The following is a 144,179-nucleotide window of genomic DNA, read 5'->3' on the forward strand; positions in this document are numbered from 1 at the left end:
TTTGACTTTCTCCCTCTGACTTATTTCACTCAGCATAATACCCTCAAGGTCCATCCATGTTGTCACAAATGGCTGGGTTTCATCAATTCTTATGGCTGAGTAGTATTCCATTATGTATGTATGCCACATCTTCTTTATCCATTCATCCCTTGATGGGCACCTAGGTTGCTTCCAAGTCTTGGCTATTGTGAATAATGCTGCAATGAACATAGGTGTGCATGTATCTTTACGCATTTGTGTTTTCAAGTTCTTTGGATAAATACTCAGCAGTGGAATAGCTGGATCATATGGTAGATCTATTCTTAATTTTCTGAGGATACTCCATACTGCTTTCCATAGTGGCTGCACCAGTTTGCACTCCCACCAGCAGGGTACGAGGGTTCGCTTCTCTCCACATCCTCTCCAACACTTGTTGTTTCCTGTCTTGTTAGTTATAGCCATTCTGACTGGAGAACAGTGATACCTCGTTGTAGTTTTGATTTGCATTTCCCTGATAGCTGATGATGTTGAACATTTTTTCATGTGCCTGTTGGCCATCTGCATATCTTCTTTTGAGAAATCTCTGTTCAGATATTTTGTGCATTTTTTAATTGGGTTGCTGGCTTTTTTGTTGTTGAGATGTATGAGTTCTTTGTATATTTTGGATATTAACCCCTTATCTGATATATGGTTTGCAAATATCTTCTCCCAGTTGTTAGGTTGTCTTTTCATTTTGTTGATGGTTTCCTTTGCTGTGTTTTTTAGTTTGATGTAGTCCCATTTGTTCATTTTTTCTTTTGTTTCTCTTGCCCCGTCAGACATGGTATTTGAAAACCTGCTGCTAAGATCAATGTTAAAGAGCATACTGCCTATGGTTTCTTCTAGAAGTTTCATGGTTTCGGGTCTTACATTCAAGTCTTCAAGCCATTATGAGTTGAGTTTTGTGCATGGTGTAAGATAATGATCTACTTTCATTCTTTTGCGTTTGGCTGTCCAGTTTTCCCAACACCATTATTGAAAAGACTTTCCTTTCTCCATTGTATGCTCTTGGCTTCCTTGTCAAATATTACCTGTCCGTAAATGTGTGGGTTTATTTCTGGGCTCTTGATTCTGTTCCATTGATCTGTGTGTCTGTTTTTGTGCCAGTACCATGCTGTTTTGGTTACTATAGCTTTGCGGGATATTTTGAAATCAGGGAGTAGGATACCTCCAGCTTTGTTCTTTTCCCTCAGGATTCCTTTGTCTATTCAGGGTCTTTTGTTGTTTCTAAATGCAAAATTAAAACTCACAATCACACAGTGAAGTGTATTTTCAGCCCCATTTTACAAATGAAGAATTGGCCTCCTGGAGAAGTTAAATTTCTTGCCGAAAGTTAAATGTCTAGTGGTATGGTATGGCCAGGACAATTCTACTGTACTATATCAAGATTCCAATTCACTCAGGATAATGGATAAATTAAGTCACATAATTAGGTATTAACATAGATTAACATGTGTTATATTAATGTACATTAAGATATATATCTTGGAGTGTATTTATATATGGCTGTGTGTATATGTGTGTCTATATTTACCAAAACTTGAAAATATGATCAAAGACAAAAACCCTGGAGTTGGCAGTCAGCTCACAGAGATGGTGGCCACATTCCCTAGTATAAAGGAGTATGTGCTCTTAAATTGCGTACTCTGAGTGTCAAGGTGATTGATGGAAGGGAAGAGGCTGAGAATGTGAACTGACAGCTGCAGAGTGTTGACAGCCAGTGGGGTTGAAAACCAACAGTCATCATGAACCAAGAATTGCCCATTGCTCATGCAGATATTACACAGAAGACAGACTTAACATGCCTTTGGTGTGGAAGGAACTGCAGTTGCATATCGAGAATTCTAGCCACGTTCACACAGGAGAATCAAGTGCAGCTGCAGTGACATCTTCAGAAAGCGAGTACAGTAACCTAGAGTGAGGGAATTAGTCATACTTCACCTTCTTCGTTTCACATTGTTCGTTTGCTGTTAACAACGGTTAACGGATGGAAGGATTGTCCCTCCCCGCATGACTTCCAGTTCCCATGAGATATGCAAATCCACATTAACCAGCCCAAAAGGTGGCATGTGAAAGTGCAGGACATCTAAGATTCAGGAAATTTTCTTTGATTCAATGGATTTTATCATGATTTCATATTTGGAAACTACTTTTTCTGCAATTTCCTTTCTCTTGGTCCCTTCCTAGCTGATTGGGAGTGAAAGAGCTCATAAAGATTCTTCTCCTTCAGACACGTGTTTAAGAAATGAAGAGCCTCATGATCATTTGTCCTCAGAAGGACAAGAGTTCACTGTTTCCCAGAATTTTGATTCCTATAAAGTTCTAGCAAAGAATCACAAAATGGAGCATAATAAGTCCCTTTGTGACTCTTGGAACCTATGTTCTTAGATGGGCTCTGTATCTCACTACATAAGGTGTTTCCAATTCATGATGTTAGGTGAAGGGTCCTAGTGACACTTTTGGATAAGCAGAAGTGCATGAAATAAACTCAGCAGGATCTCTACTCTGTGGGCTCTTAATGGCTCCATGGTGTGTGGCTGTGCTTTCCCAGCTGCACATTTAATAACTTGTACAATGACATTTTGCTAATGAAGTTCTTGTGGCCTGATATGTTCAAGTTTAAAAGGAAGTTTGACTTCCGGCTCTCTTTCACTTTTAAAATAAGTGAATGAATTATTTTTTAACCAGCAAGGAATTGATTTTTCCAGTGACTTCTAAACAGAATCTCCTTACACCAGGTAAGTCCAAGTCAACCCTGTATTTGAAAATTAGCAAACATTACCAGACTTCCGACCAAAGTGGAAACCCCTAACTGATCTTTCAACTGCACAGAACAATTCTATCTTTGAAAAAAAGTAAACTAGCTTTCTGGGAAGGTTTATCTTGTCCCAGCCTGAAACTGGAACACATTAGTCACCAACATACTTTATTAAAATCTAGCAAACAGTGGGTAAAATAAAATCTCTGGTTGGTCCACTTAATTTGACTAAAAATTGTCAGTTAGCTTCCTGAAAACAGTCTAAATCAAAAGGAGGAGAGGCTGGATTCAAAGGGTGAGAAACTTAGTCAGTAACAGCTTACGCCTTCAGGCATTTCCAATAAAAAGGGGGCGATATTTTCTCCAGACAGGTCTGGAGTCTGGAGGAGATGACTCAGAATCACAAACTATCTCAGACACTTTATTTCAAGGCCATGAATGTGAACTGTGAGATTCGATGTCATTCCAATCATCAAAAGCCATGTTAAATACATGAAATGCACCTGAACATAAAGCTCAATCAAGTCTGAAAGAGGGTTTCCTCTGCTGGTGCAGTTTGAAGTTACTTTGTGATGACAATCTGTCCAATCTATACACAAATCTAGGCACTTAAAATAGGGGCTCATGAACTGGTTTGAGGGTCAAACAGTCTTGACCTAAAAACTTCACTGAGAAATGCCGTTGCTCAAGTCTCCAATTTAGACAAATTATAAACATCAGTCTGAAGAAGGGAAAACAGGGTGAGGGGACTAATATTTATTTAGCACCTTCTTTTTCCCTTACAGGCACTGTGTTAGTTAATTTACATACATGCTCTCATTAGTCTCTGTTACAACAGTATGTGGTAGGCATCGTCATTACCATTTTATAGAGACAAAGAGAAGATAAACAACCTGCTCAAGATTACACAGGGAGAAATTCAAATTCAGGTCTTCTGATTGTAAAATCTTTTCCTTCTCTTCTTAGTTATCTCCGATATGTGTTTTATAAATCAGAGGTTTGGGTGTTATTCAGTAGGATAGCATTCTTGTCAATTTTCTTGAGTTACTTCAGCACGTGGTCTTCATTCTTCTAAGTTAAAGAAAATTACGATAGCTAACACTATTGAATGACAGAAACTACGCCAGGAATTTTACATATAAAATCTTCTTTAATCTCTGTAAAAAGCCTATGACAAGTTCTAGCTCTCATTTTACGGATGGGAAAATAGAAGCTTGCAACACACATTGCCTGGCATCACACAGATCAGAAGTGGCAAGACAAGGATTTGAACCTGGGTAGTCTGATTCCAGACTTGTTCCCTCAGCCATTATGCTGAGGTTAAATATACAGGCATACTCCACACATTTGCTTTATAAAATTGTTCTGGTCTTCTTTATTCTCTTCAGAAATAGAGTCACACCAACAATGGAACCAATAAGGAACCTCATTCTTTGTGCACATGCTATGGCTGGCTCCTTCCCAAATGATGAGGTTCGATCCTGGGAATGTAGCTGTTTTGCAGTCGAATGGCTCATTTTGGTTGATGGACTCTCATTAAGATGATGAACCAACCAGTAAAAGCTAGTGGCCTGTAACTTATGTATTTATATTGGCAGATCAATTATCAAAAAATTTTAAATATTGCTCAACAGAATTGCTTGCCATAAAAGTAAGAGGCCAACAGACTGCAGTGCGTGGCTTGAGTACACATTCTGACACACCAGACCTTAACCACAATCGTGATACTTACTGTAGAGAAGAAGAGTGTGCCCTCTTTAGAACTTTCCTTTACAGCAGAGAACTTTATCAACATAACCAACATGAAGCAAATAGGCTTCAAATTCAATTTTAAAGAAAACCACCTCTCATATACTTTGATGCATTTTTCATCATTCTTAAATATCATCACTAACAGCTAAGGTGTTACTACAATCTTATTAAAACATGTCAACTCAGTTCATTTGGAGACATCATGAAGTTTCAGTTCTCCCTAAAGCTTATATAAGAGCAAGGAAGGCCAACTGTTTCTTCCTGAAGAGATGTCGTCGCTTTTCCTCCACCAAAGGCCGAAGAGATAATACAGTTACACATTTGTGTCTTCACACTGATAGCAAAACTCATGTTTTAGTCATACAAAGAGTAATTTTCAATGCTTTCATAGAACAGAGAGAAAACATCTTCCAAAATGATGCTAGCTAATAGAAGTTCCACTAGGTGTTTCTTACAGTTTTAAAATTTTAAATGTTTTATCTTTTAATATCTGGGTTTGACCCCAGAAGAAGCCAATAGCTTTTCTAACTCATTTTCTTTTTTCAAAGATTCTCAACGACTTTCTCAAAATGGCCATAGTGTCTTCATTCAAATTTCCCTTCATGGCCAGTGGGATCCCACAGCCCTTGCCTGGGAAGGGTAATCAGGAGGCAGAGTTAAGCATGCCAGGACAAGGTTGGCCTCTGGTCACGAGGTGCAAAACTGAGGAGAAGCCAGAATCCAAACATTGGAGTGAAGGTAGGGCCAGGAAGCATGGGGAGGGGAGTTCCAAAAGTTCTGTTCCCAGGGAACAGTCCTGAAGGAGGAAGTAAATGCACATTGAGGGATCTGCAACAAGGACCAGGCAAGGCTTAAGACTCTGAGCCTGGACAGGTGTCCTGAGCAATGGTAAATGGAAGAATTGGAGCCGTCCCAGTTAGGCCAACATAATTTAACAAGACTTTCACGTTGGCCACAAGCTTGTTTAGATATTCTTGAATGTAAACACTTCTAAATATAACTGAACAAAAATTAGACAAGATTTTATGCTGACATAAGCTACTTCTGTCACAAGTTGAATCTTCACATGGCAATTCTCTGTTTAACCAGAATATTTGCCCACACTTTTAGTGCTAAGATGCATTGTCCTGAGGATCTTGCCCTCTGCTCAGGAGCTCAACTGCATGTCTCTGGTCCTTCCCAGAATGACAACACAAAGTGCTCAAAAGTGAAAATGGTTATTAGCCACTGTTTATGTGGCATTGTAAACATAATATAGAGTGTGGGGGAGTTTGGTTTCTTAAATATAACAGTTTATTTTGGTGAAATTACTATAACTTTTAAATCTCTTTCATTGTGTTCCAAAATCTGAGCAATTCTTTTAATTAACGTAATTGTTTTTGTTTTTCAATTACATGTACGTGTTTCACAAGTAACATGGTCATTTTCTCTGCGCTTGGGCAGGTCTAAGCCCCAGACAGACAAGAATGAGTGTGCAGCTGGTTTTAATCTACTTTCCCGCATGTAGCATTACTCAGTGCGTGAGAACAGCTAACTGGTTCCACCTAAGAGAACGCAAAGACTCCTCAGAAAAATGACATCCATAGGTCACAGCAAAACTCGTTTGCAGGTCATATTTTAGCTCTTTTCCCCAAACCTCATACTTTTAACTCTTCTCCAGGAACTTTAAACATTTAGAAAACAAAAATATCAGGCTTAAGTTTCTCTACTGAAATAAGATGGGGAAACAGTTGTATTTGGCATCAGAATTTCTGGGATCAAAATTAATTTTCCCCAATTCCTGACAGGGTAAACATGGAGACATCACTTCATCCTCATGAATGTTCACTTGCTAAACAATCAAATAGGAGCACCAATCCTTTTTTTTTTGTCTTCACTGTCTCTCAAGACTGCTCCTTATATCAACTAAAATATAATGAAATAGTTCAGTACATTGGAAAACACAAAGCAAATATAAATAATATTTATTATATTTTCTCTTCTTGCTATTTTGTCAGTAAAAGGTGAAAGCCACCATGTCTTCAAATAGCCAAAAGGTAGTGGGTGGGTCAGTATCAGGGCTGCCACATACAGCTGTGCATTTTGTACACTGCGCAACTAGGGCTGTCAGGATGAAGCGAAGAGGGGCTTTAATCCAGCCTGAGATCTACTGACAAAGCCATGTACCCTGGCATGAGGCTGCTTTACTTATTTATTTTTGCTAATTAACGCAAAAGGACCATTTGTCTTAACAGAGGCCTGGATGGCACAAGAGAAATCAGGGCTCTGTGAAATCAGTCCTGAATATTAAATTAAATATATTTGTAATATCATTCAATTATGTACCTCTCAAAGTAAAGAATTTGGAATCAAGAAACCTGGATTCTAGCCCTGACTTTCCTGAAAATCAATAATTTTAAGCAATTTCCTTAGCTACCTTGGGTTTCTGCTTGCTAATTTGTAGAATGGAGAGGTTACCTTCCATCTAACCTGGATAGTTAAATTAAATGCAAATATATTTCCCTAGTACTCTGAAAATATAGACATGTTAATCGTTCAGTGGATGGTTGCATTGCATCTTCTCCAATTATTCGCCTTACTTAAAAATTCTTGACAATCTGTGATTGATTCCTAAGAACAATAAGCTCAATATTTAAAATCTAGAAAACTCATGTAGTCAACCACCACCTGGTGCGAATGAGGCCTGGTGTTCTTCACCCATGGCAAAAGACCCACACCCACTCTCTATCTTCTTTCTTCATCATGTTTGGTCTGCAAATTCCCTTACTCATCTCACTAAAAAATTGCTTGCCGGCTATTGTGTAAATGATAATTGATTTAATTATTTTAGCCTAAACAAACAAAGCCCACATCACAAGATGAGATTAGCCGCAGGCATCTCCAAGGTTTGAAGTTCTAAGGCATCCAATTTAAATTGCACGTTAAACAGTAAGTTCACAGTTTCATGAAGAGTGTGGGAGGAAGGGGCCTTATGGAGCATCAAGTTCAGCTTCATTGTTTTGTAGAGAAGATCTTGAGGCTCTGAGTGGAGCAGGGACTGGCCCCGAATCACTCCGTCATGAGCAGCAGCATCCAAATCAGAAACCAGGACATCTGTCTCTAGGTTCAGTGCTTTTCCAATGACATCATGGTTTGGCTTTGCCAACTACATCTTTTATCATTCTCTCTCTTGTTCACTAAACTCTTGAACCTCCTAGGGCTGCATCTAGTGTCTTTGCACAACTTCAGAAAAAGCAGCCCTGCCTGTGGGAGACCATGCTCCAGAGCACACAGCTTCATGAATAGACCATGAACTGGCTTGCCAGAATATCCTCATTTAGGCTGAAATTGTTTCCACCTCAGGGCCTTTGCCCTGACCGTTCCCTCTTCTTGAAGCACCCTTCTCTCCATAGATTCCCCAAGAAGGCTCCTTTTCTTTCTTCAGATTGTTCCTCAAACAACACCTCTTCTGAGAAGCTGATATCTACCACTCTACCCAGAATCCTTGACCCCATCATTATTGTCTATACCATGGCCATGCTTTAACTTTTTCATAGGCCTTATCAGTCTTCAATATTATTTTTGCATTATTTATTTTTATGCTTGATATTTATCTTTTTTTCCAACTTGAATGTGAGTTCCAAGAAAACAAGGTTTTTTTCTTTTATTTATCTTCAGTCCTTAGAATAGTGACTGGCACATAGTGGGTGCTTGATACATGTTGTTGAATGGACAAATGAATGAATGAGTTCATGAATGAGCTACTCGTAGTTTCCTGAGGGCTTTTCTTTTACTCAGTTTTAGTAATGAAGCTTGTTGATTTGGGTGCTTCTAAGAAATTAGATTAGCATAATTCAACCTCAGTGTGATGCTCTTTAAATGTCAACTCCCTTTTTCTCTTAACGCTGAGGTGTTCTTATTCTTCTTACTCTTGTTTTACATGGCAATACAGTATATGTGGTAGTAGAGTAGTGCAAATTTCTTCCTGGAATATAACAATAAATTCAGAGGTCAACATGCTGTTTGTACGTTATATCTGTTTCAAATCTGTTGGTTGACTTTGAAAGGAAACCTCACCTTGTCTTTATGAAGTATTTCTAGCTCTTCATATTGCTCTGCTGACACAGAGGAGGCTCTAAAACCAGAACTGTGCTTTTTCTTGTCCATGGAGGTCTCAGCAAATGGTGTCATGCTAATTACATTGTCTACTTTAAGCCCAAAATATTGATGGATAGTGAGATAAGGGTCCCTGTGGAAAAATGCTGGCAGGACTTCTTACCCATTATGACATTTTTATTTAGTTCACTCTTTATTTTCCAATCTACTTTCTTTAGAGTCAGTTCATTTAAGGGGTTATTATTCATAGCAAGAACACTTTTTTTTTTTTCTTGTGGCAGAGAGAAGAGTCTAGAGATTGCAGTTGACGCAAGGGTAAATTCAGAAGCAATCCAAGCCAGACTCTGGCCTCTGTGCAGAGCCAAATCCATCAAACAGAGGAGATGAGACATAAAAGTATACTCTTTAATTAGGTCCTAACCGCAAAGAGTGGTTTTCAAGGGGGAAGGGAATCCTTGGATCCTCCCTACCAGTGTCTTCCTGTCCCTCTGGGATTCTCTGTAGCCTTGAGAGAAAAGTTGTTTGCAGATTACATCTTTTTTTGTTTTAATTTGATATAAGTTTTTGGTATTATTTTGTTTAAAGGCCTCATTTAGTTAGCTTTTCACAAGGCTGGACTTCAAGGTCCTCAAAGGGCAAAAAGTATACAACCAACATTTAGAGATTATTCAGCACTTAGAGTAGTTTCTTGCACATAGTAGGTGCCTTCTAAGTGTTTGTGAATGAATGAATCAATTAATGAATACGAGAATGAGCAAATGAAGTAAATCAGTGGATTCATTCTTCCTACCTGATTATTTATAATAAGAAATTTATAAAAGAATTCTATTTCTGTAGTTATTTGGATATATCTCAGCCCCATGTTTCAATCTTGGGCAATTTCAGAGCTTCTTGTAAAATCAGTTGAGGCCTGTGTTGCAACTGCATCAGCTCCTTTGTCCAATCCTGCTCCATCTCATCCTTCCAGGTATTGTTTCCACCTGTACTTCCCAATAGACCTCCCACAGGCAAATCTCTGCTGCAGAGTCTGTTTTCAGGAAACTTGACATAATGTACCATTCTGAGACAGAGTTTTCTCATCTTTTGAAATATAAAAGACTGTATTTACCCTAGTGGGTTGTTGTGAAGATTAAAAGTAAAGTATAGAAAAGAAATGCCACAGGTGGCCATCAGTGGATGTTAATTTCTCTTCCTCAAACCCTGGACTACCTTTTAAGTCTTTTGCTGCCATGAAATAAGTGGTAGGCGCATACTTGTAGCATGAAAGAAAAGTGCAAATGTCCCCTTGTGTCCTTTTTTAGCCCATAACGTGACAACATGGGTAAAGACCAAGATGCTCAAATACCAGGCCATCTCAATGTGGACTCTGTAAATGAGACCTCAAAGTTCAACTTAGGGAGAGTTTGCTTGCAATAAGTTTGAGTTTCTCCCATTTTTAAAAGTAAAGACAAGTTCAACAGTCATACCAGGCCCTTTTTGTCTCCTAGAGAAGGCTGTGAGAATTTTCTTTCTCCCTTTTCTGGAGGCTCAGAACAACTTCCATCAACAGAGAAACTAGGTTGGTTACCCGCCCACTAGGAGCTGTGAAGGTTCTCCTGAGAATCATTTGGTGCCCCTTTTCACCTAGATTCTCAAGCCTGACATTAAGGCCTATCTCTAAGGAAAAGCCACTTGGGTCTATGCAGGAACCCAGCCAGCCCTTTCCATTTTCCCACTACTGATTCTCCTTTGAAGGAAAGCTAAAATGTTTATTGAGCTGCATGTTAGACAGCAGTTTTTATAGATGACACTTGATCCTGTATGTCTTATATACATAAATGGATTTTAGGTACAATGGTGAATCTCTATGTCTCAGTTTCTCTTCCTGTAATGGAGAGGTAGATACTCTCTGATGATGGGACAATAGAATATTTTGTTTAAATATAATGTAGACACAGATTTACTTAAAGGTACATTCCACTTTCAATGGATTCTTAATGCTGGAAGGAGGGTAAGAATAGTTGGATCTACCATTTACTGAGCATCTTTCATGTGCTAGAGCTGTATATCTGGTATTACTTGGCTAATGTTGCAATAATGCTACATAAAAGAAAACCAATCCAAACAAAAGGCTTATGAACACCAAGCATTTGTTTCATAGTCGGTCATGGGATCTTCCTACCATTTGTCTGATCTAGGTTGGGCTTGGCAGAGTGGCTTTGCTTTAGGCTGTGGATCTGCTGGGCTTGGCTCCAACAGGTGGATTCAGTGCATATTTGCTTTCTGCCTGTTTTTTCTGGCACCTGGGATAAACAGACCATGTTACCTGAAGAAACCCACCTGTGACAGGGAAATACAACCCCCATACTGTAATTCTGTAGTCCTATCTGCTATTCTCTATCATAACCCATCTATAATTACATAGCAGTCATCTGTTTACCTGAGCTTTTGAGGGGCTATCGGTCCTATTCATCTCTGGATCTACTATGTCTTGGAAATTGCTTGGCACACAAAAGGCGCTCAATAAATGTTTTTGAGTTAACAGGTGCATAAGTGAATAAAACCTGAATAAATCTATACCAATACATTCTAAAAGGATTGTGCTAAACTGATGAATGGTTTCGTTACAATTTGTAATTAGGACAGGCTTGACCTGCTTGGGCAGTTGCTGAACCCTTTGAAGTTGACATTATGGAGCACAAATGACAAATGATCATTTCGTGTCAGCATTATTAGTATCATACACTGGGCAGAAAAGACCACTGATCTGACCCAGCATGTTTTCTTTTTGTAGTCATTCACGGGAACATGATTAACAATTAAGAGATTTCAGAAAACATCCACACATGGCTTTGAGCTCTTTCAAACACTGCACTTGGAATTATTAGGAGAAAATTATTCATTATCTACAAAGTATGAAACAAGAAACTGTTTCAGTAACTCACCCAATTACCACCTGGAAAGCGGTTCAAAAACAATTCCAAAAAGGCAAAGAGAAGGCATCAGGGAGGGTCTTCACATCAGAGAAGCAAGAGCTGGCTTGCAGCATCTCAGATTCAATGGAAGGTGGTTAGAATTGGCCACGGGAGTTATAAAGACTTAGGTTTTACTCCCTCCCTCAACTTTTAGAAGTGGATGATGCTGGACATGTCATTTAGCTTCTTTGAGTCTCAACTTTCTCATTTGTAAACAAAATAAAACCTACATGTTAGGCTGACTGTGAAGATTAAATGGGACAACGTATGTGTAATACTTGACGATCTCTTCGTCTGTTTTTTGATGCAAAGCCATTTTCTTTTTAAATCTTGAAATTGGCTTTTTTGTAGAATATTGATGGAACTGCCATTTTCTTCATTTAGCTTTTCTTTTGCCATTATCTTGGTTTGCTACAGAAGGATAAAATTATTTTAGTATTCACCCATTTATCTAAAATCTATTATCAGTATGATGTGGATAAGTGCCATTAAATTATTTATTAGGTGACCTGAGTTCTGATTCACTTCTGGCCAGTTTCTCTGGCTCTGTTATTTAGTCTTTCTGAGGCTCAGTTTCCTCACATGACGTTAATATTTAGAGTTTATTGAAGGTGTAAGAGTCTATGAATTCTACATCTCCTTATTTATCTGCTTACCACTATTTATTTTCATGTTTATGCATCCATCCATCCATCCATCAGTCCAACAAAAACACTTCATGCCATTCACAAAATGACCTTTTTATAGTGTATTCACGTTAACTTGAGGTTATAGGTACACAACAAAAATTAATGAAATGGACGTGATGAAGATAAACACTACTGTAGCAGATGATGAATATCTACACATTATGGCATACTAAAGTATATCAATTGACTAAATAAAATTGAACTGGCAGCCAAGGCATAGGAAACATGCTTTGAGCTAACCCAAAATATGAAAATTCAAATTAAGGAAGAAAATAAGTTAGAGGGTTATCATTTATACTTTAATCACTCAGAATCGGAGTATTTTAAATAACAAGCTTTTCCAACATATTCAGATGTAATTCACTTTATGAAAATCTAATCTACATAAAGAATTTTTTTTCTAGAACACAAATATCCCACATGTTAAGCCAAGATGGTGTTATTTACTATTCCCATTAAATATGAGCTTCTATTCGTTCTTAAAATATAGTCTTAGATCTTAGTTATTTCTACTCCAAATTCAGCCTCTAAGGAGATAGATTTTTCTCTAGCTCCCTCTTTTATTTCCACTGTTCCTGCCACTATCTTAGTCCAGACCCTTAGGAATTTTCTCCTGGTGATTACAACAGACTCCTAGCTGACCACCTTGCTTTCAAACTCATCCTTCTTCAATTCAATTCATCATCCAATCAGGTGATCTTTAAAGAAAATAAATTTGATTCTAATGATCCACTCAAAGATAGTTCATTTCCATTAGGCTAAAGAACAAACCCGTTAGCAGAGCACACATCGCCGTTCTAGCCCCATTTATCCTCATATCTCACAACCCTTCCATCTACACCAAGTGAATGGGAACTCTTACAGTTCCCTGAGCTTCCTTATGCTTCTGTGCCTTTTCATAAATGCTTTGCCCTGTAGGAAACAGCCATTCCCTATGAATACAGCTGAATCCTCTTTGATGGACTGATAAAATGCCTCCTCCTCCAGGTAGCCCCCTCTGACTTCATCATGCATCCACCCTTCTCCCACAAGTCAATCATAGTGTTCCTCTTCCTTGCTTCAAAAGCACCTTTGCTCACCTTCTTGATGCCTAACACACTGTACTGTAATTATCTGAAAAATGTTTCCATCTTCCCCAGTACACTGTGACTGGTTGAGTGCAAAGGTCCATGAACCTAACAGAGTGTCAGATATTTAGTAAACATTTGCTGAATGAACAAAGTAAGTGAATTTTTTAAAGCAAAGGCAATTGCGTTGTCACACACAAAATTTCAAACGAGAAAGAAAATTACCATCCGGGATGATTTGTCTGAGTGGTTTGGTTCCATGTCATATTATGTGAGGGATTAAAGGATAGCATTTTTTTCTCTTCAAATTGAAAATAGCTTTGTTTTTACTGCTTTTTTGTCCCTTATATTAAAGGGAGCTTTCATGGTAGACTTTAATATGACTTTGTCTCTGTATTCACATCCCTTGATACCCTGCTTTTCACCCTAAGTCAGCAAGATCAAAATCTTCTGCTAATTATCTTCACTACCTGCTGCTGCGTATGTGTCAGTTGCTCCAACAATTATGCTGGTAGTAACGGCGCACATTCCCGTGATGCAGGGTGTGATGGGTGGACTTCAAAGGGCCCATGCCAAGTGGTGAGGCATATTGTAGTTCAATTAAAGCATAATTAAGGTGGCATGCTCTATTCTTACTTCTGCCTGTGTCAAAGATAACCCATTCCAATAGTGCACACTGTCACCTTTATGGCAGCTCCAGAGGTACACGGGGGATGGCAGAGCATCGCTCTTTAACCCCTTCAGTGTCCATCTACTTGAAGATGGCCTGAGGTGGGTGGTAGGGCCAGGTTTACTTCAGCATACTTGTATTGAGCCTCTGCTTCGTGCCGGGTCCGGAGGTAGTCTTACGTACAATATTTCACCCATTCCTGGTGGCAGGTGTTATCCTCATTTTCCAGAAGGCCTAGCTATAGCTCAGAAAGGTTCTATGACATGTCCCAAATCATGAGATTTGCCACTCACTAAGTCTGTATCCTTGAGCAACTTTCCTAACCTTTGAGATTCAGTGTTTTCTTCTGAAAGGGAATTAATGACTTCATCCCCAGTGTGTGTATGTATGTACGTGTGTGTATGTATGTATCTATCACAAGTAGAGTGATCAACAGAACAGCTACTCAATAATCTTTTTTGAATTGTTGCCATTTTGTTTTCATTTTCAACTCATCCAGCTCCCAGTTTTCTTATGCCTAATGACACATTTGACTGTCATGAACTCTACTCATTCTATCAAAACAACACCAATGTTTGGTATGTCCCTAAGGTAACTGAAAAAGACCACATGGGGACTCAATTCCTCTCATTTATGTCTCATTCTCACAGCAGTAGCCCGGAGGATGATTCATTTAAGTCAGTGTTTGAAGAGGTCATTGGGGCTATCTTGAGCAGCTGATTTTCTGGTCTCCACTGGTGGCTTGGTAAAAGACACTGAGCTGGTTCATCATAGTTAAGAACACAGAATCAGGAGTTAGAGAAGTATGAGTTTATTTCAGGCTCTGTCATTTAATAGTTGTGTAAATTTAAGGAAGTTACAAAACTTAACTAAGCCTCAGTTTTATCATCCTTAGAGTAGGAATGATAATAGCCTCGCCTCATGGGACTGTTGACAGGATTAAGTGAGATAATGCATTTAAAACTCTTGGCGTTATGTCTGTCCCATTCTTAGAATCCAATGAATAAACATTATTATTATTATCACTGATACTATTCTAACTTCTTTTCCCTTATCTCCTCTAATTTCATCTCACATGTACATACTCTCACCCAACCTCAAACTCACCTCATATTTTCAAATATTTTTGGAGGTGTTATCATGCAGCAGAACAAATGAGTGAAAATACAGGCTGTATGCAAATTACCTCTGGAATTCATTCCACCCCCATCTTTGCAATTTAATCAGATTCACTTTTCAAAGGCCCAACCATGTCTGACAATTCTCCTGGCAATAGCTGCAGTGAAAACTTGAGCATATTTCTGAGACCTTTTAAAAGCATGATTTCCTAGTTATCATAATAAACCGGATTTCAGAGTATACAGAGTGTTATCAGTGAGCAGTATCAGACCTTCAGAATCATCAACATAAAACTAGGTTGAGTGGGATGGGAGAGAACTCTGAACATGATTCTATCACTTCCTGTCTAAGAGCGAAGCAACGATACCAGTGTGGTTCCTGTAGCAGCGTATGAGTGTAACAGTATGTCAACAGGCTCACAGTATAGAATTCTGTTAACGTTTCAACTGCAAGGTAAGATTTAGTGGAGTATAGACTTGCTTAAATCCTGACACACAAATTTAAACACAGGCAGCAGAAGACCAGGTAATGGAGAGTAAAAGAGAAATACAGAGGAAGCGAGGGAGGAGAAAGACAGACAGACTGAGATGATTGTCATGCAAATACCTGGTATTGCAAGACTATTTTCTAAGTAGTTGCTATCTGTTAAGAACTTTTATTTTCCTGTGATATCTACTATACCCTTTCAGTTAAGGATATTAAAAAAAAATTCCAAACACTCAATAAATTCTCATAAATAGTACTAAAATTGAGACAAAAAGATTCTCAGTTTTTAAAGAATTCTAGTAGGCAGTTAGAAATTTGAGTAATTGGCAAGTTTTCAAATTTACAGTAAAAACCCCAGTTTGCTGGAAAGTGATTCCATGGGGCCAAATCTTAGCAATAACTTTGTATTCAGCCTCTTACGTGCTATAGATGTATTTTCTTATTGGGTGTGCTTTTTCCCGAATAGATCTTGCATACTTCCTAGCCTATGACATAGACTCCATCAAGTAAATTGAATCTTGCCTTGTTGTGTGAACATGCTCATTACCACCATCAATTATACCAACTTCAGGGTCAACACGGGTCAACATATGTAGTTTATTTGCCTTACACTGGCTGGCTTCAGACTGCTGTGTGTTAGGAGTTCTTATGTTTGTTTTTTATGGATTTTTGTTCCATTCCTCTCTGCAATTACGCATTGTTTTGGACAATGCATCATCCTGGAAAAGAGCCTTCTACTGGCTCCTATCTACAATGGCAAAAAAAAAAAAAAAAAAAAAAAAATCGAAAACAAAATCATCAAGGCTTCATTTCTTTCAAAGAATGTGGTAAATATCTATGTCATGCCAAGTATGTGCTAAGAGTTAGGGAAAGCTCATGGGCTAATAAACTGGATAGGCATTTATGAAAGTAACTATGATGCAATAAGAACAAAGTCCTCTGACAGCGATCTCGGACTCAGATGCCACGGAGGCTGATCAGATAAGACGAGTTTGAGAGGCCCATAGGCTGCCTGAGAGTAGAGGAAACTGTCCTAGGGTAGAGGCTATTGCCATTTCAGCTGGTACTTAGTTCCAGTCCATTTTTGTCACACCAAAATGGGGAGTAAGAGGTGGAGAAAGGAAAAATAACATTCTATAGACTTAAGGCTATCTGACATAATCTTATTCATTTGTACGTCTGCTTCTCCTTTCCTTCCTCCAGGATGAGGGACTTGGGCATGCAATGCATATGTATTGAATAAATTTTAAAAACCTCAGAGAAAGATAATGGTGTTTCCTATATAATGTGGATGTAAAAATGTATGGTGTGATGGGTATAAATGTTTGACCTTGCTTCCTTCCAGCCTTTTCCTCTTCACTTATTCAGCAAATAAATATTCAGAGCCTATTATGTTCTAGACATTGTTTCCGGTGTGGGAGATACAGCAGTGAACTAAGACAGCAGAACCCCCGTTCTCACGGCACTTAGATTCTAGTTGGGAAGATGCGTACAACAAACAAATAAGTACATTCACACTGAGTATATACTTGTAATATTAATGAGTGCATATTTGTAAGTACACATTTACATATACACTTGTTTATTGTCTGCATCCTCCCAACTGAAATGTAAGCATTCTGTACATATGTAAGTGTGTATATATATGTATAGAAATACAAATGCTTACATATGTAAGGATATACAGATACATATGAGCATGAATGCATTCATTCATTAATTCAATAGTTATCTTTGAGCCCTATTTTCAATCTTGTGTTAGGGAAAACAAACGTGGAGGTGGAGAGAACAATTAACAGGAACTAACCCAAATTGGAACCCATAATGTATAAACTAAGTGAATGAAAGTCCAGATGGAGAAAAAGAGTTGGGATTGAAAACAAATGTAAAATTGCAAATATAACTGTGCTACCAAGAGAGGTATGAGCTGTCATGAGAACATGAATGCAATCACTCTTTAATTCAATAGTTATTTGTTGAGCCTTATTATGTACTGGGCATCCCCTTCTAAATACTAGGGATGCAGCAGTGAGCAAATGAGACTAAGCTTCCTGCCATCACTGAGATGCCATTCTAATAGAAGGAGATAAAGAATGAAAAAGATAATGAACTGATTATTAATTAATTGGCAAGCAGAGAAAGGGACAGGAGAGTAAAGGAGGCCACAGTTTTAGATAAGTCGGCCTGGAAGAGAAGGACTCCCTGAGAAGGTGACTTTTGAATAAGCATGTGAAAGACGAAGTGATCTATTCAGCCTTTCCGCCTCCTGTATCGCAAAAATGAGCACACTGTTGCACAGAAACCAGGGTTGTTGTGATGATTAAATGAGATCACATAAGAGAAAGCTTCTGTACTAGTACCTAGAGCTCAGTAAATGTTGGTTCCCAACTGAATGAATCTAACTGTTCCCCGTATTCAGATGAGGAGCTGAAATCTGGTTCACCTGTTGTACATTTTTCCTCCATTGTTCCAGTTAACCTTTAAAACAAATAAATCAACCTCCCCCACTCCCTCTTCAAGTGATAAGCAATATTTGCTTGCTACTAATACATTTTGCACTTGGACGTGCTTTTCTTCATTCACCTCTTTTTGCCCCAAAGTCCTGAAGAAGCCAAGACGCAATATACCCTTTTTTGTTCAAGACATTGCCTGAGATGTATAGAAAAAGAACACAAATGAAACTTACTGGGAGTTCCAGGTCAGGATGAAAAACATCCTGGAGGGGCCGGCTCCGTGGCCGAGTGGTTAAGTTCGTGCACTCCGCTTGGGGTGCCCAGGGCTTGGATCCTGGGCGCGGACATGGCACCGCTCGTCAGGCCACGTTGAGGTGGCGTCCCACATCCTACAACTAGAAGGACCTGCAACTAAGATATACAACTGTGTACAGGTGGAGTTTGGGAAGATAAAGCAGAAAAAAAAAAAAAAGATTGGCAACAGTTGTTATCCCAGGTGTCAATCTTTAAAAAAAAAAAAGAATTTTTTTTTAAAAAAAGAAAAACTTCCCCATTTGGGTTCCAGGAGTGTCTGTAACCGGGAGCAGCAGATTGGGTAACACATTGGCTTGTGGGATGACCTTGGTAGGGCGCATGACCGTCTTAGATCTCAGTTTTCTCATCTATAAAACAAAGGAAGTGCTAACCTTCTCTGACCCCTTAGAAGCATTAGGAAGGGGAAATAAGTTAATGTTTGGAAAGGCCTGTGTGACCCTTCAAGCCAAGACATTATCAAAGTACAAAGTAAATTACAGGCACTGTTTGCTATCCCATTAGTAACTCAAATAGTACGAGGGGCTCCTCCCGTCAAATCCTTGCAGTCAAGCTTGTAAGACACACTTTTTTTTCCCACCAGGACGAAAATGGAAATGAAAGAGTTGGAAACTTTCTCCTCAGACTCATTTTTCAAAGGTTCTGCAGTGGAAATTCTTATGGGCACTGATAGGTTCCCCCTCAGAGGCAGAGCTTTCCCCAATCCCTCATCCAGACCCAGGAGCCTGGAAACAAGATAAAGTTTGGAGCTTGGAACCTGGACTCAAGGCTTCAGGGCTTTTGCGACTTCAGCCAAGTCACTTAGCATCCCTGACGCTCTGTTTCTGGATATGTAAAATAAGAATCCTCCTCCTCCTCCTCATCTTCATCTTCATCATACCTTCTTGTTTATGATGTCTCCTTAATATAGCTAAATAGCTAAAATATAAAAACTTAGCTTTTACTATGTTAAGCACTCTATTTATACTATCTCCTTAAATCCTCACAAAACCCTATGGAGTATGGGCAATTATTAGACTAAATTTTCATACACAAAGATGAGGTTGTAGAAAGTTAACTTACCCATAGTTAAAAAGTTCAAAGACAGAAAGTCTGGAATTCCCTACAGATCCGCCTGATTCCAGGCTGGAAAGCTGAACCTTAGCTTTATTTGTTCTATTCGTCTTCATGCACACCCAACCTGGCACAGAGTGGCTCAGCATCCCCCAGTGTTATGTACCTGCAGAGCAAAATTGCTTTGTGATTTTTTTTTTCTTTTGCTGAAGAAGATTGGCTCTGAGCTAAGATTTGTTGCCAATTTTCCTTTTGTAGCTTGAGGAAGATTGTCCTAAGCTAACATCTGTGCCCATCTTCCTCTATTTTGCATGTAGGACACCGCCACAGCATGGATTGATGAGCAGTGTTTAGGTCTGCAGCTGAGATCCCAACCTGTGAACCCCAGGCAGCCAAAGCAGAGTGTGTGAACTTAACTACTATGCCACCAGACTGGCCCCTGCTTTGTGATTTTTAAAGCATTATTTAAATGATGGTATTTGGATTAATACATTTCCACATACCAAATGTGTTCATCAGCCCTTTGTACAGGACAGCAAGCGCTGAGACATCTAACACATCTGCCTATTTATCACTGAGAATTTGCAGCAATAAATCCTTTCTAGCTAAGATGAAAAGATTGAGTGTTAGTACATGGCTGTATGGGCCTGATACTTGGATCTCCAAAGGTTTATTCAGGTTCTTTTCAATTTATTAACCTGCACTGTTAAACCAAATTATAACTATCATAATCTGCAATTTATTCCCCAGTATAATTTCAGACAAATGAGATGGAGTTTTGGGGGTTGTGTGGTGAGAGAGAGAGTGGTGGCAGAATGCCGGTGGAAACACAAAACACGCAGTTCCTGATAGACCGTTTTCAACCATCTTCAAAAGTCTTTTAGATACTAACCGTCATTTAGCACAGAAGTGTGTCTCACACCCCAAGCTACACAACAGTGTTTGGCAAATTAGTTCGAATGGAGATCAAAGACGTCTCCCTTCCCTAGTTGATTAAAAGGAAAGACCAAATTTGACTATGTGTTGATGAAAGAGAAGAGGAGGCCAGTATTTGAAACTGGTATTTCAATGGTTTACTTAGTCTTTTCTCAACCTTTATAAGATAATTATTGAATCTTCATTAACCCTTGTTAACATTGCCTCCAAGAATTGTGCATTTTATTGGGGTGAGCAGGAGCAGGACGAGAAGACTTACGAAGTAGGAGCTCTAATCAGCCAGATCATTAGAAAGAGTAGATCCATTGGAGGTCATGTTGTTTTTTTTTTAATTTCAAGGCATCTTCTACAGTAATATTCAAGCTGTGACTGGGTTTAAGAAAGCAGATTCAAACCCAATGAAGATAATTTTCAGTTTGCTGCAGAAACATTTCAAATACACAAAACTGATTATCATAGGATTGAAAGAGACAGAAGGTTTTCTTTACATTTCAAGGGGGAACTAAACGCCATTTTGAAATAGTATTGCAGCCTCCATACTTAGATTTTCCACTTCCACCTTCCATGAAGTGGCATCTTATCATATGGACATTAAGCTCACATAAATTCAGCAAAATTCATTCTTCATAAGGGAAAAAAATTAACTAGTTCAGGTTATTTCTCTCACCACTCCACTGAATGTAATCATATGCTAGAATAATCTTCTAGATTGCCGAATAGGGTGGCAAGTGCTCAAAAAAATTCCTTTTCTGGAATTAAAAAAAACAAAACAAAACTAGGGATACTGGATCTACTATCCTGAAAGGATGAATGTCAGTCTTCTAAGTGGCCTTGTACCTTTCTAATCCATTTCAAGGGAATTTTCATTGTACGTTTTTTTATCTCACATACTTAATTTAGAACTTCACACTTCAGAAGGATGCAATCTGACCGCATTCCACCCAAAATGGTATTCTAAAGGGCAAGTTGGTCCATGAGTCTTCCTAATCGATGCCTTTTCATTCATTCATTCCACAAATATTTAATTCCACTTTCTATTCTGTTAGAGGTGCTGGAAATACAGCAGTAAGTAAAACAGAAAAACATCCATCTCCCCTTGAGTTTTTATCCCAGTGGAGGAAGGCAGAGATAAATAAACAAACACGTACATAAGCAAGATAATTCCATGTAGTAGAATACCCAAAGGAGACAACAAAACAGAGGGACTGGAAAGAAACAGGTGAGTCACTTTCACATTGAGCTGCAATAGATGCCCTTTCTGAGAAAGTTATATATGAGCTAAGATTTACTTGACGTTTGACGGAAAGGAGACGGCCACGTGAATGTCTGGGGAGACGAGTAGTAGATGTGTGAATGCAAAGGTCCCAAGGCAAGAAGGAGCTTGGCTTGTTTGGGGAACAGATAGAAGATCAGCCAAGCCAGAGCTTCAGAAGCTTTGGCTATTGGTAAACTCTTTTTCAGCACATAGAACACTCCTTGATCTGCTATGTCCAACTTTCCCATCTCGTCTCTCAACACTCATATTTTATTCCAGCCTCTACTTTTGCTGAACTGCTTGGAGACTCTGGGATGTACGTACCAGGCTGTTCACGTCTCCATTTATTGGAACATGCTGTTCTCTCTGCCTGAAATGTGCTTCTCCACTTTGTCGTCTGGTGAATCTTACTCATCTTTCAAGATAAATCTTCCCTTCCATCCCTGTGGAATCACAGAAAGAGAATGATTAACTGCCCAAATTATCCAGACCTCTATCGCTATCAGAATGCTGTGTCGCCTCTTTTAGAGACTGTATTCTAATTGAATATTCTTCTCTTTTGCTCTCCTTGGACCTGTCATCAAATTCAGCACAACATTTTAGGCTGCAGACCCTGGAAAAACACGCACCTTTCCTGTGTCTCATGCAGAAATATAGGTTAACACTCAATAAATGAATCAATTTTTTCCCCTTCTTTCTTCCCTTGCTTCCTTCAAGTTCATTTTATCTAAATTTGGGCATAATCCTTGATACCTCCCTTTTCTTCATCCCTTGGACTCATGCTATTAGAAAATCATCTGGCTCTGACCTGATACCATATGCTTCATCTATCCACCTCTACAAACATACGTTGTATCACTCTCCCCGTTCAGCAGATGTGATTCTGGCAGTCTGGTCTGCTCACTCCTTCTAGCGCACCAAGAAATTTCTCACCAGGGCCTTTACACTGTTCCCTCTTGAGACGTCACAGAGAGACTGCCCTAGACCACCCCATCATGCACTCCACCTCCCTGTACTCTTTATCACATTATCATTTATCAAAATATTTGATTATCTGTTTTTTTTACTAATTTATCACCTACAATCCTTCATTATAAGCTCATCGAGAACAGGGACCTTACGTGCTTTATCACCATTGTGTCCAGTTTGGCACACATACAGGTTGAACAAGTGAATGAACAAATGAACACATACATAAGTACCTGTAATGTGCCAGGCTTTGTGTTAGGAATACAAAATAATTCATGGCCTTTGGCACCCAGGCCCTCTTTCCTTCCTTGTAAGTCAAGCTTTTCTTCCTTTCTTCTGTTCTCAGGCATTTCTTGAGAGACTATCATGCAGTGCATGGACTTAGAACCTTGTGATAACACGTTAGAGCAGCGGCCATGGGTCTCATCTGAGAGGTCACCAGTTATCTGTGTCCTAAAAGAGCCCCTAACCTCAGGTACTTATTTTGCAGTCACCTGGGTTTGATAATAAGATGGTGTGAATGGATTAGATCAAATATATCCCTTAATTAGCACTCATCACAGGATATTGTGGTTAATTGTTTAAATACCCATCTTCCCTACTAGACTCTGAGATGCTCAGTGGCGAGCGCTACACCTTATTTGCTTTTTGTCCTATTCTTCATCTAGTACCACTGCAGGCGTACTAATTTTTTTTTCATAAAACAACCACCAGAACAATTTTGGCACCTACTTAATTGTTTTTAAGAGCATGCAGGAAGTTTAGAGATTATTTGGCTATCTTCTCTTGTTTCAGATGAAAAAAATGATGGGAAGGATGATGGTCAAAGTAAATGACAGAGACAAAACCGAGGTTTGGGTCCATGGCTCTAAGGCTTGCCTGCTTTTCTGGTTCAAAGTGGCATCTTCATCTGAGAGAAAAAGCACCATTCTTGGGAATCATGCTGGGTTGATGAAACTTCTGCTCTCACACGGTAAGGCAGCAAACAGATTAGAAATGAATGCTGAGCTGGCATCGAGAGCTGATGTTTCATCTACAGAAGACTCAAGACATATGCCAATCAGACACCAAGGAAATCCTGCCTACTCTGAGACTGTCATCAGCGACAAGGAGCTGAGAGCTGTCACTAAATTAATCTATCGGGTGATGTTGGAGAAAAACATTCGCTTCTGGAGGCTGGGCTGCTTGCAGCGACAGTAAAGGATGAGACCTGAGAGCAACTTGGAGGCAGACAGCATGGCCACCCTTTCCCATACTTAGGTCCATAGGGTTAATCGTTTTCAAAGAAGTAGCATATAGCATGTGATAGTTAATTTTATATGTCAACTTGACTGCACCACAGGGTGCCTATATCTGTCTAAACATTATTTCTGAGTGTGTCTGTGATGGTGTTTCAGGAAGAGATCAGCATTTGGATTGGTAAACTGAGTAAATCAGGCTGCCCTCCCCAATATGGGTGGTCATTAATTTGTTGAGGGCCTGGACAGAACAAAAGGGTGTAGAAAGGGAGAATTCTCTTTCTGCCTGCCTGCTGAGATAAAACATCGGTCTTCTCTTGCCCTCCAACTGGAGCTTAAGCCGTCAGTTCTGGATCTCAGACCTTCAGACTCGGACTGGAACTAGCCCACTGGCTTTCCTGTGTCTCCAACTTGCAGACAGCAGATCCTGGGACTTCTTAGCTCCCATCATTGTGTGACACAATTCCTTATAATAAATCTCTTTATTGGCTCTCTTTCTCTAGAGAACCTTGACTAATATAGCATTTCTAATGCTTGGATAAGCTTTATAGTTGATATATATTAACTGTAACACTTAATTAACTGGAACACTCCTATTTTCCAGACTCTTGATAAAATCTTTAGTTAATTGCCTTGATTTCCTTAAGATATTTGGGAAGCAATGATACAAAGAGAGGCCATAAGTAGTCAGGAACCCAACATTTATTGAACACCTCTGTCGGGGAGGACTGCCTTCCAACAGCAGCTTGATGGTCATAGTGGTTTTAATCGTCTATATAGCATCTTGGGTAATCAATTCCTCACCTCAGCTTTAATGGCAGTTCCCTATAGTTCTTACTGCATTACTACTGTGTTTCATCAGTTAGATTTCATCCATATCTCAACAGCCCATATTCTTGACCTTTTATCTTCTAGGTTGCAGATGTACTCCTGGGCCCTTCGTGAAGTCTTTTTGATGGTTTAACTATGGTTTGCACACAAAGGTCAGACAGCAGGACTGTGGAGACCTCCAATCTGGTCTAGGTAATCTTTCCTTCTCGAAAATTGTTGTGTTAGCCCAAACAATGTGCAGTGGAGTCGACATTCACATGTTACACAAAATGTGAAAGGTAAATAAAAAGGCAACTTTATTCTCTAAAATAGTTTCAATCTTGTTCTGGGCCCCTTTTCTGTTGATGACAGAGAGAAATGGGGATTGGCACTTAAATTGACCATTCCTTTCTCATTTAAAACAGTCTTTTTCCTGTTCTGTTACCTTAATCTAATTTGGACAAATACTCTGTATATTCAAAGCTCAGATTTCCTATTAAGGGTATTTTTCTCTTCTGTGAGGAAGTTTCTTCCATCAAGAAGTGTCCTTGATCATATGCTGAGTTATGTCTACCCATAGCTTATAGTAAGACTTCATGTTCAAACCTCCAAGATTTACTTTTGCTATATAAAGAGAGATGCTTCAATTTGGAAATCTCTTTGTTTCACACAACAAAACTGGCTCACAAGACTTTCGCCTTCCTTTGGGCTTTGCATCCTTTTCTGGAAGCCAAAAGTTGAATATTAACCACTTTTCCTTCTCCCTTCTTTTATCCTAATCTTTCTGGGGACAATTGAAGGCTCTAATTGTGCAGAGAGGAAGAAAACACCAAGAGAAGAAAACTCCCAACAAGATTTTTAAAAATTCTCTTAAAATGGTAAAGTCATTTATAAAATTTCCCAAAGTAAAAGTTAACTGTATACCTTTTCTAATTCCCTCATTTCATTTGACCGTATCAATTATACTACAAACTCTTCAAAGTAAGATGAATTTTCTTTATGAATCTGAACTCAATGCAATTCAAATCAGTTCCATGCAGTTGCAATTGACAAAAATTATCCAGTGCCTGTTTTGTGCCAGGCTCTGGGCTCGGCTGTGGGAAGGCTGATGAAGGAGGTACTTTCATCTTGGTTGAGTAGCTCACTTCCTATAAGCAAGCAAGACTAGTAAATAAATAAATTATTGAAAAGTAAAAAATTCAGTACGATTATTTCAAAGAATATAGACAAGGCCATGGAAGAAAGCTTTGACTTCTGTAAGAAAATATACTGTTGTGGCACAGAGAATGGAAAGTCTGAGGGGCTCGAGGATAACAGTTCAGAGGAAGCCACGTCTGAGTTGGATTGTAAAAGATGACTCATTACATGCACAGGAAGGAGGAGTCATCCCAGGCAGAGGGGGGAAATATGTAAAAAAGGACCAAAGCATCTTTTGGATGAAGAGGCATTGACTTAACTCACCATATGTACTCATAAAAGGCAAAGAATTTTTTATGCATGGGTTAAATGCTAAGTACGGACCATTTTAAGAGCACAAAACCCAGTCCCTTCTCTCCAAACACTCACTCTGGGCACAGGAGAGGGGAGACAGATTGAGTTAATAATTAAAATTGAGACAACCACAGGGTCTCTGGGAAAATAAAGGAAGGCAGGCTGGGTTATGCATTGCATTTTCTAGGTAGGCGGCAAGCTTGTTCATGCCTTTCCTAAACTATTGGGTCATATTACTTGGAAGGCAGGTTGGAATGAAGTGACCTCTTTAAAAGGAGCAGTGCTTAATGGAGAAGAGTCCAGCCAGAGACATTTAGAAAGACTTGAGCAGCACAGTTGGAGGGTGGGTTAACACAGTCCCCTTCTGGCCAGCTTTTCTAATACCCTGATTTTTGTAAGTCATCATTTCTCATCACCATTTAGTGACGTGCTAGATGGATTTATTTTTTAAGAGCAAAGACAACTCAAGAAGATAAATGTGTGTTGCTGAGCTAGAGAATTAATCAACCTTAGGGAGAAGAATCATTTATGGACATCTCATTCATTAGGAAACCACTAATTTGGCATCTGTGATCACTTAGACTTTTATATTTTCACTCTCTGTAAGGATAGCATTAAAAAATGTGTACATTGTAGCTGTGGATATAGAAAAATGTTTAACCTCCGTAAGAAAATTCATTGTGTTCAATAATAATGTACCAGTAGAGCCAGAACTAGATTCTAGACTTCATATTTCCCAATTTAATACTTTTTCTCCTAGTTGGTATTTTAAGATGTTCTAAAAAACAAACATATAAAAAACTCCTGCATTTCTGTATAAACATTGCATATGGGTTGCTTGTATATGGAGGAAATACAACAATAGTTATTTTTATACAATGTTTGTGTTACAAGTACATATCTAACTACTTCACGTATATAGACATTTAGTCTTCAGAACAACTTTATAAGGCATATTACTATTATCCCCATTTTAAGGAAGAATACACTGAGGACCGAGAAGTTAAGGCTCTTTTATAAGGTCATACAGCTACTAAATATTCAAGCCTGGGCTACGAGTCCTGAATATTGACCTCCAAAGCACTGTACTATACTACTTCTACCATTTTCATGTTCTTGTGGTAATTAACTTAGAATTTGGAAATTGGGAAAATAATCCCTGACTAATGATATGCTGTTAGGAAGTTCCTTGGCTTATTTAGGAGAACAGAAGGACTGAGATCTCAAGGTCTCTAGAATTTGGATGAGAGGAAGTAGGCTGGAGTCCTGGAGTTCCTGAAGGGATTATGTAGATGAAAGTCATCACGGGTAGAAAGCAGAATCCATGCCAGAGTACCCCCAAAGAGTTCTAAGGGTATAAATTGAGCCCTGGGTGGATACTGAACTGGGGGGCAGACGATGAGCTTGGTGCCCTGGGAGTTTATGAAGACAGACTATTTGAGTGGGTTGACTTGAGACCCAATGCGGACTACAATAGAAGGGATATTGTGGGTTCACTGAGCTGGAGAAAGAGAATTGGAGGAAGTAAAGTTTGCAGTTGTGTAATGATGGAGATAGGATTATTTCATGGGCCAAGAGGGTTAAATCACTACATGCTTTGAGTTCATGGGGGAATATTCCAGGGGAAATGGGTTTTCACCAAAACTCAAAGCATCATTGTACAAATATCAACTGAGGAGAACTTGGTGTAAGAGCCGCGGCTGCCTTTGAGAGGCAGGTGAAAATTCAGAGAATTTAATCAGGCTAATACTTTGGCACTTCTTCAAAAATACATTGGTTACATACTTGTTCAAAGTTTCTATTGAGAGACTCAGCCCTAACCGTATACACCCCCTCAGGAACACAAACGCCCTATGCTTCACCAGATCCATATTTCTTATAGAGGGTTTAGACACCAACTTTAGTGACTTGAACATGCTACGCAGTGAGTTCATAACTCTTCCTATACCCCGTGAAGCTTACCAAAGCCTTCTTTCCAATCTTGTAGAGCATTCTCAGAGAATAGTTATAACGAATGCAATTCTCTCTATTCGATGACATTTCCATTGAAGTTGAAAGCCCCCTTGACATTGGAGCTCCCAGCAAGTGCTCAGCCAGTACTGTGCTGAACACAACTTTCATAAGGGCAGGTTGTAGTTCTGAGTGTGTCCAGAAAAATCCATGTTTCTTGGGCAGTTTTTTTCCCCTGCACAGGCCCAGCTACCTTAACCATAAAGTGAGGCTACACAAAGAAGCCATACTCAAAAGGATACATAATATATGACACCATGTATATGAAATATCCAGAAAGGCGAATCCATACACATAGAAAATAGTTTTATTCTTTCCAGGGGCTGGAGAGAGGGTGGAATAAGTGACTGATAATGGGTACAGACTAACTTTTTAGGGTGATGAAAATGTTCTTTAGTTAGTGGAGATGGTTGCACAACTGTGTGAATATACTAAAAACAACTGGGTTGTGTACATTAAAAGTGTGAATGTGATGGTATGTGAATTATATTTCCATAAAACAATATGAAAACCCCTTCTAGTGCTGACATTTAAAAAATTTTCACAAATGAGTTTTTTTTTCTAACTGAGTTAAACCTGGAACATAGTAGAAAGTTAAAAAAGGGAAAAAAAGAAAGTGCTATTTCAGTGTTCACTGCTCCCAGGCTGACAAATACAATTTTTGAGACTTCATCCAATTACAGGCTTTCCTACCAGTGAGAACTTGATAATTATTAACATATTTGCCAGACGGGCAAGTTTGGGAAGAAGAGAAGACGTTCCCCTCGATTTGTTCCTTAAGAAATGAAAGATAAGTGTGCTGGCCCAGTGGCGTAGAGGTTAAGTTCACGTGTTTTGCTTCAGCAGCCTGGGGTGCGCTGGTTCAGATGCTGGGCGTGGACCTAAGCACTGCTTATCAGGCTGTGCTGTGGCTGCATCCCACATACAAAATAGAGGAAGATTGGCACAGATGTTAGCTCACAGCCAATCTTCCTCAGCAAAAAGAGGAGGATTGGAGGCGGATGTTAGCTCAGGGCTAATCTTCCTCAAAAAAAAAGAAATGAATGATAAGAATATTCATCTCAGTGGGCTTCAGTCCCTTCTCAGTGAGCAGTTTGAACTTGGATTCAAATGATTTGGCTAAGATACAAATAGCACACATTATATGCAAATTTCCCAAGCATATGAACACAATCAAATTCACAGTTGGAAGAAAGTGAAACAAACTCTCTGTATAACTACACAATCACTTATTATGCTAAAAATACCCTCTTTCAAGAAACATCTTTTTTTCCATTGGTTGGAAAATAACTTTGTACCATGCCCTCTGTGGCGCTATGATCAATTGTAAAATTACGGCATACAATTTTAATCTGCTTGGTTTTTTTTCCCTTCTGAGCAACTGATTCTTCAAAGCAGAGAAACAGAGCCTGTCTCCAGGCCTTTGAGCAAAAGTGATCACTTTAAACACCTGTTTTGGTCTTAAAAATTGTAAAATTCAGGAATATGTACGGTGACGTATGACTCCTACTTACTACACTTATGTCTTGGGGATACTGCCACTGACATGAAGGCTGGGAAACTGTTGTTTTCGATCCTCTTCTGTAACTGGAACTGCTGTCGTTCAGGGAAGAGGCAGTGCTTTCCCCTTAGAGCGAGCCTCGCATCTCTCCACCACTAATGAGGTTCAGTAATGAGGGAAAGAGAAGGCAGAATGAATGCCAGCCTTTTCATCTTCTGAACACTCCCACACCCATTTGGCTTTATCTTCCTTCTCTGGTGATGGAGGCAATCAAAACAACTTTATGGCTTATAAAGATATTTTCCTTGCTGTTTTTCAAGAAATGCTGGTATATATGAGATTTTGGAAATGAGTATATACTTGGAAAAACGTATTTTCCTTCTTCTTCAAAAGAAAACCCTAGAAAAGCCTTTATATGATTTCCTGGGAGCCTAGAAGCCTGTGAAAGTGTAGGTAGTGGCAGGCGGTTGGGTGGTGGCAGTGGGCTGGGGTTAACAATGCACGTTAGCTTACCGAAGCCCCCCAAGAAGCCTACAGGACACTGGTTTTCCAAGAAATCCTGTTGGGAAAGTGACCTACAGGTTAAAAATCTTAACTCTTACGGCGGCAGTAATGTTTATGCAGATGCTAAAATTCATGTTTCTTACTTTATCACACACTTGTATACAAGAATCATTTTCAGACACTATTGATCTCACTTTCAGTTGAATAGGTTCCTTCAAGTTGAAAAAATTTTGTCTTTTGTATCTCTTTTGGATATTCTTGTCTACTCTCCTAACTTCAGGACCACATAGAAAGCCATGTTTTCTGCATAATTCAGCTTCAGTGTTCCCACTTACAGCTAAAACACAATCCCCAATCTCAATGATTTAACAAAACAAAAGTTTATTTCTTCCTCCCATCACAATCCAACATGGGTTGGGCGCCTCTCCTCCAAGAGTAATTTAGGGATTGAAGCTCCTTCTCTCACCTGGCCCCATCAATTTGAGGGTCTTTCACTTCTGGCGTCATGGACGAGATGAGAGGGCAGATTGAGGTTCTTATGGGAGATTTTCAGGATAGGTAAAGTTCCCCTAGCCTGGGTAGGTGAAAACGTGCCTCGTTAGGCTGTGATTTTGCTCTCTGGTGAAGGGGTTCCCTTGTTTGTGGTCCATGGTCTGTAGCTCCACCCTTGGGGGTCTTCTCTTTGGAGACATTTAAAGTGGATGTTGGAGAGCATACCATTCTCAGGGGCTTTGAGACTTACTTGCTTCCTGCTTATGATTGATTAGGGTCCCAAGTGTTGCCTCAAGTCTTAAAGCCAAGACTTTTTGAATGAGTTCGTGATTTCTTTGGCAACGCCATTCTTTCAACAGCTTAACACCTTCTAATCTCTATACTTCCCAGTCAGTTCCATGTCCCGTAACCACAACCCAAATCTTTTCCTAGACGTAGTTCTCAGGCCTGCTTGATTTCTTTTCTTTTTCACCCCTTCACTTCTTTCTCTTAAATAAAGCAACTCGAGGCTATCAGGATTGAATTGGGTTGATTGAATCAATATTGATCATTGCCTCGTGTCACTTCATCTAACTGAGGAGTTTTTCTGAGACTTTGCATTTCAAAGTATTGAAATATTCCCTACTTTACTTTTGGGGGTCTAGAATCTGTTAACTTTCCAAAATCTGAAAAGACTTTGAATATCTGGACATTCTCTATTCTCCTTCCTTTCTGGCTGCTTTGTATCTAATTCTCCCATGAGCTCATTTCTTGTAATATCTTGCCAAAGGCAGCCATGGGTAGCCAACACACACTACTAAGGTTCTGCTTTCCAATTTTTCTGTTAGAGATGCTGGTTGACCAGGCATGTGGTCTGTATCCCAAATAACCACAGGCAGGAATTAAACCAAATATTTTGCAAGTGCATCATCCGCAGTGCTATGCTTCTAGCCTTCTCTATTAGCTTCCCTGATGCCTATCTTTTAGTGTGTAACCAATGCCAATTTATTTTAGCTTCTTGTTCTGTCAGTGCCCCATTTCAAAGTACTGATTTCTGTATGAAGTTACATAACCAACAATCCTGAAACCTCAGTGACTTAGCACACACAAAAGTTGAATTCTCCCTCGTGTTGGAGCTTGTTGCAGATTGGATGGTTTTCCTAGGTTTTTCTCAAAGAGAAGGACGCAGGGTTCTTCTTTCACATGATTCATCTCTATGTCGTTTTGTTTTGCCACGTGGTCAGGGAGAGAGCATAAGTTGAGAACCTTGAGAAGATTTTAAGGACTAGGCCCAGAACTCGCTTCTGCTCACATCACTTTGGCCAGAAGTAGTCACAGAGCCAAAAAGGATTCTAAGAAATGTAATTATCCTCTATTCTTATGAAAAGGAAGAGAGATTGGGGAATGTCTAGTTGCTTGCTTTCATAGTCCCAAATTCATGTATCTCTACTCTAGACTTTTCCCTGAACCGAAAATAGACACTAAATAATAGCTAAGATTTACATGACATTTCAGTTTACAAGGTGCTCTCACTTACATTATAGTATTTGATCCTCAAAGCATCTTTGTGTGATATGCATTTTTATCCCTCCTTTATGGATGACGACACTGACATTCATGAGTCTAATCTTTCAACAGTTATCAAGCTTCTACTCTACACTGAATACTCTGCTAAGCATTAGTGGCACAAAGTTGACCCAGAAACAGTCTCTGTTCTATTGTTTATGTTCCAGTGTAAGAAACAGATATTAAATGAATAATAACATTAATAAATATCTGTTTGCAAATGAGATCAGTGCTCTGTAGGAAAGATACATGATTGTGCAAGAAAATATCTTTAAAAGAAGCATAGCCCACAAAGTCTCCTTTTGGACTTGATGAAAATATGAAAAAATTAGATTATGGCGATGGTTACAAAACTCTGTATATATACTAAAAATCACTAAATTGTACACTTTAAATGAGTGAATTTTATAGTATGTAAATTATATCTCAGTAAAACTGTCAAAAAAAGAAAAGAAATACATGCAGGAAAAAGTATAAGACCAATTTGCCCATTCCAAATGAGTCATACAGACTGTAAATACTTCAGACAATCAAAAGCGCAAAAAAGTACAAGAGTTTTCAATCACATCTTCAGTTTCCCTAGACCTTTTTTCTTTGATAAATCAGGAAATGTAAAGAGATGATATTTAAAAGGAAAATCCATGCCAACTCATTGACTTTTTATTCTTGAATTTTGTCTTATTCTTGGGGCAAATTATGTTAATGATACAAGAGAAGCCACATTTTCCCTTGATGGCTTCTTCTAAAGCAGAAACACATATTGATATAGTATAATGTCTATTATAATGTTTTTCAGTGACACAATAGACATTGAAAGTAAAAATAAAACAAAACATACAAAAATATAGTCTAAACTGAGGGGCACAAGGAAAGGTTCCTTGGAGAACACTAAACCTGATATCTGAAAATGATTTGGAGTTAATAAGGGAAGAAGGAAGGAAGAAGAACATTCTGAAGAGAGGAGATGGTGCATGCAAAGGAGTAATTAATATACAGGAGGCAGCTTGTGTGGCAGGAGAACAGACCAGAAGCAAAAATCAGGCTAGAGAGGCCAGGAAGAAATAGATTATGTCAGGTCTTGGCCTATAGGACAAGTTAAGATTTTTCATTTTCCCCTCCCAAAACAACAGGAAACTATTGACAATTTTTAAAGTGGAGAGGCAAGGGCAATTTTGGGAAGAACTTTTTTTTTGTTGTAGAGTCTATCTCTACAATTTAAATTGCCTAAGTTCAGCTTCAAGTGGTTGAGTTGGGATCTTGAACTCAAGTCACCTGACTATGGAGGCCACTGGAAGGTATAAAGTGTAGTCAGTGATGGGCTTCAATAAAAATCTGTTGAGTTGTCTCTTCTTGCAATTGGCCCTTTCTAATGCTTTAGGAGCAGAAGAAAGAAATCCAAAGTGAGGGGGTAACTATTTCATTTAATCTGCCGAAATTTAAGCACAAAAGAACAGGGCTAATTTGTAAGTGAACATATCAGATCTTACCAAAATCAATGAGAGCCAAGTCCTCACCGAACTAGTTCTTTTGGAAAGATCCCCACATATCCCAGTTGTGCTGAGTGGCAACAGAGAATAAGCATGGACTTTGAAATCAAAAGACCTATGTGGAACCCCAGCTCCACCACTCTCCAACTGGCCAAACTTGGGCAAACAATTTTCTCTCAGAATCTGGGTCTAGAGAAAGATATGAATGGCATACTCACAGATCTACTTTGTGGCAATGCCTCCGACAATTGTCTTCCTTTTCTCTCTCTCTCTCTCTCCTCTTCCTGTTCTTCCTTCTTTCCTTTCTTTCAATCATGAGTATTAAAAGCCCCTTTCTTGCCCCATCTCCCCTAGTATGTTTTGCCAAGACAGTACTGATTGCTTCCTACCATGATGGTCGTTCTTATTTCTATGCCTCCTTGGCTTCCTCTGGCTGGAATGGCTTTCATTTCTTACTGTCTTCATGAGATTTTACTCATCCTTCAAGATCTAACAGAAGTATCACTTCTTCATTGCCATCTTTTCTATTTCCACTTTCCCGCCTCCCCCCATAGAATTGATTGCTTCTCTCTTTTGTTTACCCCAACCAGACCTTGTACATATCTCTATGGTAAAAAAGATCCCAGCTCCAAACTATTCTATGCCTATGTTTAATATTTCACATCTGATTACGCCTGGCTCATTGATGGAGCAGAACTGTCCTGAGACATTCTATAAGAAGGAAGGGGGCACCTCTTGGAAGATAATTGTTCCTAGTAAGGAAGCCAGGGAAGGAAACTTGTTTTAGCCTTTGGAAAAAAGGAAAACAGTATGGTGCCTACCACTAGGATTTACCCCACCCCTTTCCCATATCCCTGTCCCACCCATTCTTTGGGTTTAGCATTGGATTTAGTCAAAGATAGAGTTTATCTTCTTTGCAAGATCATATTGAGTGATTGTGCCTGCCTGGAATAATGGGTTGAGATGTGTTTTGCATCTGTAGCTAGTCTCAGTGAAAAGGAGTCTCGTGATCCATTAACAATGTTTGCCAGTGTCTTAGAAAATGAGAGTGACCACACACATATATGCACATTTACCATCCCTGGACCAGACAATTTCTAAGTGCACGACTAGTCCTGAAAGTTTATGAATAAGATCTAATCAAATATGACCTCTATTTAATGCTACACAAATTATTCTGAGGTCTACATTATGAAGATCAGCGTCAATGGAGTATTGATTAATGGAGATTTCTGTGTGATGGACTGTTGTATAAACCAACTTTGTCTGTCCTTATTCTTATGCTGCATCCACATTTAGCACTTCACAGAACAGGTTTATTAACGAAGTTATCTAGTGTTGTTATCTTTTACAATGCATGATGAACTCTTATCTGCTTCATTTTGGTTTAATTTGAGAGACACAAGGTTCTCTTCAGTATGCAAAATGCTAAGGATACACTGATGAATAACACCGGTGCCTTTCTTAAATGTGTTCTCTAGCAATTTAGGTAACACAGGTGTGGAAACAAATGAATAAAATATAGGATGAGGTGTGCAATCACAGAAGTTTCCACCACTGCTTCCCAAACTTTTCCACCTAAATTGCAGAGAGAGAGATTGCCTACATAGAAGAATCTGAAGCCACGACGCACAACAGGCAGTCATAAGAGTAAATATTTTCTAAGGATTCTTGTCTGTTATCTTAAGAAAACTTTAAAGAATTCTACACAATAGTTTATCTGCTTGTTCTAATTTATAGGTTTTTTTACATTTTAAAGTCTTCAAATATAATTGGTGAATAAAAAGTGTTCTGGGTTTCCCACATGGATTCCTGGGACCTTCATATACCTATATGGATATATAGACCTAGCTCAAGAAGCAAGAATTATTCCAGTAGAGAAGGATTATAGAATGCACAGAGAAGAAGCTATTAGTCTTGTTTTGCAAGTGGAAATAAGATAAAGCTTCCTAGTTGAGACCAGACCTGAGTGGAGAGCAGGAAAGGTAATTCATTTGGAAAAAAGAGTTTGTGTAAAGACGTAGAGGTATTAAATAGACAGCCTACCCAGGAAACTGCACAAAGTTTTATACTGTTGAATATGAAGTTTCCAGATTGAGCACAGCATGCATATGGCTGGAGAGAGAGAGGGAGAAGCCAATATGTACAATAAGCAATTCTGTTAGAAACATCACATTCTTTGTAAATATGTATTTTTCATTATTTATAATTGCTCCTGTCCTTCTTGCTTAACTTCCCACTCACAGACCAAAGGACAGGTCAGATGGAAGCATTTTTTTTTTTTTCACTTCATTCATAAACTGTACTTCAAAACCAAATCATCCATGGCAAACCTCTGCTTGGCCTTGGCCACCTATCAAAGACCCCCTCTCACTGGTGATCAACGGTTCTTCTGGCACTGGAATGGAGCCAAGAGGAAACAGCCACTGATGAAAGAGGGAGGCAGCAATGCAGTGAGACCAAAACTTCCTGACCAGTGTGCAGGCTGAGTGTTTCTTCTTAATAAAAAGCATTCTGCTGGCGTGGGGATCATTCACTGAATGACCCACACAGGGGTGGCAATATCCTCCGAAAATCATTAATAATCCACCTTCTGTGTTTAACCTCCTGATCCTTTTGAGGAAATATTTACAGTCGAAAGCTAGACCGTGTTGCACAACACCAGCTCTACTTTGAGGGCCTGTGAACCAAAAACCTTTGAAGATGACCCCTCAGCCTTCTTTGGCAACCTGCCATAATAGAACCCTTGTCACTTACTGATTCTGGTTCTCACCAGAAAGAACTTGAAGAGGTCTCCACATGCACAGAATTAGAAGCGATAATATTTTTCTTCCTGAGATCCAAACGGACTTTAAACGATATTCATAGTGCACGTTATCTTTGAAGTCTTCTGTAAATTTTTCTCAGATGGAATAATGGGCTATATTTCCAAATTCTTTTGGATTGTGTTTACATCTTATGCAATCTTGAGATTGCTATAGTAAAGATGGTGCTGGGAGTAGTGGGAATTGTAAGTAAGAGCGGTTCCACAGTAGTGAGATCTCAAAATACATTATGCTAGTGAATGACTGAGTACTGCACCTCGATCTCTGACTTCCAGCTTCCAGAACTGTGAGAAAGTAAATTTGTGTTGTTTATATCACCCAATCTGTCTCATTTTGTTATGGCAACCCTAAAAAATGAATACAGATTTTGGTACTGGGAAGTGAGATGTTGCTGTCACAAATACCTGAAAACACAGTAAAATACACTAAAAAGTAACTTTGGAACCAGTAATGGATAGAGGCTAGAAGAGTTTTGAGGTGCAGTTTAGAAAATCCTAGATTTCCTTCAAGAGACTGTTGGTAGAAATATGGACATTCAAGGTGCTTCTGGTGAGGTTTCAGATGGACATAAGGAACATGTTATTGGACATTGGAGGAAAGATGATCCTTGTAACAGAGTGGCCAAGAACTTGGCTGAATTGTGTTCTAGTTTTTTGTGGGGTAGCAATTGTGAGTGAAGAACTTAGATATTTAGCTGAGGATATTTCCAAGCAAAGTGTTAAAGGTATGGCCTGGTTTCTCCGTACTGCTTTAGTAAAAGGTGAGAGGACAGAGACAAATTAAAGAAGAAATTGTTAAGCAAAAAGGAATCACAAGTTGAAGATTTGGTAAAAATCTATCCCTACTGCCAAACATGAGAAAGCATGTTCTGAGAGAGCAGCAAGGGTATGGTAGATAATCATTGGATAAAGAGATTATGGGATCCAATCAGCCAACGCAGAAGCCTGGAATAGAGCTGGGGTTATACCAGCAGAAACACCACCAGCTTGGACTAAATGGGACAGAGACCAGACAAAGAGAAGGAAGGCTGTTGGACTTGTGCGATTCTACAGGAAGAGACGACAGAGCTATGGCTGTGAAAGGAAAGGAAAGAGGAATGAGGAAGAGGAAAGAGAGGAATGACCTCAAATGTGGTTCAGAGATTGGCAGGGCTACCGCTGCCACCAGTGGGCACAAGTTAAAGGGGTGAGGCTCCTCCTTGGTGTCAGTAGGCCTGGCCACTACCATGGTGTCAGGAACAGAGCCATGCCCACCATTGGTCCCAGAAGGCAGAGCTGCCATCCCATTGGGTCTGGAGGACAGAGCATAAAGCCAAAAAAAGTTGTATTCTCAAGGCTTCTAATATAATGTAATTTGCCCTGCTAGGTTTCAGATTTGAGTGGGACGCATGATTTCTTTCTTCTTTCTGAGTTCTCTCTTGAAATGAGAATATCTATTCTATGCCTGTCCCACCACTGCATTTTGGAAGCAGATAACTTTTCAGGTTTACAATTTCACAGCTTGAGAGGAATTTTGCCTCAGCATGAATCATACCTTGACTGTCACTCACACTTGATTACTAAATGATATTTAGATGAGATTTTGGACTTAGAGTTGATACTGGAATAAAAGTTCTATGCTGTTGGGATAGAGGTAAATGTATTATGCTTGCAAAACAGATATGAATTTTGGAGGGCTAAAAGCTGGAATGTCATGGGCTGAATTGTGTTCTCCAAAATTTGTATTTTGAAGCTCTAACCCCCAGTACCTCAGAATGTGACAGTATTTGGAGATAAAGCCTTTGAAGATGTGACCAGGTTAAAATGAGGCCATTAGGGTGGGCCCTAATCCAATATGACCGAAGCCTTATAAGAAGAGGAATTTTGGACACACAGAGAGACATCAGGGATGCACATGCACAGAGAAAAGACCATGTGAGGACTCAGTGAGAAGGTGGCCATCAGCAAACTAAGGAGAGAGGACTCAGGAGAAAGCAAACGTGCTGACACCTTGATCTTGGACTTGTAGCCTCCAGAACTATGAGAAAATAAATTTCTGTTGTTAAAGTCACTCAATCTGTGCTATTTTGTCGTGGCTGCCCTAGGACACTAACACACTTCTCCTTTGCTAATCTCCAAATACATAATTAATTACCTAACTGTGTCATTTCTACTCCTTAAAAAAACCTCACGAATCCACTCACTTCTTTTGGTCCATAAGGCTATGACCATTTCTATGATTGTCATAGTATTTCTTACCTGGACAAGACAGACAATTTCTTAATAGGTCATCAAGTGTCCTATCTTATCTTCCTACAATCTATTCTCTTTAGTAATAGTAATATTACTCAAAATCCATTGATGGAAACCCCATAGGGTCTAAAACTTCTCCTGACTGGTTGACATTACTTATGAGTCCCACCCAGCTCTTGCCTGCCTCTCCCTCTCTGGCATCCTTTCTCTCCAATGGCCCCTTCACTCTCCACGCTATATCTTCAGGGCGCTTATGTTCTTTCACTCTTACCATCAATATTTGGTCCATTTTCTCTGCCATTACAATTTGTCCCACCCTCTGAACCCCACAACAAGGTTAGTTTATCATATGACACACTTCCACAGCATCCTCCATTTCCCTTTAATAATGTTTGTGATATATTGTTGCAAATCGCATTCAGTGGGGATCATCCTAAACTGGCTGAGATCCTGGAAGACCAGGAAATTATCTTATTCACAGCTGCATTTCCATTGTGTAGAGTATAATGCTTCGTGCACAGAAAGTACTTAATAAATATTGACTGCATGCTGTTAATTCTATAGTTAACCTGGATTTGAAACCTGACTAACTGGATCCCTCCACTGTATAAACTTATTTTCTTTGTTTCACTTGCAAAACATAGAGGCCAGGTTAAAAAAAATAGGTAAATATATAGACAGATATAAAATATCTATATCTATACACACACATGCATTCAACTTTTAAGGAATAACTGTGAGAGTCAATATAAATTCAGCTGAATCCACTTTATCTATGGTTTGAGGGCAACAGAAGCATCACCAAGCAATTCAAATAATGAGTCTGAGACACAGACATAGCTATGTCCCAATTTCTTTATTTTTCCTGTACTCAGCTAAGCCAGGGGAGAACCTTCACATGTTTTAGTTTGGTTTTCAGCATTAAGGGAAGAAAAAAATAAGTTATCTGATGAAACTAATTGGAAGTTAACCAAATTCTCTGTTCATTATCTGATTGATATGATTTCTTTAACTGAGTCTATAATTACCAGGTGAGCTTTCCCTGTAGCTCAATTTCCAAATGGAGGTATGGTCAGAAGTGCAAGATGAGTGAAGCCTGGGAAAATTGAGGGACTAGCTGGCCTGAGGATTTCCTGGGAAAGTGAAATAAACCATAAGAATCAGATGGAGTCTGTGTTCTCTTTATGGAGATGCTGCCTGGAGAACATTTCTCTTAGCCCAAGGAGTCATAGCCCATGTTTTTTTCAGCAATAAACTATACCCTGTTTGTTTATAAGTCTACCTTCTTGGGTCTAGAACTTTTCTCTTTGTGCCTTTAGATTAAAATTATAATAGGTCATTCACTTAATCAAACAAGCAAAAATTCTGATCACCTGTTTGTATATCAGGAACTCTGTTGGGGATAGAATAATAAATGAAACAGATACTATTCTTGAACTCTGGGGAGTTACTGTTTATAAAACATTTTATGAAAGTATTGTTTTCTGTATTCTCCAAACTACCCCAGGAAGCAGATGTTGAAATGAAGCTAAGACAATGCAAGTGAATTTCTCAGCCTCATAGACATATATAATTGAAGGAGCTAGAAATTGCATTAAGTTCATCTGACCCAACTCTGGTGTTCTTTCCACTGCCCTGTGCCTCTATATAAGTGAATATCATCATTCCCAAAGAAGCAGTGATTTCTAATTGTGCTGACAACCAGAGGAGAGGAACAATCTCTGTCTAAAGATGATTGAGGAAGAATTTAAGTGAAGCGTTCTGAAGAATCAGAAACAGATCTGGCTCTGTCTCTCTTGCCATTCAAAAAAGAGCTCTAATTTATAAAATTTGATGAGGTAGAGATAACTAGAGCTAAGTGTATCCAATTTTCTTTTAATTCCTGGGCACTTGAGAGAAATTTTCAGCACTTAAGTTGAGGCCAGGAGATTAGCTCTGTCCAACGGGCTGTAAGGTAAAGTGACAGGGGATATATCCTGGTGAGGTGGTGTCCTTAAGAAGAGCCTTTAGGTAAGAACTTACTTTGAAAACAGAGTAACGATAGCATCAGCTATTATCAGACAAGAAAAGATGACAAGGGTCATCAAACTGGTGCAGAACTTTTAAAATATATATATATAACTGAGTATAGGGTCCAGGTCTTTGAAATGTTCTATTCAAATAGTCAGGCTGGGCTGGGCTTACCCCAGTGAGGTTGTGACTAGGGTGAAAATATTTACAGTTTCCTGAAACTTTCTCTCTTAAAAATTCAGGTTTAGTTTATAATTCCATCAAGTGTAGGGTCAAAATATATAATATTTGGAAGTACTCATTACATAGAAGAATTTGGGAAACACAGGTATTTATAAAGGAAGCATACTTTTGCCCATGGGTACTCATTTTGTGATAATATTATTAAATTTTTTAAATTAAACTTTAATTTTGAGATAATTGTAGATTTGTATGCAGTTGTAAGAAATAAATCAGAGATCTCATGTAACCTTTACCCGGTTACTCCAACGGTAATCACTTGCAAAACTATGGTACAATATCAAAAATAGAACATTGACGTATTGACATTGATGCAGTCAAATACAAAGCATTTCATCACCACAAAGATCCTTCATGTTTCCTTTTTATAGCCACGCTCACTTCCTTCCAACTTTCATCCCATCCTTAACCTGGACAATGACGAATACATTTGTATAATTTTAGGACATGAAAACGCAGGTGGGCTTTCCTCATTAGGAACACTTCTCACATGTTATCACACATCATTGCTAGGAGAATTAAGTACATCTCTATGTGATGCCACTAGCAGGAGATACTCTAAAACTTGGGTCTGGTGTCCCCTAGACTTTGTACATGTGCCTTTTTCCTTCCATGAGTCCTTCTAGTGAATTGTCAAACATGAGGGTAGTGTTGGGAACTCCCAACACAGTAGTTTTTTTATTTCCATTAATGTCAAAGTATTTTTTGAATTTCCTCTGAGACTTCCCGCTTGATTCATGGACTAGTTGAGTTTTCAGTGTGGTTTATAAGTATATGGAGATTTTTCTGTTATCACTCTGTTGTGGATTCCTAGTTTCATTTCATTGAGGTCTGAGAACAATTATTTTCAGTTTGTTAAATTTGTTGTTGTTTTTTTTAAGATTTTATTTAATTTATTTATTTATTTATTTTTTCTCTCCAAAGTGCCCCGGTACATAGTTGTATGTTCTTCATTGTGGGTCTTTCTAGTTGTGGCATGTGGGACACTGCCTCAGTGTGGTTTGATGAGCAGTGCCATGTGCTTTCCCAGGATTCGAACCAACGAAACACTGGGCCGCCTGCAGCAGAGTGCGCGAACTTAACCACTTGGCCACGGGGCCAGCCCCTGATTTTTTTTTTAATGTCCCAGGATAAGGTCTACCAAGGTAGTGCTCAATGGGTGCTTGAAAAAAATGTATATTCTTCTATTGTTGGATGGACTCCTCTATGTCAAACGGGTCCTGCTGGTTGATGGTGTTTGAGTTCTTCTATATCCTTGTTGATAATTGGTCTATTTGTTTTATTAATTGTTGAGAGAGGGGTGTTGAAGTTTGCAAATATTTCTATGGATTTGTCTGTTTTTCTTTTGAGTTCTATCCAGTTTTGTTTCATATATTTCAAACTCTGTTTTTTTGGTGCATTCACATTTAGGAAAGCTATATCTTCTTGGTAGAGTGACCCTTTTATGATAATATAATGTCCCTCTCTATCTCTGATAATTTTCTTTGCTCTGAATTATACTTTAGTAATGTTAATTTAGTCACTCCTGTTTTCTTTTTTCTTTTTTTTTTGGTGAGGAAGTTTGGCCTTGAGCTACCATCTGCTGCTAATCTTTCTCTGTTTTATATGTGGGATGCCACCACAGCATGCCTTGATGGGCAGTGTGTGTGTCTGTGCCCAGGACCCAAACCTGTGAACCCTGGGCTGCTGAAGCAGAGCATATGAACTTAACCACTGTGCCACTGGGCCTGCCCCACTCCTGTTTTCTTTCAATTAATATTTGCATGGTATATCTATTTCCCTTCATTTACCTTCAATCTTCTGACAGTGTTATGTTTGGAATGAGTTTAATATAGTCAGCATATAGTTGGGTCACGTTTTTAACCATCTTGTTATGTTTGTCTTTCAATTGGTATATTTAGACCATTTATATTTAATGTAATTATTGACATGTTAAGGCTTGCATCTCCCATTTTATTTTATTTTTTTTTCTTTTTGTTCTTTTTTACTTATCTGTTTTCTTTCTCCTGCCTTTCTGTGGGTTACTTGAATTTATTTTAGAAGTTCACTCTGATTTCTCTATATTGGTTTGGATGTATTTCTTTGGATAGCAATTTTTAAGACTTTCTTTCTTTTTTTCTTTCTTTATTGAGGAAGATTAGCCCTGAGCTAACATCTGTGTCCACCTTCCTCTATTTTATATGTGGGACACTGCCACAGCATGGCTTGACAAGTGGTGCATAGGTACGTACCTGGGATCCAAACTGGTGAACCCCAGGCTGCTGAAGCAGAGCATGCAAACTTAACCACTACGCCACTGGCCCGGCCCCTGGATAGCAATGTTTAATGGTTGCTTTAGTTACTACATAACATAACACTTACATGTACATTACTTAACACAGTTTCTGGTGTCATCATTTTTCCAGTTCAAGTGAAATATAGATATCTTACCTCCTTTACAACTCTTATCTTTCCTGTGTACGATATAATTGTCTTAAATATTTCCTCAACATACATTTGTTATTACAGTTTTAAGTTCAAACTTTTTTGTTTCTTCTTTATGTCTTCAATTTCTATTTGGAGACTTTCTATTTCATTGTCAAGGCTTTCTATTTTTCCATGTTATAAGCATGTTTGTAAGTGCTTGTTAAAACACTTTTATGATGGATGCTTTAAAATCTTTTTTAGATAATTCTAAAGTCTCTGTTGCATTTATTTTTGCTCTTTTTTAATTGTGTTTGGTTTTTGTTGTGACAAGTGGTTTCTTTTTGCTGAATCTGAGACATTTGGAGTATTATGTTATGAGACTCTGGATCTGATATAAACCATATATTTTAGCTGACTTCTTTTGACAATACTTCACCAGGGGAAGGAGGGAGGCTGCCTTGTTACTGCCAGATGGGAGTGGAAGTGCAGCTTCCCTCTCAGCCTTTCTTGACACCCAAAGGGGTGATTCTGGGTAATCCTGGGGAAGGTGGGAATTCTGCTCCCCACGAGGCCTCCAGTGATATCTCCCTGACTGGGTTGGATAGGAGTGGTCTCCACCAACACCATAAGGACTATGGCTTTGTTACTGTGGGATAGCACTAAATGTCCTTACTTTCCATTGTGATTCCTCGACACCAACCAAATGAGACGTGTAAGGGTATTTCATTATTGCCAAATGGGAGTGGAAGTACAAACTCCTCACTCGGCCTTCTCTAAAATCATCGCACTGGGGAGATTGGGATACCTTGTTGCAGCCACACAAGGGTGGAAATTTGGCTCTCCATTCAGCCTCTGTTGGCATAGGCAGGGATGGAGCCACAGTTTATTTTGTGGTGTTTGGCTGGAGTAGTGCGGTTATTTTGTAAAAATTTTCTGTCTTATTAGGTGGCTCCTTTCCTAGTCTTTTGTCTTGAAGGGACAGGCCATTTATTTATTTATGTCTGTGCCCAGTGACATTTCTGGGTTACTGCCTTTTTGAGCCCTAAATCTGGGTTATATGAGGCAAAAAAAAAGACAAGAGAACTTACCAACATATCACTCTTTGCGTTTCAAGGTCCCTAGCTGATCTGCCTTCTCTCCATCTTTTCGAGTGTTCTTATGTTTGTTTTGTATATAATATACTGAGTTTTTTGTTGTACTAAGCAGGAGGAATAGGGAAAAATACATCTACTCCATCTTCCTAGAAGTGATTTCATATCATTTATTTTTATTCCAAAGAGTGTCGTCAATTTTTCTTTTTTCTTGCTTGCTTACTTCCCTTCTCTTTCCTTCTATTCCTTTCCCTTCCCTTGTCTCTTCTCTCCACTCTCTTCCCGCCTTGTTCTTTCTCTCCTTCTCTTTCTTCTTCTCCTCTCTATTTTCCCCTGTTCTAGCTATTCTTTATTTCTCATTTTGCATTTGCTCTTTGTATCCTTTTCTAAATTTATTTTAATGCTTATTTTATCACAAGCTAACCAAATATCAAAGCAGAGACCATGGTGACCTTCTAATTCCTTCTTCTTCTTTGTTTCAATATGTGCAAACCTGAGTTGTTGCTTGGGGAGTCACCACTAAAGTAATTTTGTTTTTATAGGCCTCTTTTGGTCTGCATTCTCTTCCTTTAGATATAGTCACAACATCCTATGTTTCTCCGCCAAAGTAATTCTACAGAAACCTTCAGCAAAATAACTTTTCCAACATCATAAAAAGAGAATGACTTTTGGATTTAGGTGGAGCTGGGTTTGAATCTTAATTCTATATTCTTTTAGTTATGTAATTATGGGCAAGTGATCTAACTTCCCTTGCTGGATTTCTTCTCAGTAAATTAGAGATTTAATGAGATAATGCTTGCAAAGTACCAAATACAATTCCTGGTACATAATAAGTGCTCAATAAATATTAGTTAAATCTGGAATTAATAAATCTTAATGGTCTTTAGCCTCCAAAGCCCACTTTAACCAGTTTTATCAGCCTTATTTCTGGAGAGTTAGTATATATCTATCATTATTTGTTGCTGTTATTTCTATTATTTTATTATTATTAGATAGGATTGTTGTGTTTTGAATAGAAGTTTCTGAAATAATTGAAAGAATTCATTGACCATCATTATTATCATCATTATTATCTTCATCCAACTCAAGCTGCCATTTTATCACAAACAAGTCCTTAAACAAATATTTGTTTGATTAATAAAGGAATATTTCCTGAGCACATACTCTTAGCCTCTCATTTATGATGCTATGGCTATCATCAGATCCAGTGTCAAATATAGCATTTTGTGATCATGGTTACTTTGCTTTTCATTTGTTATGACAGAAAGACTGCTTGAAGAAAGTCTACATAATAATTGATAATTGTTGATTTGAGACAAAGTTACTTCTACCATTATCATTTCACATGCAAAACAGCCCAAGTAGGGATTATTTCAGAAAATGAGCTCCTGTGCTTGTTTATCTGTGATATCGGTTGATTTTGGACTAGATGAGTTAAGTGCAAGAGAAAATATAAAAGTCATTTTAAAATTGCAAATGCATAGAGGAAAAGTTTCATTATTGAAAATCTAGTCATAGTTGGTGAAAGCTAAGTTTATTTCAGTTAGAAAGGGAGTCTCCAACTATATTCCTCAATATTTTTCATAAATTACTTCTTATACTTGTATTTATTAAAACATCTTGCATTTTAATAAACCAAAACCATGGCATAAGGCTATAATTTATAAATTGTACTATTCTCATCTTATTCCTTTTCTGATGAGTCACTGTCCCCAGAACAACTATTTTCACTTATATTTGTGGGGTTTTTTCTGGTAGTTTAACTCATACTGAATATTCTGCTTACAAAACTATGTATCAATTTAATATATTTTCCATTGATTTTGTATATTGGTATTGAAGATTTATTGTTTTTATCCAATTCCCTTATCTACTATTATCATTACAATATCATCATGTAATGAGTTATAATTAAATTATTATTTGGTGTTTAATTTTTCTGAATATGTAAGTATTATTCATTACTAAGGCAAAATTGTGATTAATGTCTATTTTGGGGTAAATTTTTCTGCTGTAATTGTTTTTTGATTGCTTGGTTTTTATGTTTCTTCTGTCAAAATTTCTTCTCAAGCCTTTCAAATTAGTGTAAAGCCCATCTGTATACTATTTTCCTCATGATCAAGCATATCAAATATGCCATCATTTCCATTTTCTTTAGATAGATAGTCCTCCAGACAACCTTTCGACCATCTCACTTTAGACCATCCTTGGACTTCCCCTTATCTCTACCCTGAGTTACAGCTCCTACTTTTGGATAATTTTTGTGAACTTGCATTTGATGTACATAGTGTTTAACTTTGTGTTTTTATTCAATGCTCATATTTTGGTTTATCATTTTACTGAGTAAATAATTTTAGGTTGAAAGTGATTTTTAAACAGAATTTTGAAGAAATTCCTCTATTATGGTTTAGCTTCTAGTATTATTTTTAAGAAGTTTAATGCCATCCTATTTCTTTCGAAATGCGGAACATTTTGTATTCTCCTGAAAATTTTAGGATTTTTCTCTCTTTGCTATTGTTTTGAACTTCCATGATGATGTGTTTTTGTGTACATCTTTTCTGTTTTGTTACTTTTGGCACTCCAGAGACGCTCGTGCTTTCATTCAGAGATATTTTCTTAATTCATTTTCTTTTTTTATCATTTTCTCTTTTCTATTTTATTTTTTTTCTTCTTCCAAAACTCCAATTATTTGCTGTTGAATATCTGGGATTTATTAACCAGCTTTATCTTTCCTATTTTTCATTTCTGTATCTTTTTGTTTATTTTTTGGGAAATGACATCAACTTTAACTTCTAAATATAATATTGATTCGTTTTAGTGTGAAAAATTTTAATTTAAAAATGTTTTTATTATCTGATTGTTCCTTTTATATAGCATCGTGTTCTTGTTCTATGGATAAATTGTATTCTTTCATCTATCTGAGAATATTAAATACAGTGTTTTAAAAATACTCTTTTTTCCTGTTATTTGTATGTGTCTTTTTCTCCAAGCTTCTTTTTATTACTATTATTATTTCTTTTGGTCTTTGTGTTCTAAATTGGAAGGCTTCCTTAATTTATTGGTAATCCTTGGCAGTCTATTGATAATTAATAATGAGGTACTATAAAGCTTATGAGAAGTTCTGTGTGCATGGGTTAGACTTGTCAACTGGTGAACTTTTGAATGAGATGGCATGGTGGGGACCAGGTTATTTCATTCAAGGTATACCCAAATAACAAGAGTTTCAAGTTTAGTTTCAGAGGTTTTAGTTTCACCAGAGAACACCCTACCGATCTTCTGCTTAAGAAAGACATGACTGAGAGGGTAGAGAATAGGGAAAATGGCCATGGTGAATTGTTGACTACCCATGCTTTTGTAATCTAGGAAAGGAAGGGAGCTGAAAGTCTATTCATTCAGTCTCTTTGTTATACTTACTCTTCCTGATTTCTCTACTGAGTCTAGTATCCTTGAGTCAGAGGTCTCTCTGGCTCGATTTATTCTCAGAATGAATCTCCTACTGGAGTCAGCTAGAAATATTGCCTAATGCTGGAAGTAAGGACACAGTTAGATTCGTGTCTAATAGCCACATGTACAGTCTCTCAATGAATCCCGTTATTTGGGGCCTCTTTTTGACTCTGACATTTGATGGCACATGCTACTGCTAAGTTTTGAGAGTTTCTGGATTCTGTAACATAAATTATCTCACTCTTTAATGGCTTTCTTCTATTTAGGCACTTGGTATTCAATTTCTCTTCTTTGTTATTTCCTCCATTCACTTTTGATCTTTCTCAAATTTATTTGTTCTTTTTCTGCAGTTCTCTTCTCTTCCATTTTCTTTGTCTTTAGCATTCACAGCTTTGTTTCAATAAAGAGAAAATAATGACATGCATTTATTCAGCCATATGTAGCTAGAAGTCTTTCTAAATTGTTAAAAGAGAACCATTTTTAATTTTTTTTTTTTTAGTTCTAAGATTACCAGTGTAGATATTGGGCTAAAAGGAATAATCATGCATGCTATCTACAGAGCTGTGGTAAAGGTCATTGATATTTTGAGAAATTCTTCAGTCTAGATTGACTAGTTGAAAATTTCTGGATTAGAAAATCCTTTAGTGTGATATCTTCCTGTAATTGATCTAGAAACTAAAAAATAGAATTTAAATCAAAAGCACATAATAAATTCTACCATCTACCTAGATTTTTATGTTAGAATCCTGATGTTGTGGCTGATATCATCCTCTTCCTTTTACCCCATCCAATCAATCACCAAGCCATGGTGACTTTTCTTATGTCTTAAATCATCTGCTTCTCACTTTCTCCATGGCCAATAGTGAAGTCCAAATCACCATCATTTTTACTTAGATTTCTGTCATAGCCATCTACATGAATGGTTTTCTCTCTTTTCACCCATTCTTACTTGGTGGTCAGAGCCATCTTCTTAAATCATTGATATGCTCACATGATAATCTTCATGGAAACCATTCATAGCTGCCCATTCATCTTAGTATAAAGATTAAAACCCTTACCATGGTACATAAGACCCTGTGTGGTCTGAACTCAGCTGAATTCTCAGCTTCATCTCTCCCTTCTGGCTTTGTCCCTTCTGGTTTTGTCCCTTCTTTTAGTTCCTGCTATGTTGCAAGCTTCTCCCCAGCTAAGGACCTTCACTCAGTTATTTTGCCTAGAACTACTGAAATCTCAGAAACACTATCCCTTGCATGCTTAGCGTTCAGGGTCATTACTTGGTAGAGTGAGAGGTTAGGTCTGGGGGAAATCCTGAAACATTTGAAGAAGTTGCTGAAACCTCATCCCTAGCTGTGTGACTGTGAGTCACTTACAAGTTTAGGGGACCATACGTTTGCTCATTGTAGGTTGTTTAATCAAATAATGAACGCAAAATATTTATCGTAGTGCCTTGCAAATGATACATATTCAATAAATATTAGTTTTTCCCCCTTCTGCTGAATTATCAATAACTATTTGATGAAGGCATGAAAATTTGGAGAAAATGTCATACGCAGTAAGAAACACTATATTAATGCAAATTGACTGGTAAAACTTTCTTCTCTCAAAGTTTAATTAAAATTTTTAAAAATAATTTTAGTAAAAGCAATGAGTTCTGAAATAAATTACAGAAAGAGCTGTTTCTCAATTCTTTCAAGAATTTTCCTTACTTTTTTTCCTTTGTATACATTCCTAACCCAATGCATGTCATTTGCCAAGAAACAGACCCTTAAGATTTTTGAAGGAAAGCTATCCACAAATGTGAGGAATTCCATTTAGAAGGCAAACAGAAAATGTTAATGATAATGGCAATGCTAGTGTTGACTTTTACATTTATAGGGCGCATTTATCTTCAAAGCGCTACCCAAGCTTTCTGTACAGCAACGAAAAATTAAAGTGAAGATTTCTTACATATAATTGACTGCAAATTTACAGCATGGAGAAACAATGCCTAGATGTGGGAGCCAAATATTTCAGAGAGGCTTTTGTTTTATTCATTTATCCTGAACTTGATTCAGGGAGAAATACACTGAGAAATTTCCTCAAACAACTCCAAGACTTGAGGCAACTCATTGAATACCACTCTCACATGAGGTTTTAGAATTCATAATTCTTGGCCAAAAAATAATTCTTGTCAAAAAAATCTTTCACTTCCCCCAATCATATTATACCACATTCCCAACTGCAAGTGTCTGCAAAAATTTTTGTCTTCTCTTGCGCCTTCCTATTAAGGGTATAAGGGTACCAACTGTTTCTCCAAACGCTATGCTGACCATAGGAGTCAATAGCACAAAACATGGACCTGGATCAATTACTGTAGAGTTGGTTTACCCATTTCAAAGCTTACGACAACCTTGATTTGATTGCATAATCCAAGTTCAAAATCTCTGATCCCAGAATCTTATTCTAGCTTTATTTCAAAATACCTACGATGTATAACATGCGCATCTTATTATTGTTGTTTCTCGAAATCTCTACTCGCCCTGTTGTCCCTTCTCAGAGCATCAGTTTGTAGTTTTCTGCAAACTGTAAAATGAAGGAATTATATCACTCATACTGAATTGATTTTAGAGGAAACTATGTGTAGACTATATTCTTTGTTAACGTTTTTTGTTTTTTAATTTTCTGTTTGAAAGAAAATGTGCTATTTTTAATAGTATTAAGTTATATTACATATACTTTTATCTAAATTTGAATTTAAGATTTTCAACACTACTCACCCCGAGGAAAAGGATGGGATTTCTTAGAAAAGGTCAGGAATTTTGTTCCACTATTATTTGGATACTTTCTCATCACTGGCCATTGAGTATGTAGAAAACGTAAACCAATTTCCAATGTACCTTTAAGTTCAGTGCAACAAAGCTATCCTCAGCAAAAGAATAGGTATAAGATGTATTCCAAGTCCAAATTGTGCTTTACTGTTGATCTTTTTTTTTATTATTGAGTTTTTTTTCTTTTTCATTAATACTTTAAATTTTCAAAAGCCCCAGTTACATGAAAGTGGTAGGTCAGGGTAAAGAAAATGCACAGAGATGAAAGATACATGATGTCCTCAGGACCCTCTGGGAAGGCCTCATAGCCAATCTTCTCCTCAGCAGACAAAGACCTGGAAACTCAAAGAGAACAACTGACTACTTAAGTTCTACAATTCTCTTATCTTAGGGGATCTTTACATTTTTTCTTCCGACGACTTCTTTCTTCTTCTACAAAGTATCTTACTAGCTAAATATAACAGTTATCGCGCTCAGGTTAGGGAAAAAAAAACCCTATAATACAGGCAACAGAGATGGGAAGGATCTCGATCGCTGCATTCTCATTTCTCATTCTTTCTTTTTGAACAGAACCGAAGATGCAATTCAGCAGAACAGAGAAGCCTGGGGAAAAACCCGTTCTGAAGTCACAGCAGTAGAAAACTGTGAGCTAAATTAAGATAAAATGAAAAAACAGGGAGTGACAAAAAATATTGCAGACATCATGAAGATTATCCACTCATCTTGAAGATTAACAGGTATTATCTTCATTTAAACAATATATTTATATTCCATGATATTTTACGGGGAGCAGATCTAAACAGGAAGATATACTATTAAGGTGCTGGTCTATGGTGAGGGGGGGTTAAGAAGTATGTCCTCTTTAAGCACCAGAATCTTGACTGAATTCCCAGAGGATCCAGCTGGCTCAGATCTCACATCTTAAAGTTAGTAAAAGTGATTTCTTAACTCAGGTCTTAATAAAGAAAAAAGATAAATAATTTGTTGATAATGACAACCCACATCATTTATTAAACACTTTCATGTGGTAAACATTGTTCTAGGCACATGTTATGTGTATAATCGGCCCTCCATGTCTGCAGGTTCCCCATCTATGGATTCAACCAACCGCAGGGGGAAAGAGCTACTACAGTTGCATCTGTGCTGAACACGTGCAGATGTTTTTTCCTTGTCATTATATCCTAAACAATACACCATAACAACTGTTTATATAGCATTTACGTAGTATTATATGTTATAAATAATCTAGAGATGATTTAAAGAACACGGGAAGATGTGCGTGGGTTATATGCAAATACTACACCACTTTATATAAGGGACTTGCACATCTGTGGATTTTGATACTACAGGGGTCCTGGAACCAATCCCCGCATGGATACCTAGGGACGTCTGTAATCTCTTTGTATCCTCACCACTGTACTAGAAATCTAAAAGTAGGTTTAATTACCTCCATTTTGTTGTTGGAAAAATTGAGTCTTGGAGAAAGTAAGTCATGTATTTGTCCTACTGATTCTAAAGCCAAATTCCCAAAGTTATGCCTATGCCTATACACACCACATTTACACACAAACCCTCTAGTGCCCAGGTATAATTGTAGGAGAAGGCCTAGGATTAATTTACAATTTTTATCACTAAGGAATATCAGGGAAGCACAGTTCTACTTCGGTTTAACTAAAATTTATCACACATCTACTCCGTAGTAGGTTCTGAGCTTTGCTCAGAGGGAAAGAGATGGATTACAAAAGATATTGACTTTGAGGAGTTCATGGTATTATCTTAAAGACGGATGTGAAAATGTATAATTTCATTTGAATGTGGAAAATACAATGAGAGATGTCTGGGTTTGACCTAAGACTTGCCCTGATTTTCATCATGATACCTGGGGTTCGTGTTGAAGGTTCTATTCCTGCAAATTGTTAATTAACTGAGAACCTCTTCTGAGTGAGTTACTGCGCGAGGCATTAGAGGTACAGAAAAGACCAAACTATTGACTGGTCTGGAGCTTCTAGAGATGTGAAGATCTCACTAGATTCAGGAGATCTGAGGGGGACTGATCATTTCCTTCTATCAGTGGTGACCATTCATAGAGATTTTTATGCCTTTATATGTGCAATTTGGTCAGTTGATTCCAGTCTTTAAAATTGTCTCCATTAGTTATTGTCCTAGTTGCTTTAATTCTTTTCTTGCTATTTCACAAATCCATGAAAATGCTGATGGTAGGTACTTTCCTTGACTCTGCCTCTATTATGAGAAACACCTGCTACAGTGCATTTCCTTCCTCCGCAGTGGGAAACATTTTTCAAATTTCCTTTGTTTTTTGCCCAAGGAGGACAACTTTTAGCTGAAATAGGCTCCCTAGGTTCCCTTAGAAGCCCCAAGCGGGCTATCTAATGCCTCTCAGGGAAGCAGTTCAAGCTAAGAATGATCTTCCTGAAGCCTTCTTGAGATCTTGTTAATTTACTGTTTCAGACCCATTTATCTCTGAAATTTGGGAATAGGACTCTGTGTTTCTCGCTTCTTTAGCCCTTGCTAAACATAGATCATTTGGGTAATAAAAAAAGGCAAGTATGCTTCGTATTTACTAAGTAATTAAAGTGTGGGAGAAGAGATTATTCATTGCAGCTTTCTTTTTTAAGAAGAGATTTCCTTGAAGTGTTCCTTAGAGATGCACATTTGTGTCTTATCTCTCATTTGAAATTTTGAGCTCTGATTCCGTGACAATTTGCTTGGTGATCTTGAGAAGGTCATTTTAACTCTCTTCACCTCAGCCTGCCCATTTTCACAATGAGAGTTAGATGACGTGCGCTCTAAGTTTTATTTCAGCTGGAACATTTGGTTATTCTCTTGTTTGAAATCAAGGATCATTTCTTAGGAAGTTTTCTGAAAGCTCCACCTGGCTTGCACCAGTTTGCAGGCAGCATAGACTAGAGACAAATAAGTATGAATGTGTAGGCTTACAAAATCTCAGAGTTCAAAGGGATTGTAAAGGTCATGGAGCCCAGCCCCCTATGGCGATACCTGAATACCTTCTACAACATCTCCACCATGTGGTCTACAGGTGAACACATCTACCAGACATTACTTACCTACCACGTTGACCATAATTTTTCTGTAGGCTACTGTGAAGCCCTTTCTCTAGTTGTTCCAAAATATGTTGCCCTATATTTTCTGCTAGTGGGTCTGAATTCTACCATTTATGGGTTCATTAAAAAGCACAATTTCTTTTTCACATAACAATCGTTTAGATATTTGAAAATGTTGACACAAATATCCTTGCCTCAGGGTAACAACCCAGTTCTTTAAAGCATTCCTGCTGTGGTACAGTTCTGAGTTTGTTCCTAATTTTGATCACTTTTCTCGTAATTTGACCCAGATTGTCAATGCCATTCTTATTGGCCTGCAGGACTGATCAAATGTCCTAAGTAATCTTTGATGACAGAATTTTAAAATTGATTTTTAGAGAGAAGTAAAGATAATCTGATAAGAAATTGTCACTGTAATCTGAGCAAAAAAATGACAGGCATCTCTGCAAAGAGGGAGGAGGATACTAGTATCTGTTGAATAGTTTATCTTTTGTTTTAAATGCAAGTAATGTAATCACTGAGCACTTCCCATTTTAGAGTTTAAGTTACTTGTATGAGACTAGTATGTGATAGGCCTGGGATTCTAACATAGTTTGTATGGCTCAAATATCCAGCAGTATCCTTCAAGTGGGAAGACGATTTCAAACATATTGTATGAGAAGGGGTCCACTTCAACAAATAAATGGACAGAATGAAAAAACTTGTCCCCTAGTTGGTTTTCAAGAGAAATTGCTTTTGAAAATTCCATATGGAATGGCTGCCTAGATTAGGAACATCATACGGAAATTCCCAAAATGCGGCAAAGGGTTTCCGTGCCCTCTTGTAGAAGTGAGAATGAGTTCTATGTGTCTGTGCATGGTCATTTTTATTCCAAGATAGCTCTGTGCTTGACACAGGAGCTGGAGAGAGGATGTTTGTCTACAGGCCACTGGAACAGTGCTCATTGGCTGTGGGGAAGTGTTAGAAATGAGTAGCCCACAGCAGCTCCAATTTCCGGGTAAACAGATTTCTGAATGTATCTTTTTGGTTAGCAATTGGCTCAGTCTCAGTTGCTTTTTTCTTGGAGTGTATTAGGCATAGACCAGTCATCACTTGGACACCTATCCCACAGCAATTAGCAAAGCCTGCATTTTCCAGGAATGTCCACTACTCTGCAGTCAGCCTTCAAAAGAACAAGGCAGATTGTCAGGAGACATCCTTGAGTTGAGCAAAAAGAACAGTGTGTTTAAGATGACATACAGCAGAGGGTGGAAGCATGCTGCCGAACATACCAAAAGTATGATTTGTGACGCGTGATTGAACTCTATCTGTGAGTAGATTTAGAGGGTCAAGGGAAGTATTGAGTGAGCTGGTATATGGACATAATGTACTTAGAATGTTAACTAGTGCTGAGTAAACGCTCAGTAAATGGTAGCGATGGTCACAAGAATTATTATCAGGTCAGCAATTTAATTTGTGGAAAAATAAAGATGTCTTGGTTATATGCTGGAGTGGTGTAGTTCATTGCCATCTCTTGAACTTTCTAGACCCTATCCTGTCTTGAAATTTGGGAACTGACAGACTGATAAACCCTGAGACTCACATGATCATTGCAGTGAAGAACAAGTAAAAGAATCATGATCATTCCCTTATTTCAGACCTTCGTTGGCACTCCCTCTTCTACAGAATGCAGTCCACACTCTGAGTGAGGGTAAATACACAGCAGCATAATGTGCTCCTGTTATCCTCATACCCTCAGCCTCTCCTGTTCCTCTGACTTTTCACCTTTTGCTATTGGAACACTGGACTCAGACACAGAGCTGTTTCATTGCATTGTGTCTTTGTCCATCTTGTTCCTTTTTCTGGGAAAGGACATTATATGCCAGAAGCAAGAGGTGAGTTATATCATTTAATTCTTACCTGACTTTGATCTGCTTTGTTGGTGACTTGTAAGGTAGTCAATGATTTTGTTGGCTTGATAGAGGATTGTATCATTCATTTCACAATCACTTATTAATTGCCTTCTATGTGCTAAGCAAGGCGCTGAGATAGAGAAGTAAGACAGAATCCCCATCTTCAACTAGCTTATGGAGAGAAGTTAAATAAGTGCTATGTTAAATAGCATGGTCAAGATAGAAGGAAACCTCACTTGGCAAGTTCTGGATTAATCCTGACTTTGCCAGGGAGATTGGAGCAACTGGGCTTTGCAGAAAAAGCAATTAACCTAGCAAAGGAATGAGTGCGTGAGCAACCCAACATAAAAAGAAATGTTCTTGGACATGGTTTTTGACAGGTCTATGGCTTTAAGAGCACCAAGCTTGCCCAGGAGAAGAGTTTTGCTCAATACACTCAATGATGTGGTCAGAGTTTATCAAGATAGTTCCCAAAATATTGAAAAGAAGAATATTCACAGAAGAAAAGCGGGGAGTGGTAAGCCCTCCCTCACCATCTTCAGAGGAAGGTTGTGAGGACCCTAAGAGATCAGAATGAGAGGATGACTGGGCTGGGAAAGGCTTTGTCAACTGGGAGCTCTTGGGTGTGGGAACAGAACAACATAGAAGTTTCTTTCTTGGTTTTCTTATGGGTCCAATATGGTAATAAATGATGAGTTCCTCATCATGTTCCAGAATGCAATCAGCCAGTACTCTATCTGAGTTCTAGTCTACGGTTTAAATCCTCTAATGCCTCCAGTTGCTGATAGGTGGCATAAATTTGTGAACCAGGACGGATGTAAAACAAAGGGAGCAAGTTGCATGGATTAGAAGCCATTGGCCCTGCTTATTTGCATTCTCTGTCAAACACCTTGTTTCCCAAAGGAAACAAACAAACGGAAAAGACTTCCCATCAGTGATCTCTTTCCAGGCATTCTTCTCCATCCCTGTGTTCCCATCACTAAACACATACCCTTCTGTATCTCTGCCAAACAGATCCATGTGATTATGGCCCCCATTTAGGGAAATACAAAAAATGAGCTTTGGAGTAAGGCAGCCTTGGATTCAAAGCCACTTCAAAGCCATATAATGTTATTCAATTCCTCTGAGTTTGGTTTTCTTCGTAATAACTCCTACCTTGGAGAGATGCTGAGGTTTGCATATCACCTACATAGTGAACAGTCAATAGACAAAAGATAGCTCTGATAATGATTACTTCCATTACTATTATTTCTATTTCTGTGGAAGGGCAGGTAATGTGATCAAGACTTTTGGCACTCTTTTGGAGTATTTTGGAGTCTCTGGGTCAGGCAATATATGTTTCACTTACCAATTATCTGATCTATCAACACATTCAAGGACACAGCCTGGGTAAGTTTGTGTCATGCCCAGTAGCACAACCCTACCCCCCCCCCCCCCCCACATAATCTGGAAATCCCACCTTTTCATGTCTACCCTCCTGAATCCAGGACTTGCAAATATCCCTTTGGTTAGAGAGCTGACCTCTAAATGCCCTTCTAAAAATGCATACAGACATGACCATTTTAGCACCCACCCTCACATTAGTACAAAAGAATCTGGCTGATACCCAGAATAAGCCACTTTTGCGAGAAAGTGGAGGTGGAGGAGGAGGAGGGGGAAGACCCTAGTCGGGTGCAAATCACAAAAAGGATGTGCTCACTGGATACCAGGGGAAGTTTTCAATCAAGAAGGGCATGAGAGAAGGAACACAGGTGATCCTTCCTGTGGAAACAAGGTAGTTCTCTGTGGTGAGTCACCTGTCTGGGGTTCCCCCAAATCATAGTCACCCAGTGAAGCCTATGCACCTTGAACACAGAGGCTGTGTAGGAATGTGGACCAGAAGCCCTGACATCCCCGTCCTCATCTTCCTCGTCTTGCTGCTGTCATTTGCTCACTTGCTGTGAGATCCCGGGCACAGAGTATTCCGTCTAGGAGCCTATTTCCTCATTTGTCCCTTGGAGTGCCTGCGTATTTGGGGAGAGAGGGTTATTTACATCTATAATTCTCCTCTAATGTGGTTCTACATTGACAGAAGAGGAACAGAAAGTGAGACTGAGAAAGGTGATGAGAAAGAGGGAATCCTGACCGAGCTCCTTCCTCCTGCACTGTACTTGGGCTGAGGGACACAGAGCTGAATAAAACATATTCCCTGTTCCAGAGGCACCTATAGTCTAGTCAGTAAGGCAGCTACGAAATGACCATAGCCCTGGAGCGTACTTTGAACATAGTGTGGTGGATGCCAAGGCAGAGGGAAGCCCCACTACTGAGTGCTCTATGTTTGGCAAGGACAAAGGGGAACTGAGATACTGCCGGAAGACTCTGGGTGGCCACTCCCCTGCTCCGCTTCCTTTAGGTTCTCACCTGGGCCCAGCTGTGCCAGGTGTTGGGGTGGAGGTAGGCATAAATCTTTTCCTTCTTCTTACCGCTTCCTCCATGTAAATTTACATCCTCTCTTGAGAAAAAGCCATTCTAGCAAAGGAAAATGCCTTTTAAGTAAAGAGATCAAGACATATTTCCAAAGAAGAGCCACAGTCAGAATTTACAAAGATTCTGAATTTTTCTAGAAATTTCCAAACCTGTGATTTTCTTATCTACTTCTTCATAATGATTAAAGAAACAGTGATGATGATGATGATGACAGAAACAACAGTGACTACAATGATGATGATGCCACCAGTACTAATAACTAAGATTTATTAAGTCCTTACTACGTGTCCAAAACTTGGCATGCATTATGCAAGACATAAGTTCTATTATTGTGCCAGTTTGCAGATGAGGAAATTGACACACAAGCTTGGCTAAGATCACACAATTTGATAATAGGAGAGACCCTGTTTAAACCTAGGTGTGTCTAACTTCAGAGTCTGTGTTGCTTCACGGTCTTACACTCTCTGTCTTGTGTGCTGGTCTTCAAGGGAAGCAGGAAAGGGGTAGCTGGAGAGGATGGGCTGTACTTAAACAAAGGGTGCCTGGATGGAGAAATTGGGCGTGGCAGTTGTGAAGAAGAGAGAAAAACAAGCCAAATTTCCGGGGTCAGCAAGGAGAAGTAAACAATTCCTTGAAAGTAAAGTTGTGACTAAGTGACCCAGGCAAGGGGAATTTATCTAACTGCTGCCAGACAAAGCACGAGGTAGCTGCTTATACAAAGAAAGTGATCTGGATAGCTTATCCACATGCACTGGCCCACACATCTTCCTCGAAGGGCAAAGAGGAAGAAGAGAAGGTACGCTTTGGAAGGATTCTTTTTAAGGGTCCCATTATCTCTCCAGTGTTTAGGGTTCCACTTCCCTTTTGGAGGTATCTTCTAGACCCATCCACCCTCTCTAGAATTCAGATGGCGCTTTTCAAAAATCAGTTAGATAATTAGTCACTTTCAGTAGCTGCATATGCTGAAAATTGCAAAGCATCTTTTCCTTCTTGCTGGCTTCACAGGTGAAGGTGAATCTGCACTGTAGACTCAAAGGGGAAAAACAAGGCTCCCTTTTGGCCAGCTCAAGGGAAAAGGTAGGTAGCTTTGCAGCCTCCTTCTCTCAGTCTGGTCCTGTTCCACATTTTCTCCCTGGAAATTGCAGGGGCAATATCATCATGATCTCCATTTCATGACATCTCCTCCAAATATTCGCTTCATGATATTCCCACCAGAAAATGAGATTTATCTAGAACTTGAAGATGATTGAGACAGAGAGTTTGGGGCTCTTTGGAGGCTTTTGGGTTTTTCTGAGCTAGAGTGCTATATATAGTTATTGCTTTTAAGTTCCTATCTACAGCGAAACACAGCTTCCTGCTTTCTCTGAAAAAAGGTGTTTGAGCTCACAAGTGGGCCCCAGTCACCAGAAATACCTGCATTCAGATCAGAATGGGCTGCCTTTCAGAAGGCCACAGGCACGATTGGTCTCATGTGATGAAAAATATAATTCTCGTCCCTTCTATCACTTGCCCTGCTTAGTTCTCACTCCCTTCCCACACCCACAGTCTTCTTCCACATCCTCTCTCTGCATCACTATTTTAATGAGAGAGTTACAGAGTGCTATCTAATACTATAAAAATGAAATTAATACCTGGCCTTCTCCATAGCTTCTGTTGAGTGCTTTTCTAATGTTGGCTACCTACGTTTTCACTGGTTTTGAATAAATGTTTGCAGAATGAACAACACTGGGCTTGCAGAGAGATGAAAGAGTGCTCACATTCCAGCATTCTGCTTGAGCTTTGTGACCCTTGGCCATGTTACTTTTATTTCCTCCTCTATATATGAGGTCATGGCAAGATTAAGAAAGATATATGGAAGTGTTAGCAGTAAGTAACTTGTTATTAAGGACTTGGGGTTAGTTGAACATCATCAAAATTATTCTAGATCTTATGCACTGGGTGTTGAGTAAATATTGCTGCAAACATTAAGGTCACATTTTTCATGTGTTTTATTTTTTTAGAATGTGTAATTTACATGGGTGGCATATAAGTTCTTAAAATAGCTAAACCTTTTATGGAAGGAGCTTTTTTTTTTTTAACCAGCTATTGGTGATGTTAACTTCGATCATATGATTAAGGTATGTTTGCCAGATTTCTCCACTGTACAGTTACTATCTTCCCACTTACAATTATTAAGTTGTGTATGGAGAAAACATCACCCAAAATGGAATAAACTGACACCACATGACTCTTAATGAGATATACTGACAACACTTGTGGTGTTCCTGCTGTGAATGTACAAAGTGAATCAAACCATTAGACAAACCCAAACTGAGGAGCTGTCTACAGAATTAGTGGCTGGTATTCTTCTCAAGTGTCAGTGTTATGCAAGACAGTAAGGCTGAGGAACCATCCTCAAATAAGGACACCGAGAGATATGGCATCTAGCTGCAACATGTGATTCTGAATTAGATATTGAACCAGGAAAAATTGCTATAGAAGATATTATTGGGACAACTGGTGAGAATTGACTATAATCCACAGGTTAATTAATAATATTGTGCCAATGTTAAATTTCCTGATTTTCATAATTGTATTGTGGTTATGGAGATGAATTCCCATGCTTTTAGGAACTACACACTGATGAGTATACCAATACATAGGCAAAATGTCTGCAGTTTATTATCACTTATGTAAGGAAAAAAATGTACATAGGTATATATGTGAGAGAGAGAGAAAGAATGAAAAGACAAAAGTGGTAAATTGAACAACTGTTAAACCTGTATGAAGGGTGTATAGTGTTTTCAGAAATAATTCTTACAAACTTTCTGCAGGTTTGAAGTTATTTTTAAAAATTTTAAAAAAGGAAACAATCAAATTAGAAACCAATGCTTAAAGAGAGAAAGAGAACTAAATTGCAAAATCAAATTCCTACATTTCTCAAGAGCTCAAAGGAGTTGAGCCTGGTTTCCATGAATTCTGTTTGCTGAGATTGTGATTTTGTTGTCTTGACAATCCTCACAGAAAGTATATAATTATAACTTCTCTATCACAGATGGTGACTAAGGTGAGATAAGAATCTAGAGAAAATTCTAGCATCTTATCTGAGCTCTCCCCCTAAAGTTTTGAACAAAGTTGCCTCACAAGATACCATTCAAGCATTCAATCATGTACCTAATCAAGATTTATTGAACGTCTATGTTTCAATACTGTCCTAAGTCCTGGAACCAAGACTTGAGTAATATCTTTTCCCTTCACTCAAAGAGTTTACAGTGCAGATGCAGGAAAACTTACGTGACAAGCAATGGCAAGGATTATAGTAGAAACAGACATAAGATGCTGTTAAGCAGGAAGGAACCAGGAGAGTAAAAAAATGTGTTCAAAAGGAGATGAAACTGACTTCTGAGTAGAATTGTAGCAGATGGAAAAGGATCTTTCAGACTGTGAAAAAGATGGTGGTCTGAACATCAGTTTGTTTACAAAAGGCAAATTGCTTGATGTTGGTGGAATCTAGGGTGTGTGGTGGAGTGAAAGGAGAAAATGCTGGTAAAAGCTTTGTGCAAAGAGCTTTTTTTCTTTCATGCTAGAGACTTTAGATGATTTCAGTATTCTCTTTATGACCCAATTACCAGACATCTGAGTGTCTTCCAAATCCTGCCGTTGATGGTAGTGGGTCACCATCTTCCTTTAATACTGAAATAAACAGTCTTAAGCTGCCATCTATATACACTGACAGATCCAGCAATAGTACATCCTCCTGTTCACTCTGCTTGGGTTCCTATTGGGGAAGGTCACAAATTTCCCCTATTCTTCCCTTGTTCCAAGTTTCTTTTCTGGATTCTTGATCTCACTAGTGTCTTGTAAGTTATGCCTCTTCTTTTCCTAATTTGAGTCAATCCAAATGTGGAACCTAGTCTTCTTTCCTTCAGAGAGAGAAAAAAGAAGTGGTTTTGATGGTGCTAGGCAGAAAACCATGAGCAATTACTAAGGAGGCCCGCATGGTAAACATACGTATATAGTCAAATTCAGAATACTCTAATACTGTAATACAGTATTGTGTTAACCACTTAACTCTAATATAAAGATTAAAGGACAAAAGTATTAAAATTACCTATAGCACAGAAAAATACAAAACAGCCAGAAAACAATTAATAAGATGGCACCAGTAAGTCCTTACCTGTCGATAATTCCATTAAATGTAAATGGACTAGATTCTCTGATCAAAAGCCTTAGAAGGGCTAGATGGATTAGAAAACAAGACCCAATTATATGTTGCCTACAAGAGATTCATTTCAGCTGTAAGGAAGCATGAAGGCTTAAAGTGAAGAGATGGAAAAGGATTCTATGCAAATGAAAACTAAAAGAGAGCAGGGATTGCTATACTTACATCAGGCAAAATAGACAAGTTAAAAACTGTAACAAGAGAAAGAAGAACATTATATAATGATAAAGGGGTCAATTCATCAAGAGGATATATCAATTGTAAATATACATGAGCCCAATATCAAAGCATCTAAATATATTAAGCAAATACTAACACATCTGAAGAGAGAAATAGACAAGAATACAATAACAGTAAGGGACTTCAATAACCCGATTTCAACAATGGATATATCATCCTGACAGAAAATCAATAAGAAACCACTGGAGTTGAACTATACCTTCGATCAATTGGACCTAACAAAAGTGTACAGAACATTCCACACAACCATAGCAGAATATATATTCTTCTCAAGAATACGCACAACAGTCTCCAGGATAGAATGAAGTCTTAGGTAGAGCAATTGGGCAAGAAAAAGAAATAAAAGATATCCAAATCAGAAAGGAAGAAGTAAAATTGTCTCTGCTTGTAGGTGATATGATCTTATATAGAAAACCCTAAAAACTCCACTAAAAATACTATTAGAATTAATAAACAAATTTAGTAAAGTTGCAGAATATAAATAAAATTCAGTTGCATTGCTATACACTAACAATGAACTATCTGAAAAAGAAATAAAGAAAATAATCCAATTTAGAATAGTATCAAAATAACAAAATACTAAGAAATAAATTTAACCAAGAAGGTGAAAGATCTGTAAACTAAGAATTACAAGACACTGATGAAAGAAACTGAAGACACAAATAAATGGAACCAAGTATTTGGTAAATTGTACTGACTATTAAATCCGATTATCTTAAAGAGAAATGATAAATACAGCAACTTGTATTAAGCCCTAACGATGTACCAGACACTTTGTCAGATGTGTTATATACATTATTTCATTTATTTTGTGCAATAATATGGGATAGATATTAAGTTCTTCTTTCACAGCTGAAGAATCTGAGGCTTAGAGTAGTTAAGATCATAGAAAAAAGTCATAAATCTGATCATTACTGAAGATCTCCTCCTGGGTGAATGACATAATCTACTCAGTTCCTCAAGCTAAAATGCTAGTATTCCTCTCAGGTTCCTTTATCTCCCTCATACTTCAAAACTGATGCATTAGCAACTCCACCTTCCAAATGTATCTAAATCCATCCAGTGCTCTTGACCTCCAAGGCTACCCTTATAGTCAAAGTCATTCTCGTTCTTACTTTGGTTTTTGCAGCAGCCTTCTAAAAGAGTTCCCTGCCTTTTCTCTTATCCTCTACAACCTAGTTTTCTATGTAGGGGCCCAAACTATATTTTTAAAAATGTAAATCTGACTTTATCACTCTTGTGTTCCAAATCTTCCCATGATTTCTCAGTACATGTAGAATAAGGTCAAAGCCCTTGACCAATGTCTGCAAGACCCTGGATTACCTGACCTCTGTCTGCATCACTTGCTAGAACTTGTGCCTTTCCCTCTGTTATTTTCCCCAGCCATGAAGAAGTTTCATCCCTACTCCTTAACATTTCCATTTCTTTCCCATCTCATGGCTGTTCCTTCCATCTAGAATGGCTTTTCTCAAGATTTTTTCCTGACTGGTTCCTTAATGCAATTTAGATTCCAACTCAAATGTCATCAAGCCACCATCATCCTGCCACTGTGTCAGTTTATGCTGTTTTACTTTCTTCATGCCACTTACTATTATGTGCAATGAGCTATTCATCTGTATGCTTGTTTGCTTTTTTAAAAAAGATTTTATTTTTTTCCTTTTTCTCCCCAAAGCCCCCCAGTACATAGTTGTATATTCTTCATTGTGGTTCCTTCTAGTTGTAGCATGTGGGACACTGCCTCAGCGTGGTTTGATGAGCAGTGCCATGTCCATGCCCAGGATTCGAACCAACGAAACACTGGGCTGCCTGCAGCGGAGTGTGCAAACTTAACCACTCGGCCACGGGGCCAGCCCCTGTATGCTTGTTTTGAACAGTGTTTATATAGACATTAGAATGCAAGCTTCTTGGGAGCAGGGACGTTGTCTTGTTCACTGCTGTACCTTCCCACACTTAGAACTGTGACCAACACCCAATAGGTGCTCAAGAGATATTTGTTGAGTGATTTTTGACTGAAAGGTATTAATCTAACCTATGAGAAAATTCAGCATACAGTTTTATAATAGAAACATATTTAAAGTATTCTGAATTTTTAAACTTATACCAGGGTTTTGTGAAGGCAAGGACCATGTGAGCAAGTATATGAAAGAAATGCAAATTTGTTGACTTTAGTCATTACACTGAATGCCTAAAGTAAAATCTGAAGTCATCAAGCTTGGGGATGCTTACTGTAAATGCTGTCATTTCCCAATTGAGTTTGAAAAATTTTCTGAAAGTCTACAGACAAATAACTGAGCTCTGCTTGAACAGCTCAATTATAGAGTATTTAATTCTTTCCAAGACAGCCTATTCCATTGCTGGACAGAAGAGCAAACTGCACTGTCCTCAGAGAATATTCACCTCATTGTTATTGATAAGGCAAGAATATACTGGATGCTGTATGGCAGGGGTCAGCACACTGTGGTCCATAAGTCAAATCCAGTCTTATCTATTTTATATGACCCATGAACTAAGAATGGCTTTTATATTTTTTAAAACTATTCAAAAAAAGAACACTATTTCATGACATGTGAAAATTATATGAAATTAAAATTCTAGCCTTCATAAAGCTTTATTGGAACACAGCCATGCCCATTTGTTTACCCATCATCTGTGGCTGCTATCCCTACAGTGGGAGAGTTGAGTGGCTACAATAGAGACCATGTGGTCCACAGAATCTAATATATTTACTATCTGGCCCTTTACAGAAAAAAATTTGTAGACCACTGTTGTGGATTATGCAAAATTGAGCAGTTACCACCTTTGAGTTTAGCTTTCAAGGTCAACTGTTAATTCAAAGATCTTAGACAATCTGTGAAACTTTCATCTTGTTACAATTTTTTGACTTACGGTTCTTAAATCTGCAAGTCTATTCAACTCTAATGAGAATTTGTGCCTGTTTGTATGTATTCATAATCATAAAATGTACTTGTTTGTGTGTGTGTATGCATGTATGCCAAAGTCAGAACTACATATGGGTAGATTTGTACTGACTAATGAATTGAAATGTAAAATACGGCCATTTTAGATCTGCCTGAATAATTACGTTCAATGATGATAAAGGTTGGATAAAATTACTCAGCATAAAATGAAAGATTGAGCTATCAAAATCATTTTGTTTTTTAATAGATAATCAGATGCTCATTTTTTGTGGTACCTGCTGTTGCATGTTCATTTTCTTTGATAATTTCTGAAGTAAATAAACATGAGTTAGGGCCTATTTTCCTTATGAGTACGACTTCATATATGACTCCTATTTTCATTTTATTCTTATGATGCTGGCTTTGTTGCACTCAGCAAAGTAAAAACAGTTTCCTTTTGGTGCCACCTTTAACAGATTATTTGAATCATGGAAGTATACTTGTGTGGTCCTCTTCATTAGGATAAAGGCTGTGTCAAATGTCACAGAATTCTTTTAAGGATAGGACAACTTTCTTATTTCAGTAAGCTGTCAGTGGAAAGCCAGTCTAGCACTGTGAAATGACTCAGGAGCCAAGTTATTTCGCAAAGAAATATAGATCTGCTACTTCCATGTGTGTGGGGACAAGAGCCAGTGGTTTGCACTTCCCATCCCAGGGGGAGTGGATTCTCATGAGTAAGTAAGGAAGCAGCAAGGGGTGGGGTAGAAATACCAGGCAGGAAGTGAGATGCCTGCCTCACTCTTGTTTGACTACAAACCAACCCTGGGGCCTTAGCAAAGTTGCTCACTTTCTTCACTTTCTCCACTTTGAAAATCAAGGAGTTAGCTGAAATCAATAGTTTTTATGCTTTTTAAAGTAGCAAACACTTTGATGAAATAAAATCCCTGGTGCAAAACTACAAAATGTAACAAATGGGAGTAGAACTGACGTAGGGGAGGTGAGGAACCACTGGAACTTCAGTTGGCCCCTGGCTCCCTGGCAGAAGCTCGAGAAGACCTTCTTCAGGGCTAAGAGTTCTGCAGAACAGCCTGACCACTGCAGGACTGTTTAATGAGTTGTCTTTTTCTTCTCCAAATAACCTGTGACTCTAGGGATAGCAGTTACCGCATGCATGGTTTGCATATGCATTAATGCATTGGATTTGTTGAAAAATAATGTGTTCTCTTAAATGGTCAAATAGTCTTATTGCAGAAATATTTTCACTGTTTATGTGCCAGTCAAATCCTGCAGATAGAGATGGAGACTGTCGTCTCAACACCATGCACTGTCAATAGGAGTCACCTAGACACAGTAATTACAAAAGAGATTCAGTGTGTTTTGGTTGTGAGACCTACTCTGCACTTTCACATCTGTCTCCCCTATTATACTCACGCTATGTGAGGGAAGGGTATACAGCTTAATCTTCTTTTCCAAGTGCTTATTACAGTGCTTAGCAATAGGAAATGCCCTAAAAATTTTCTGTAAATGAATAAAAGAATGAGAGGTTCTAAGCTCACTGTGCAGATTGCCAAATTGGTACACTAAGAGCAAAGGGTTGTCTAGGAATTACAGAAGTAAAATCTCTCCATTGGATAGTTGAGGATTAAAGTCATTGAGCAGTAAGCTCCCTGGACCAGAAGTCATTTTCCTGCATTAACTCCACTTGTCACCTTGGGTGCCCATCTATAAATGTCAGTCTGATAGAGATAAACCACGTAATCGCTAAGTTTCCTCCAAACACTGATATTCCATAAGGCTATGATAAAGTTGGCGAAGTAAATGATCCTTTTACAGTTTTGCTCATAAATTATTCAAGTAAATACTGTAAATCTCTATTCTTGAATTCCTCCATCTGAAAACTCCAAGGGTTCTCCCTAGTATGGCCCTTCAAGGACCATGGAGAAACGTCAAGTAATCTCAGACCACACTTAAGACATGGAGCCCTTCTTCTGCACCATCCAACAAGGCCTCAATATGTGCACCTGGAATTCCTCCCGTGGGAGGTTCAGGGACAGGGGGCCACACAAAACTGTTGACACCAGATGACCTGTAACCTTAAGCTGTTGGAGGAGATTCCCCTTGCATGTGGCATCAATGTGGGAGAAGAACGGCAGAGATGGATAACTGTAGAAACATCTAGAATTTTGTCAAAGAAATTGTGCTGGATAGATGATATCAGTAGCTATACCAGTCAAGTTTGTTTGGGGACAAACAACCAAAGCCTGTTGCCACTAAGGTAACAGCATCACTGATTTCACACTATGCGCCAGGTGTGCAAAGAAATGGGAGGAAGGTTTCTTATTTTTGTATAACTCCTCTAAGATTGGTTCTGAACTTCAAACCTTCTGGGTAGGAAGGAAAAAAACTTGCCAGCTAATGACACCTCAGTTTTTTACAATACCAACGGGATTCCTAAGAGTTTAAAAGAATCTTCTGAGAGTAAACTATCAATAGTTTACATTTCTGCCCATCCCTATTTCAAAAGGTGGCACCTAGATGTCTCAGAAAGCTTTCTCTACCCTTCTGAGGGAGGGAGGAGGTTTTGGATCCATGTATGGGTCCTCGTCGCACTCTCTAGTCTTGCTGGCTTTGCTGGAAATGATGTCTCTTTTCCAGCTGGCTAGATGCATTCACCGTAGAATGAATGTTCTGGTATATTTTGTTATTCTTGCTCAGCATCCCAGTTGAATATAAATCCCAGCTGAACCACTTCATAACTATGTGATCTTAATCAAGTTATTTGTCCCGTCCTTGGCTTTTTCTTCTGTAAAATGGAGAGTATTTTGAGGGTTCAATGAGATAATACATGCTTAGTGTTTGGCGTGTAGTAAGCACTAAACAAATGTTAATTATTATGGAAACTGGATAGTAGGCAGGGCAAACAGCAAATTTAAGGGGCACAGTGGGATGGAACTGCATGTTAGTTATTAAGGGTAATTCTTATTTAGAGTCTAGTTCTTCTATTCTCAAGGTTGGTGTCAAATCACTAGGCTGAGTGACATTTTGTGGACATTAGATATCCCCAAATATTTAGCATCAGCTAAAGACAATTCTCAAGCTTGTCTAACATCAAGCTTTAAAATCAGTAATCAGACAGATATTGATAAGCAATCAAGCCAATATATTTTTGAGAAACTCAAGAAGGAAGCCACTTTTGTCTTTCCTCTGTCCAGCTTTCAATCATTTTCTTACAGATCTTGAGAGCTACACTAATTTCACAGTATTTTAGTGAGAAAAGATCATTCCAATACTGACTGTTAAAAAAAAAAAAACAAGCCTGCAGAGACTTCTGGCTCCTGGGCCATTACACTTTCTAAATTAATCATTTCTAATGTGTGTACATCTGCAGTCGTAGCTTCATTGGCCAATAAGCGTGCATTCTCTTACCATGAGCTCTGGAGCCCTTTTCCTCACTTAGTCATTCTGCACACAAGGATATTACTTGATAAGTCTTGATTTTGAACGGTCTTGGGCTTTATTCTGATTTGCCCTCTAGTCAAACTGCTCTTTCATTTCCTGTGGTTATTTCACGAAAACTAGCAAGTACTCCAGTAATAATAAGTTTAATCTTCCAACAAACATTTAGTAGCATCTACAATGTGATAGGCTATGTCCTGAGTTGAGAAAGCATACACTAAGAAACCCAACTATTAAGACTTGCCTTCACTACTGGGGGCACAGCTAACATGATAGTATGGTGGAGTTTAGGAGTTGAAAGTGTTCTTGGAGGTTATTTGGTTCAACTTATGGTTCAAAAAGATGCCCTCTATACCATCTGGATCATTTCCCTCCAATTGCTTTCCCAGTTTTCTTCTTTTGAACCACACTTAAAGAGCTTTCTGTGTGTGTCTCTCCATTTCTCACCTCGCACCTCATTCTGGCTTCTGCTTCCATCAATCTTGGCAACGACTGCCCAAAAGTTCTCAGTGATATCGAAATCTCTGGTTCTGTGCAATCTTTGCACTCACCACCTTTCCCCCACTTTAATCAATGTTGGTCACTATGTTTTTGAGACAGTCTTCCTCTGACTTGCCTGGTGCAATAATTTCCTCTTTCCATCTACACCTTTGATCTCTTCTTCTCAGAGCCTTTCCTAATTATTCTTCCTCAACTAAACAGATGTCAAAAAGCTCAGGACTCCTCATGGCTATTGTAGGAGAGGAAAAATAATTTCCCTTCTATCCGTCTAGGTTTTGGGCTAGGTTTACAGACTCTCCTGTAAAAAAAATGACAGATTAATAGAAGAAAAACAAACAAGTTTAATAACATGTATACCTCCTGTATACATGGGAAGTACCCAGGAAAATTGAGTACCTCTCCAAAATGGTCCAAGCCACCACTTTAAATAACATCTCTAGATAAAGACAGAAGATATTTGGGAAGGCAGGGAGGCCAGTTCTGACAGGTTACCAGAAAAGCACAGTAAACAAGGATATGATTCGTATTCAGATTTAAGTCATTGCATTCTCCATTGATAGGAGTTTCTAGACATTTAGAGTCATCCTTCTCTTCCTGGTACAGAGAGAGAGAGATGTTCTACAAATGGAGATTTCCTTTATATATGTAAATGTGTCTTACAAAAGGGTAACTTTTACTCAGTTTTCAGAACTGTTTCTATGCCTGCTCTTTCTTAAAAATAATCAGCCCAAAGTAATCCTTATGCCAAAGAGGTATATTTTGGGGTGATGCATTCTGCTCCTTTTCATTATCTTGTTGTCTCAGTCCAGGCTTTCTCCTTACATCATATTTTCTGTGGCCTTGGCTTCATTAACAACTCAAAGACTATGACTTTCAGATTGATATTTCCAACTTAAATATTTTTTTCCAGGCTCCGACCTCTGCCTGAAAATCCAATCACTGATTTGACATGTCTGCCTGGATGTTTCACAGGTTAATGAAATCCCATATATCTAAAATTCTCCTCACAATCTTTTTCCAGAAAATATGCTCCATTTCTGGTGTTTCCTATCTCAATAAGTGACACCTCCAGCCTTCCATTTGTTTATGGCTGCTGTCTCAGTTATCTTGGACATCTCCATCATCCTCAGATGAATATTAGCAATATTCAACTCTAGGCAAGACCCTTTCTAAATAGTTTTCTAATCCAAGCAACACATTTTCCCCATGGAATCTTTGCAGAATCTTTTAACAGAACTTCACCCTTCTTCTCCTGTCTGTCTTCTTCGTAGTCTCCTGACAAGAGTGATCTTTTATATGATCTTCTGACCCTATGACTCCCTTGATTAAACCTTTTCAAAGACTTCCTACTCTTCTTAGGATATAGACCAGCTCTAATATGGTTTGGTAGTAGTTGCATGTTCTGGTCCCTCCCTAGTTCCACAGCCTCATCTGATGCCACTGTTCTCCTCCTTCATGTCCTCTCAATCATTTGGATCATCATTTACCTACAGTACTTGAAATTCATTCCTGTCTTACTATTGCATCTTCCACTCCTCCTTTCCAGCCAACTCTTACTCATCTGTCATGTCCTGGCCTAAATATTATTTCCTCAGTGAGGCTTCTCCTAATGCTGAAACCAGATCAGATCTCTCCTTTATATGCTCTCATTTAAAAATATATTTTTATAATTATGTATTTATTATATTATAAGTATAAACATACGGTAATTTGCATGATAATATGTTTTATTCTGTTTTTCAGATAGGCTATAAGAACTGTGAAAGCAGGGGGCCTATCTGTATTACAAATGAGTTATTTGTTGAATGAATGAATGAGTTAGCCTTACAGCTTCTGCTTAAATGCTCTAAGTTGCTAACAGGAATGTGAATGTGAATAGATTTCACATCTATTAATATGTTTTGTCTAGAAGCAGGTATTCAGAGCATGTCAGTCAAATGAATGGAAGTATGCAAACAGACATGGAGTTTACCTGGTTCTGGCACATTGGAATCCTCTCCATGTCATTTTCTAAAAGGAGAACACTGGCTACAAAGTGGGCAACCTCAGCATGAAGACTAGGGGAAAAACTGGGGAGAGTAATCATGGATGAATTGCAACCTGTTCCTACTTGAAGAGAGTACACTTACTAGTAACATGCTCTAGAGAGAACACACTGGCTTTCTAAACCTTCCCACCCTAGTTGACCGACTCAGGCTTGCAGAACTGTTTTCTCAGGTCCAGAAATAGAACAGAATACTGGGTCTGTGAAGTGAGTACCCAAGGGACTCAGCACTTTTGTTCACTGTCATAGCATTAATCTAGAGAGGCAAAGATAACTTCAACACCACCTTCATTGGGTGAAGATAATTCACCTAAAATAATTTTCCTTTTCAGGGACTGTGGTGAGGACCCAGAGAAGAATGGTAGATCAGGCTACTCTCAGCACATCTGGCGCTCTCCTTCACACCCCCGCGGAAGGGAGGGCCAGGTTTCTTTCTAGGAAATATAGTTTTCTGAATTGTTCTCGTGTCAAGTATTACTTAATAGTGGCAATGGCAACAAATTATTTGAAGGCAGCTTATAAATAGCTACCCACCTACCTACCTAATACATAAGCTGGTAAGAATTCCTCCTTCCTTCTACCAAGTCTTCCTTTCTCTCCCTGCCTCTTTAAAATTTATTGGTTTTATATGTAAATAAATAAACAAACATCAGGCTCCCCACCTTCCACCCTCACTCTGAGCCAGTAAGCCAATTATTCAATTTGAACTTCATTGTGAAGAAAAGTGAGAGCTGAGAAAAAGGCAGTTAGGATAAGACTTATGAGATAAGGCTTTTGAGTCAGGTGGAACTCTTTTGAATCTTGAGGCCTCTTGCAAGTAGTAGTATTATGGACAAGTTTCTTGAGCTCACCAGGAGTCAGTTTCTCCTCTCTGAAATGGGTAAATTATTACACCCATTGTTGTGGGTATAATATTATTGTGAGTTATTTTCCATCTAATCACATAAACCTCTTAGGACAGTATCTGACATGTAATAAGTTCTCGGTAAATATTAACTCTTTTCTTTCTAATTATTTTGCTGTTGATAGTTCAACACTAGTCATGAATTAATAATGTCCTAGCAACCAAAGGGATTCAAATTCTTTAAGAAGCCATTTGTCATTCTAGAATCCTCTTTGCTCAGCTTGCTTTCCTCACTTGCTCAGAGTTATAGAACCTTGGAGATTAGAAATAATAGATGAAACAACTTCTCCCTCTCATAGGCACCCCTGGAAGACTCCCAGGAAAGCAGGAATTACAGAAGGGATCCACGCCTGGGAAAGGTAGAACGTATTCCCTCAATTTATATCTAACTCTGAGTGGGCACTCTGTTTTTCACTGCATTCCTGCAGAAAATATCATTGAATATTTACCACATATAAGACCCCGTTTGGGTTAAATTGTGTCCCTTTAAGATTCATATGTTGAAGTCCTAACCCCAGTACCTCAGAATGTGACCTTATTTGGAAATAGGCTCCCTGCATATGTAATCAGTTAAGATGAGGTCATTATAATGGGTGGGCCCTAACCCAATATAACTAAAATCCTTATAAAAAGGGGACATTGAGACACAGAGATGGATCCACTGGAAGGACGCCATGTGAAGATGAAGGCAGAGATCAGGATGATGCTTCTACAGGACAAGGAATGCCCAGGATTGCCAGTAAACCACCGGAAGCTAGTGGAGAAGCACGAAACAGATTCTCCCCTCACAGTCCTCAGAGGGAACCAACCCTACCCACAATCTTGGACTATTACCTCCAGGATTTATTTAGGTGATCGATTTCTGTTGTTTAAGCCACTCAGTTTGTGACACTTTGTTGCAGCAGCCCTAGCAAACTAATACAGGCCAAATGTATTACAGGTCAAAAGCATCGCACGTAAGATACATGTGACGGAGTTATTTCTCCCGCTTCGAGGAGGTTAAGCTGAGTGAACCATGCTCCCATTACACTTCTGTCGTGGCTTAATATTTACTTATTTCTGAATGACTGGTTGCAGATTTTCATTTCCTCTCATGCTCACTAGCTTCCACAACACACTTTTTGAATCTTTTGTAATGCACAGACTTGTAATGTGTGTATTGTTCCTTTAGGATAAGAACATGTATTACTTACTTTTAACCCTACAAAATACAGTTGGAACAGGGAATAGCCAGAAAGATGAAGGAAGGAAAGAAAAGGCAGAGTAAAAGCATACCGGAGAAAGGGTCTCCTTCCTCTAACATCCTAAAAGTTGGTGACTCAGCCTCTTCCCGGGAGTCTCCCTATTTTCCCATCCTTTAAGTGCTCTGGGTTCTAGAAAGTTGCTACTCATTTTGAACCAAAAATTATTTTCCTGCAACTTCTGGAAATTTGGTCTTAGTTCTTCTCTCTCGAGTAATACACAATAGACTCTAATCCCCCATCCTCCTTCCAGTCTTCAGATAACTGAAGATGATGACAAGTGACCCCAGGAACTTCTCTTCTGGAGATTATACCAGGCTCCAAACTGAGGTGGCTTTTGCATCAGTTCATACTAATTAAGGATCCAGTACAGGCAAGACCCTTTTGTACATACTCATTTCATTTTCAGGGCACATCTGAAAGGTAGGCATTCTTTCCATTGTAGGGTAAGGAACCTGAAGCTAGGTGAGGCAAAGTGAGCTGTCTGAACGTATACGGTAAAGAGGTGGCAAACGTGCGATTCATACACTGGTCTGCCTGACACTAACCCAGGTTCTGGTTCCACAAAACCGGAAATAGACTTTTTCAATGGTGAGTCTGATTTGCCCTCTGACTCTGACCTTAACTCTTGCATTATGAAGGAGACTGAGGCCCATGACTGCATTACATAACAACTGGGGCCTTATGCTACCCACACAAGGCCTGTTCAGCAAGATCAGGCACCAGCTGGTATATGGCATTGGGTGCCAATGGATCTGATAGTGCCAGGAAAAACAGCCTTGATTGGCAGCTGTTCCCTTGTCCAGCTGTCCAACAGATGGGGAGATGAGCAGCAAAGTGGCCTAGCTGGCACCAAATGTATCTGCTTCTTTTTCGCTATTTGAATGTCAAAGCAAGGAAACTGACAATTGACGTTGTCTCTAAAATAGGGGCAGGCCTACACAAATATCCAAAATCCCCCTAGTGTTATGTAGTAGGAAAAAAACCTGCTTTCAAGGTGAGGTGTCTGGATTTCACCCTAGATCTGTTTGACCTGCTATGTAAATTGGGGCTAGTCACTTGAATTCTAAGAGCTCGGTTTTCTTATTTATAAAAATCTTTCACAATTTTGTTTAATGATCAAAGGTGAGGGTGTGTTTGCAAGTTATTTAAAATGTGAAAAGTACAATAAATATAAACACACAAGAATGGAAGGAAAAGTAAAACATTTGGGTAAAATTATAAAAGAGCCCAAAAATGTTACAGAGCAGGTCAGAGGACTCGTCCCATGCAGAGATCTATAACCCACACATCCACATTAAACAGCAGAGCACTGAGATTCTTGAAATTGATTTCTCACTTGTTCTGTTAGTATTTTCAAAAAGTACAGAACTTTTTTCATTTTGACTGTGACTTGTTTTTCCTTTTGTGTACCCAGAATTCAACTGTAAGGTTAACTGTAAAGTCTTTCTTTACAAATTTTATAGGGTTGGGAGTGGTGTCATTACTAAGGAATAAATAAGATGCAAATGTATTCAGTTTAGCAACTATTTTTAATGGAACTGTAGATTACATCTGAAAGATTGTGAGGAATAGTTTTGACTCACCAGTGTTGGAAATTGTGACGCCAATTAGGTGCCTATGCTGTAGGCATAGAGTTAGAGTTCGGTGGGACACACAAAATGATATAATCCAAAATTCTCATTATAAGTGGAAGAAACTCATAGTCAGAGAGATAGATTGGAAAAAGACAGCAGGCATTTATGAAGGATGCCAGAATTTTTTTGCTTCCTATGACTAAATGTGATTTCTTAATATTTTAATTTCCCATTGGAATTTGTCCATTTTTCTCATAATACTTGTGTGTGTGTGTGTGTGTGTGTGTATGGATGAGCCTCTGTTTGGGATCTGACCTCCTATTTCTGAAACTCTGATGCCTTTTTAAGACCCAGCAAAAATGCAAATCCTATGCATATTCTTTTAACTTGTTTTGTAATGCTTGTATGATTTTCTCACTTGGGGATCTCATGCCATAGTTTGCACTAATGATATAGGTCTTAGTGTACACTTCCTGCATAATAGTCAGACTGTAAGTTCTCTTGAATGCCAAGATTGTGTTTCCTTATATTTTGTACCCTTTGCAATACCTAGAATAATGTTCAAAACACACTTGCTTACTTGAATTGAATTGAAATTTCAAATTACCTAAGAGGGTATTTTCTTCATGTTTTTGAAACTAAGCTTACTTACCATAACGTCTCTCTCCGTAGGGTCTCTGACTGTATTTTTAATAACAACAAAACATACAACTATGAAGATACCATTTTCCATCCCTCCCTCAAAAACAGAGTTTCAAGGCCATTTGTGAGAGAAGGTAGGAGGTGAGGCAAAATTGTTTGCATGGAGTTGCAAATGTGCTGTTCCATCTCCCTGAAACCACAGGACTGACTCACTCTTGCTACAGATCTTTGAGCCATCAAACCCACCCCATGCCTGCCTCCCAGACATTAACCACTCTTGAAAAGCCTCCTTCTCTGGAATGAATAGTAGTACTTGGTCTTCATTGATTTCCTTATTGGAAAACCATGAGGAACCTCAGTGTTATTTGAAAGATTCAGCAGCTTGAGTCAAAGTTGACGTTATTACATTTACTTTCAGCCATTTTCTGCCTTTGGGAGTTGATAGGGAGTGAGCTCAATATGCTCAGATATTCTCCTTAACAGTTAGAGATCTTGGACCTTGCACATACACACACATACGCACACACATATACAAGCGTATTGAACAAAAGCAAACACATATTTTATTGAAAAATTTTTTCTACAAGCACAGAAACTATTAAAAAATAAAATCCATGCCCCCACATACTGAAAATAACAAATGCTAGTATATTGTCATGTTTTCTCTTTAAAATTTTACTTATTATAAAACAAAACATCCAAGATAAACTTGAGGTCGTCTTTATTTTCCTCTTCAATCTCATACCCCTTTCCCGCCACAGCTCATGAGGCAACAACTATAAGGAATTTAGTGCCTTTCCTTCGAGGCCTTGTTTTTTGCTTTGTGTATGTGTGTCCATAAACAGGATTATGTCTTAAATGTTTATAAATGGCATCAGATTGTACTTAGACTTAACTGATTCATTTTAGTGCAGGATATTCTACCAATTGTTTTACTAGACTATATCAGTCATATATTTACTCCTAGTGATAGATATTTGGATTGTCCCCAACTTGTTTGCTGCTATCAACAATGTTGCAACAAGTGAATGAATGCTGTACTGTGCATGGTTTTCTCTAGGGTGTAAACCTCAAAGTAGAATTGTTAGGTTCTTGGTTGTTTTAACTTTACCAGGTATTCCTGCACTTTCTCTGCCTTTTACCTCTCTCTGACACTTCTCCTCTATTGCTACCCAAGTGGCAATTTTAAAATGCAAACTTTATCATGTTCCTAAAATATTTGAAATCCATTGATGACTTCCCATAGTCAGCAGGATATGATATAAGCTCCTTAGCCTGACTTTTAAGACCTTTTATGATGTGGCCCTGCCTGCCTCTCCAGGCTTATCTAACTCACATTTTATTTCCCAGAAATACTGAAACATTTCTTATTCCATGATGGCACAACAGAGTGCAGTGCCTCTGTCCTTTGTACAAATTCCTTCCCTTGCCTAGAATTTCCTCTGTTTCCCTCCTTGGCCTCATTTCACCCTCCAATACTTATGATAACCCCACCTCCTCTAATAATAGATAACATTTGTTGAGTATTTGCCATGTGCCTGAAATTATCCTTTGCCAACTTCTCCTTCTGCCAAATACTATCACCTTTTTATTTGAAAATCATTCCAACTAGAGTTAAATACTCCCTTTCCTGCCCCTCTATTATTTTTTCTATACATCTATAGAAAAGATATATGTATATATTTTTTATAGAATCTACAAGAATGACAAAGTTAACAATCATCTTGATGGTTTTCACTTATTGGTTGCCTGCTCTTACCTGTGCCACTTATTTTACTTATATTTTTTTGTTTAAAACCACTTGAGGTAAGAATTATTACCCCTAGTCATCATTTTACCTTACAAAAAGTTGAAATTCTGCTAACTGAAAGAATTGTCCTTTTTAACTCTACTTTTTAATTACTAGTTTACAAATCCATGTCCCCAATAGCTTACAAATAACTTGAAGAAGAAACTACACTGCCTTACAAATTCATATTTGTAAGCCTAGTACTTAGCATAAGGTAAGAGCTTGTCAAATATTTGTTAAATAAGTAAAGTATCCTTGGTAATAAAGTATCTTTTGCTTTCCTGGAAGTCATCACATAGGGAAGAATTTGCAATGGGTTATGAGTTCTTCTATTATCACCAACACTTGTGGTAAAGGCATTTTGCCAAGTATGGGTTAAAAGCTACCTTTTGATGTTAAAACCACTCCGTAATAACCAGATCATGAAGCCACAGAGGCTTCACACATTCCTCCGCACCAGTTGCACTGACAGAGGGCATCCTTCCTTTCCCAGGGTTTGCTGTTCCCTCAGACTCATATTGGCTTGGTTAGGTTCCAATTTTCAGAATTCACTGGTAACCCAAAGAGAGAGGGAAGGAAAGCCCTGCTAGCTTTCCCTGAGCCCAGATATTACCCAAACTTGAAAGGAAATGGATTACTGTTTCTGGAGTCTACCCTGGTCCTCACACAGAGAGGCACCCACAAGCTTTTGTAGGAGAGACACACATTCATCTTAGTAGAGCAGAACCGCATTCCCAACCACGGGTAGGAGAAAGAGGGAAGATCTTTCATTAAATGTGAGTAGAGCAGTTAGAACACACACATAGAGCAAAGTCCATTGGATTCGGGTATAACTAAAAAATGTCAGGTCTCTAAACACTGATCATTCCCCAGTGTCATGCCTAGAATCCTCAGCAGGAAGTCTGTGAACTCAGGAATAGAGAAGGGAGACCTGGCAACAAGTAGTAGAAACAATCTCTGGAGAAACAAAATTATATCATCTTTGACCCTGTGATTTCTTCCCATGTGTGATTCCCTTCCAGGGGAGAAATCATATTTAGGGTCTGCAGCCAATTGGAATACATAAGTGGAGACACCTGGGTTGTGTACATTATAGATATGCCTTGAGAATTGATTTGTACTTTATGAATCCTTGGCAGTATCTTTCTAAAAGCTGATACTCAAAGAATACTTGTCAAATGGAAATATTTTATTATTAACATTTTCTTGAGTTGGTGGAGAAGTAATGCTTAGCATGTCAATGGCTCAAGTATATTTAGAATGGTTTAAATGCCACATTACGAATCTGCTAAGCTCTATGCCTTGGAAATCAGCAATGTTGGTTCTGCACATGAAAAGAGCTACCATTTCTTGAATATCTATTTGATACTAGGCACTTAACTGAGACACGTTCTTATTATTTACCAGACGCTTAAACAAGTCATGTCAAATCCTTACAAGATAGCAATGAAATATGCATCACCCCCCTACCCTGCCCCATTTTAAACACAAGTAAATGGAGGGTTAATGGCTTGTGAAAGTCACTAAGCTCATGGGTATGATGCAGTGCCAGGACCAGAAATTAGAGCTGTCGAAATCTCAAAATCTCATCACCTTTTATGGGAATCTCCAACATCAGAATTGAGCTCTGTGCCAACTGCCAATGGATGACACTTTGAGAGAGTCAGCAGAAACAGTTGGCATGACACAACATGACCTCTCTGTTCAGCCCAGGTCCCTCATGGTCCTTTCTTTTTCTCTTTAGAGACAGGCCAATCCAGTCTCCATTCCAGATGCACAGGGCATTCTAAGCTACTTTTGGAGAGTGGTGTCAACTCAAAGATATTTTTGGTAACTGATGGTAAAAAATTAGACAATGGAAAGCACAAATCTGACTAGTTAAACTGGGAGGTTAATATTCCAGCAGGATTGTAAAATGGCAAGGCTGGAGATGGGATGTAAGGTTTTAGAAAGTAATGCAAACACTATTGTCTATTCAGTGTCTTCTACCTTATAAAAATGAGAAAGACAGAGAGAGAGGAAAGACAGAGAGAAAGAGGCACAACTGAACACAATATGCTAAGTAAAATCACAGTGGTCAAATGTAGGGCTTAAACAGTCTTTGTTTCCATCCTAGCTGTGCAGAACAATACTTGAGCCATTTACTTAGCCTTTCTGTGCTTCAGTTTCCTCAGGGGAAAAGAAGAGTACATCCTCCGTGGTGCTACGCTCACAATAAAGATGGGACACAATTTAACGGTGGTTAAGACTAACTCTGGACTCAGAGTTCTAGGGGTTAAAATCTTGGCTCCACCACTTCTTCATGTATAAAATGAGAGCAATAACAGTACCAACTTCATATAGGTTTTGTGAGAATCAACGTATAAAGCTCTTGGAACAGTACCCAACATAACACGGGGGCTATGTATGCTTGCTAAATAGTAAACATAAACCATGTAGGTGAAGTCCTTAGCTCAGGTTCTGCAACACAGTAAAAGCTTCTCTAGATGTTAACCTTGATGCTTGTAATTCATATCTCAGGATGGCATTCTGTGATATTAATGAAGAAGAAAAACTTCCCTTACCTTCTTAGAACAATCAAGCTATAGCCAAGGCCATGATTTATTACCCTTGAGGTGACTTGATCTCTCTTGGAAGGTAGGGACACTTTTCACCTCTCTCCTGACCCCTCTCCCTTGGCAAAGACACTAACTGCACCTCCCTAGTTACAGATACTCCAAGATTATAAAAACCAGAGAGCACTGTTTCTAGTGTTATAATTCCCCTGGCCCCAGCATCACAATTCCAATTATTCTTCCATTCTGGTCCTCACATTTTATATTTATAAAACGAAAAGAATAGCTACTCCCTTGATTGTTTAATAAGACTAGAAAGTTTCATCCTCTAAATTGAAAGTTGATGATAAAACAAAGACTTATTGAGGTTTATGTTGTCTTCAATTAATTGAGAAGAGTGGTTAAGAGTGTGGGTGAATTTTGGAATAAAATTGCTTGGGCTAACCTCCTGGTTCTACCGGTTTCTACATGTGTGTTGGTGGGAAATGTACTTCATGTCTCTGGTACCCAGTTTCCTCATCTGTAAGTGAGAAAAGTAATAGTACATAGCTCATAGATCTGTGTGAGAATTAAATAAGATAATACAGGGAAAGAGCATAGAACAGTGACTGACATACAATAAGCACTCAATAAACGTTATTGATAATTCTTAGTCTAGGCTAATATGTTGACATTAATATTGTTTGATGGGCCCAGGAGATCTGAGTTCAAATGTGGATATGGCCACTATCCAGGGACATCTACATATTTTCACTTAAAATATGAAAATGTAAATGCAAAATTCCCTTGAAACTCTAAACATTTATAATCCTCTGCTTTTATTTTATTTGGGCATCTCCAACCTTTCTTAGAAATGGATATTGCAGAACTAAAAAAAAATGTTAAAAAACATATTAATCAAGTAGATGGGAAGATAGTTTATTGGAGACATAGTCACTGTACTTTAAAGATGTTTTTACGTGTATAAACTCATTAATGTTTTTTCAAGAATAAAACAAAATGAAAACTTGAAACCAGATCAAACTACCTTTCTCATTATGAGAAAAAAATTTCCTGCAGTTGAACTATATGACATGTAATGACACACGGTGAAAATTTTAGGGTAGGCCCGTAATCCTGAGTGACTCATAATGTGTTTTCTAGAACAAAAGGTTGTTCTGTAAACCAAGATAGATCTTCTGAGAAAATGAGAGATGAGAGACCTAGTACTCTTTCTGGAGATTTGGAAAGCCTGTTCAAGAGGACTGCTTTTGAAGTTGTGGTCACCATCTTGAGCCTCTGGACATTCACTTCCCATTGATACTGTGTTTTAGCTAGGAAACAATGGACACTTACTATATAAGGAAGATCAGGGAGTTTTATGATAATCACCCAGGTATACACACTTATAATCAAATCTATTTAGCATATTATAATATTTACTTCTGATATTCATTGTTTTTAGAACCAGAATTTTAATTATTTTGTCGAGGCCACATTGGTTTATAACATTGTGTAAATTTCAGGTGTACCTCATTACATTGCAGCTTCTGTATAGAGCACATCATATTCACCAGCGAAAGTCTAGCTTCCGTCCATCACCATACATATGTGCCCCTTTACCCCTTTTGCCTTACTCCTGCCCTCCTTCCCCTCTGGTACTCACCAATCTGTTCTCCTTATCTATGAGTTTGTTTGTTTATTTGTTTCTCATCTACTTATGAGTGAAATCATATGGTATTCGTCTTTGTCTGACTTGTTTTGCTTACCATAATACCCTCGAGATCAATCCATGTTGTCACAAATGGCACAATTTCCTCTTTTTTATGGCTGAGTAGTATTTCATTATGTATATATGCCACGTCTTCTTTATCCAATCATCCATTGATGGGCATTTGGGTTGCTTCCAGGTCCTGGCTATTGTGAATAATACTGCAATGAACATAAGGGTGCATATATCTTTTTGAATTAGTGTTTTCATGTAGAACCAAAATTTTATAGATACGTTATTGTCGCCCAATAATCTCCTGGTCCATTTGTGAGAATTCCTTAGGATAGATGTGTAAACATGGGGTGACTAGGTATATCGGATTTGTGCATCAAAATCTTTTTGTCAAAGAGCTTATATCAGTTTGCACTCTTATCATCAGTATAAGACCTTTGCCTCTCTCTCTTGTTCTCAGTATTTTATTCATTCATAACTGATGGTATCTCATTTTTTTTAGTGTTCATTTATCCAATTACTAGCAATATTAAGCTTATTTTCACGTTTATTGGCCATTCAGATCTCCTCATCTGTGAATTTCCTTTGTATATACCTTACCATTTTTTTCTATTTGTAGTTTATCAATATTTTATTTACCTGTAAATGCCTTATGCAATCTAGATATTGTACCTTTTTCTTTTAAATATTTACAATAATCTTCTATCTATTAATCACTTGATTTTAGTTGGTATTTATCCTGTGTTTTGTGGTATATTTTTATTTTTATGTAAACAAACTTAATTGAATGATTACTTATGGTTTGTGTTTTTTCCTAAAATATTATGCCAATCTTACCCAATGTAATAAATATATTCTGTGTATTTTCTTCTACAGATTTAAAATATTCACTTGTAGGTCTTTAACAAAGATGGAATTTGTTTTTGGGTAATATATAACATAGGTGAGCAATGCTACTTTTTTTTTTTTTCACATAAATGGCAACATGTCCCAATGCCACTTGTTGAAAATTCCAATCTTTTCCACTAATTTGTTAGGCAGGCTGTCTCATATACCAAGTCTTGGTGTCCAGCAAGATAACCCAGCCCCAACTTTTGCAATCTTCTTGTTTTTCTTCAAAACTGTTTTGGTGACGCTTAAACCTTTATAATTCTATATGCGTTTTAGATTAAGTGTTCTCTATACTAGATGATATGTTTTAATTGTGCAAACTTTTCTATACTTCTTGCCAAATTTTGGACTCCTTTAGATATTCATTTCTGAGATAGTGAGTCACAATCTGCTATGATCAATTAATGGTCATATTGGTTGATTACTAATTGCACTTCTGAGAAATTTTGCCACATGTATTTTGAGACTGTGTTGTTATGTGTGAATTAATGATTATTATATCTTCTTGGCAGTTTATCTCCTTTTGTCACTAAGTCATATCTTATGCCTACTATTTTTTCTGTCTTAATATCTAATTTGTTTTTACTATATTACTATACTCAATTACTATATATTACTATGCCACTATAAAGTTAATCTTTTCAATGTTGATTGGGATAGCTTTTTCCGTGCTTTTTATTTTTTGAATTTCTCTCTTACTGTTTAAGTGTATCTTCTATTAATAACTCACAGCTGTTTTTTTTTTAAGCTACTTTGAAGTCTGTTTTTTTGTAGGTATTTGTTATAGATTGAATTGTGTTCCCCCAAAACTTGTATTTTGAAACTCTAACCCCCAAAGTGACTATATTTAGAGATAGGGCCTTTAAAAAAGATAATTAAAGTTAAATGAGATCATAAGTGTGGGGCCCTAAGCCAATAGGAATGGTGTCCTCACAAGAAGAGGAAGAAACACCAGACAGAAAGAAAAAGCCGCATGAGGACACAGATAAGGGACACTTACCTGGTCCCTGCAGCATAGACAGAGCAGTCTTCCCTGAATTGGGATGGTCAGGAATGGGGGAGTACTGGAATGGGCTTTCTGTGGACAACTCTCATTCCTGAGCCCAGAATGCCAGGTTATTCTTTCTAAATTTTCCAATCAAATAAGTCACTCCACATTCCAAGAAGAGGAATAAAAGGATGGCTAGAGAAATTTCACGTGTCCATGTAAAGAAAATGACTCCTCGTGAAAATCTTAGGAGTGGAGAAAACACATCCCCTCTACCTTTCCTCAAATTTTTGTTTTCTTAATGCATTGGGATTAACCATGATTCCTTTATTGAAAAAAAGTGTGGCTACCTCACAAAGGAGTTGTGACCAGCAGTGCGTCCAGACAATCTTGCTCCTGTTCTCATAAGGCCATTTCACCAATACCAACTGGGGAATTCTCCAGGGACCACTGCTGTTGTATATTAATCAACCCAAGCCCATTTTTTGCCCCAATATGGAAAATTATTTTATGTCACATTTCGCAACCCATACTAAGTCCATCTACATTGATCATAACAGCATATAAATGCTCAGATTATTATAAAATTCTTAAACGCATTCTAATAATAAAAAATTAACATCAATTCCTCAAATTTATGTATAAGCTATCCCTTACTCTCAACTCCTGACCATTATCTCATCTGGAAAAATTAAAGTTCAAAGCAACATCTCTATGTACAAAAAGTCTAGCAGAATTAAAATTAAAATTCACTTATCCCTGTGAATTAAATTTCAAAACATTTGAAGCCCTAAATATATTCTTATCCAATTTCTAATTCCACTCATTCTTAGATAAAAGGGTTCTTAATACTTAGTAGAGTTGAGATTTCTTTAGCAGCTACAGTTAGTCTCTCTCTCCCAGGAATATGAGTGATTTTTCCAAGCTCTCAGAAGTAGAAATAATTCAATGCGAAGTCTCTGATATGCCTGGTTTTCCTTTAACTAAACTTTCTTTTTTTTTTTGAGGAAGAGTAGCCCTGAGCTAACTACTGCCAGTCCTCCTCTTTTTGCTGAGGAAGCCTGGACCTGAGCTAACATCCATGCTCATCTTCCTCTACTTTATACATGGGATGCCTACCACAGCATGGCTTGCCAAGCGGTGCCATGTCCACACCCGGATCCAAACTGGTGAACCCCGGGCCGCCAAGAAGCGGAACGTGCAAACTTAACCGCTGCGCCACCCGGCTGGCCCCTTTAATTAAACTTTTTATTTTGAGATAATAATAGATTCACATGCAGTTATGAGAAATAAATCAAAGAGAGCACGAGTATCTTTTGCCCAGTTTCCCCAAGGGTGCATCTTGCATAACTGTAGTACAATGTTGCAATCAGAATATTGATAGCGGTAGAGTCAAGATCCGAAACATTTCCATCACCACAAGGATTCCTCATGTTGTCCTTGTATAGCCAAACCCTCTTCCCACTCACAACTCTCATTATAACCTCTGACAATCATTAAACTGTTCTCCATTTCTACAATTTTGTCATTTCAGGAATTTATGTAAATGGAATCATACAGTATGTAACCTTCTGAGATGGGCTGTTTTATTCAGCATAATTATCTGGAGATTCACCCAGGATTTTGAATGTATCAATAGTTAGTTCCTTTTTATTACTAAGCAATATTTTATAGTATGGATTTAACACAGACTGTTTAGCATTCACCCACTGAATGATATCTGTGCTGTTTCTGGGTTTTTATTACTATGGGTAAAACTGATATAAATAATCGTGTATAGGTTGCTGTGTCAACATAAGTATTCACTTCTCTGAGATAAATGCCCAGGACAACAATTTCTGGGTCATATAGGATTTGAATGTTCAGTTTTCTTAAGAAAATGCCAAACTGTTTTTCAATTGGCTGTACTGTTTACTTTCCCACTAGTAATATATGGGTAATCCAGTTTCCCTCCATCTTTGCCAGCATTTGGTGTTGTCACTACTCATTTTTGAGCCATTTTTATAAGTGAATAGAGATATTGCATTGCGATTTTAATTTGCATTTCTCTAATGACATATTACATTGAACATCTTTTCACACGCTCCTTTGCCATCTGGGAATCCACGTCAGTGAAATGTCTCCTCGTGTATTTTGTTCATTTTCTAATTGGATTGTTTGGAATTTTATTGTTGAATTTTCAGGTATACATCTTTTATATAAATATTTAATATATTATATTTATTATATTAATCAATAATATATATATATTTCAGATACATGTTATGTTATATTATATATAGTGTAGATACTAGTCCTTTGTCAAATGGTTTACAAACACTTTCCCTCACTCTATAGCTTTTCTTTCCAGCCTCTTGACAGGGTCTTTTGCAAAAGAGAAGGTTTAAATATTGGTGAAATGCAATTTATCCATTTTTTTAATAGATATTGCTTTAGGGGTCAAATCTAAGAACTCCTTGCTTAGCACTGTATCCTATTGATTTTCTTCTATGTTTTCTTCTAAAAGTATGATAGTTATAAGCTTTACATCTGAGTCTGTGGTCCATTTTGAGTTAAATTTTCTGTACAATGTGTGACTTCAGTAGAGGCTCCTTTTCTGCATATGCGTGTCCAATTGCCCCTGCACAGTTTGTTGAGATGGCTATCTTTCCTCCATTGAATTGCTTTCCTATTTTTGTCTAAACTCTGTTGGCTGTATTTGTATTGGTCTGAGTTCTCTGTTCTATTCCATTGGTCTATGTGTCTCTTCTGCCAATAACACAGATTCTTGGTTATCGTAGCTACATAAGAAGTCTTAAGATCAGGTTGACTGATTTCTTCTACTTTCTTTTTTTTTCAAGATTTTTTTAGCTACCCTGGTTCCTTTGCCTTTCCATATAAATTGTAGGATAATCTTGTCTACACCTATAAACACTCTTGCTGAGATTTTGATGGGATTTCCATGAAACACGCATATCAATCTAGGAAGGATTGGCATCTTGTCTATGTTGGGACTTCCAGTTCAGAAACACAGCCTATCCCCCTATTTATTTGGATCTTCTGACAGGGGAAGGAGGGATGCTGCTTCCTTATGGTCAGGTGGAAGCAGAAGTCCTGGTTCCCAACTTGGCCTCTGTTGACACTCAAAGGGGGGACTTCTCATTACTGCTGGGCTGCAGTAAGAGTCTTGGCTCTGCACGGGTCTCCGTTGACACTGTGGTGAGGATGGCCTCATTACTGCCAGGCAATGGTGGGAGCTCTGACTCTTCCCTAGCCCTCCTGACACTATCTCTCTGGGAAGGAGAAGTGGTAGAAGTCCAGGCTTTCTATGTGGTCTCCATTGACAGTGCAGGCAAAAGAGGTCAACATAGACTAGAGTCCAGCCTCCCTACTTAGCGTTGTCTGACACTACACCGGTAGAAGTGTCGGGGGCATTTTGTTACAGCATCATGAGGGTGAAAGTCTAGGCTCACCACTCAGCCTTTGCTTGAAGTGAAGTGAAACCACTTTTTATGTTTTCTTTGCCTGGAGTAGAACGAATGTAGGGCAAGACACTTGCTGGCCATCCCTCACCTAAAGGCTTGTCTTTGAGAACAGCAACAAGGAGCCAGGGTGAGCAGTGGGAAGTGGGGGGGGGGGGGGGGGTTGGGGGTCGGAATCTGGAGAGGCAGAACACTATTACTCTGCAAGACACAAACATGAGGAGAAGATTCCTAAGGGGTAGAGTACGTGGAAGCAGTTACCAAAAGGAGAGAAAGTCAGGCCAAGTGTCTGAAGTCCATGAAAAAGAAAAAAAGAAATATTAAGAAGCCGTGTGTCTAAGTCTGAGAGATGGTCCAGTACCTGAGCAGGAAAAAGGCCATTTAGGACTGTATGTAGGACTCAGTTTATACACCACGCTAAATGATGCCTGCCCACTACCCTAACTCTGGCTGAAGACACTTGTCTTGCTTTCGGGCTGGAGAGTACCTAACAAGGGTGTATATCCCTTTCCACACTCATGGATCCAAGTTGCTGTTGCTGCTATTGCAAATTGAGCAGCACTATGCACAGCTCTGACTTATCAAGAGAGATTGCCTTGTCTGTACACTGGCTAAAAGTATCCCCTGGGGCCCCAGTTCCCACAGAGCAACTGAGACATGCAGTTAATGCCCCAGGAGGCTGATTTTCAACAATGGGAAATGAAGGACAGGAATGAACCAGGAGACGTATTATCCTTCTTCCTTCCCCACTGTGTGGACAGACTGCTCTGAAACACAGTATGTAGTATCGTCTCTTTGAAAACATCTTGTAAGACCGAGGAATCAGCTGCATTTGTTACAAAGCATTGAACAGCTTGGTTGCACACCCCTTGAATTTGTTCTCCTTCTTTCCTTAACCCTTTTTGGCTTCCCTCCTCCCTCCTTGAGACTGGAGCCCCCAGTAAGCTTTTACTTCAAGTTCTGTTTTTTTATGGAAATCTAAGTCAAACTAGAATACCCCTCACTCATTTATCCGACAAACACGTTTTAAGCAGCCACTAGGTATAGGCGCCAGGTACAACCTCTATAATCTACCACTTATGATGTTTGGGGAATTTAATGTGTCTGCCTACAAATATGTCAGGTACAGTGTCTGACGCCAAGCAATTTTTCAAGGAATGTGAAGTCATTTACCATGCTTTTCCCCCATCTCCTCTGTGACTACATGAAAATAAAAAAAGAGGAAACCCTTCCATTCTTTGGTAACTCTAATCCTTGGCCAGCTTTGGAAAAGGAAGGCTAGAAGCTGGCTATTAAAGGAAGCACCATCGATAGCTTGATCTCCGGGTCAGACTGCTCTGATCATCTTTTTGGGGCCAGGTTGTCCATTGTTACAGATGAGCAACTCTCTTGTAAAGAGACTGGAGTGACTATTTCTGTGATTTCTCTGGAAATCCATTTAGAATGCCTCTTCTGAAGGAGATGGGAAAATGCTGCGGTGACACACACAGTCATCAAACATCTGGGAGTTGGAGTTAGGGTTGGATACTAACTACTCCATCTGTCGTTACCTTGAGCAGTTCCAAAACCTCAGGACTAGCTGAGGACACGACATGAGCTCAGCCCTTCACTTCAGGACTTGCCTGTGGAAGACCTTTTCATCAGAATAGGCATTTGACAAAATTTCCTGTGTTCCTACTCTGTGCCAGGCAACCTGCTAGTCCCTGGAAATGGACAGTGACTAAGGGTTGGCCCCAATAAAATAAGGTGTAGCACATATTCTGGTTGGGCACACACAGAAGTAGAAATACAATATATAAGAACTAAGAGAACAACAAGCTCAAGGAAGTATGGTACCACAGAGTAATCAGAAGAAATATAGACGAATTTTGTCACTCTGGGCTGGCAGCGACCCCAAGGGACCATGTTGATATGAAGATAAGCTTGCTCTTCATAGGTGACTCTCAAAGGGATAATGGGACGTTATGATGTAGTGGAATGGACACAAGCTTTGATTTAGACACACTTGAGCTTTATTCCAAAGTCTACTGTTTAGCTGTGATTTCATCACCACCTTTATCTCTCTTCTTTCCTTATCTGTGAAACGGGCATAATAATGCCCACTAAATGTGTCTTTTGTGAGAATTAACTGTGTAATGTAGAGTTTGGAATATATTAAGCATGTAGTAAATGAGAATCGTTACCAATATTCCAACATGGTGTAGTTTCCGAGAAGAGTTTTAGGGTTATGTGGACATAAGTTAGAATCTCAGATTTTTCCATTCAGCATCATTTGACCCACAAGAATTAGATAACTTCTCTGACACTCAATTTCTTCATCTGGAAGTAGAGATAGTACTGAAATGTAAGAGCTGTTTGATAAATATTGCTCTCCCACTGTGAGTCTGCCATGAAAGGATTCATTCAGATTTATTTTGACTATGTATCCTTAACTTACGGTTAAGTCCATAGTTTTTGTCCCCCAAGGTCTCTCTCCTGCTTCCCTCTGAGGAGAAAAAGTCAGAGGATCCTATTTTATCCCAGTGGAGCTATTATCTAGAGGCCGGTAATCTTTGTTCATTGTGAATCCACAATTATGGAAACAAAAATAGTCTTGGAGGAAGAGACCATAACTTTTTCTGTGGAGATCACCTTTCTTCTTTTCTTTCCCAAAAGAAAATATATCCATGAACGTGAAGATGGTTTTAATAATCTTTTTCTAAAGAACTTACACGGTTACTTTAAAGTTATAGAAAATATGCATGATTCTGTGTGTATGTGTTTGTGTATACATGTGTGTGAGAAGTTTGTATGTGAGGGTGGAGATTAGGAGAAATATGGGAAGAGAACTCAATTCCCCTGGTCTGCCTTCTTGACTTTCTTTCAGCACAAAGGTACGTAAGGCTTCTGTTGGTCCTATGTGGCCTCTACAGTTTTTGAACTGCCCAGGTAAAAATTCACGCTTTCTCTAACACTGCCATTCTCCTGTACTTCTTACTACATTTTCCATTTAATTTCCTTTCTCCAATCAATGTCCTTTCCCTCCGAATAACCAAGTATCAGTCTCTACATGCTTTCTTCTGCCCTTACAGATCAAGTTGTTTCCATGATCAGTTTCTCTTGAGGGGAGGGGACCATTCTCTCCAGTGGCAGAGCTTGCTGGCCCCTCCAGGGAAGGAATTAGGATGAGTACTAGTGACACATCCAAAATAAAATTTAAAATATTGCTCCCATTACGGTCAATCACCTTTTCCCAAACCCCTTTCCATCTATCTAAGAATTACCAAAATATTTCTATTATTATAATGTGACCCTATTTTGCATGAGTGAATGTCTCACTTTATCATAAAAAAGGAGACATTGGCCCCTCCCTGTCCTAGTTTTCAGTATTAAGCTTCCTACATTAATATGCTCTGATTGCTACATGCCCAAATTATTTTGCTTGTACGGATACATGGTTGTATAGCTGCTAGTCTGTTTGTTTGCCTGTGGGTGAAGTTAAATAAAGAAAAGATGGATTTCAACCATTCGATGTGTTTCCAGCAAGTTCCACCTTTGGGGTAAGGACGTCTATAAAGTTTTACTGACAATGTGAGCTAGCATGTGTAAGGCACCTTCCATTACACAAAGTTCTTTTCCCACATGACTTGTCTAGTTTTATACACAAAATGCCATCTTGAGGTTGGAAGAGTATCATCCACATGTTTTACAGATGGTGAAAGAGCTTCAGAGAGGGTGACTAAGCTAAGATCACACAGCCTGTAAATGACAGAACTAGATTCCAAACCTATGTTTTCCAAATTGACCTCACAATTTCCTGACACATAGTGTAGGACAAATATTTGTTCATGAACTTAATTGAATTTAATCAAGTTTGTGAACACAGTTGGATAATCTCTAAGATTCCTCTAAATTTAAGAGTTTAATATTTGGACTTTATTTTAAACAAACATTATTGCCCTCCTGTCTCAGAATTTTTTAAAGCTGTGTAGTATAGATAAACCAGAAGTGCTGTTCATTTTTATATTGGAAACGGGATTTGAGGTAACAACTCTATCTTGATAAGGAGAGTTTGGCACAAATTTGGGAATGAGTGTTTAAGGATCCTGGGTTAGTTACTCAAATGAATTTCATCTAATTCGGGACATACCACTTAAGTCTCCTTGAACTCTTCATTTCTCTATGTGAGGTGACAGCTAATGGCTCTACATTTCCTCCTGTCAGCTGTCATGAAGTTCTAAGGATTGTGTTCTTACTTCTAACCAATAGGTGCCTCTTTCATATGTGACCTGGAAAAGCATGGACAGTAAAGACTTAATAGAGAGGCAGAGTTGGGGAAGTGGCTGAAATGGTCACTTCTAATACCAAATCAACGCCGAAATAAAAGTGCTATCACACTGAATTATTCATGAGCCAAATAACAACGGTTAAGGAACACTGGCATCTAGGATCCCTCGTGGAAAGATTAGCAATGAGATAACAAACGCATTAGTAATGTGCTGATAAACACAGCTCCTCCCCACCACACACACATGTATGCGTGAGCACACACACACACATTCATGACCATAGTGGGAAATTACTATGCTATCTTTAGTTAGTGGCTGAGCTTTTCAGGGAAATAAAACAAATTCAATACTTAGATTGACTCTTCAACTGATGGTTAGGATATTTTGGCCACCTGAAAATGCTTTGACCTTAAAATGCTATTTCAATAAGTGCCTTTGTTTCAACTTGTCAGTGGTCAGATTGCTTTCAAAATGTCTGGCTTGTCATGGTTCTCTAAATATAGCTCCAACTTATTTTTAAAAATTGAAATTTTCTCCACCACCTTTCTCATACCCAGTTACTACTCTGTAAAACTGTAAGCTCCGGACCTCTAACTACAAAGTCTCTGATATCTAGAATGACTGGCCCATTTTCCACTTGCCACCAAAAAATTCTCTTTCGTGAGAAATATCTGATTTTCAGACCAAAAAAAAATCAATGATTAATAACTCAAATTATTATATGAACACCACTTTTATCCTAACCACTTAATAAATAGTTCTAAAATTGAATATACACCCAGTAATGTGAATTATGGTTAAATATATATTTCACTTACTCTACTGGTATTCCAGGTTTTGAAGATAAGAATCTTGCCTGATTCAGTTCTTTATTGACCTTAGGGCACGGAAAATACTCAATTAAGATATAAGTTAAAATATATTGAATAAAGTGATATTTCTCTGAGAGTAGGAGAGGGAAATAGCTATCTTGGAATAAAAGAAAAAATTAGAGATATTGTTAAACATAAATTTCACAATCAACTTTGATTAAAAAATGTACCACTTTGGGGCCGAGTGGTTAAGTTCGCACGTTCCGTTGCAGGCGGCCCAGTGTTTCGTTGGTTCGAATCCTGGGCGCGGACATGCTACTGCTCATCAAACCATGCTGAGGCAGCATCCCGCATGCCACAACTAGAAGGACCCACAATGAAGGATATACAACTATGTACTGGGGGGCTTTGGGGAGAAAAAGGAAAAAAATAAAATCTTTAAAAAAAAAATGTACTACTTTATAGTATAATTGTTGGTTTGTATGTCTTTACCTGCCCCTGGAATAGGATCTCTTTTTCTTGGATGGGAATGCAGCGAGGGCAAGGGGGGAGTATCTTCCATCTTGTATTCCTGGGGACTATACATAGAAGGTTGCCAGTCCTTACTAGTTGAATGAGTGAATGAAAGTCAAAGCTTTGTTCCTTTCAGCTCTTAGCCATCACCTAGAGAAGAGAGTATCAGCGCTCTTAATCCCAGATAAACAGCAATGTCCTATCTTTCAAAACTTCATGAAACACTAAACCCTTTACTCTTCTTTTCCAGACATGGTGAGCTTTAGTCTTTTTTTCTCTATCTTTTCTAATCTTCTTTGCTCATAAGCAACAAGGGCAAGATGACCAGTGAGGATTATGTCTGATTAAGTCAGTGTGATAGAAGAGAATGCATTTGGGGATTGAAAATATCTAACCCTGACTCTGCTTCTGACTTGCTGAGTGACCTTGACCAAGTTACTTCCCTTCTCTGGTTCTCTATGTCTTGTTTGTAAAATGAAGCTTTTTGGCAGAGATGATAAGTTCCTTTGTGGACAGTGAAATAAGGACAGTTTTGAGGGTAATTAAAGAACAATTAAGCTCTCTATAATAAAATTATCAATAGGAAAAATGATAATTCTTGAAAACAATGAACTTCAGTGAAACAGGGGGCTCGGCACACCCCTCACAAGTTCAGGAAAATAGCTTGTGCATTTATACATGCTCTGACACTAATTTACAGTGCTATAGAAAGAGAGCATCTGTTGAAATTTTGGGGAAAATAAAAATTGGTACTAATTTTCAATGGCAGGAAAATATGATCATGGTAATTACGGCATAATTACGATGCCCTGAATCTAATTTTAGCATCAGGGCATAAGAAACAATGGGAAACCAATATAAAGGAAGAGAAAAACACATCCACTTTCCAAAGACAGTGGTGCCATAAGAAATGACAGAATTGGATTATTAAAAAAATAAATCATTATCCACAAACCTGATTACAACTCCCCCCAAAATTTTCTTTTGTGAGAAATATCCAATTGTCAGACCAAAAAAATTCAACAATAAATAATTCTTTAAAAACTCAATTAGAGAGGCCCATTGCTGACAGTGAGAGACACTTCTGAGCCAAGTTGGACCCGTGAGACAGTTTTCTCCATACTTTTATGGAGTGAGGACTGTTTGCATGCTGATGCCCAGACATTGTTCAATCTAAAAACGAACTTATGAGCCAAAGAATGAAACACTGCACTTTTGTACCCAAGGAAGAGTAATTTCCTAAAGCTAAGAATTGATAGACATGTGAGCCAAAGGAGGAAGTTTTGGTGTAGGGAAATAAATAGAAGAACAAGGATTTGACTCTTTAATCCTCCACTTATTAGGTTTTAGACCACTCGTTAGGTTACATTTTTGGCCTCCATTTATTATCTGTAAATTGGAATAATAATACTTATTCATAAGGTTATTAGAGAAATGATGATAATGTATGTAAAACACTCATGAGTGTTTGGCAAGTAGTAGATGCTCATTAACAAAATATTTGTTCTCTTTTGTATTAAGAAAGTGTTTCTCAACAGATAGTCTTCTGACTCACCACCTGCATTGTAATTACCTGATCTGCTTCTCAAAAATGGAGACGCCTAGGAGAGGACCTCATCTGATTTTCCCTAGACTTTCACAGGCAGCTGATCTACAAGATGACATTTTTTGATATCTTCCAGGATTAAAATCAATGCTCATCACCAGAATGGAAATGTTTCTGTCAATTTCCAGTTATTCTTATGACTACATTCAGTGTTCGTACAAACATGGGTGACCAGAAGCATAGACGTCTTCCCATTGCATAGTTAGCATGGCGAGACATTTTCATACCCACTCATGACCCAGAGCAAAGGGCTTGAAGAAGTTCTGAGAATTCAGTTCTTCAGGCAAAATGATAAAAGTAAGTTTAAGGTCAAACGAAGAAAGACTGGAGAGTTCGTTTTTGCAGCTCTGTCACCAGCCTGGTGGTCTCACTGTTTGGGATCCTTAGCATCTTTATTATATATGATAGCACATTCTTGTGAAAAGAAACCCTTTTACCAAACCAATAAAAGCACACATAAATCTAAATACTCATTAGTGTGTACAAAAAGCAATTGCATTTATGCAAACTAATTCATAAATAACTCCAAGCTCTTAATACTTGTAATTTTGGGCTTTTTTGTCTTGAGCAAGTGATTCCATTTTGAACACAGAGATGTTTTTAAAAAATTCTTTCTTCTTTTCTTCTCCACCCACCCAATAGATTGGCTGTGTGGGTTTTCCTTCCTTTCACTCATCATGAGACGACCCTGTACAACAGAGCCAGAGATGTAAAACAGGGCACTCTTTTAAATGTTACGCATTTTTTCCACGTCTGCTTTCTCCCCCGCTTCAGGCTGATGTCTTTATCCTCAAGCATAAATGGCTGTAACATCAGAAGCTGTGAAAAGAAGGCAAAGAAATGATGTTATTTCGGGATAAAAGGGATTCTTGATTTTTAAGAAATTTTTCACATACACAAGTTTCCCAAAAGGGACAGAAAATGTCATGAGGTTTAAACTCTCCTAAAATTGGCTGATATTCTTTCCTCCGTGAAATAACATCCTCAACTTTAGTAGTAAAAATTCACTTCCGGAAATGCATGTCAGATTTGGATATAAATGCCAGGAGTCTGAACCAGGGTAACTCTTTGGATGTGGGGTCCAGCCACGGTAGACTTAATTAAGGAGGGTGTTGAATTCCCTTCTCTCTTCTGCTAGAAGGTCATTTGCTGGCTCCCACTCACTCAAAAATTGGCTTTTCTTCAGTGCCAAGGTATTTAAAGTTTCCTTTCAGAAGAAGATTTTTCCCAGTCCCACTCATGGCCTTTCCTTGGGCTCCATTCAAGCCAAATTTACATTTCATTGTCAGAAAACTACACACAAAGCAGGACTTCAAAACTAAGCATTGTTATCCCATCTTTTGTCTTGAATTATTTATGAAAGTTGAGATTTCAAGGCCCTGCATAATCTAAGATTCCTGCCTTGTTTCTAGTCTGTCTTGTTTTATTCATTTCTTCATCCATTTGTCTCATCATTCCTTCATTCACCAAATATTCACTGGCCCATCCTGCAAGATACATGGTTTAATGATGCTTATGCTCAAGAGGTGATGGTGATGATGATGATGGAGATGATGGAGTCAATGATGAACATTTGGACACCACTTCAGTGATGTACACAGCATGATAATATACCTTATATAGTTTCATTTAACTATCACATTCATGTGATTTTGTTGTTCAGGTTCATCTCTACTTCACTGATGAGAAAACATTTCTAGTAAGCAAATATTCAGTATATTTTATTATATTTACATGATTTTTTTCATGATTGCCACCTGAGCTAATAACTGATGCAAATCTTCTTTTTTATTTTCTTCTTCTTCTCCCCAAAGGCCCCCAGTACAAGTGGTAGATTGTAGTTGTGAGTGTCTCTGGTTGTGACAAGTGGGATGCCACCTCGGTATAGCCTGATGAGCAGTGCCATGTCTGTGCCCAGGATCCGAAACAGTGAAACCTTGGGCCACCGAAGCGGAGTGGCGAACTTAACCACTCGGCCAAGGGGCCAGACCCCTTTACATGGTATTTTAATGTATACTTTTTCATCTCATGCAAGTAACCCTTCTTAGTACTCCAGGAAATACTGTTTTCATTCTTGCTTCATGATTTTTATGTTTTTCCTCCTCCTCATGATTTAATTCACGAGTAAAGTCACTGTTCTCTATAAATCCATTTCTTGCCTCAGTTTCTCAGCCATCAGCAACTCCCTTTGGTACAGTGTTTGTACTTACACTGTGCAGACGACCTCTTTGTCATATTGTCTTGTGTGTCGGCTTATCACAGAGTAACGGGCTGGAAATAATTGTAGCACATTACACTTTCAGATTACAGACTGTGTTCACACATGTTACGTCACAAAAGCCTAAGTTAGCCCTGTGGAGTGGCTTTGGTGATCCAGCCCAGAGAGGTGAAGAAATGAGACTAAGTTTAGGTGATTTCCCAAGATCGTGAAACAAGTAATAACTTCCTAATAAGGTTGTGAAGAATGAGTAAATTAATACATAGAAAACTCCAAGAATAGTGTCAGAGATGTGATAAGCACTGGGAGCTATTAGAATGAATATATAAATAAGTTTTCGTTATTAGGCTCCCGTAGCTCAGGAGAGGAACTTGCTAAAAAAAGCGGCAATTTTGGTTTGGTGTAGAGTTTGCTTCTGTCCTGAGAATGGTATCAACCCATCTTGGCCTTGTTCTTTCTTCCTACAAAATAGCAATAATGATAGTTGCTTCCCTGGGGTGTTGCAAGGCTGTTCATCTGAGGAATGCTTACACCCAGCAATGGATAGAAAAGATGACAAGATGGAGCTTTAAGAAAGAAAAGAAGCCACATGGGGAGAGGCGAAGGCTTTATGGTACAGAGGAGCCTGTAAATTCTTCTGGTGTAGAATCTTGGGCTTGAAAAGAAAAATTGGAATGGCACTTCTCCCCATCACTGAATTTTGTGTATACTCTTTTTAAGAGCACAAAATATATTGTGCTTATATATACAGATTATATATAATTATATATTATATGTAAATTATTATTATATATAACTATATATAAGCATTAGATACTTACATATACTTACAAGTATTATACATAGTTACATATTATATAAATATATAAATAAATAATATATATCATCATATATAAATACATTTATATATATAAAATAAATTTGTATATTATATATAAAGTTTAAATATATAAATATTATATATGACTTTGCCACTTTCTGCTCCTAGCTGCTGTAAATGCGAGGGCTCTGTTTCTTCCCTTTATATGCTTTGAGGGGATCGGTAAATGCATCTTGATGAATGAGTGAAGGAATGCATCGAAGCTAGGATTACACATCTATGCTGCCATTGCATTCCTCAAAGAATGTTAGACTCGGGGCTGGAGACAGCGCTTAGGCCCTAGACTAGGATTTACTTGCTGTGTAATAAACTACACAAGCAATTAACCTCCCTGATTCTCAATTTTCTCCTCTATAAAATTGGGTTATTACTAAAACCTTCTTTGTAGTATAGTTTGCAGTTCAATTAAGATACGTTAAATAGCGGAAATCTGAAGCATTATGCAAATATTAGGCATTATTATCATAATTATTATAACAACATTGTTTTCATTCTTAATTGCTGCATCTTGAGTATATGTTTCTCTGCAGACATCTACCCCTGTCTTCCCCAGGGTGCTGGCATGCCAGGATGCCTCTGTAGAAGAAAAATGATATGTTTGATCTAAAGAAACGGAACTTTCTATCCTAGCGTTTTCATAGGGGCCACACATGCACAGCCATTAAATACTTCATCAGCAGCTTGCACACTTGTGGTAGAATTTGCTTCTTGTCCTCTAATATCCTCCAAATATTAGGTAGGTATATATCTACTCAGAGTAAAAATTGCCTTTCTCAGTCTCTATGCAGCTAGCTTTGGTTACATCTGTATGTAATCATGCATATATCAAAATACAATCATTTTGTATTTTGCATACAAAACTGCAAAGCTCCGTTGCATTTTTTGGTAAATGAAAGCGAGTGCACAACTTTTAGGAAATGTTCTTTAAGGGAGATCCTCTCTTCCTCCTTCCTGCTGACTGGAATGAAAACATGATGGTTGTCTTTGGGCAGCCATCTTGAACCAGGTGGTGGAAACCATGTGTTGAGGATGTTGAAGCTACAAGGTAGATAGATCTGGGTCCCTGATACTGAAGAGCCCATACCAACCTGGATTATTGTGTGACTACTAAAGAAAGAAAGCAGCACAGAGTTCTGTCCATGCATTATTCTTCTGCCACTATGAATATTTTTGCTAGAATCTGGAATCTCATCTTCTAATCTATAGCTCATGCCTGGAAGCTGCTCGAAGCCTCCTCCAGGTTTGAGAAATTTGAGTCCAGGTAGTTGTGCAATAAGGCTTATAAACAAATTGCAAAAGTAACTTTTTACATACACAAAGGAGTTTTGACAAGGGAACAGAAAAATTTTTGCACAGCTACCTCAGCTGTAGAAAGTTGCCATCTTAAAATTGCTAATCTAGACATCTATGCTGCTGTCAAGAGGAAATAACCATAGGGACAAAATTGGAGAAGGATGGAAAGGGTCTGATCCTTTGGATTTCAGGGGGTACCCAAGCCAGCTGAGCCAAGAGTAGCTTGTGGCAACCAGAGTTCCCTGGGGCAAGACTTTCTAAGAAACTAGAGATACTGGGACTGGCCTAGGAGGCATAGCTCACTCTACATTGGCCCCACAAAGCAGAGAGAAGGTTGTGCCCCAGGGGAGAGGGAGTCCAAGGTGAGAGAAAGCTGGATGGAGAGCATCCCATGTTGCTTTCTATCTTTGGTTCCCAATACAAGGCCCTTACAGAAGGACTGCTCAGTAAAAATTGCTTTTAATGAAATAAATTAGATTTTGCTCCTGTTCTGCTGCTAACTTGGGCAAGCCGTTTTACTTCTCCAGGTCTCAGTCTTCCAATCCTTAAAGTGGGAGTGATAATAACATTTACTTTCAAGGCACTATTAGGATGAAATTAGATATCACATTGGAATATACTTTAGAAACTATATTGTTGCCTTTAAAATAGGCAAAAGTATTAAGATTTTTGTGTCTGTAAAGCAGTGTTTATTTCCTCACTATGTAATATTTATGATTCCTTTAATTTCAAGGGATAGGGAACCTACCAATTTAAGTTAAAGAGACAATGTATTAAAAGGATCAGAGGGATCATGGAATTCAAGCTCAGAGATGCATTTGAAACCAAGAATGTGGACGTTGTAAAAACTCCTTTTCTCTCCTCTTTTGTTTGCTCTTCTGCCTCATTTCTTTCTTTCTCTGAAAATTTCCTTTCTCTGCTTCTCTGGTCCACATGGTAGGAAACATAGCTGACCAAGTGGTTTCCAATCTTATATTTTATATCTTACAATCCAAGATACATAAATTTTAATTTCAAAATTGGATGGAATAAGGATTAAAAGGCTCAGCTTGGAACAAGTGCCCACTCCTAAACAATCAACTGTGGACAGGGCTTAGAACCACGTCAAACTGCTGTTACCATGACAACCGTGTCAATATTGTCAGGTCAATGGCCATTCACAGAAGAGGGTCCCTTCTGCTGTGTCAGTAAAATAGTAGGAATTCACTGTATCTTCAATTTTTTCTGTGCAATAAAAAGGTTAAACTTAGCGACATAAGTATACATATTCCCTGGCACTCAATATATTTATGTTTTTAATTGTTAGCTACATTTAATTATAATACGAGCCCTTAAAACAACGTCCAAGTACAGATTTTAAAATTATTTTTATTGCACTTTAATTTGTATAACATAAAATTAACCACTTTAAGGTGAAATAATTCAGTGACATTAGTACATTCGCAATGTTGTGCAACCACTACATCTCTCTAGTTCCAAAACATTTTTATCGCTCCAAAATAAACCCACTACCCATGAAGCAGTTAATCGCTGTTCCCCTCTCCTCCCACTTCCTGGTAACCACCAATCCACTTTCTATTTCTATAGATTAACCTGTATCAGATGTGGCATGATATTAACCTTATAACCTATATCATATTATATTAACCATATTAACCTATATATATATATATATATATGATATGTGATATATGTATCATCTGCAGAGAGAGTTTTACTTATTATAGATTTATTTATATATAAATATGTATATTTATTTGTAGATTGCATGAGATAGATAGATATATGTATAATCCCAAAGATTCCACACCAAAAAAATTGAAAACTAATCCATTCAGCAGACTTTCAGGGTACAAGATCAGCACACAAAAATCAGTTGTGTTTCAATAGCACCCAAAAAAATAAAATCCCTAAGAATAAATTTAACCAAAGAGGTGAAAGACTTGTACCTGAAAACTATAAAGCACTACTGAAGGAAATTAAGAACGCTCTAAATAAGTGGGAAGACATCCCATGTTCATGAATTGGAAGACCTATGATTTTTAAGATGGCAATATCATTAAAAACTATCTACAAATTCAAAACAATCTGTTCCAAATTTCTAATGATCTTTTTTGCAGAAATGGAAAAACCTCAAATTCCTATTCAATCATGACGGGCCCAAAATAACCAATACAATGTTGAACAGGGAGAATAAAGGTGTAGCATTCATATTTCCTGATTTCAAAACTACCACAGGGACTGGCCCGGTGGCGTAGTAGTTTGGTGGTCCGGGATTTGCTGGTTCAGATCCTGGGCATGGACCTACACACTGCTTGTCAAGCCATGCTATAGCAGCATCCCACAGAGAAGAACTAGAAGGACTTACAACTAGGATACACAACTATGTACTGGGTATTTGGGGAGAAAAAAGAAAAAGAGGAAGATTGGCTACAGATGTTAACTCAGGGCCAATCTTCCTCACAACACACAAAAAACTATTGCAAAGCTACATATTGGTTTCCTTTAGCTTGTTGAGCATATTTATGACAACTGATTTAACATCTTTGTCTATAAGTCCACTGTCTAGGCTTCCTCAGGGACAGTCTCTGTTAATTTATTTTTTCACTTGTAAATGAGCAATGCTTTCCTGATTCCTTGCATGCCTTACAATATTTTGTTCAAAGTTGGGTATTTCGGATATTATAATGTAGTGAATCTTGGAATCAGATGATTCTCCTTCCCCAGGGTTTGCTCTTGTTGATTGTTGAGGACTATAGTTGTCCATTTATTTAGTGACTTTTTCCAAACTGTTTTTGCAAAGACTGTATTTCTTATTGCGTGTGGTCACTGAAGACCCTGTTCAGTTATTTTAGTGGCCACCCAATGACTTGACATGGATTTGCTTGACCCCTGGAACTAAACATTTAAAAACATACTACTGTCCAGTTTATCTAGCTTGGCCTTGAGTTGGGGGAACTCCTTTGATGATAAGGTAAGCTGCCTACAATGCTGCATAAGCCTTCACCTCTTGCTTGTGCTGAACCCACAGATTTACCAGAGGTACAAACAGAATATTCTGAGGTCTTTTCCAGGCATGTGTCTGTCCAAGCACATTGTTCTCCATCTTCTCTGGCTTATGCAGCGATCCTTCTAAGCCCTTATTCCACCAGTGATTTCCCCCTCAGCCTTTCTTTTCCCAGACTTTTGGGTCTGTCTGATGATTGTCCAATCTGCCTCTCTTGCTCCAGGCAGGCACAGGAAGTGTATGTCTTTAAATATTTTGACACACTCCTCAGCTGCCACCTGGAAAGCTGTTCCAGCTGAGGGAAGAGGGCAAAACAAAGGTCAGCCTCTGCACTAGTTCCTAGGCCCTAAGGTAACTGCAAGACAGATAAAAATGTAAAGTCACAGCATTGTAAGAACAGGTTTCCTTACTATAAGCTTCAGCAAGCCACACCAGGAATGTGGGCCACCATCACCTGACCACTACTGCCAAGCTGAGGCCAGGGGAATGATAGGTCACAGGCAAAAATGCCACAATGCTCTACCAACAAAATTTAGTGGACTTTTTCTTCATTAAACACGCTCCCAGTCGTTGGAAGTCTTCGGTTAGAATCCAGAGTTTCAAAAAATTTGTTTGTTGCCATTTTTCCTAGTTTATAATTGTTTCGATAGAGGGACTGATTCTTTGAGCATTCTACTCAATTAATTCCCATGACTTCACTCTAGATATATGATTTTAACATTGAATTTTCTAAAAATGTGGCTTATAAATATTTTAATTTTTCTGAATTTGCTTTTGTATTAAAAAAGTTGTATTGCACTCTGATCTATCCATATTCAACAGAGGAGTCCTTTCTCTAGACTTGAAAGTAGATGCATTTTTGTTCTCTGTTAATTATGTGACATGACCCTTTTTTTCAGAGAGCCAATTCTTTTTTTAATGGACTCTCAGCCATGCATTCTGTTTCCAAAATATAATCTAGAACATGTTTATAAGGGACCATGAATTAAGTAGAAAGTTAACTATAGTATCGAGGGATATTAGATATATTGACTGTGGAAGGAGTTATGCATGGTCCTCCAATAATTCCTCTATAGGATTATGCACAGGAGTTTAAGGAGAAAAGGTTCTTCAGTCACTTTCTGCCTCAGATCTAGTGACGAAAGAATATAAACCTCATTATAGTGAAATATATTGAGAAGTAAGATTTAAACCAGAGCACCCAAATTCCAGTTCCATCTCTGTCAATCACTAATAGTCACAATTTCTCAGAGCTTAGTTTCTTCTTTTGTAAACTGGGATAATAAACTCTACCTACTTAGCACAATTAATGTTGGTTTTCAGATGAGATAATGCATAGGAAAGTGCTTCGCAAGCTGTAAATTACTTTACAAACATATGTTATGGTTTAAATTGGTATAATCTTATGTGAAAAGCACATTGCTTAGTTTGGAAGATGGCTCAGAGAACTGATTCTTGACTTACAGCTCTTTTCATCAGAAAACTTGTTCAAGGTGAATCAAAACTTGGCCTTCAGTGACATTGGTTTGTTGGTCTTAGCTCTATATTCTGGCATCACACAGATAAATCTTCTTTCATAAAAATTCCTTCCAATATCTAAATTCAGTCATTATGGTATCAACTAAGGCATACCTTTTTCAGGATATGGTTGAAAGCAGTTATTGAATTGCAGTTAGAAGGGGCAAAACAAAGTCTTGTTGTTAATGACCAAAAATATTCTACATAAATCAGTGAATTTAATTAAATACAAAATAAACAATGTTTACTAATGACACTTCTCTAGGTTCTAGTAATTAAAAAAGAAATGAATAAGGTATACATACTGACCTTGAGAAATTCTCAGCCTACTGCAAGAGGCAGACAAGTGGCAAAGAAAAACAATGCCTGTGATGAATGCTCTAACAGGCTCAATATTTAACATATTGCCATAAGGACAAGCATAGAACAGTAATTCTCCCAAGGGAAAGATGGGTAATTAGGGAAAGATTCAGAGAAGAGGTTAAAGTTAAGATAGTTGATCTCTAGATGGACAAAGGAGGAGAGTTAATTCTGGCAGAGAAATCAGCCTAAGAGAAGATATGGAAGTGGGAATGTACTTAGTGTTCTGTAGGTGTGGTAGGCAGAATAAAGACCCCCTCAAAGATCACCATGGCCTACTTCCCAAAGCCTATGAATATGTTGCCTTATATGGCAAGGGGGACTTTGCATATGTGATTATGACAAAGGTCTTCAGAGGGGGAAATTATCCCATATCATCTGTGTGGGCTCAGTGTAATTAAAAGGATCCTTATAAATGAAGGAGGGAAGCAGGCTGGGGTCAGAGTCAGAGAGAGATTTGAAAATGTCATCCTGTTGGCTTTGAAGAAGGAGAAATGGAGTCATGAGCCAATGAATGGCAGGCAGTCTCTAGAATCTGGAAAAGTCATGGCTATATATTCTCCCCTAGAGCCTCAAAAAAGGGACACAGCCTGGACAACACCTTGATTTTAGTACCATAATACTTGTGTTGGACTTCTGACTTGTATCACTATAAGATAATCAATCTGTGGGGGTGGTTTTAGGTCACTGAGTTTGTGGTGATTTGTTACAGCAGCAATAGGAAACTAATACAGTGGGAATAAAAGAATGGCTAAAATGTAGGGTGGTGTGTGTGTGTGTGTATGTGTCTGAGGGTAAAGGAAAGAGAAGTGGGAGATGATGGCAGAAGAAAAGAAGACTGGGACCCATTGTAAAGGATTTTGATGGCATATTCTGAATCCAAGCAGTCAATTTTTTTTATTGAGCTCATAATAGTTTATAACGTTGTGAAATTTCAGTTGTACATTATTTTTTGTCAATCACCATCTATATGTACCCCTTCACTCTTTGTTAGCAGTCTAAATTTTCATCCTTAGAGAAGGTGATCCTGAAAGTAAGAGCCCACATACAATAGCTATCATTCCATTGGCTGATTGGTCCAGTTCTTTCTTCAAACATAATTAAAACCTTTAAATCTCTAGAGGAAGTTCTAGGCCTCCATGTGAGAATTTTGGAGTATCTTCTCATTTTGGCAAGCATTACTGTTCTAACACACACACGCATGCACATACACATCCAGCACTGTAGTCTCCTGGACACTGTTATTTTAGCAGTACTGAGCATTTCAGGGATTATTAGTGGTGACCATAGTTATAGAAATATAGCTACAAACTTTGATAAGAACTATAAAACAAAAAAGTAGGCTGCTATGAGATACATTAATGGAGAGTCCTTAGATTTGCGAGATAGGAAAGTTCTCTTTGAAGTCTCCTTACCTCTCTCCTCCCCTTCTAATTTCCTGTGCCACTTACTTCCTCTTTCATCACTTCGGTTAGAGGAAGTGGTCAGAACTCCTACAGAAGGGCTGAGAAGGTATATTAAATTTTTTCTGTGTCTCCTCTACCCCAATCAACCTCCTGTACTCTCGATTCTTTTGTAAAACAGAAGGTTGGGTCTATGCCTGACTACATTTGCTAAGCATGAGAGTTGTCAAGGAGACACCTTCGGAATAGACCACCGAAAAGGAAGCCTGGGAGAGAAAGGAGAATATGTGATACTAGAAGTCCTTGGAAGCATAAGAAAGAAGCTTTTTGGACGTCAGCAGTGTGTCTCTGGAACTGGAATCATTTCTCTGCTGTGTATAGCATTGCAAAATGCACCGAGTTTCACAATCCTTGCATGGTTTACTGTGAAGTAACTGGTGGCCTCTTTACTCCCCGAATCACTTCCCAGAGAACACTTTGATCCTCTATGATATCAGTCTCTTGAGCCACTAATTGCTTCCAAGTGAATTTTGGCTTGCCAAGAGTCTGGGTGGTGTCTCCCATTTGACATAGTTGTTTGCATTTATACATTTGTTTGTTTCCAAAATCCACTGAATACTTCAGTAACAGAAATTCTCTCAATACAACACAGTTAAAGATACAAAATTGTCTTGAGAACTGAGTACCTAGCATCTTCTCTGGCATGGTAGCTGACTCCCAGGAGGACACACTAAAGTCACATGTCTCTAAAACTTTGTTTTACACCTTGAGGAAAATGTACATGGATTTCAAGTTAATGGTATGAGAAGAAATGTGAGAGATTTTTAAATCATTAGAAGAAGGTAGTTATATAAGTCTTAGGCTTTTCAACTCTCTAGAGACTGACTTCACCATTGACTATCCCTCTACCTCATGCCTCCATCCACCAATGACCATTCTATTAAGAACGCTTTCTGAGTACTTCTCCAATATCGCGTCTCCCCACCCTCCTTCCCTCCTTACTCTGCCTTCTCCAATGCCATTGTTCTACTATTGAGCCACTTTTAGTCTCCTCTAGAATTTTAAGTAGTTTCTCAATTTCTAGTCACCCTTCCATTCCCAATTTCAAGCATCAGATTTTTCGTCTGTTAAATGAGCACACTAATGCTCATCTCTTGTGGTTATTGTAAGGATGAAATGAAGCAAACTTCACTAATAACTGTGAAAGCCCCTAATGAATTTCCTGGCACAGAGTCATCATTTAACAAATGTTTCCTTACTTCCATGATCTTCAGGATTACTTTCCCACCCTAGCCAGAGTTGTCTTTCTAAGAAAAAAACTTATCATCTCACTACTCTCCTTAAAGAAAATCAATGGCTTATTATTGCTGGATTGATGAAGTTCAAACTACTCTGCATGACAGGACCTTCATAATCTGACCCCAATCTATCTTGAGACTCCCCTATGCTGCGACTCTCCATAACAAACCCCCACTTTGGCCACCTCAAATTAGTTTGAAATATCGGACATTCCCATGTTTCTGCGTCTTTCCATGTGCTGTTTCTGTCTATAATGAACTCTGTTTCACTACTATATTGCATTCTTATCATTCTGTTGAACTATCTTCCTAAATTTTTCACTTGGCAAACTCTTATTCAATCTTTAGTTCAAAGTTCGCTTCTCTGCCTAAGTCTTTTCAGAAGTCTAGGTCCCTGCCAACTGCTCAGAAATCTTCCAATGTTTATCATTACCGTGACACTTAGTACACTGAATTATCATTATTGGTTTACATTCTGAGTTTCCAACCAGGGTAAGAGCTCCTGAAGCACCAGGAACTAGTTTTATTTACCTTTATGTCTCCATTGCCTAGATTTATGCCTGACACATAGTAACAGTCCCCAAATCCTTATGGAGCAAATATGCCTCTCTACTTTATATTTCACTTGTTTATTCATTCATTCATCCGTCCAATATAATTGAGTATCTGCCATGTGCCAGATACTATGCTAGGCTCTGCGGAAAAAGCATAGATAAATAAAAAATAGATTCTACTCTCAGGAAAATTACAGTCTAGTTGGGAACATAACAAATATTTCACATATCTAGAACAAAGAATGGAAAGTGTCAAACTACTTCCAGAAAGGATAAAGCTTTCCAGTTGATGAAATAGATACACTGAGTAATGCCTATAGATCTACCAGTAGTCCTGAGTCTCAACACACTTTCCATTCAATCTATTATTGTACTTAAAACTGATGATATGCTACTCGCTTGGAGGTTGTGGGCTTATACTGCTCTTAGGATATCTTGGTAAAAAATCCACAAAAGATGACAGGAGAATTTTGTATCCTAGAGAAAGCACAATACCTTATTCATCTTGTTTTCCTTTTGTACTCACTGTAAGGTCTGGTTCATTGTAGTTACTTAAGGTGTGTTTGTTGAAATAGTTTAGACTGCCAACTTAATGAGATCCATGTGGAGTCCAATGCAAATAATTTAACGGTGCTTTAAATTACTTTGAATTAGTTACTTTGTCAAATTGTTAAAGCACAAGACTTAAAGCTCAAGCTTTCATTTATTGATTCATTTAATCATTTTTATTCATTTGTTCAATCATTGTCTTAGTCGGTTCAAGTTACTGTAACAAATACTGTAGACTGAGTGTATTAAACAACAGAAATTTATTTCTTGCAATTCTGGAGGCTGCAAAGTCCAAGACCAGGATGTCAGCATGGTCATGTTCTGGCAAGGACCTTCTTCCTGATTGCTGTCTTCTTGCTGTGTCCTCTCACAGCAGAGAGAGAGAGAGAGAGAGGGAGAGAGAGAAAACTCTATCCTGTCATGCCTCCTCTCACAAGGACACTAATTCCATCATGAAGGTTTCACTCTCATGAACTACTTTCTTCCCAAAGACGCCATTTCCAAATACCGTCACATTGGAGATTAGGGTTTCAACATACGAATTTTGGGAGGGACAAAAACATTTGTTCCATAGCAACCCTCTATTTATTTATTCATACAGTACTTCCATAAATATTAATTAAATTCACTCTTCCTATTCATAGCCTTTGATTACCCTCTCTTTATTATGGATTACTTTTCATTCCCCTACTAAATTTTAAGCCCCCTTAGGGCAAGGACCTAGCCTCTCTCTTATATTGAACTGAGTAAATATTCAATGCTAGAAACTTATTTGATAACTTCCCATTCTCTCCTTAACTGTGACAAGCTGCTCAAGCCACAGACATAGACTTAAAATGGATTCCTATTTATACAAATCAGAATTGATCAGACAGACTCATTTCTGTTTCATCTCCATGGAAACTTTTATTTTTCCTGGCTGTGGATGAGGAAGCAACATGGTGGGGGATTACATAACCTTGGAACAGCTCTCCTTTCAGGTTGGAGCACTTAACTCAGAAAGTTCTGGCATGTGTGTTGAAGTCCCCAGCACTGGGAACATTAGAAGACTCATAAATACAGATCTTGAGAAGCCAGAAGATTAAACAAATGCCAGCTTCGCAAGGCCATGCTCTTTCCGCGGAGAGAGACACAATGTAAACAGAGAGCTTGAAGGTGAAAATGAAATTTTAAAACAGAAAGAGAACACAAAAGAAGGATTCATAGTAAACCAGGGTGGGGGGGAGTAGGAGAAAGCAAGGATACAAGGCATCAAACAAATGAAAGGCTGCAGAGAGGAGTCAATAGATCCTTTAAAAGCTTTAAGTCATTTGCTTTCTGATTCAAGGGGGCCAGTGACAGAGGATTCAATCCAATTTAACAAACACTTATTAAAGCAGGGGATGGAATTAGAAAGAGTGGTGGGAGAGGAGGTTGGAATGGGGAGTGGGCTCTGCGTTGTGGACATGAGAGGTCTGGAGAAGAAACAGTAATTGTATACCCTACGTTGTGCCAATCTTTCTATATATTTAATACTAGTCAGTTCTTACAGCAAACCTCTAAGGCAGGCAATGCTATTTTCATTTGCTAGAGAAGGAAACCAAGGCTTGGGGGCTAAATAACTTTTCCAATCACACAGTTAGTAAATGCCAGAACCTATTTCCAAATTTAGTTGTGTCTTATTCCAAAATCTATGTCTTATCCTCAGCCTCATTTTATCAGCATGCCTCCCTCACTGCATTATGATAGAATCAGAGAAGGGGAATAAAATGAAGAATACAAAGCAGATTTTAACTTTTTAAAAAGTGTTGTGGCCTAATAAGGAAAGAAAGGCATGCAAACAATGAGCCAAATCACATGATAGAATGAAATATGTGCTTGGGTAGATATAAACAATGTCCTGAGGATCACAGATAAAAGAGCATTTCATTGAGATTCTTGTAAGGAACAGGAAGGGCTATCTAGGAATGTGGTGTTGATGGACCTGAAAAGATCTTGGATCATGTTTAATAAGTAAAGAATTAGGGGAAGACTATTATATACAAGGAAAGGGAAGGGATTATCGTGCACAAGACATGGAAATAAGATTGAAAACTTGCTTGCAATCAGATCATGGCCACCCTTGAATACAAGCCTAGGCAATTTAGATTCCCTACTGTATGCAATGGGGGTCCACAGAGGAAATTTGAGAAGAGATAGGGGTGATCTTTTGCACAGATGTCTAGCTCAAAGCACTGCCTCAAGAATAGATATAGCTTACTTTATGTAGGTGCCATAGGATTGAGAAACCTTAGAAAGGTTTTTGCCTCCAAATTCCTATTCCTTCCTCACCCTTAGCTAGAAGGTCTGGAACTTACTTCTTTTGTATTTGAAGTTTATAACTAGTAACCTGAGGATATAAACTCGAAGTTTCATTGTAATTTCCCACCCGTTGCAAACGCAGAAGAAATGTCATAAGGCTCCACATCTTCTCTACTTACATAGGATGAATAATATTTAGATGATAACTACAGGCTAAAGCAAGAAGAGGGTCAGCTATCTGGCAGTGTGGCAAAAGGTAAAGAAGAGGATCTAGCTACAATGAATTGTCATAACTCTGGCCCCTAGGAACTATCGAATGGATCAAGCTAGGGACCCTAGTCCTACAAAAACTGGGATGCCAGGCAGGTACTTAGGTATGAGAATCATTTATAAAATTCCAATCTTGAAGCCAGAGTTTAAAACCCAGGGCACCTGGAATAGGATCCGTAGTTTGACTTTCCTGATAACGAATGGCCAGGTCACGGGATAATTTCTCCTTTCAAGGGGCCAGCCTGGTCATGAAGAATGAGGTAAGGGTAAATCCACAGGCAAAAATAATAGCTGCAGTTTTATAGTCAGATGACCGGGGGAGCATAAAATTAGGCTAATCAATGCAATTAAGATAATGAGCCTGGGAAATCAAAAGCAGAAATATAAGGAATGAGAAGAAATTCTGAGAAAAGTCCCCATGTGCTCTACAAAGCAGCTGTAACTGCTGATCTTGGAGCTGTATCTGGAGAAGTTAAGGGTCTGTGGAATACCTAGACTTGAGAAAGGGCAATGAGTGTCAGTCTTTCTAATAGAAATTTCTAGAGAAATAAAAAAGGAAACCATAATAGGTTGCGGGATAGGAGATCAAAGGTTGGAAACAGAGAAAGAAGCTTGTTCTCAGAGTTGCTTAATTCCAATATTTTTTTTTTCCTCACTGTCTGTCCTTATAGTATAAGAAGAAAGATATAGCATTGGATAGAAAATAGATACAGGCTTGATTACCAGCTTTGCCTCTTGTGTGTGATATTGATCTCATTCCTTAATATATGAAACAGGAATAAAAATGCTTACCTCATAAACTGATTGAGAAAATTCTAATGAAATGGTTTACCTGAAACCCAAATATTAAGAGAGAGAAGCAGTCTTTTACAGGCAGACTCTGAGATGGTACCCAGCCACTGGTGTTCTTACCATTGTGTAATTCTATCCCTTGGTTGCGGGCTGGCTTAGCAACTTGTTTCCAATCAACAGAATATGGAAAGGTGATGGAATATAATTTCCTTGATTAGGTCATGTAAGATTATGACTCCTGTTTTGCTAACAGATTCTTGCCCTTGATGACCTTGATGAAACAAGCTACTATATAGAGACACCCATGGGGCAAACAATAAAGGGCAGCCTCCTGCCAATAGCCGACAAGGAACTTAAGCCACTAATTTAACAGCATGCAAGGAACTGAATTCTACTATTAACTGATGAGCTTGGAAGAAGATCCAGGCTTCCCTGGTCAAGCCTCCAGATGAGATCTAGCCCTAGCCAACCCTTTGACTGTAGCCTGTGATAGCTAATGTGTGTCCACTTGGCTAGGCTACAGTGTCTAGTAGTTTAATCAAACTCCAGTCTAGACGTTGCTGTGAAGGTATTTTTTAGATGTGATTAACATTCAAATCATTAGACTTTGAGTAAAGATTAACATTTAAAGAAATACTTTGAATAAAGCACATTACCCTCAGTAGTGTGGGTGGGCCTCATTCCATCAGTTGAAGAGCCTTAACTGAGCAAAGACTGAGATTCCCTGAAGAAGATAGAATGCTTCTCAAGATTGCAACATAGAAATCTTGCTTGAGTTTGCAGCCTGTTGACTTGTGGAATTTGGATTCAAGACTGCAATTCTTGCATCAATTTCCAGCTTGCCAGGTTTTGGACATACCAGTTCTCACAATTGCATGAGACAATTCCTGAAAATGAGTCACTCTCTCAACCCTCCTTGTCTGTCTCTAAATATGAGAGGCTTTGAAGCAGAGGACCAAGCTAAGTTATGTCTATATTCTTGACCCATTAAAAATGATGCAGTAGTAAATATTTTGTTTTAAGCCTAAGTTTGTTGTAGTTTGTTATGCAGCAACTGTTTAATGAGAGATTTCAAAAACTTGGTTCCCATGTCCAAGGGGAAATCCTGTGCCCTACCAGAGCTTTCTGCAGCCTTCTTGGTAGTGGCATATTTACCTTCTCTTACTTATTACTGGCTATGAATTCTGGCTTCCATCAAACTCTACTCATTCTCATCTCATCTCTTTCCTATTTTCTTCTGTTTCAAATTAACTAAATATGAAACACACACTCATTCTTTCATAGACTCTCAAAGTCACTCATGCTAGGTATTAGTGTGTATCTTTACTAAAGATTTTTGGAAAATGGAGGTTTATATCACAGCAGGTTAAACAATGTAACTTTAGCAACCAGACATTTTAATTAATTTTTTTTAAAGCATCCTCATGTTGCTCTGCCATCTTGAATTTCTTGTTGGCCACTTTTCTCTGTGGGTTCCAAGTTCCTGTGAGGTTGTTAGGATCTCTATTTCCCTTTGTGCTCTCAGTACCAATGTCCCATTCATTTATCTTGTTGAGACCGGTCTATTTTGAGGCCTTACCTTGCCCATCCAAAGTGGTCTATCAAGGTATTTTCCTAAACAAAGAGCTTCATTCCTAAGAGAAACTCCAACTCCAGTAGTTAAAATACATACTACATATGTAGAGCTCCCAGAAGAGGCACAGAGAGAGAGCAAATATTTGACAGATATTAGTGTTCCTTTCTTTTTTTTTCCTCTTGTACTTTTAACCTGCTATCTCGTGGGCATTTATGATGCTTATGAGGCCACATGAACATGGGTAGGAACCTGGTGCCTCAAAAATTTTACCAACACGGAGATTACCTAGAGCAGTGTTTTTCAAACTGTGTATGGTGAAGGATCAGGGCTTTTATTTTTTCTTTTTAAAAAAATTTTACTGACATTGTAGATGGATAATTTTGCAAAACCTAATAAAAATGAATGTCAGACTAAGGATCTCAAACTTCGACCTTTGGACGTTGGGGAGCCATTGAAACGTTTTCATCTGAAGTGACACACAATCAGACCTGTGCTTTAGAGAAGCCATTCTGGCAGCAGGATGGAGACCCCTGAGGAGCTTAAAGTTGTTCAGGCTGGAGAGGAAGAGAAGGTATAGTGGAGAGATATTCAGAAGGTACATTTGGCAGGATTAATCCTCATTGAAGGAATGAATGATGACAGATGGAAAGAAACCATTGAAAGTAGAGGTCAGGGGGCCAGCCCAATGGCTTAGTGGTTGGGTTTGTGCTCCGCTTTCGTGGCCCAGCGTTCATGGGTTCAGATCCTGGGCGCACGGACCTAGCATGACTCATCAATCCATGCTGTGGAGGCATCCCATATACTAAATGGAGGAAGATTGGCACAGATGTTAGCTCAGCGATAAACTTCCTCACAAAAAAAAGAAGAAAAAATTAGAGGTCAGGAATGTAGGCTGAGACCCACTGCCTCTGCCCTAGATCAAGTTGCCAGAACTCTTTCTTCAATCACTGCTAGAACTTCCTAATCAGTCTCCCTACCTTTATTCCTAGCTCTTCTACTCTAGACATAAGATTCATTTAAAAATGTAATTCTGATTACATTGCTATTCTATCTAACATCTCTCAGTGCTCGCCACTGCCTTCAGGAGAAGGAAAAAACACATTTACATGCCTACGAGGCACTGTGGCAATGTCTGCTTATTTCTTTAGCCTTACTGTATCTCAGTTTCCTCATCAAATATTAAAAAATATTTTAAAAAACTGATGCCGAGGGGCCAGCCCAGTGGCACAACAGTTAAGTTTGCATGGTCTGCTTCTGCGGCCCAGGGTTCACTGGTTCGGATACTGGGTGCGGACATTGCACTGCTTGGTAAAAGCCATGCTGTGGTAGGAGTCCCACATACAAAGTAGAGGAAAATGGGCACGGATGTTAGCTCAGGGCCAGGCTTCCTCAAAAAAAAAAAAAAACTGATGCCAGGATTTTCTAAATGATTGAACATCCTATTAATCTCTACTGCTTCTCCAAACTCCATTTTAAAAGTCAGTGAAAGGACTTTTAAAAAGGTCTAAATTCACAAAGACAAAAGAAGAAGAAACAACAACATTAGCAACAAGAAACGGCAACAATATTTTGCAGTTCTGAAACCCAACCTAGAAATACAGGGATCCTGAAATCCCTTAGATTCCATGAGATTTTGTACCATGAGATTCCAGACAGTTTCGGATGTTCAAAAGGCAGAATGATTGCTTAAAGACTGCATAAGGAGAAGCCAGGCCTTTAGACACCTTCTTTCTCACACAACAGGCCGCAACCCCTCTTATACCTTGCAGAAGAATGGAGGTTTTGTCTCTGGAGAGGTTGAACCAGAAGGACAGCAGCCAAAGCTGGCATGAGAGAGCCAAACAGTACACAGGGATTTACACAGAAGTCTATTTACCCTACAATGATATTCTCTTCCTTCATGAAGCAACCGATCAGTGGGAAACAGACCTTAACCTTCAAGGAAGAGCTGGTGGATTCCTTTATGTGGTATCTGACCAGCCGGAGAGAAAAGACACACAAATACTGACGTGGAAATCCCTCAACACACAAGGAACGCTCCAGACCTCCCCATAAAGAAGCCCATCAGTTGACAAGTCTTACCCAGGCACAGTGAATTTCAAGCAACTTTTAGTGTTTGACACTTCACTATTATATGTGAACAAACAGAAATGCAAAGTTAATACGACATTTGAAAATCAATAATTGTAATTCACCATATTAAGAGAATAAAGTTGAAATGGGTCATTGACTTACATGTAAAAACTAAAAATTTAAAACTTATAGAAGAAAACACAGGAGAAAATATTCACAATCTTGGAATAGGCCAAGGTTTCTTGGGCCTGACCCCAAAATTCCTAACCACAAAGGAAAAATAAGTAATAAATTGGACTGCATTAAAATTACAAATGTCTGCTCTGTGAAAGAAATCATTAAGGAACTGAGAAATAAACCACTGTCTGGGAGAAAATTTTCCCAATGCTTATATCTGATGAAAGACTTGTATCAAGAATATATAAATAACTCTTACAACTCAATAATAAAATGTCTAACAACTCAAAGTATTTCAATAAGTAATTAATATATGAAGATCTAGGAATGACCAATAAGTATATCCAAAAATGCTCAACATACTAGTCATCAGGGAAATGCAAGTTAAAATTATGACATGACAAGATACTACTGGACATCTACTGGAAAGGCTAGAACTGAAAGGCTGACAAGACTAAGTACTGGTGAAGATGTGGAGCAGCTAGAACTCTGAGAGTATAAAATGGTGCCACTATTCTAAAAACAGTTTGGCAGCTTCTCATAAAGTAAAACATGCACTTAAATATGACCTAGCTATTTCATTTCTAGATATTTACTCAAGAGAAATTAAAACATGTATTCACACGAAGGCTTGTCCATGAATCTTTATGGTAGCTTTATTCATTATAGCCCTAACTAGAAACAATCCCAATATTCATCAATATGTGAATAGATACACTAACTGTGCTATATCCTTACAATGAATACTGTTTAGCAATAAGAAGAGACAATGAATAATACATGCAAATAATATGGAGAAATCTCGAAAACAGTGCACTGAGAGAAAGAAACCAGACATACAAGAGAACGTGCTGAATTATTCCATTATATGAAATTCTAGAACAGGCAAAACTAATCTATAACGACAGATCAGTGCTTGCCAGGTAACCAGGAACACAAGGAAGTTGATCACAGGAGGCGTGAGGGAATTTCTAGGGGTGATGTAAATGTCCTATATTTTGAGTAGAGTTGTTACATTGGTGTATCTATTGGTTAAAGCTCATTGAACTGTACACTCAAAATGTAAATTATATCTTGATAAAATTGATTTAAATTTTTTTTAAATAGGAAAGATATTAAGAAAGAAAGAATTCAGAAAAATTTACCAGAAATGCAAGATGTAAGCTCCTAGATTCTTAGCAGGTGTTCCACTAATATTTTTAATTTGATTGATTACGTAAAATATATGTAATACCATTAGCAAAGTTCTTGGTATATAGAAGATGCTTAATAATTTTTTATAGAACAAATGCCTGGATGGGTCCATTAATCCCTAAAGTTCTTTAATTCCCACTTATCTTGAGTTCATACTTGAATTGAGAAAAGGAAATTTATAAAGAACTTCTTAAAAAAGTGCAATCTGGGGGTCGGCCCGGTGGCGCAGCGGTTAAGTTCGCACGTTCCGCTTCTCGGCGGCCCGGGGTTCGCTGGTTCGGATCCCGGGTGCGGACATGGCACTGCTTGGCAGCCATGCTGTGGTAGGCGTCCCACGTATAAACTGGAGGAAGATGGGCACGGATGTTAGCTCAGAGCCAGGCTTCCTCAGCAAAAAGAGGAGGACTGGCAGTAGTTAGCTGAGGGCTAATCTTCCTCCAAAAAAAAAAAAAAGTGCAATTTGCCTTTTTTTCCAAGGAGGCACTTCTCTTGGTCTGAAGCAAAGGCTGGGGAGAGGAACCCCGTGGAAGCACTAACGCAGTCGCTGTGGCAGCAAATTAAGCTACTATACAAAGGAGAGTGGCCTCAAGGCTTCAAGAGGAGAAAGTACAGATAGTTAATAAGGTGAAATATGGCTAATAAAGTGAGTCAAAATAACAGCAAGAGTGTACTTAATGCAAAGCAACTTCCTGAAAGGAAGCTCAGAGTATGGTAAAATGGCCCAAAAAGCTGATGTCAGTGATCTGAACCACAGATAGGAGAGAGGCCTGGGCCTGGGCCAATTCAGAGCTCCATGCTTTTTAGAAGACCTGAGGGGGGCTATTTAACTCCTCTTTAATAGGTGAGGAAATAAAAGCTCAAAGAAAGGAAATGACTTACCCCTCGGTGCACAGGCATGGATTCAGAATTTTTCCCAGACCAGCTACATTTTCATCACCTTTCATGCCCAAAGAGGCCCCAAAAAGAGCTTCCAAATTAAACCAGTGAGTCTGGGTTTTGCCTACCAGTCTGTACGGCTGTATGTGCTTGTTCAGTGCAAATGAAAATCAAACTATTTCAGAAGTAAATTAATAGCCTCTGAAAAGAGTCAGTTTCTGATTGGCTCAGTTTATGATGGGAAACCTGTTCTTCTGACTTTTCTCATCCGTGAACTGAATTGTGGCTCCCTTTGAGGAAGGAGGGCATGAGTTCCTGGGAGCCAAATATAAAGAGAAATTGTTCTATGCTTCAAGGGATTTCACTAGGCTTTGGCCTCCCAAGTGGTTGCAAAGGTATTTTGCTCATCAAAGGGTGGTGTCTCTTGGTCCTCGTGAGCCAAGAGTGAATTGACTTGAGCTGGCTTCCAGCTGGTACTATTTGCAACTGTGGTTTTAGGGTCTTGATCTACTCCAATTGTTGAACTGAATTCTTGTTTTGTGGTTATAGGTGTCATCTGGCTTTTATGGTATGTTGGTATAATTAAAACCCAATTCCTGTATTTTACTACAAACATCACACACTTATTTATAACCTTCAAGGAACATGCTCACCTCCTCATGTACCTTAACACATCTAGTGGGTGCTATATATGGCAGAGGGCCCACTCACATGGAGGATAATAATTGCATCCTTTCCCTAAATTGCACTAAGAGGACTACCCATGTGATCCTTTGAGGACAAATAATTTCACCTTTTTGTTTTGAGTGTGAAAACTAGATATTGCTACAGTAGATGACAGCATAAGTCACCATGGTAAAGTCAAAATAGCCCTGGATTAAAAATCAGGAGATGCCTGAGGGAGGCTGGGATAGGTGATAGGTGATCACTAGTGTCGGAAGGAAAAAGAACAAAGCACCTGTTTTAGTCTGTTCCTGCTGCCACAGACTGGACAGCTTATAAACAACAGAAATTTATTTCTCACAGTTGTGGAGGCTGAAAGTCTGAGATCAGGCGCCAGGATGGTCGGGTGAGGGCCCTCTTCTGGGTTGCAGACTTCTAAATTGTATCCTCACATTGCAGAAGGAGCTCTCTAGTCTGTCTTATGAGAACACTAATCCTATCATGAGGGCTCCACCCTGATGGCCTAAGCACTTGCCACAGGCCCTACCTCCTAAGACCATCATGCTAGGCATTAGGATTTTGACATATGAATTTGGGCGGGCACACACATTCAGACCATAGTAATATCCATTGTTTACTGAATATATGTCATGAGTTTGACACTTAAAATGTTCTGCTATAAACTTTATACAACATAGGGACAGCCTTATATCTGTTTTATTTACTTTTTATATCAATGCTCATGACAGTACCCAACATATCTTAGTGGTTCAACAAACATTCTCAGCATGAATGAATGAACGAAAGGAGATAATAGTTTTACTTTTATTTTTCAGATTGGGAAATTAGACTTAAAGATACTAGGTAACTTGCACAAATTCACATAGCTGTTGTGTAGAAAAGCTTAGGATCATATTATGAATGATCTTGGATTCCAAAGTGTATCCTCTTCACTATGCCATGGGCTTTTAGTCAGCCAGTAGATAATTACTTAGACATGTCCTCATTTAGGGGAACTTTAGTACAATTATGTTACAATGTAAGGAGCAGCATCAACCTTAGTTACGTTTTAAAAGGGAGACTCAAGCAGCTGTATGAAGAACCAAAGTGGGGCAAGGGATGAAAAAGAGCGTCCTCATGGGAAGCTACAACAGCAGCCTAGGTGGGCAGTAATGTCTTGGGCTTACAGTGCCTGTGTTAGACATGGAGGAAAATGGACGACTTGGAGACAAGTTGCGGGGTGAATTGAGAGGACTGGCTGATGGACTACATGTGGAGAAGAAAGAAAGAGAGGAGCTGGGTATTGTTTCAAGCTTTTGATTTTAATTACAGAGTAGATGGTGGCACTATTCTCTGAGTTGTGAAAATCTAAGGGAACAATGGCTTTGCAGGATAGAAAATCAAGAGGTTTGTTTTGAACATGTAATCTTTGACGTGTTTCTTACATAAGCAGGTAGAGATATGGAATGAGCTATTAGATACGAGAGACTGGAACTCTGGAAAGAGGTGAGGGTGGGAGACATACTTTTAGGAGACTCCGACCTAATACAGTATTTAAGCTCTGGGCCCTTTACTGTGAAAGTCCCCGTCAGAAAAATGGTACATGGTACTTAGACAACCACAGCGAACTTGGCAAGAACACTCATTATGCCCTCAAAGTGACTCGAGCTGATGATTGCTTCTCAGGTTTGGTAGAAAGGTTGAAAGCAAAAACAGTCTTTACTGAGAATTCCCTCTGGCACGATATCAGATTGAAAAAATAGCCGAGTAGACTCAGCTAGAGACTTCGGCAGACTGAGAGCGAACTCAACCACTACAAGGCTTAGAGAAATTACAATGAGCTCTGGGTTAGTCAAAACATCACAACGACATCAAAAGTTCAGATGTGTGCAAGCTGAATATGATGACTTACTCTTTTTTTTTTCTATCCCAGAAAAGAAAACAAACGTCAACACGCCACACTCTGGAGATTTGAAGTACTGAAGCTTCAGGACTCAGTATTCAGTTCCCACCGGAGAACTGGCTGTATCACATTGCAGTGACTCATCAGTGTCTGCCTTCCGCCTATGGTCTGGTCTTCTTGAGGGCAGGGAAAAACCTCTTCTTAACCATCTCTGCAGGCTCATAAAGTCTTGGGAGAATTATACTGACTCGATCATTGTGGGTTGATGAACTCAGCAAGTATTTGAGAAGGTTGATATTCAAAATATCTAACAGGAAAATATGATACAAAATAATTCTTCTATGAAATTCTATTTCTGTGAACAGCAATGAGTCTTCATACTGGTAACTTGTAAGATATATCAACTTCTGCTTTTCCTGCCACTGATTTTGGCCTCAAATCCTTTTCTGTGGCCTCAGTTGCCTTTCTATAGGAAGAAAAGACAGTATAGGTACATTATGTCATCATGGTGTTTTGTTTACTCAAACCTAATTCCATGGAGTCTTTGCCCTCAGGCTAGACACTTCGACAAGCCAGCTACCAGCTGTGACTAAATCTAGCCATTCCTCTTGACCTTTCTCATTAGAGGCCAAGAGCAGAAAAGAACGTTCTCTCTCCCACATCCAAGGATCACTTTATTTTATGCCCAGGGTGATTGACATATCATTCAGGAGAAACCATAATGGATACATTACCAATTTTAATTAATTCACTAGGCATATAAATAAGTGAGTTCAAGGTCTTATACCTTTGAAACATTTTTCAACAAATAATTTTAAAAATTATTAAAAATTTTTTCGAAGGGCCCTATGTCTCAACTTTTAGTTCATACAATATGATATTTTTAATTCAGGCCATTCACAAGTATTGTTATTATTTTATTTGCTGTATGCTTATTTATTTCTGTGCCCACCCTCAATCAAATGTGAACTTCATGAGGCCAGAGACCTATCAGAGACCTCCTGACCTACGCAGTAGACCCGTCCTCTATTGTATACTCAAGCCTAGCACAGTGCCAGACACCTAAAATGTGCTCAACATCTGTCAAGTGTACAGAATTACCTCCAGTCTTTATAACAATCTTAAAAGTTGGGTAGTATTATCTTTTGTTTTCAGAGGGGACAATCGAGCTTCAGAGAAAGGACATCTCTAAGGTAGTGAAACTGAGATATTATTTTAAATCTTGCATTGTTTTCTTATCCTGGTGTACATGGTTAATAATGTTGCATCACTCTCACCATCAAAGCTTGGTGAATAATCAGTGATTGCAATTTTCTCTATCTCTGGTTGGTTTTTCCACAGTGATTAGCCATACAACCTTTTAGGAAAAAAAGCATGCTTACTTCTCTAGGGTGCAAGTCTTCAGGGATCAGAGAGGAAATCTCAAGCAACAGGTAGATGGTGGAAGATATGAACAAGAAAAATTAAAATAAGAAATATTGGAAGAAAAAATAGGACACCATCAGAATATGTAGGATAAATGACTATGGATACCTCACTAGCAGAAAGATATGCAATTCCCTGACATTTATAGCTAATTTCCCTTGATTTTTAGGAGAGTCTCTAGAAAGAGATTCTGGGTATACATTCTCATAGTGTTTTAGTCACAGACAAGAACGATCTTTAAGAAGAGGATGTTATGTATTAGACCACATTCCAAATGGAGGTCTGTTAGGAAAACAAAATTAGGAGACACGTCTTCCATTCAAATTTATCAAGACTATTGGTACAGCTCTGCCTTGATCACTGGAACTCTACACTGAAAGCAGGAGCTTTTTCCAGTGTGCCCTCTGGAATATATACTGTTTGTTATATGATTTTAGAGGCACCCTTTTTGATGCTTCAATTTTTACAGCAGCAAAAGCAAGCCTAGATATAAAGAAATCTGCTGAATATGAATAAACCTTGCTATAGACATTAGGTCTATGCCTATTAAGATCCTAAAACTTCAACAAATTGAAAGCAGATTGTCTATGAACCAAGTAATATGATGATGCCAAAGTGTGGAATTTTCTGAAAAAAAAAAATAGACCAGCTTTTTCTTGTAACTGCTTAATTTCAAGCCAAAATGCAGATGATATAGATAGGTTGGCACATTTGCTCAAAATGTTAAAGAAATTTTGGTATGTCTGGCTGAAAGCTGACTACATCACCATTCAGCCGTTCTCCTGAAAGACACTTAGGTTTTATGGTCTTTTGGGTCTAAAATTATTTGATCTTGTGATTTGGGTTCATATACTTAGTGGAAAAGCTTTCACTGAGTTCAAAAAGGAAATCAAATCTGGTCGATGCCAAAAGAAAATGCAAGGTGATGACTAATGACACTTCCATTCTCCTTTTCTCTGCTCTGGCCAAGAACATCAACTCCTGATTTCATCATGGATGGTGTAGCCAGGAAGGTTGGATTTGAATGCTTGTCCTCATGGAAGTGAGATAAAAAAAATATGGATATCCTTGACTACATGGACGACTTAAACACACGATGGGAATACATTCATACCCACCCATCATCTCCCTGGCAAGATGAGTTCTCCAGAGTTGCGTTGGATCGGAAGGCAACTTAGACATAAACAGTGAAAGGAGTAATTCCAAGGGCCTGCACACTTAAAATAAAATTCATCTTTGTGGATGTGAATGTTTAGCTGTGTTTCCATGAATCCAAGTTTGAATAGGTCCTTGGCTAGCATTCGCCACCAGGGCTGCAAGGTATACTTTTTCTTATCCATAAGAGGTGATGAAAAGCATTTTGCATTATATGCCAACATAGCTAATAAATAATCACAAATCCCTATTAAAAGAAAGGTTAAAAAGCAAACAAGTGAGGAGACTAGTTGGTTACTTTAGCAATAAACTTGGAGATAAATGATGGCGGCCCACATTAAGGGAGTGGCATTATAGATGAACATGAATAGTTGGAGTCAAGACGCGTTGAGGAGCTGGAATGAATGGAACCCATTGATGGTGGATGAAGAAGAGGGAGGAGTCAAGGATGGAAACAGGGCATTGGGCTTAGGCACTGAGATGGATGGGAGAGATGAGATGAACAAGACGCCATTCACTGAGACAGGAAAGAAGAAGGGAGGAGGAGGTTGTTTTGGAATTGCAAAAGGTAAACAGTCGAACTAACCAGATCTTACGGACATGCCTTTACTCAGTGGTACTTCTTTTAAAAATAGAAAAACGTGGTATATGCTTCAATCATTCTTAGAAACTTGCCTTTCCTTATCTAACATTTGACATTAAATTTGGATTTGAAAAGAGAAATATCAGAAATAAAGAAACACTTCTAAGCCTTTAAATTGTGAGGTGTTACGTTAGATCCTGCAACTGCCACTGTCTCATGATATTATCATGCTAAACCGATAAGGTGAGCATTTCTAACCCCATATTAGAGATGATGTCCAGAAAACTTTAATCTCATTTTTCAGGTCATGTAACTTGCTGGCATTTGAGGGGCTGCCTTTACATATTTGTTATGTATGAGATAACATGGGAAAAACTTGCCACAAATTATTTTATTATGAAAATTCCATGAGGTAGATAATATTATTATCTTCATTTTACACTTGAGGAAACTGATGCATAGATATGCAAGGAAGATTGTCCAAATCATCACATAGCTCTTAAGTGTTGGAGCCAGAATTTCAACTGAGTTTGCCTTATCAGAAGAGTTTCTCAGCCTCAACGCTACTAAAATTTTGATTTGGAAAATTATTTGTTGTGGGGGCTGCCCAGTGCATCGTAGAATATTTATCAGCATCTGTGACCTCTATCCACCAGATGCCAGTAACACCCCCTTCCCCAAGTTGTGACAACCAAAAATGTTCTAGGCATTACCAAATGTCCATGGGAGCAAAACTGCCTCGAGTTGAGAACCACTGCCTTACCAAAATACTATTCTTCCTGGGTCCAATGCCATCACCTCTACTCTTTGAACCCAACTGTAAACACCTGTAAATTCTATTCTCCTCATGTATAATTTTCTTCTCCTTTTTTTTTTTTTAGTGAGGAGAATTGTCCCTGAGCTGAGATCTGTGCCAATCTTCCTCTATTTTGTATGTGGGATGCCGCCATAGCAACAGCATGGCTTGATGAGTGGTATGCATGTCTGTGCCCAGGACCCGAATTTGCGAACCCTAGGCCTCCGAAGCAGAACATGTGAACCTAACTAACCACTATACCACCGGGCCACCCCTGTCTTCTACTTTTTACTAAACATTTCTTTCAGAGATATAAAAACCTGCACTGGTTCTACAATTTGGAATTTTTCCAGCTCATTCTTCAAGAAAGCAGGAAGCTTTCTAAATCATAGAAAAGTGAGTTCAGAAAGGAAGATGCTCCATAGATTACTGCTGTTATTATTATTGTTGTTGATATTATTGTTGGTCAACCTATCCTATTGTCATTTTTGTTCTAATGTAGGCATGAGTTAATTTTATAGTGACAGCATCATAGCCAGCATGATTTGAGTTTAGTGGGAATCATAGATCTGGGCTTGGCTGTGCAGTTGGAGTCTGTGACACACCGGCGCTAAGAATAAGCTATTCTCCTTGTCTGTCCACATTTGGCTGTAGAATTTTTGTTCCATTATCAGTTAGCATCTACCTTTGTTCAGAGAGCTACCTATTACAATTTTTCAACTATTTTTAACCTCATAAAATTAATAAAGAGAGCCACAATATTAGCTTAGAATGATGGGGTCACACTATGGAAGAAAAATAGAGTTTGTTTAACAGTCAGCTAAGACAATTCTATTTATATGACTATATACCAATATGAAATAATGTAATGCTGGTGTTAATTTCTGTTTTCTCCTAACCAGGCGGTTTGTCAAATATTTGGCCAATGAAGGTTAAGGGGAATGCTTCTGGTCCTTTACTAAAACTGCTTTTCTTTTTTTTTTTTTTACTGAATTCCAAGACAGCTACTTATGGTCTCTTGAGATACAATTTACAGACATCTTTTTCATGGATGAAGATCTTAAGTGGAATAAGATCCAAGGGAAGTTAAATTGAGGACATCAGATCGTATAACATCAGACATATTTCCAACAATTTTTTACACTGGGCTCTTTCCTAATAGGACATCTCATATACTCTATACTCAGAGTGATCCCACCACATTCTAAGACGTGATTCCCCAACACACATGTGCTGATGATCACAACTTACTCCACACTGGCCTTGACAAGTCATATTGAGCTCTGCCCCAAAGTTATTGGTTCTTTCTTCAAATGTTCTCAGGATGTTCCTTCACTAATTCAGCATTCACTGAGAGCCCACTACGTACTGGGCAAGTCATGGATCTAAGAGCTGAGAAGTCATAGATAAACATAATATAATCTCTGACCTCAAAGACCACTCAGTCTGATGGGAGAAATAGAAAGGGAACAGATTATTGAAATCATTTGGCAAGGTGATAGTGGAGATATGGGTGGAATGCCAAGGGAGCCAGAGGAGGAAGGTCTCTTACAAGCCATGAGAAGAAGCTCTGGGAAGTTTGGAGGAGTCTGAGCAGAGTCTAGAGGGACAAATGGAAGTTGGCTAAAGAAAAGGAGGCAGAAGATCCCCAAAGGAGTAACAAGTAAAAGTCTAGAGGGTAATGAGAGCACGGTGCAGTGAGAGAAGCACAAGTAACAGTGAGGTGAAAGTATTTTTAGAAAAAGGCACTAGAGAGAGAGAGCTGACAAGACAGGAGGTGTTTTTCAGAGGAGAGGCTTGAAGCTGATTCTTTTTGGGGAAGGGGCAATTACTAGTGATGGTCAGGTCTAAGCTCCAACCATAGGGTCGGGTAAGTTGAGGTGGCAAGGAGAATGAGATCATGAAAAGAAGACAGGTTATTGGACAGACCCATCTACATGAATATGAAAATCACCAATGAGGATAACAGTAGTCATGGAGAGAAAATTCATGAGAGAGGAGCTAAAATATTCCATAAAAGACAGGAAAGAGCCCAGGACTCCTGTATTTGAGATATAAAGTAACAGACGATGTAGTCTGATAGTTTACTTTTGAATGGATAGTGGCTATATTAGAGAGTAAGGAGGATGAATAGTTGGGGAGTGCCAATAAAGAGCAAGCGGGACATCTACCTCACCCATAGACCCACAAAGTATGTGGAAAGTAAGATCCTCTCCAATTGATAGAGCTTCAGGGGAAGCAATATCCTCAGGTTTAGATTACAGGGGATTTGCTAATGACAGACTGTGAGTTCTTGAGTGCATTGTGGAAAGGTTTGGGGAATCAGAGATGGTGTGAGATTGAGTCAGATTAGGGAAAGTATACTCTTATGGGATTGAGGACCAGGTAATGAGGTTCTTCCCAAATTAATCTCTATATTCCATGGCACTCCAATCAATTTTCCAGTAGCATATTTTCACGAACATTGACAAAACGTGGTTTGAAATTCGTATGGAGGAATAGTTACCCAAGAATAGCAAAGAAAATTCTGCCAAAGTACAAGGATGTTCCACTTTCCCTAGTAGATACAAAGATATTATTATTATTATTATTTTTGAGGAAGATTAGCCCTAAGTTAACATTGCCACCAATCCTCCTTGTTTTGCTGAGAAAGATTGGCTGTGAGCTGACATCTGTGCCCATCTTCCTCCACTTTATATGTGGGATGCCTACCACAGCATGGCTTGATAAGCAGTGCATAGGTCCGCGTCCAGGATCCTAACTGGTGAACCCCAGGCAGCCAAAGCAGAGCATACAAACTTAACCACTATGCCATTGTGCTGGCCCCTAAAGACTTATTTTTAAGCCACATTAATTAAAATAGTGTAAGATTGATCAGTAGCATTAAATACACTGCCCAGAGACAGACCCTGGCATATAAGGAAATTGTTAAGGCAATCTTACAAATTAATAGAGAAAGAGGACTTTTCAAAGTAGAATGGGGAGAATGAGTATTCTTTATTTTTAAAAAAATATTCCAAACCATATTAAAAATATATTCCAGGTGATTTGAAAATTGGAGATGCAAGAGATGGAGAAAAACTTCAAAACAATTTGACCAAAATCCGTGTATAAAATGTATGTGTGTATATATGTATTTTATTGTTGGGAAGTAATTCTTAAATAGGACACAATATCTGTCATTTTCAATCAGATGATCCTGTTCATCAGGGAAATAGTGGGATGATTTTCTGGTCAACCAACACCCTGGGTCTTTGACAAAGAAATAGTTACATGCATGAAAGGGATGCAGCAAAACAATTCCTTACCTTCCTCTAATTAGTGGATCTATTCCATTTCACATGGCAATTAATGCGACAGCCACAAGTTGGGATTCTTTGCTGAATTGCTGAAGTACTATACTAGCAAGCAAAATTTCCTCTCAAATTCTAAAAGAGTTTTAGAGTCCTGGTTTTCAGCATCAGGAGCTTATGGGTTTTTGTGTCATTGTGTAGCATCAGGATGATTTTAGGAGAAGATAGAGGAAAATATGTCAAGTCCTCATATTATAACGTGATCTTAGAATAGAAGTTCCCAGAACTGAATATCAGGATGATCTGGGGATACCCAGATGAAGAAAGGGACATTAGGTGGAATAAAGACATCTGTGACTTGTCCACCTGGAAAGAAGGAGGCAGCAATGGGGGAGATGCTGTCACTCAGACAAGACTTGTTACCTCTCTTGGCATTAGCTAATTAAGTGACAATATTTCTTGCCTCACCTAACACACAAGGTTGTTTGGGGGAGTCAAAAATCACTTTGAGAACAAACTTCTTAAAACATACTGTTTGCAAAACAAGCACCAGGCACTAGGGGAGAAACTAAGATGCACAAGAGCTACCTGGGACCTCAGCGGAGATCCAGCATGGAAGCTACACCTGGGAATGTTGCCATGTAGCATCAGGCGAAGTAAGAAACAGAAAAAACAAAAAAACAAAACAAAACAAAAACAGAATCTTCAGAATAACGAATTTGTAAGCTCTTTTTAAAATACAACTGAATAGGATCTGTAACTTCTTTCTGTATTCTGAGAAGTCACAAGTCAGCATCCTTGACAGGCTACAACATAGACATTCGGTACCTTTGGAACAAATCAGACTCCTCGTCCAATAAAGCAGCTTACTAAGACTCCATGAAGAAAAGGGTGCTGAGATACCTACTCGTAGGTCTACTATACCAATTTTTCCTTTTGAAATATTGCACTGCAAGAGACAGTGATCCCACTTGATTGAAAACAGATTTGCAAATTTCCAAAGCCAAGACAATAATTCTATAAAAAGCCTCAGTCATTCTATTCAAACCACTGAAGTCGAAATGAAAATATCATGTCTGTGTGCTTCAGACATGTTTCTTACTCAGCAGTCAATGTCTCACCCTCTTCCAACTTGGGCCAAAGGGACAATCTGTTCCCAACAGCCTGAGAATTCTTTTCGTCATTTTGCAAACTTGCAAAATAAGATAGTAAGTCCTTGGCTTTGTGAGAAAAGAGATTGTGGTGAAATTTTTCACAGGTTTTCCTCTCCTCGCATAAATTGCAGTGTTGCGCCCTTCCAGAGGTGTGGGTCTTCGAGCTGAAACACTTTGATTCTATATTGGTTTGGTAATTCAAGCCAGATTACCTACCTTCATTTGGCTTTAGTTTATTATTTGTACAATGTGTCTACACAAGACTATTTCAAAGACTACTCCTGAAATAGTTCCTTGACTACAAATCACGCCTTCTCAAAATGACCGTTGATCTTTTCTAGGGAAAATCTTATAGTTTCTTCTTACTTTGGTTCACCTCCTTCTGCTTGCCAAAGTATCTATGTATCCATCGCAGGTGTTTAACAAAGTCAGTTGGCTGATAGACAGAGACTTTGATTTGTACAATGTTGTTCAAAGCAATAGGGAATATCACCCGATTTGATACCTGGGCTGATCTCCTATAAGATAGGTTGACTTGATAACCCCATACGGCAGATGACAAAACCAAGGTTTTGTGATGTCTAGAGCCTTGTCGATGCCAAATTGTCTAGTTTGAGGCAGACAATCTAGTTCCCTTCCTAGTATTCTTCTTTTCTTTACCTATCCAAATCTTATACTTCAGCAAAGACAAACATACCTCTTTAACACATAGACCAATCTGCTTCACTCCCCTTGATTTTTTTTCTATTCAATTTCGTTGAACTCCTTTGGCACATATTTTCTGTACAAATCACATGGTAATTAATTGTGTTTTGCCTTTGACACCTTTTCTGTTATTGCCTTGATCCTATATAATAACCTTTTACGGGTTTGATCTTCTGAAGATGGGAATTAGGTCTTCCTTTTCGTTTATTCTGTGGAATCTTGCAAAGTAACTGGCATATAATTAATATTCAGAAGTATTTATTGCTTGGGTTGTCTTGTCATTTTTTACTAATCTATACTGAAATATGTATACGCAGAGTTTAGAATGGATCTTTGAGGTGGTGTTAGGGAGGACAAAACTGAGGCCCAGAGGAATAGAGTGGCTTCCCACAGCTCCCCCTCACCCCCCACCCTGGCACGGTTAATGACTAGGGTTAACAGCCTAGCTGTTAATGACTAGAATCCTTACCTTCCCACTATCAATCCAGTGCTTTTTCTATTATTTTCTATGGCCTCTGCTGTGAGTTAACCCACTAAGCGTGAAGGATACTGGCAATTCTCCAGACTCATTCTCTATACCTTCTGTCTTATTAAATAAATACAAGAGAGACTTTTGATCAATGGACTTGTCATCAGGAATTTAGCTCTGATAACACCCATCACGAAGCTAAAGGAAGCTGTCTATGTCCCAAGACAGCTCCTGGTGTCAGACGCTGAACCTTTGGCTGCCTTGAATGCTGAGAGGCCCCTCATGGGCTCAGTAAGGGCTGGTCAGAGACTCATGAAGCTGACTGGCAAAGGCTTCATTCTCTTTTCAAGAAACTCTGGCCCCCATCACTGCCATAACCAAGAGAGGCAAGAAGAGACGAGACAGTCAGAGCTGGGGAACCAGCAGCCAGTGGGCCATATGGAAATGTTTGGGGATTAGGAACAGCACCACATGTGCTCAGCTCATTCTGGGTGAGGCATTTACCCCCCTGCAGTGCAGAGGAAATCGCTTGCAGTGACTCACTTGGAGGGAGCGAGCGTGGCCTGAGTCAAACCAGCCCCAACTCCATGACTTTCTGGAAGTGGGCAGCCATGACCGCTCATGACCAATGAACCACGGAGCACATATCAGGTACCACTTGCTCTAATAAAGCTGCTGTGGGTGGATGGGAGAGAAAAGAAGCGACTCTAACTCAATAAGGTACAAAGCACTTTGTCCCCCATAATAATTGACCAGCTTTTTTGAGCTAGGTGCTATGCATATTTGTTTTGTTTAATTCTTACAACAACCCTATGAGGTAGGCATTGTCCTCATGTTACAGATGAGAAATTTGAGATTCCTCAAGATAAGAACCTACATGGAAGATTAAAAACAAGGTGGGGTGGGGGAGCTGGCGTGGTGGCATAGTGGTTAAGTTCGTGCTTTCCATTTCAGTGGCCCGGGGTTCACCAGTTCAGATCCCAGGTGTGGACCTATGCACGACTTGTCAAGCCATGCTGTGGCAGGTATCCTACATATAAAGTAGAGGAAGATGGGCACGGATGTTAGCTCAGGGCCAGTCTTCCTCAGCAAAAAGAGGAGGATAGGCAGCACACGTTAGCTCAGGGCTAATCTTACTCCAAAAACAACCCCCCAAAAAACAAAAACAAGAAGTGGCAACTGGGGGATTTGAACTCAGGTCTATCTCTCTAGTTCACAGCTGGTGCTCTTTCCATTCTATTGAAGATGTGTTATCAGTCTGTGTTCAATCAGAAAAGCAGAACCACTAGGTAGTGTAAATATGTACATAATAAGAGATTCGTTACAGGGATTTGACCTTGTCCAATTGTGCAGCTGGTGAAATAGTCTCTGTAAGGCTATTGTCCTTGCATCTAATGCTAGACCTTGAAGCCCAAAGGGCAGACACTAGGGAGGGAAAATGAATGTGAAGTGGAGGAGAAGAAGACCAAGCTGGCAGCCACAAGCACAAGTTGGAACCCGAGAAAGATGGGATGAAATCCACGTCAGTTCTAGCTGCCTCTGACCTTGATGGTGTGGGTGTCCTGCAGAAAATGCTGGCACCTTGCGTCTCAGAGCTAAACACATACACTTGGCCCAGGAGAACACTAAGCTTGCAAGAAACCGGGGGAAGCTGGAGTGGTTGTCAGCCCAACCATTGTCTCACGCTGACATGGTGAGCCAGCAGATAAGGGGCAGCCTGTGTAATCTACAATATGGCACTGACACCCTTCAAACCTTGCATAAGAATCTCTATTGGGCCCACACTAACCAGTAAATGACTTCTGGGAAACTTAGTTTAGCCCGCCAAGTGAACACATTATAAAGCCACTATAATGTTTTTGTGGTGACAGGGCTCTGGTCTGGTCCTAAATATCTTAACCAGATCACATTGGAATCCAATAAACTTGACCTCCTGGTAGCCCTTCCTGGATGCTGAAATAAGTCCTGAGTCCTTTCACTTTGTGTTACAACCTGTTTCTTTGCTTCCCAACCCTGTTTCCAATGTCCCTGGCTCCTGTCTACTGCCTAGAACATCCTACTTAAAATGTCCTATTACTCCTCTGGTACCAATCTGGTTTCTCTTACTAAGTCTCTACTTGAAATTACCTCTTGGATGACAGCTGCTTTGGGCTGTTATTATTACTGTTGTTATTGTTATTTTTATTGTAAGAGGGCTTTGGTTCCCACGAGACATTTATGACCAACTTTGTACTGTACTGTTTGCTTTCTCTTCCCATTCCACTGAATAGAGAAGGCCTGCAAGGGGACCAATTTATACAGAGGAGTACAAATCCCACTTGTGCCTCACGGAGGAACGAGTTTAAGATATGACTTTTATAAACAGACCCTTGGATCTCAGTGAGGGGATTTGAAAAGTCAAACATGCTGGGGCCATGACTATAAAAGTAAAATTACAAGGCTCAGGAACCTTTCCAGAGACAGGCTTATTTCAAACATTGCTATCTCGTAGGTGTTATTCTTAGCAGAACTCGGGTTCATGTTGGCTTTCATTCCGACATCGAGCTGGGGCGGGAGTCACGCAGTAGCTTCATTAGGCTGCTGAGGAGTTCATTACAACATAATCTTGGACTTTCCTTGAGTCTTATCTTGGCCCGTGAACCCATCCCCTTCCTCTCCCTAAAGAGCCCTCACTCATTTCTGGTGGATTTGTTTATTCAGTCAGTAAAAACAAATCAGGTGCTTATATTGTGCCAGGTACTGTGCTGGGTCCAGAAAATCCAAAGACAGATAAGACAGAGCCCCCAACCTCAAGGACTTAGAAATAAGATAGAGTGAAGGTAATCTGACACACTTCATAACGTGCTGTGGATGCTATAACAGAAGTCTGGACAAGGGAGCAATGGGAGCACACAATGGGGAGAGAGCCATTCACTAGGGATGAAGAGGGATGCAGATCAGCCTTCATTGAGGAGGTGGATGTTAGACAGATGCTGAAGGATTAGACAACCTTATCGAATCAGATGTGTCTCTTACTCCAAGGCCTTCTGATTCAGGATTTGGGATCCTGTCTGCAATTCTCAGATGTGTGAAGCTGTGGCATACCCTTGCATTCACATTAGCCTTTCCTCATTATTCTCGACTAATCTTCTGTCTGAACTTAGTAAGGTTCTTTGAGAGGCAGTACAGCAAAATGCCTGTGTTCAAATCCCGACTCTGCCATTTAGTACCGTGTCACCCTGAGAAAGTTCTTTAACCTCTTTGTACCTTGATTTCCACAGATGAGAAATGGTGATAATAATAGAACTTACCTTAGAGAGTTGTTGAGAAGATGAATGGAACATAAACGAAAGCACTTAGAATATTACTGGCATCTGAGAAGCACCACAAAAATGTTTATCATTTAGAAGACATTTTCTTCTTTATTGTGGAGACAAAAGCAGTGTTTTAGGATTGAACTTTCTACCATTTTCTCTTTTCCAAGATCAGAACATTTCCAAGAAGAAGTGGGACTTTGGGCAAATCACTTAATCTTTTGGGCCTCAGTTTGCCCATCTGTATAAATTTTAAACTTAAAGAATACCTACTATATTTCAGAAATTCTTTAAACTCTTCATAAGTATCATCTCAGTTTATCCTCACAATAGCCCAATGAGGTGGATTCTGCTTTTTACTCATTTTTTTTTGCTAATAAAGAAAATGAGATGCAGATGCTTATCGCCGGTGGCCATGATCTTAACACCTCAACTACACTCTCTCTGACAGGGTGAGACTTCGCCTTCATTCTTATCCTATTTGGGGGCTCTATGCACAATGATTTATTATGTATCAGCTCATTCAATTCTCAGAGCACAGCCCCCTACATGTTTTTATTCCATTATTTTTGTTTAATTTTATAGATATGCCAGCTAAGACAGGTTAAGCAGCATGCTCTGTGACAGAGTTAATAACTGGAAGAACCATATTTGTACCCAAGTCTGAGTCCATCACCAATGTCTTCACTCACTGAGTTATGCTGTTTCTCTCCTGGTGGGGGGAGTGATCACATACATACTTATCTACAAGTCAATCTGCAAATAACCCCAGGAGACTTACAGTTTCTCTGAAGGCCATTCATATAACCATGGAGGCCCCACAATACACTTTCCCTCCAACTTTTACAGAACTCTTTAAGAACATTCGTTAAGCTTTACTCTGTTGATTTTGCTAGGAAAGCAGACTTTTTCACAGTTCACCTATTTTCTTTAAGAGATGTTGACATAAGCCCAATAGACCCATCACCCTCATCCTTCCTGAATACTCCTGGTCTTCAGGCCATCTATCCAGATGTAGAGCCCTTGGACATGGTGAATTCCAAGGTTCTTTCTAAATCTGAATTTCCGTCTCTTAGAATATAGGATTCCTCCCAATCTAATTCAGTAATTCACCACCTTAGCTGTTCCATTTTTATACCCAAAGAAGACTTCCTTCCTATACTTCTTCCCTTGGATCAGGGCTTGGCAGACTACAACCCACAAGCCAAATCTGGCCTGCTGCCTTTTTTTAATAAATAAAGTTTTACTGAAACACGGTCACACTCATTTGTTTATGGATCGTCTATGGCTGCTTTCATACAACTGTGGCAAAGTATCTGTGATATAGACTGCATGGCCGGCAAAGTTTAAAATAGCTGCTATCTTGCTCTTTACAGAAAAAGGTTGCCAACTTAGGTTATAAGCTTTGGAAGCCCCAGAAATGCATCTTGCCTCACTTTGAATGGAATTTGGCATGCAGTGTGGTAAAATGGTTAAGACTCAAAGATCTGGAGTCAGATTGCTTTGAGTGAAAACAACGAAAGAATACTTTGCAAGTTCTGCCAGCTGTGCAATTACAGGAACATTCCAGAGTCTATGTTTTCATCTGTAAATTGGGACTTGATGATGGAGCTGGCATGGGGATAATGACAATGATAGTGACCTAGGTAGATGTGTGCTCCAGAGGACATACATGGAGCAATTATCATGCAGCCTGGTGCGTAAAAGGCCTCACATTTGTATTAGCTGTTGTTATGGTAATAATATTAAATTAAGGCTGAAACAGATCTTGAATCCACTTCTTCATTAGCACCCCCACGGTGTCCTTTTTCAGACTCTTCTCATGTCTTACCCCATTGGTCTTTTGCCTCCCTCCAATCCATTCTGCAAGACAGTGAGTTTCACTCTTAAATCACAACTGGTCATTTCACTGCCTGTTTAAGTACCTTTGCTAGCTCTCTACTTCTAGAGAACAGCATGCAAATTCCTCACTGCATATTCCTCTGAAACATAGAAAATCCCAGCCTACTTCCGCTGACTTGCTCCATCTACTCTCCCTTCTCCCATGCATAGCTCCCAAACTCAAGCTAAGGAAAGCCTGCACCATTCCCCACTTCAGTTCTGCCTCTGTCCCTGGGTGAACCCACCTTCCCTGCCTGGGGGGGCCTGCTCACTTATCCTTATCTACCTTTTGAAATCTTACCCACTCTGGATGTCCTCAGTATTGGCTATAAATGGAGGATAGAAGGAGAGCGATGCTTGAACTTCAGTAAAAACTAAGTTTGCATACAGTTGGTGTTTAATAAGTGCTTTCTGAATAAAATTTAAGAAGAAATAAGCCATCCTAAAATTCAGGGACCCAGAATTCCCTTGGAATCTCCTCCTAGGCGAAAACCGTCATCCCCATATGTTTTCCACGAAGTTTTCACAATTCTATCAAAGTGGACCCTCCCCTTTTTTTCTTTTTGGAAATTCTTTGCACCGCCTCAAGGCCTTTCCTCCCCAAAGCCCTGCCCTGTAGTGCAGAAGGCGCTGCTCCTGCCGCAGGATGCTGGGGGCGGAAAGCGTGTTTCTTGCAGGAAAGATAAAAACTAAATTATTTGTTGTCTTTCTTTAGAAAAAAGGTGATGCAAGAAAAAGGTGAGGCGAGATGGGCCTATGTGCTTCGGGGGTGGGCATCTGGACAAATGAAGGAGGATGATCACCTTTTGTCCAAATATTCAAATAGGGAGAATGGGTCAAAAGGTGTGGAGATCCCTCCTTCCTTGTCTGAGACTCGAACCTCCTCCTTCTTTTACGTATGGGAGAAAGGTCTGTACTTTGCAGCTAGCAAATCTGTTTGGCAGGTAATCGCTACCCATCCACCAGCTGCTGCCTTGGCAAAAGGCGCATCGCCATCGCCATGGCAACGCACAGGCAGGCAAGCGGCGTGCAGGCCTGGCTCCTGGCCAAGGTAATCCGATGGCACCGGGCTTTGTTAATAGAAAGAGAAAAGTAGGCCAGAGCCGCTTGCCTCTGCCTTTGCCAGTAAAGGCTGGACCGGAGCAGAGTGCAGGGCTAATTAACCGGCCGGACCAGCTGTTGGCTGCCGCTTGCCAAATCCGACAAGTGGCCGGGCTTTCTCTATCCCTAACCCTTGTCATCTTCCAGGGAGGTTGGGCCCTGGGGGAACAAGGGCCTTTTCTCGGTGATGTCATCTGGGTATTTGTAGAATTTCCTCTTTGTGGGAAAGTTCTCTGGCAAAGTATAAAGGGATTTAACTTCCCTCGGAAGACCCCTTGGCCTTTTGAATTTTGAAGAGAGATTTTTCTAGATGAGCAACAAGTCTGGGGTTATGGAGGAGGCAGGGTGGTGAGGGGGATGGGTTATCCATATTTTAGGCCATGCATTAGTGCCTAAGCTGAAGCAGCTTTCAGGGAGGAACGCTAATATTGCACAGTCGCTCCCCAGATGAAACAAGGCAAAGACTATTTTCAGTGAGGAAAAATGGATTATCTTGGAAAGACCATTTGTGAAGGAAAGGGAGCTAACATATTGAGTACCTAGCATGTGACAGATGGCTTGTGTATACAAAATGCCTGCAAGGTAGTTTCTGCTATCATAAGTGTGCAGATGAGCAAGCTAAATGTGCAGGGAGCTTGCCAAGGTCACACAGCTGAACTGAGCTCCTACATGGCCGAGCTGACCTTGAACCCTAGACCAGTCCAAAATGCACAGCTTTTCTTTCAGTCCATGTTACAGTGACCATGGTTACACTCACAGTAGTACTAACATCCTGAAGAATATTTGGGTTTGGAGGAGTAAATAAAGGATTTTTTTTTAATTTATCGATATATGCATAGTGAAAGCTTTACGAAGATAAACAACAATCTAGCTTTGCATGACCCTTATTTAAGTTAGTAATAATCCCTACATTGAGTGCCTGTGCACTAGGCATTTTATGTATGTTTTCATTATGCTCCAAAATAGAGATTCTAACCTCATTTTACGGATGAAGCAACTAAGACTTAGAGAGCCCAAGGGGAGCAAGTGAAGAAAAATTGCATGCTAACAGGATTGATCGAACTGGAAGATCTGAGACAATTGGTGGCTATATGTCTGTAGCCTCGAAGTCTTAACAAGCAGGTACCTGGAGTAAAGCTAGGAGCGAAGAGCAGAGTTCCCGTGATGGAGGGATGGAAGAAGGACATGAGGGAGGGCAGAGGAGAATCTAAGAAAGACTGGCTTTTTGCCCCAGAAGCACCATCTATATCCAGGAAACCTGCAGGACTGGTCTCTCTGAAGTTGGCTAATTTTTTCCCAAATAGAAATAGTACGTTCAGTGGGAAAGAAATCGGGGAATACTGGGGAAGGAGATCACGACCAAGAGGGAGTGACATTCTAGGGCTTTTCATGGCTTCTGCTTGAAGCATTTACAGCCAGAGCCATGGAACGTCAGAGCTGAGGAATGGAAGCAGAAAAAGAGCATTCATCAGGCAGCTGCATCCTGCCAATCACTCTACTTCCTCACTTTATGCTCTCTCTGTGAGACACATATTATAATTCTCATGCCACAGGTGATAAACTGAGATGCAGAAAATGGCGAATTGACTTCCTTAAGGAGGAACTGGAACAAGAGGACACATCTTCTCGTCCTGAGTCATTGTATGAATACCAGGAGGTGAGGATCAAATGGGATCATCTTAGAGTTTGTCTGTTCCAACTCCCCAGCTAGCAAGCACCAAAGCTAAGACTTGAACCCAGATGTTTTGTTTCCAGAGTGCATGTTCTTTACCACCATACTATACAGCTACTCAGTCGCATGACCTTGGGCTAAATACTTTACCTCTTTGAGTCTCCATTGTCCTTTCCTGTAGAATATCCATTGGTGATATTTGCATTTCGAGACTGTTGTTGGGATCAAATATAATGCATATAAAATGCCCTGATACATTCACATTTCCTAGTGTGTCAAAGGTCACTCAAATAAACTGAAGTGGTGGTTAATACAGATATTGCTGTTCAGTCAGAGTAATCCAGCATAATTTGGAGAATGAGGAGAGACTAGAAAGCTCACATTGTCTATTACAGGAGTTCTATTGACCTGTGCTGGGTCATCCCTGGCTCTCGGATCTTCTTTCTGCTCGAAAGCTCCATTTAATCCCAGTCTTTCCACTCCTCCCCTTGTGGCAGGTCTGATGTTCCCTTCATCATAGAATTGCCTCTGGCACTGAGATGGATAAAAGACTACATGTGTGGTCTATCAATGGACCATTGGTAGGAAATCAAGGCAGACTCTGGAATATTACAGAACACTATTTCAAACTAATATTCTCACCTTTCCTTCTTCCCTGCCTTTCTTCCTTCTGTCCTATTGCCTCACAAAGTTGCAGGAAGCTAATGCACATCCTTGCCTGTCTTCTGACCTACTTTAAAGCTGTTTCCCTACAGCATGACTGAGGCACATGCCCTGTCCTGGGTAAAGTGTGGCTCATATAGAAGCTTCTGCCACTTCTCACTCTGCTGCACTGATTGGGTTTGTTGTTTCCTTAGAGTGAAAACAAAGGAAGGCACAAGGAAGGTAGTGTTTCATATTTCTCTGTTTCCCCATGTCTCTTCCCTCTTCTCTTAAAGAGGGAGAAAAGAAGACACTATCTAGGCTGCAGAGAACAACATCTTAGGAGGTCTTACCAACCTAGAATGGTTAATCTTACCTTTACTACTCATACCCTCATACCTTTATAGAACCCACCAAACTCCCTCAGTGATGATTCCTCTAGCTCACTTGCTTGACATTGTTCCCTGAAACCACCCCCGATACACACACCAGGATCCAGGGACAAAACCTGAGAAATACTATGTTTGGTCACTGCATTGGAAATTGGGACAATAGAGTTAAAAATGAAAGCATGCAACTATAGGGTTCCATAGAGTACATTTTAGCTTACCTCCTATCTCATACCTAATAGTGGCAAGAGATCTGAATTCCACTCCTGATTTTTAAACCATCAGTAGTTCATTGTGTGGCTTTGAGTACAACCTGTTTCCTCACCAGGAATCAATTCCTTTATCTATCAAATAGAAAGCTTTAATTGTATTCTCTAAGCGACCTGGGACTGCATTGTGAAATCACTCCTTTCTTTGCATCTGCAATTGAGTTTTCTGTGTAAAATGTAACTTGAAGAAAATTCTCTGTGAATCTGTACTCCAAGCTATCCTAAATATGGCAAAGCAAAGCCATTTCCTGTTAAGTTTCCTTGGAAGCATAAAAAAGCAGAGATTGTGACTTCTTAGCTAAGTACATTTTTTCCCCAGACCTACTTGAGGGAGGATGGGATGGGAACACTGTGTCAGACAAAATCAAAACGTACCACACAAGTGGAGCCCTCGGCTAATCCAAACAAAATGACGGGGGTGGATGGTCAAAGCCCGAACAATTTTAATGCAGGCATGAAGATAGGCCACACAGTTAGATCAGAATTTAAATAACCTCCCTTCACATGTTGCATTTTAAAGCCCCCCTCACAAGCACTCAAAAAACTTCCAAATGTTTCATTTTGGGAAGCAGATGCCCCTTGAAATGAAGACCATTCCTCTATTGTCTTCTCCTTTCTCCCTTCCCCAGAGTTAACTGCTTGCTGTCCAGGACTGAAAGTTCTGGCAGATAGTGCTTTCTCTGTAAAGAGAGGAAGAATGGCTCACTGTTTTGGCCTGGTTTTCATATCCAGGGTGATATGGACTTGGAAAGCAACATGTTCATGGAATGGGCTGAGACAGAGGGTCCCAAGTACAGGCCAGAAGGTGCAGACGTTTTTCAGCAGATGCATAAAGCATTACTCAATCAGCCAAGACTCACTGAGCATCTTCTTGATGCCAGACACCATCCTAGGCACCAGCAATAAAGTGGTGAGTATAACAGTGTAGTCCCTGCCCTCATGGGACTTGCTATCTTTTAAATACAGTAAGAGGAGAGATTTAAATTACAGTTGAGGAAAGCATCGCTTGTTTCTGTCAAAATGGTGCCAATTCACTTCTCCAAACGATGAGGTGAGAGCATAAGTGGACAACGAATTTGAAGACTAGAGGGGAGCAGCTTGATGTGAGGATGTGAGGTGGAATGTAATACTGGCAGAGTAAGCTGTTCAGGACCAAGATAGGGAATAAAGTAAGAATATTGGAGTCCCAGTTCTTGTGGAGCAAATTGAGGAGTAAAAATCAAATTATTTACTTTTAAACGATTCTATTGGATAGAAGAATGGATAGCCTCTAAAGACATCCTCCTTGTCTTGTCTTTTATTCTGCCAAACCAGATATTGTTGAATTTTAAAATTACTTATTTTCAGTATTGTTTTCCTTTGACATATTCATATATTTATTCCCCCTTCTTTCCTTTCCTTAATTACTCTTTTGTACTCTTCTTCATATACACTGTTCAAATGAATGGCAAAAAAATTGTTTAGTTCCCAAAATGTGTTCCAAATGCTTTGTAACTGTATTTTCACAGGTAGTATAGCTGCAGGTACTACTTTTATGAAGGACTCTGTAAATAAGACTAAAACCAGGGGAGAGTGTGTAAGATAAAGAATGACTTAGAAATTGTTGTCATCTCAAGAAATTTTGAAGGAGCCAAGGATAGTGTAACAAGTAAAGAAAAGGTTTAGAGATTTGGAGGCGGTGGTAAAGCACAGCAGCTGCCTTCAAATCACTGATGGGATGAAATGTGAATAAGGAATTAGTCATGTGAGGATGGATGTTGGGGAATTACAAGGAGAAAGCTGTTGACTCACTATGATGTAGAGTGTATATACTATAGAAAGAGATATACAATACTGCTGTGAATTGATTCAGGAGGTATTGTATTTATGCATAAATCTAGGGTGGGGAATTATGTGACACATGACCCTTGCAGTAGACACTGTCATGGGGCCCCAGATCTCCCTTCAATGAAGAACTTGCAACCCCAGCTATAAGTTCTTTCAGAGATTGCCTCAGTTCTAGAGAGCCACCTCACCCAAGGTCATGTCCCTTCCAAGAACATTCGAGATTTAATGACTGATCGATGTGGAAATATAAAGGCTTGACCCAACTTTAAATAACTCTTGTGGATCAGTCTAGCTCCAGCCTATCCCATGGGGTCAGCTAAGTATTTCAAAACTGCACAGCAGCTTGACTCCTTCCTCTTCACAATCCTACTTCTTGCTCTTCCCATCAACAGGTATTGATTCCAAGAGCACAGCTTAAAATACCCCACGTGCTTACTCCAACTCTATCTAGAGTCTGCTTCCCAAGAAACCCAATATGTAACATCACCCAACATATCAAAGTACAAGGAATTTTCTTTTTTGTAATTGCGATTATTTGAACATGATTGAGAAATTAAGGACTCTCATTTTATTTTTTCCTGGCACTCTTTAGGGGCTATGTCCCTTTTGCCTTCGTTCTATATTCTCTCTCCTTTTTCTTTTCTTCTCTCTCTTTTCTCTCTTATCACTACCTTTCCCCAACTTGGTTCAAGATTTTTAAGACAAGACTGAACATGAACCGTCATTATCCCAGGATTATTAGAATGATCCATATCACAACAGCAGCAATTTCAGGACCATGGGCAGCAGCATATATGCCACCTCTGCCCCCACCCCCGACATTTTTATTCTCTCAATAGCTGTGCCAAGCAGACTTCAGTGTACTCTTTGTTAGTGAGGTTGATACTGTTGATATGATTCCTGTTGCATTAGGATAGGTAGATTAGACCTCTAAGCTGGTATCCAACTTTGAGAGATTATGATTTTGTGCTTGAATTTGTCACCTATTCTCCAGTCCTGGCAATATCACTACCTGTCCTTAGCAGCATACTTTGAGCTTTACCAGGTATTAGATTTACTTATTAATAAAATTTGGCATATGAGTGCCTCTGTTGGACAAGTTTTATTATTGAATCACTGCAAACCATTCATGATCCTCTATGTACTTGGCCGTCTGATTTGTCTGACTGATAAAGACAGCTGAAGAGTAAGCAAATATCCTCACATGCATTATATGAACCCGTTGAATTTCTTACTCTGACTGATTTTAAAATGTATCATTTGCTGTACTCCAAAAATCATCTATGGAACATATTTGGAACGTTCTTTCCTAATATATCTTTCAAGCAAATAATGACGTTTTTTACTTAAAATGTCAGTATAGGAACTACTCCCATTGTCTTTGCTTACATTTGAGTGAAATACATGATAAGGAAAGAGAGCACCCCTAAAAGTTGCTAGTCTACAAGCTTCATGAGGGCGGAGAGCTTTCCCTTCTTGATTGTCAGTGTCCCTAGAAAGCCCAGAAAAAAGGAGTGATTTAAAATAAATTTTAACTTGAACCAAGTTGAATAAAAGGCCCTAATTGTGGGAAATAAGGACACTTATTCTAAGGGAAGCTTCTTTCTGAGGGGAAGAAATAAAAGTTCTGTGTTACTAATGTAAAGACAGAGTTCTTTCATGGAGCACAAACTAGAGCAAAGAACAAAAAGCGTCCTCCACAGGAAGATTTTGTGCTTTCTCTGAGAAGTGCTGCCTCACACTTCAGAAAGGAGATATTACTTCTGCCCAGGGGATTGGAAACTGTCCTTGGAAGGAATGAAAGTTAATTTGAGGTAAAGTTCTCATTGATTCTTTCTTCAAATGGGTTGAGAAATGGTTGGGATGACTTGCCTTGGGTAGAGGGACAGCCCCTGCTGGCCCTGTGTCTTAGGCCATGAAGACCTTAAAAGTAATAAAAGTATTATAAACAGTCTCTGCTTTAATACTACTACTAATAATAGCAAAAATAATAACAACAAGAAAAATAAGATTTATTGTAATGGCTTCCTTGCAGGAATCCATATTACATGGCAAGCACTACTCTAACATTTTACAACACTTAACTCTCCTAACAACTCCTGGGATGTATTACTATCCTCATTTTACAATGTGACAGCTCAGCCTCGGACCAATTGAATTACTTGTCCAAAGTCAAGAAGTAAAAGCAAAAAAAAAATTTTGTGGATTAAATGTATAAATTCCATAACCCTGATGAACTGTACAGAGCAAATTGTCTAAAATTAATTCTTCAGATAAATGACTGATGCAGCAAATATTTTTGTCAATTAAAGCAATGGCTTCATTTGTCTAGACAGATAATGTTGAACGTTGGTCAAAAATCAGAATCTGGGATCTAGCCCCTCTTCTGCACTGGCAGTGGTGGCAATGGTGGCAAAAATGCGGGGAATTTCCTTTTTCTCTATCTCATGGAGAATCATCTCTAAGATGTTTTTCAGGTATTTAAAAAACAATAGCATCTGAACATCACTGTTAGGAAACGATGAATAAGCCTTCTAAGTGGAGTAAAAAGAGACAATTTGTCGTCCTGGTTTGATCAAAACCAGCGTGGTACAAATGAGTTTGAAAATATGCTTCAGGCACATTCCTTGACCATGGTGGTTTTCTACTTGGATCAAATGAATTGAAAATTCTTCACACTGTCCTGACCCTCTTGGCCCCAGGTCCCTGTGCAGACAGAGACAAAAATGGGATTCCCAGCTTTGTGATTGAGAAGCACTGGCTCAGTGCCAGGGAGCTGGGCGGCTCTGGGATGATGAGCAAGTCTGTTCACTTCCTTGGGCTCCAGCTCCTCCATTTGAATCAGGCAACAACAACCTACGTCATCCCTAAAACTTCTTTCAGCCACATTTTCTTCGATTCTGAATCACAATACGCATTGTTATCAACTCTTCAAAAACACATTTTCTCTGATCATTCTCTAGAAACTTCTTACATTATTGAGAATGTAGCCAGACCAAATGAATATAGTAATTGATTCATTTTTCAACCAGTCTTTCTGGAATGCCTGCTTTGCACAGCATGTTGCCATAGGGAGACTCAGGGGCCAACACAGTGAAGAAAGCAAGTGCTCCTGTCCTGAGGAAGCCTTAATTTCACTAGAAGGAGATGGACAATAGGCATGCAAGTAAAATAAAACCTGTGTCAGATAATGAAAAGTGAAATAAAGCAGAGGAACAGACCGGGCATTATGGAGATAGGAATGGGTTCCTGTTTTAAATAGAGTGGGCAAAGAAGACCTCATTGACCACGCTTTCTATGAGAGATAGTAGAGGCAAGGGAGAGAGTGAGCTACAAGATATCTGGGGAAAGAACTCACCAAGCAGAGGGAATGCAATGCAAGGGCCCTGAGGCAGAGGCAGCTTGGTGAGGTCAAGGAAAGCAACACCAGTGTGGCTGCGGCAATTTGAGTAAGGGGTGACACGATCTTATCTAAGAGTTGCTCTGGCTGCTCCAGTGAAAAGACATTGAAGTGAGGCAAGGGTGTAAGCAAAGTAATTGGGTTGACAGCCTGTCCATAAACGACTGCAGTATGGAGATGACTGTCTCGGAGATAGTACTCCTCGGTGCTCCCATTCAAAGGCAAGTCTGCAGAGTTTATCTTTAGGCATGACACAACTACCTGCTGTACCTCTCCAGATCAGATTTGATCATGGTTTATTGAAAATCATGTGGGATTTTAAAAACACTAAGAGACAAAGTGTAAGTCATTCATAAACTCCTTAACGTTGGAGCATAGAAAGTCTTTCTGCTCATATACCACAAACAAGAAACTAATACGCCTACTTTATAAAAGACTGAAACATTGAAGGTCAAAGTTCAAAAAACATGGTAGAAAAATGGAGAAAAAAGATGAGTAGAAAGATCACAGAAAATATCTAAAAATAGCCCTTAAATAGATGAAAAGATGTTAAATCTCATTCATAATAAACACTAAAATACCATTTTTACCTATCAGATTGGCAAAAATTAAAAAGGTAACGACATGTTTGATTGGCAAGGCTGTTGGGAAACACATTCTCATACATTGCGGGTGGGAATGGTAACTGATACAAACATTTTGGAAAAAAATTTGGCAATAGCTCACAAAACTACATATATACTTACCTTTAGATTCATCAAAACTGCACTTAGGAATTTACCATAAAAATGAAC

At 38.8% G+C, this 144,179-nt stretch overlaps 1 long non-coding RNA gene across 2 annotated transcripts; it reads left to right on the plus strand.

Moving 5' to 3' along the window:
- The first annotated feature begins 2,389 nt into the window (after positions 1-2,389).
- LOC106781012 (uncharacterized) lies at positions 2,390-120,807 on the plus strand. 2 transcript variants are annotated; one of them, XR_002810502.2, is made up of 6 exons: positions 2,390-2,756; positions 24,740-24,847; positions 51,289-51,455; positions 72,702-72,761; positions 73,897-74,016; positions 119,362-120,807. It is a non-coding gene; the product is annotated as an uncharacterized lncRNA (long non-coding RNA). The 2 variants fall into 2 exon arrangements; XR_001377504.3 differs by lacking the exons at positions 72,702-72,761; positions 73,897-74,016.
- Positions 120,808-144,179: the final 23,372 nt, after the last annotated feature.

This window comes from Equus caballus, chromosome 9 (genome assembly GCF_041296265.1).
Source record: "Equus caballus isolate H_3958 breed thoroughbred chromosome 9, TB-T2T, whole genome shotgun sequence".
NCBI classification, from domain to species: domain Eukaryota; kingdom Metazoa; phylum Chordata; class Mammalia; order Perissodactyla; family Equidae; genus Equus; species Equus caballus.